The sequence below is a fragment of the Salvia hispanica genome, chromosome 2 (genome assembly GCF_029641045.1).
Source record: "Salvia hispanica isolate PSC_SH4W2 chromosome 2, Shi_PSC_v1, whole genome shotgun sequence".
NCBI lineage: Eukaryota > Viridiplantae > Streptophyta > Magnoliopsida > Lamiales > Lamiaceae > Salvia > Salvia hispanica.
Window position 1 is genome coordinate 27,188,772 of NC_142693.1, and position 144,179 is coordinate 27,332,950.

Here is a 144,179-nt window from a genome sequence, read left to right on the forward strand (position 1 = left end):
TTTTGGGGTTGAGTTCTACCTAGGCGTAAAATTAAAATGAGACTCTACCTATACTGACCAGTAGGTAACTAAATGCTTAATGCTACTGGATGTATACGTGAATGTGAAAGTTGGACACCTAGTTATGCATATGAGAACCTACTAGACGAAAGTTACTAAAAATGGCTAGACAAAAGGTAAAGGCAATCAAAGGACATGCTGGCAGACTGTCTGCTGGGTTTGCAGAAAAGCTGCAAAAAATGCAAGTACAAAAGCAAAAGGTAACAAAAGCAACATATCTTTGATTGTGACATTTTCTTCTTCACCAAGCTAAACTAACCAGATCTAACAAACTCCATTGATGAATGCTTAAGCTCAAAAATTCGTAAATGCAATATTTAACTTGAAATCAAGAACAAAAGGAAGAAAAACTGAGATTTACGCATACTGGTCAACAGCCAGGGTGACAGAAACAAGCAGAAACGAATTCCATGCATTTTTGAGAAACTTAACCAAATTAAAACATGTAAACACTTTTGAAATAGGGGTAACTGCTTTTAAAGTCACCAACTTTCCATGAATTTCGGTTTTTCCCACGAACTTTAAAAAGTTCGTGTAATGTCACGAAATTTATTGTCAGTTGCTATTTTCCCATGTCAAGTTTTCCAATCTGATTCATACTGTTCGTTTCCTATTAAGACAATGTCCAAATTCTTTTATCTTACTAACGTTATCTTCGTCTCTGGGTACTTTGTACGCCTCAATCGGAACTCGGATGAAGAAGTTATGGTCATTTGATGAAGGCTGCGACCTTTGTGCGGCCTTGTACTATCATAATGGCCATAACTTCTTGATCCGAGTTCCGATTGAGGCGTACAAGGTACCCACACGAAGCAATTTCAAAGACAAAGATAACGATAGTAAGATAAAAGAATTTGGACATTGTCTTAATAGGAAACGAACAGTATGAATCAGACTGGAAAACTTGACATGGGAAAATAGCAACTGACAATAAATTTCGTGACATTACACGAACTTTCTAAAGTTCGTGGGAAAAACCGAAATTCATGGAAAGTTGGTGACTTTAAAGAATTTGGGTCTATGCCTAAAACCTCTTGTCAACAAAAATACCTCAACCCACTTCTACTAGCTAGTATAGTGGAGTAAGAGTCGATCCCACAGAGATGGATGTAGGCGAAGTGCGATTGCAAAGACATTTTAGAAGGGTTGGTTAGCTACCACGCTTTTGGGGTTGAGTTCTACCTAGGCGTATAATTAAAATGAGACTCTACCTATACTGACCAGTAGGTAACTAAATGCTTAATGCTACTGGATGTATACGTGATTGTGGAAGTTGGACACCTAGTTATGCATATGAGAACCTACTAGACGAAAGTTACTAAAAATGGCTAGACAAAAGGTAAAGGCAATCAAAGGACATGCTGGCAGACTGGCTGCTGGGTTTGCAGAAAAGCTGCAAAAAATGCAAGTACAAAAGCAAAAAGTAACAAAAGCAACATATCTTTGATTGTGACATTTTCTTCTTCACCAAGCTAAACTAACCAGATCTAACAAACTCCATTGATGAATGCTCAAGCTCAAAAATTCGTAAATGCAATATTTAACTTGAAATCAAGAACAAAAGGAAGAAAAACTGAGATTTACGCATACTGGTCAACAGCCACGGTGACAGAAACAAGCAGAAACGAATTCCATGCATTTTTGAGAAACTTAACCATATTAAAACATGTAAACACTTTTGAAATAGGGGTAACTGCTTTTAAAGTCACCAACTTTCCATGAATTTCGGTTTTTCCCACGAACTTTAAAAAGTTCGTGTAATGTCACGAAATTTATTGTCAGTTGCTATTTTCCCATGTCAAGTTTTCCAATCTGATTCATACTGTTCGTTTCCTATTAAGACAATGTCCAAATTCTTTTATCTTACTAACGTTATCTTCGTCTCTGGGTACTTTGTACGCCTCAATCGGAACTCGGATGAAGAAGTTATGGTCATTTGATGAAGGCTGCGACCTTTGTGCGACCTTGTACTATCATAATGGCCATAACTTCTTGATCCGAGTTCCGATTGAGGCGTACAAGGTACCCACACGAAGCAATTTCAAAGACAAAGATAACGATAGTAAGATAAAAGAATTTGGACATTGTCTTAATAGGAAACGAACAGTATGAATCAGACTGGAAAACTTGACATGGGAAAATAGCAACTGACAATAAATTTCGTGACATTACACGAACTTTCTAAAGTTCGTGGGAAAAACCGAAATTCATGGAAAGTTGGTGACTTTAAAGAATTTGGGTCTATGCCTAAAACCTCTTGTCAACAAAAATACCTCAACCCACTTCTACTAGCTAGTATAGTGGAGTAAGAGTCGATCCCACAGAGATGGATGTAGGCGAAGTGCGATTGCAAAGACATTTTAGAAGGGTTGGTTAGCTACCACGCTTTTGGGGTTGAGTTCTACCTAGGCGTATAATTAAAATGAGACTCTACCTATACTGACCAGTAGGTAACTAAATGCTTAATGCTACTGGATGTATACGTGATTGTGGAAGTTGGACACCTAGTTATGCATATGAGAACCTACTAGACGAAAGTTACTAAAAATGGCTAGACAAAAGGTAAAGGCAATCAAAGGACATGCTGGCAGACTGGCTGCTGGGTTTGCAGAAAAGCTGCAAAAAATGCAAGTACAAAAGCAAAAAGTAACAAAAGCAACATATCTTTGATTGTGACATTTTCTTCTTCACCAAGCTAAACTAACCAGATCTAACAAACTCCATTGATGAATGCTCAAGCTCAAAAATTCGTAAATGCAATATTTAACTTGAAATCAAGAACAAAAGGAAGAAAAACTGAGATTTACGCATACTGGTCAACAGCCACGGTGACAGAAACAAGCAGAAACGAATTCCATGCATTTTTGAGAAACTTAACCATATTAAAACATGTAAACACTTTTGAAATAGGGGTAACTGCTTTTAAAGTCACCAACTTTCCATGAATTTCGGTTTTTCCCACGAACTTTAAAAAGTTCGTGTAATGTCACGAAATTTATTGTCAGTTGCTATTTTCCCATGTCAAGTTTTCCAGTCTGATTCATACTGTTCGTTTCCTATTAAGACAATGTGCAAATTCTTTTATCTTACTATCGTTATCTTCGTCTCTGAAATAGCTCCGCGTGGGTACTTTGTACGCCTCAATCGGAACTCGGATGAAGAAGTTATGGTCATTTGATGAAGGCTGCGACCTTTGTGCGACCTTGTACTATCATAATGGCCATAACTTCTTGATCCGAGTTCCGATTGAGGCGTACAAGGTACCCACACGAAGCAATTTCAAAGACAAAGATAACGATAGTAAGATAAAAGAATTTGGACATTGTCTTAATAGGAAACGAACAGTATGAATCAGACTGGAAAACTTGACATGGGAAAATAGCAACTGACAATAAATTTCGTGACGTTACACGAACTTTCTAAAGTTCGTGGGAAAAACCGAAATTCATGGAAAGTTGGTGACTTTAAAGAATTTGGGTCTATGCCTAAAACCTCTTGTCAACAAAAATACCTCAACCCACTTCTACTAGCTAGTATAGTGGAGTAAGAGTCGATCCCACAGAGATGGATGTAGGCGAAGTGCGATTGCAAAGACATTTTAGAAGGGTTGGTTAGCTACCACGCTTTTGGGGTTGAGTTCTACCTAGGCGTATAATTAAAATGAGACTCTACCTATACTGACCAGTAGGTAACTAAATGCTTAATGCTACTGGATGTATACGTGATTGTGGAAGTTGGACACCTAGTTATGCATATGAGAACCTACTAGACGAAAGATACTAAAAATGGCTAGACAAAAGGTAAAGGCAATCAAAGGACATGCTGGCAGACTGGCTGCTGGGTTTGCAGAAAAGCTGCAAAAAATGCAAGTACAAAAGCAAAAGGTAACAAAAGCAACATATCTTTGATTGTGACATTTTCTTCTTCACCAAGCTAAACTAACCAGATCTAACAAACTCCATTGATGAATGCTCAAGCTCAAAAATTCGTAAATGCAATATTTAACTTGAAATCAAGAACAAAAGGAAGAAAAACTGAGATTTACGCATACTGGTCAACAGCCAGGGTGACAGAAACAAGCAGAAACGAATTCCATGCATTTTTGAGAAACTTAACCATATTAAAACATGTAAACACTTTTGAAATAGGGGTAACTGCTTTTAAAGTCACCAACTTTCCATGAATTTCGGTTTTTCCCACGAACTTTAAAAAGTTCGTGTAATGTCACGAAATTTATTGTCAGTTGCTATTTTCCCATGTCAAGTTTTCCAGTCTGATTCATACTGTTCGTTTCCTATTAAGACAATGTCCAAATTCTTTTATCTTACTATCGTTATCTTCGTCTCTGAAATAGCTCCGCGTGGGTACTTTGTACGCCTCAATCGGAACTCGGATGAAGAAGTTATGGTCATTTGATGAAGGCTGCGACCTTTGTGGGACCTTGTACTATCATAATGGCCATAACTTCTTGATCCGAGTTCCGATTGAGGCGTACAAGGTACCCACACGAAGCAATTTCAAAGACAAAGATAACGATAGTAAGATAAAAGAATTTGGACATTGTCTTAATAGGAAACAAACAGTATGAATCAGACTGGAAAACTTGACATGGGAAAATAGCAACTGACAATAAATTTCGTGACATTACACGAACTTTTTAAAGTTCGTGGGAAAAACCGAAATTCATGGAAAGTTGGTGACTTTAAAGAATTTGGGTCTATGCCTAAAACCTCTTGTCAACAAAAATACCTCAACCCACTTCTACTAGCTAGTATAGTGGAGTAAGAGTCGATCCCACAGAGATGGATGTAGGCGAAGTGCGATTGCAAAGACATTTTAGAAGGGTTGGTTAGCTACCACGCTTTTGGGGTTGAGTTCTACCTAGGCGTATAATTAAAATGAGACTCTACCTATACTGACCAGTAGGTAACTAAATGCTTAATGCTACTGGATGTATACGTGATTGTGAAAGTTGGACACCTAGTTATGCATATGAGAACCTACTAGACGAAAGTTACTAAAAATGGCTAGAAAAAAGGTAAAGGGAATCAAAGGACATGCTGGCAGACTGGCTGCTGGGTTTGCAGAAAAGCTGCAAAAAATGCAAGTACAAAAGCAAAAAGTAACAAAAGCAACATATCTTTGATTGTGACATTTTCTTCTTCACCAAGCTAAACTAACCAGATCTAACAAACTCCATTGATGAATGCTCAAGCTCAAAAATTCGTAAATGCAATATTTAACTTTAAATCAAGAACAAAAGGAAGAAAAACTGAGATTTACGCATACTGGTCAACAGCCAGGGTGACAGAAACAAGCAGAAACGAATTCCATGCATTTTTGAGAAACTTAACCATTTTAAAACATGTAAACACTTTTGAAATAGGGGTAACTGCTTTTAAAGTCACCAACTTTCCATGAATTTCGGTTTTTCCCACGAACTTTAAAAAGTTCGTGTAATGTCACGAAATTTATTGTCAGTTGCTATTTTCCCATGTCAAGTTTTCCAGTCTGATTCATACTGTTCGTTTCCTATTAAGACAATGTCCAAATTCTTTTATCTTACTATCGTTATCTTCGTCTCTGAAATAGCTCCGCGTGGGTACTTTGTACGCCTCAATCGGAACTCGGATGAAGAAGTTATGGTCATTTGATGAAGGCTGCGACCTTTGTGCGACCTTGTACTATCATAATGGCCATAACTTCTTGATCCGAGTTCCGATTGAGGCGTACAAGGTACCCACACGAAGCAATTTCAAAGACAAAGATAACGATAGTAAGATAAAAGAATTTGGACATTGTCTTAATAGGAAACGAACAGTATGAATCAGACTGGAAAACTTGACATGGGAAAATAGCAACTGACAATAAATTTCGTGACATTACACGAACTTTTTAAAGTTCGTGGGAAAAACCGAAATTCATGGAAAGTTGGTGACTTTAAAGAATTTGGGTCTATGCCTAAAACCTCTTGTCAACAAAAATACCTCAACCCACTTCTACTAGCTAGTATAGTGGAGTAAGAGTCGATCCCACAGAGATGGATGTAGGCGAAGTGCGATTGCAAAGACATTTTAGAAGGGTTGGTTGGCTACCACGCTTTTAGGGTTGAGTTCTACCTAGGCGTAAAATTAAAATGAGACTCTACCTATACTGACCAGTAGGTAACTAAATGCTTAATGCTACTGGATGTATACGTGATTGTGAAAGTTGGACACCTAGTTTACTAGACGAAAGTTACTAAAAATGGCTAGACAAAAGGTAAAGGGAATCAAAGGACATGCTAGCAGACTGGCTGCTGGGTTTACAGAAAAGCTGAAAAAAATGTAAGTACAAAAGCAAAAAGTAACAAAAGCAACATATCTTTGATTGTGACATTTTTCTTCTTCACCAAGCTAAACTAACCAGATCTAACAAACTCCATTGATGAATGCTCAAGCTCAAAAATTCGTAAATGCAATATTTAACTTGAAATCAAGAACGAAAGCAAGAAAAACTGAGATTTACGCATACTGGTCAACAGCCAGGGTGACAGAAACAAGCAGAAACGAATTCCATGCATTTTTGAGAAACTTAACCATATTAAAACATGTAAACACTTTTGAAATAGGGGTAACTGCTTTTAAAGTCACCAACTTTCCATGAATTTCGGTTTTTCCCACGAACTTTAAAAAGTTCGTGTAATGTCATGAAATTTATTGTCAGTTGCTATTTTCCCATGTCAAGTTTTCCAGTCTGATTCATACTGTTCATTTCCTATTAAAACAATGTCCAAATTCTTTTATCTTACTATCGTTATCTTCGTCTCTGAAATAGCTCCGCGTGGGTACTTTGTACACCTCAATCGGAACTCGGATGAAGAAGTTATGGTCATTTGATGAAGGCTGCGACCTTTGTGCGACCTTGTACTATCATAATGGCCATAACTTCTTGATCCGAGTTCTGATTGAGGCGTACAAGGTACCCACACGAAGCTATTTCAAAGACAAAGATAACGATAGTAAGATAAAAGAATTTGGACATTGTCTTAATAGGAAGCGAACAGTTTGAATCAAACTGAAAAACCGACAATAAAGTTCATGGCATTACACGAACTTTTTAAAGTTCGTGGAAAAAACGGAATTCATGGAAAGTTGGTGATTTTAGAAGCAATTACCCCTTTGAAATACTAGATCTAACTAAGCTAGGCATATTCAAGCACTTAAAAAACAAAAATCACCAAAAAACTATAAGATCTAGCTAACTAAAGAGATTTAAAGAAATAATAAAGCTGTAACTCAAATAAAACCATAAAAACTTAACTTCATTCAAACATTCAAACCAAAAGATGCTTTAAACAGATTAACTACTGAAATCCGAGACAAATGCAAGTAAAACAAGTTCTTAAACTAAGAAAGCATTAAAAGAAAGCATGTAAATGGCTGATGGCTTCTTCTGAAACTGGAATTGGACTACGGCGGCTGGAATGATTCAGGCATGATGACTCCCTGCCGGCTGGAGGCCGGAATCTTCATGGCAGGCTGCTGGATTTAGAGAGTGGAACTTAGAGCTAAAGGAGCTATTCTCCCAAAAAGTGTTCTCAAAGTGATGATAAAGATAAGTCAAAAGTTAAAAGTCAAAAGTGATTCCTCCTTATGTTCAACTCCTATTTATAGGGTGGCTTGCCCTAATTTCTAGGGCTGCCTCTTCATGTGAAATGACAATTTTGCCCCTCTTTAGTAGTTGATTGTTCCAAGCAAGTTTGCACCTTTTCTGCCTATAATTGCCAGTTTGCACTTTTTCTACTCATACTGGCCAGTTGCAAACTTTTTGCTGCTTTTTCACGCCAATTCCTTTTGATCCTTTCCTCCTTATTTAGTACCTCAACATGCACACTTTAACAACTATTTTGCACATATTATCAAATAAAGCACGTTATACTGACCAGTAACCAAGGCCTAGAACGAGACACATCAACTGCTCACACTTAACACATACTTTTCCTCAAGTATGAGAAACAAGCCAAATAAAAATAATGAGTTGAGTTCGCAAGCCTGGTTATCTCCCGACCGACCTAAGACTCTCTAAAAACACAAAAGACTCTGAAAACACATACTGACTCATGGAAAACACAAACAACAAAACTGATAAAAGAGAAAACATATAAACACATTACACGGGCTATATTTTCAACCATTCTTCCCTTCTAGTTTGAGTTCAATCCGGCTGTAAGCAGCCTCGAACTTCCACCGCCCCCCTTTTCTTCCCTAGCCAGTACATCCGCTTGTCAAGATTGCCTAAACCCTCAGCTAAACACTAGATTCGCTCAGTCACTCATTCCTCACCAGGGATGTTAGGACTGTTTCCCTCAAAATGCTGAACCACATATGCTTCGGACTTAGATCTCATGTGCAGCTCCTAAGGGTCTTTATTGGCTTGTAACGGGGCTTTGGGCTTGTAACGTTTGGGGTGGATGTTCCTAAGGCTCTAAGGTTAAAAACTACACTACTTTATTCTGATGCGGAGGAGCTGTGTGTACTTGGGCGCTTGGCATTTCTCATTGTTCGGCTTGACGTTTTTTTCATGATTCGGACTCCAACTGGTCAGTAGACTCCTTTGTGGCCCAGGTAATTTTCCAAACCATTTTCTCCATTCTTTTCTTTTTTTTTTTTCGTGGCTTTGCCACCCTTATTCCTTCTTTTTTTTTGGGACCACGTATTTCCTCCTGTTCTTCATTTTTTTCTGCTCCTTTAACCAGCTGGTTTTTCTTCCCTTATTCTTGATCAGTAGCTCTTTGTCATGCCTCTCATACACACAGTCCTAGTGGCTAGTAGGTTATATCGAGGTTTAAAGGAGAGAGGCTAGAAAAAAGGGTTCTAAGGGAAGATTTTTTATTTTTTATTTTTTTTCTGGGGGTTTTCCTATTGCCCTTAGGATTTTGCTACACGCGGTCACTTCAACCTGGACATTATGTGGCAGCCACTCTTCTTTTTTTATATGTTTAGCGGAAAGTAGTTCCACTTTAGGCTTCTAATTCACCATTTAAGAGGGCTTTCGTATCTGGCCTTAAGTTTGGGCTTTTCTCTCATACTCGCATCATCTATACTGACTAGGATCTATTGGGAGGGGTGGTTTCCATTGTTTAGCATGCTTTATTTCCATCAATTCCCCTCACCGTCAGTTTGAAACAGTTGAGTTTTAAGCCCATTCATTCAACACATATCCTAAAAAAAAACGTAACCTAAACTGACTTACTAGGAACTGACTCAACACGCGACAACACATATATACAGTTATACTGGCCATTAGGTTCCCCCCTCCCACTTCATCCTTTCTTGCCCTCAAGTAGCTCAGTGAAGTGGAAAACAGGATGACTAGTATCAAACACATAGGATACAAAAAACACATAAAAACATATAACACATGGAAAACATAATATATATGAAACTTCTCACACTTAGACTATGCAATAGGCTAAATGGGAGAAGAGTAACGAACATAGAGGCTTCTAATTCACCATTTAAGAGGGCTTTCGTATCTGGCCTTAAGTTTGGGCTTTTCTCTCATACTCGCATCATCTATACTGACTAGGATCTATTGGGAGGGGTGGTTTCCATTGTTTAGCATGCTTTATTTCCATCAATTCCCCTCACCGTCAGTTTGAAACAGTTGAGTTTTAAGCCCATTCATTCAACACATATCCTAAAAAAAAACGTAACCTAAACTGACTTACTAGGAACTGACTCAACACGCGACAACACATATATACAGTTATACTGGCCATTAGGTTCCCCCCTCCCACTTCATCCTTTCTTGCCCTCAAGTAGCTCAGTGAAGTGGAAAACAGGATGGCTAGTATCAAACACATAGGATACAAAAAACACATAAAAACATATAACACATGGAAAACATAATATATATGAAACTTCTCACACTTAGACTATGCAATAGGCTAAATGGGAGAAGAGTAACGAACATAGAGAACACATAGACAATGTAGAACAAAAAACTAGATATGCAAAACATACTACGTCCACAAAACTTCTCACACTTAGACTATGCAATAGGCTAAGTGGGAGAACAACATTAAGTACATAAATAATGCTCACACGAAATAAAACATGCAAAAACATATTATATATCAAAAAATTCTCACACTTAGACTATGCAATAGGCTAAGTGGGAGAAGATATAATACTTACCAAACAAAATCGCATAACAGAATGGAAATTTCTAAACAACCTAAACACATATGTGGTGTAAACCCCAGCCTTCTCACACTTAGACTAGAAATAGGCTAAGTGTTATGAAAAGGGGTATACGCATGCTATCACAAACATATTAACACATAAACATAAAACTGACACACATAGAAAAGAAACTAAAAATTACGAAAATCTAAAAGAAAAGCTAACTGGTCAGTGTGGGAGTGTGTCATTGCTTCCTTCGGCTCCTCTTCGAGGTGGTGCATTGTGCAGCTGCTGTGCTGGGTATTTCAGGTAGTACATCATCGGAGGTGTCATTCTCTTTTTCTTATGATTCTTGAAAGTCCCCATGATTTTCCTCTTTTCCATAGGCCGTAAACGATGGTTAGAGGGGTCCTTGATCCTGATCAGTTTGGGCAGTTGTCCCAGCTTCTTGATGATAATGGCCGTTAAGACCACCCTGAGATTCTTGGTCTCCTTCTTTTGCTTTGCTGCCCCCTTGCCTTTCCTCTTTCTTTCTTGGTTGTATCTTCCCTCTTTGTCATGCTTTTCTTGTACGTCAGTTTCTGGTGCGGGTGTCTCTTCTTGGGCAGTAGGCTTGCTCTCCCGGGCTTCAACGACCACCTCCTCTTCTGGCCCTTCAGTCAGGTTCTCCCCAGGTTTTGTAGGAGTCCCTTCTTCCAGGCCAGTAGCGGTAGGCGATTCTGATTCTGTAATTGGGTGGCTTTCCTTCTGGGCAGTAGTCAAGTCGGGATTCTCCCCAGGTTTTGTAGGATCCTCCTGATCTTTATCGCTCGAAATCTCCATTGCCTTAGATGCAGTGGTTGCCCCTGTCTTCTTTGCCATCCCACGCCTGAGGTATCTTTGTGATACACGCATCGGCCTCTGCTTCTCCTTCGGCTCATCCCTTAGCACCAACTTTCTCTTCACAACTATTGGCTTTATCACGGTTGACAACTCTGCCTTAGACTGGGCAGTAGGGACTTGTGGTTCGGTTTCTATCACTTTCTTGGTTTCCGCCTTTTCTACTGGCTTGGCGGTTTTTTCTTCTAGGTTTTATAGTTGGGTTCACTGTGCTTTCACTTTCTATGGCCTCAGATGCGAGGTCCGGACCCTCAGCCATCTTGGCAGCATTTTCCTCTTCAGCTGCGAATATTGATTCTGATTTACTCTTGATGGTTGTGCAGCAATCTTCCTCAGTGCTGGCATCCAAGTCAACATGCAAGGCAGTGGCTAATCCTGAATGAGTGGTGACTGGATCTACCCCTTCTCCCCTTAGCCAGTTAGACTCGGTGTCTTTAAACTGCGGAACACAAAAAATAAAAAGAAAAGTTTATTTACAATATTTACCCCAAAATTCTTAACAAAAGCACATGATACGCCATCCATCTCCGGAAAAGAAGCCATTTGACGGACGAGGTTTTTAATTAGGGGCGGCGACTCTTATGTGTGCGTGTCAACTGGCCAGGAGGGTAGCTAGACCTAGCTGTGTCGTTGGGTCTGTGTCTAAAACCTCTTGTCAACAAAAATACCTCAACCCACTTCTACTGGCTAATATAGTGGAGTAAGGGTCGATCCCACAGAGATGGATGTAGGCGAAGTGCAATTGCAAAGACATTTTGGAAGGATTGGTTAGCTACCACGATTTTGGGGTTGAGTTCTACCTAGGCGTAAAATTAAAATGAGACTCTACCTATACTGACCAGTACGTAACCAAATGCTTAATGCTACTGGATGTGTACGTGAATGTGAAAGTTGGACACCTAGTTATGCATATGAGAAGCTACTAGACGAAACTTACTAAAAATGGCTAGACAAAAGGTAAAGGGAATCAAAGGACATGTTGGCAGACTGGCTGCTGGGTTTGCAGAAAAGCTGAAAAAAGTGCAAGTTCAAAAGAAAAAAAAGTAACTAAAGCAACATATCTTTGATTGTGACATTTTCTTATTCACCAAGCTAAACTAACTAGATCTAACAAACTTCATTAATGAATGATCAAGCTAAAAAATTCGTAAATGCAATATTTAACTTGAAATCAAGAACGAATGCAAGAAAAACTGAGATTTACGCATACTGATCAACATGACAGAGTGACAGTAACAAGCAAAAATGAATTCCATGCATTTTTTAGAAACTTAACCATATTAAAACTTGTAAACATTAAGGAAAAACTAGATCTAACAAAGCTAGGCAGATTCAAGCACTTAAACAACAGAAATCAACATAAAACTATCAGATCAAGCTAACTAGAGAGACTTAAAGCAATAATAAAGCTGTAACTCAAATAAAACCATAAAAACTTAACTTCATTCAAACGTTCAAACCAAAAGATGCTTCAAACAGATATAACTACTGAAATCCGAGATAAATGCAAGTAAAACAAGTTCTTAAACTAAGAAAACATTAAAAGAAAGCATGTAAATGGCTGATGGCTTCTTCTGAAACTGGAACTGGACTGCGGCGGCTGGAATGATTCAGGCATGATGACTCCCTGTCGGTTGGAGGCCGGAATCTTCATGGCAGACTGCTGGATTTAGGGAGTGGAACTTAGAGCTAATGGAGCTATTCTCCCAAAAAATAAGTTGTAAGTGTCAAGTGGTAAGTCAAAAGTCAAAAGTGATTCCTTCTCGTGTCCAGTTCCGTAGCATCCATCCTGGCCAGTTTGCACCTTTTCTGCCCATAATTGTCAGTTTGCACTTTTTCTACTCATACTGGCCAGTTGCACACTTTTTGCTGCTTTTTCACGCCAATTCGTTCTGGTCCTTTCCTCCTGATTTAGTACCTCAACCTGCACACTTTAGCAACTATTTTGCACATATTATCAAATAAAGCACGTTATACTGACCAGTAACCAAGGCCTAGAACGAGACTCATCATAGAGTCATTTCCTTTTTTGGTAAAAGTCAACACATTTCTTCCAACCTACTTTACTCTCTCTTACTTTATTCTCTCTGCATCTCTTTACCTTTTTCATTTCCTACTTTATTCTTCATTTACTTAACTCACCTAACACAACTTTTTCTTAATCTCCATACCGAAAAGAAATGCCTCCACTACTATGGAACGGTACTTATTTTAGTTTTGAATAAAAGGGTATAATATTCTAGGCTTGTTGTTTGAACACATCACTTCAATTAGCATTTAGCTAGCAGTGTGCATTTGCAATATGGAGAGAGTTAATTCCCCATTTTTCATACTTTCCCTACTGCTCTTTCGTCTTAGCCTTGCTGCTACTCATCAAATCCATCCTGATGAGTCTGCACTTCTTGCATTTAAATCCCTCATCACTTTAGATCCTAACAATGTTTTGAAAAACAATTGGACTGCCGGAACCTCTGTTTGTACATGGAGAGGAGTTACTTGTGATTCACCTCATAATAGGGTGACTCATTTAGATCTCTCATTTCTGGGACTCGTAGGTAGCATACCATCAGAATTCGGAAACCTTTCTTTTCTTGTTTCTCTGGATTTGAGTCGGAACTCTCTTCATGGTCCCCTACCAAAGGACATTTGCAGATATAACAACCTTCCAAGACTTAAAGAACTTTTACTTTTTGAGAACAAATTGGAGGGAGAGATACCAGTGAGTTTGGGTGAATGTCCACAACTTGAGATTCTTATCTTGGCATTCAGCAACTTTGGTGGACATGTGCCTTCACAAATTGGGAACACCACACACCTTAAGGAATTGTACCTTAATCGGAACAATCTAAGAGGTAGCATCTTAATTATATCTATTTTCAGCTTATTCTTGACTATCAATTAACTGCGGAAATTGATTCTCACATCACTTCGTTATCCTCTAGGTACCATTCCCAAATAAGTTGGCAACATGGGAGCTCTTATTATGTTATCGATTACAGATAACTCTTTAAGTGGTACGATTTATTACATATCATACAATCTAATAGCTACTTGTTAATTTATACATGGAGAAGAGTTACTAGTGATTCACATTTATTGTTCAATGTGTGACTTGTAGGTAGCATCCCCCCAGAAATCAGAAATCTTTCTTTTCTTGTTTCTCTATATTTAGGCTCCAACTATTTACATGGTCCCCTACCAAAGGACATTTGCAACCTTTCAAGACTAAAAGATCTTTTGTTATACAATAACACATTGGAGGGAGGGGGAGTGATCAATTGCTAACTCATCATTTAATTGCTAACTACAACTAATTTAAGGCCATAGGATTTTAGAAAACGTGTGGTCTACAATTTTCCAAGTGTAATTTTTGTTTTTATTAATTAAATCGAAAAAGATAATAAAAAACTCCAAATTAGGGTTTTGGATGAAAATGTCAATATAGTGTTCCAAAAATATCAACCCAATGCTTTGAGAATGTCAACACAATGCTTTAAGAATGTTAACTCATTGCTTATATTGACATTCTACATGTATTATATTTACATATTTTATATAGTATGTTGACATTTCTGCTTGTACGAAAAAATCTAAAAATTTTCAAAATCTTTTTCAAATTTTGACGTCGGAGCATATCCATGTATGATATCGTTGGAATCCTTATCAAATTATCTTTAATTTGATATATGTTGTATGAATTTAAAGTTTTGGGATTTCTTTTAAAAGTTAGTTATAAATAAACATGTGGTTAATTGACATTAATACCCCTATTGATATTTTTTGGAATTAATCCTGCCTTATTGACGTTTTTCGTTGATCGTATTGATATTTAGGGATTAATGATCTAAGCCCTAAATTTGAATATCTAATGGCTATTATTTAGTTGTAGTTAGCAATTAAGTTATGCGTTAGCAATATAACACTCCCCTTGGAGGGAGAGATACCAATGAGTTTGCGTGAATGTTCACAACTTGAGGCTCTTGGCTTGGGATTGAACAACTTTGGTGGGTATGTGCCTACACAAATTGGGAACATCACACACCTTAAAGAATTATGGCTTTCTGGCAACAATCTAAGAGGTATAGGAGCTTATATCTATACTGAAAATGTAACTAATTTTCAGCTTATTCTTGATTATCAACTAATATTCTTCATTCTTTGAAATATCTTTATTTATCTTTGAAATAAATTGTTTGAAGGTCCAATACCATCCACCATTGGGAATCTATCAAATTTGGAGCAATTGGATCTCTCTTCCAACAAATTAAATGGTGAGCTCCCATCTCATGTGCAACTTGAAAGAAATATTATGTCATAAATTTCACAATACCTAAAATATTATGTCATAAATTTCACAATACCTAAAATATTATGCCATTTCTAGAACAATTTTTATTATTTTAATCTATATAATCATATCGTTTGCAAATTTAATGTTATGATCACTACACGTTCCAATTGAAATTAATTCTACAGGTACTATTCCCAAAGAGATTTGTGGTTTTGATAAATTGGAGGTGATGGATTTGGGCTCTAACAAACTTAGTGGCAATCCCACAAGAAGTTGGCAACATGAAAAGCCTTACTAGCTTATTTTTGAAGAATAATTCTTTCAGTGGTATTCCCTCGTTCCATAATAGTTGAGTCGTTTCTCAATACAGTAAATTTCTTATTTTTAATAATGGCAATTTGCAATGATCATAACCACAGTTTAAAAAGAATTTTTATTTATATATATATTTATCTTGAATTAAATTTTTTGAAGGTCCAATACCATCCATCATTGGAAATCTATCAAATCTAATGGGCTTATATCTTTCTTCCAACAAATTAAGTGTTGAGCTCTCATCTTCATTTGTAACTTGACATCTCTTTTAGTAATCTTACTAGTATGCAGTGACATTTTATAAATCTCTCAATATTTACCTAATAAATTATGTACATTTTGTTATAGTAATTTCCTACATGAATACATCTTATTCTGTTTTGAATGATCACATAAGATACTAACTTGATTCTTGTGAGGTTTGGTATCTTTCAACACTCCACTTGTAATTAATAAAATTGATTTATATAATTCTCTATCTAAAATTATCTTTAGAATAACTTTTCCCAACATCTCGTACCAACTTGTACCATCCAGAATCTCTACTTATGAGTTATGGTTATGTCCCAACAAATTAAATGGTGCTTTTATCTACAATACGTTAGTTCACAACATGATTTGCATGTGCAATTTTAGATGTAAAGAAATTTGATTTTTATGCTTCTTATCTTTAAAATAAATGGTTTATAGGTCCAATACCATCCATCATTGGACATCTATCAAATTTGTACAACTTGGATCTCGCTTCAAACAAATTAAATGGTGAGCTCTCATCCTCCATCTGCAACTTGACATATCCTAAATAATCTTCTTCCATTTGAATTCGGCACGAGTTTTAAAAATTAATATATTCTAAAAGTCTCATTTCAATTCGGCACGACTTTTAAAAAGAATGAATTAAATAAAATATTTATCATTAACCGATTTCTCTCCCTAGAAACAGATGCTTATTCACGCCAATCTCATCTCTCCAGCTCTCTTTATTCATAATTTCTGTTATAAGTGTTAATCCCTAGTTAATATCCCATTAACCTTTCCATCATTATTAGACATCGTGGCGTTTGTTGTGTTCTTATCCTTTTTTTTTTATCATTATTCTTATATTTTTTGGGTGCTTCACACTAATTTTACAAGCTCCCAAACTTATCACAATTCTAGTACTCGCTCCGTCCCACAAATATGTACACTTTGAGATGGACACGAGTTTTATGGCACAGTTGGTAATTTAAGAGAGAAGTTGAAATAAAAAGTAATTAAATTATTGTTACTGGAGAATTTGTCTCCTCTGATCTCACCTCTGATCTCATCAGAGGGAAAAAGTTTTCAAATTTAGAAAATGCATATTCATGTGGGACGGGGGAGTATTGAACTTGATCCCAATCCTTTGGATTGGCTTCTTCCTCTAGACTTTGATTTTCCACGGTTTTGCTTTCCCTTAGATTTGCATCTATGTTCCCTACTCAATGCTAATCGCAAAGCAGAAGATCCACATTGTCTCTGGCAAATTTCTTCACCTATCATCAGAACTCTTACTTTATCGACTGTCAGTTTTGCATGTGGTTGGCCGTTAATTTTTTACAAAACTTTTAATCATGAACTACCTCTGTCCCACTCAATATGTCAACATTCTTGAGTGGCACGAGATTTTAGGAACAGTTGTTAGCTGTAGTAAGTAGAGATAAAAAGTTACTTGAGAATATTTTAATGAAGAGAGAAATGAAAATTTATTTTCAATTATAGAAAGTGGGTGGGACGGAGGAAGTACCAAAATATATTGTTTCAACCAAAAGTTTAACACACCTTATATGCAGAATAAAAAAAAAAGGTTGAGCAAATATACGTGACCAATTTTGGACTTTAATCCAAAAAAGTAAGCTAACTTTAGTTAAACATCTTGATTTATGGTAGGTATTTTACAAAAGATTGGTCATCTTGATTGTGAGATTGTGGCCCTTATGCAGGAGGCCGAAAGAATTAGTCCCGGGCCCAATATCCACTGCCCAGCTTCTTCTGGCCCAGCTTGTAACCCTAACTACGTGTCAGTGTGTGAGTGGGTGTTCTCTCTCTCTCTCTTATATGTTATCCTAAAACTAAACCGTCTAACTTCTTACTCTCTCATCTCTCTCGGGGCCTCAGCTTCTTCTCTGCTAATCTAGGGCTTTCCCTGAGATTGTTTCCGCCTTCTCTCTGTGTAATCTTGAGAGTTCTCATCTCTTCCTTCATCTCTAGTGTGAGTGTAAGGTGTGAGCTGGTGTTAGGCTGCTTGTGGAAACCTCTGGTTTCTAGTCACGTTTCTTTGACTGGTGGTTGGTTTCTGGGTTGAAGAGGCTCCTCCGAGAGTTGAGTTCTGGTGTGAATCAGTTTGGTTGAGTGTTGGATGTGAGGTGGTGGATCGAGGGTTCTGGTGTGACTTGTCTTGATTGACTGCGGTCGATTTGTGTTCTCCCTTGGTGCAAATCAGAGATGGCTGGATAATTGAGGGCCGAATATATAGATTTGTGTAGTTGTACGTGGTGCAACTTGAGCCACATCAAAACTTTGTTTTCTTATCAATCTTTTGATTCTGTTTTGCTATTCTACTGCATTCTATTGTTGTTGAAATTACTAACCGTGATTGCAGCTATAGCTTTAGTGTTTTTGTATAAGATCTGTAATCTGAGGGTTGATCTCCTTAGGATTTGTTGTAGATATACTTGGATTATATCAAGCCTTCGGCTGATCAATACCTAACAGTGGTATTAGAGCCACGTTAGGATCAGTCAAGGCTTTGGTATTCACATAGCCTCGCTCCTATCGTGGATATCTAGTAAAATAAGAGATCCTTCTGTCTCTTGGGTGGTATTGTTTTCTGAACCCCTTCCTCTATGGTGTTCTGTGTTTTTTCCTGGTTTTCTCTTCGTTTTCCGCTGTGCTTCCTTCTTTCTATGGTTTCTTGGATTTAATTGTGGGTGGTGATTTTGCTTAAGGCTACCTCAAGTGGTCTGTAAAACTGTGTGGTTACAACAGAGCTTAAGTCTACCTCAGTGACCCCCTGTGCCCTCAAAACATTGAGTGTTTGTGAACTGGGAAATCCTGGGGATTAGATGCTCTGTTGTTCTTGACAACTTGTAGTACCTTGTTCTGTCAGAATCACTCCTAGATTAATTTCAAGTTCTTGTTTCTGTTTCCTGTTGGTCTTCTTTGGTTTGTGGTTTTGTTGTGTTGATCCTCTGTGCTTCTGTGCTTTGTACTTGTTAGCCCCTGGTTCTTTTTCAACATGTCAAACCTTCCTTTTGGACTCACTCCTTTCAATGGAAAGGGTGTTTTCAGCATCTGGAAACAGAAACTTAAGTGTGTTTTAATTCAACAGAAAGTGTATAAAGCCATTGATCTTAACTATTCTGATACTGATACTGATGCCACTAAGGCAGAAATAAATGAGTTGGCTTGCTCTACTATTGTCTTGAGCTTGAGTGACTCTGTGATTATGAAATTTGGTGTTGTTGATTCTGCCAAGGATTTATGGGACAAGCTTGATGAATTGTATACTGAAACTTCTTTGTCTAACAGAATGTATTTGCTTGAGAAACTGTTCAAATTCAAGTTAGATATGTCTAAGGATATTGATGAGAATATTGATTATTTCTCTAAGCTTGTGCTTGATATTAAAAGGTCCGGCGACAAGAATATTGATGATTATACTTCTATTGTTCTCATGAACTCTATTCCTGAATCTTATAGTGATGTTAAAGCAGCCATTAAATATGGGAGGGATACAGCCTCCCTGGATTTGATTGTGAGCTCCTTAAAATCCAAAGAGTTGGAACTAAAAGAGAAGAGTGACTCCAAGGCTGCTCTGGATAAAGCCTTGCAGGTCAGAGGCAGATCCAACACCAGAGGAAAGGATAAGCAGGCTAATGGCAAGTCCTCTAAGAAAGGAAACAAAAAGCATCACAGAAAATAAGTCCAGATCTTCCTCTCAAGACCCTAAAAAGTGTAGGAGATGTTATAAGTGTAATGAACTTGGCCATTACAGTAGGGAATGTCCTCTTAAGAAAAACAAGAAGGATGATCCTGATCAGATTGCTAATTTAGTCAAGTCTGATGATGAAGGAACTTGCTTCATGCTAACTGATGTTATATCTGTGAATGCCTCTCTGGGTAAAGAGTTTAATAAGTCTGAGTGGTTGGTAGACTCAGGCTGTACTTATCATATTTTCCCCTTTCAAAGATATTTTTTCTAATTAACCCATGTTACTAATGGTTTTGTTTCTACGGCCAATAACAAACAGTGCAGGATTGAAGGCATTGGTACAATATGCCTCAGGTTTAATTCTGGTTGTAAGTTTACTTTGAAAAATGTGAAATATGTGCCTAGCCCTACATTATAATCTGCTTTCTTGTGCTTCCCTTGAGGCTGAAGGGTTAGAAGGTAGATGGGGCAATGGAATGATGAAAATCTTTATGGGTTCCTTGTGCATGTTCAAAGCTGAGAAAAAGTATAACCTATATGTGTGCACTGCTCAACCCTTATGTGATATTTCTGTTGCTCATACTGTGAAAGTAAATAATACTGTAATCTGAGGGTTGATCTCCTCAGGATTTGTTGTAGATATACTTGGATTATATCAAGCCTTCGGCTGATCAATATCTAACATTGATGATTTAGAGAAATTGGACATGAGAAAAACAATTCCCTCTTGTCTCCCATTAAGAGTCATATTTTGCCACTTACGTTTGTCTTTTCATTAAGAGTCTTACTTTATTTTAACATAAACGGTAAGTAGGCCTCATATCTCACCAATTTATTCCACTCACGTTTGTTTACATTTCTTAAAACTCGTACCGAAATCAAATATGACTCTTATTATGGGATGGAGGGAGTATTATTTATGTTCCTTGACAAGAGACATTAATTTCATACTCCCCCTCCACCACAAAATGTTAATATGAACAGACATATTATTACAATGAGTAAAATATCATGCATGTGTATTTTTCAATATGTGATTTATATCCTTGTTTTATCTTTCAAACATATTGTTTGAAGGTCCAATTCCATCTACAATCGGAAATCTTTCAAATCTGCTGGTCTTGTATCTCTCTTCCAACAAATTAAATGGTGAGCTCCCATCCTCCATCTGCAAGTTGTCGCAGCTTTATTATCTTCTTCTCTCAAATAATACTCTGAAAGGAAGACTGCCACAGTGCTTTGGAAACTTCATCGGATCTGTGGAAATCTTTCATCTAAACATGAATCACCTTAGTGGCCTCATTCCATATAACTTTACCAAGGGTTGTAATGTTATATCCATCAATTTGGGTAATAACAAATTCCAAGGAAATCATTAATCAATTGCCAATGCCTAACGGGTCTCGACATCGGAAATAATAGAATGCAAGGTGAATTTCCCTTTTGGATGGGAGGCCTTCCCAAATTTAAAGTGCTAGTGTTGAAGTCTAACAAGTTTAGTGGTAACATATCACTTCCTTCACCAACCAAACTCCCATTTCCTGAGTTACAAGTTCTAGATATCTCTCAGAATGCATTTGTTGGCTCTCTACCCGATAGGTATTTGAACAATTTCAGAGCAATGATAGAGGAAAAGAAAAGAAAGGACACAACTATTTCCTTCAACTTCGAGGACATGGGATATCAACAATTGTGAATATAATAGTCACCTTGTAAGGCCAAGATCAGTTATTGGAGAGACTGTTGGAAACCTTCACAACAATTGACTTATCCTCCAATAGTTTCTCCGGGACTATTCCACCTTCCATAGGAAATCTTAAGATTCTCAAATACTTTAACCTATCCCACAATAGCCTCACAGGGCATATACCTTCATCTCTTGGGAACATGAGTGAGCTCGAATCATTGGACTTGTCATCAAACAAATTGGATGGAGAAATTCCAAGTGAATTGACAAGGTTGGCATTTCTTTCGAAATTAAACCTTTCAATGAACATTCTTGTTGGGCATATACCGCAATCCAACCAGTTCTCCACATTTGATAATAATTCATATATTGGAAACTTGGGATTGTGTGGATTTCCGTTGACTAGAAAATGCAATGATGAGAATGGGCCAACGATAAACCCCGCAGATGAGAAAGGCAGCTACCTATCTTTTATGCAATAAGTTAGCATATCAATGGCCTTTGGTTTTATTTTCGGATTCTGGAGAGTTATTGGTTCTTTCATACTTAAGAAATAATGGAGATTTGCATTCTTCAACTTCTTTGATGCTGTTGGAGATTGGCTCTACGTTAGGAGTCTTGTACTTGTATCCAAATGGAGACGGACACTAATCACTTCATCCCTTCAACTTACTTTTTTGATATATGTTGACTTGAGTTTTATTTAAATGTTATTAGCAGTATATTATATGGAAATAGTATGACTTTTGTCCAATATTTTTTTTACTGAAAAGAAAATTTTGAACCATTTTGGTCTCTTTTATATCAATTGTGCACACATGGTTGATGCAGTTCCATCAAATGACGCCGAAAACGTTGATTGTGTTGGAATGACTTGAATTATAGCGTCAAATCCACGTGATGCTTGCGGAACAGGTCGAGGAATCAAAGTCATCGTTTACTCATTTGACATAATTTTGCAAAATAATTGGACCACTCCTTTGCGATTGGAAGCTGACTAAAGTAGCCAGTTTCTTTTTTTTGTATGTATATAAATTATTAAAGTTGAGACTTCTGTGCTCAAACTTCAAACACATTTATGTATTTATTGTAATCTAATTGTATGGGTATTTATCTTATTCATAAAATCATTATTTTGTAGCTTGTTCGTTGCATGCAGAAAATAAACTCACATGACTTGCACTTACAAGTCAAAAAGTTAGGTTGATTAGAGAAGCTTCCCATTAATGAGACACCAAATATGACTTTATTTGATTTAGTTCCTGCAATTGACTGTCAATCTGACTTATATATAGTCTTTGTCGCTATTGGTGGGGGAATGAACTCCAACTCCAAATCAGCGAGGCCGCCAATCTGTGGCTCCTCCTCAGCGGAACCATCCTCCTGCATCTCGCCCCACTCCAAAACTTCCTCGGGCTCCTCATCCGAGTCTTCTTCACTGACCTCATCGTCGTCTACGCCCTCCTCCTCTGAGTTCTCGTTGTCATCCTCATCCGCCGTGCTGCTCCCCATAGACTCGGTCTCATCACTCGAGTCGGGCGTAACCTCTACTCGGCCCCTCTCGCGGGCGGGAGCTCGAGACGACTGCCCCTGCTCGAATACTCCCCCTACACCCCGCATGAGGGCCAAGGGTGGCAACCTGCGGAATCTCCCGCTCCCGGGCGCCTGTGTCTCTGGTGGGGGCCCATCACCGAAGTGGAAGCACCCTGCTGAGACCGCGCTCAGGAAACCGGGCATATCCCCAATAGGCTCATAAGTGGGAGGTGGGGACGACGTGTACAACTCGGCAGTGGCTGTCATCCAACTCTGCCACTCCTCGGGAAACAAACCGACGAGCCTCATGATACCCTCGTAGGGCTTCACCCCATGACAGTTGGCCTCCTCCCATAACTTTGCGTAGTGTGCCACGAACTCCGCCAACGTATCCCCATGGCAGCGGCGGTAGGACCGGAAATAGCGAATCACTGCCTCGGAATCCGCGCCAGCTCGGAGCGGCCTACGATGGGTGTAGCGCTGTCGTGCCATCTGTACGAAAGAATGGCTCTCAAAACGCGACAAAGGAGAAAAAGGTATAGAAGTAATATGCATGGTGTAATATATAGTACTAGCCGTCGTATCGATAAACCGTTAGGGTGTTCCCTGATAGGGGTAGATCGTATTAGTATTCGTTTGAGTGACTCGTGGGCCCTCATAATTTTTGGACGTTCTTCCTCCTTTTAAACGTAAAGGTCGTAATACAGTACGCCGTAGTTCGCATTTAAAGTTCTATTTTCAAGACAAGTTAGGGGTTCGCCCTATCTTGCATCTTTCTGTTGATTTCATCGCTCTTGGAAGCGGTGTAAGAGTCGTCATTCACGACTATTCGTTCATAGATATTCTAGCCTAATGTACCTCCTTAGGCGTTCTAGGTTTGCATGCATTAGTCATTTCGTAACTTTCTAAAAAAAAAAACTTCCTCGATCTCTCATCATACTTCACATAATCAGGCATGCATAACTAATAATACTTTAGCATTTGTAAGACATCCTTATGCTTAACATTTTAAACTTGAAATTCTCTGGTTCGTAGAAAAATGGAATTTACATGCTTTTCCTTGAAATCCTTGAATATTTTTGAAATATCTTTAAAAGAAATCATTTTCCCGTTTATCAAGTCCTTTCATAAATAACTGAAAATTTTCTGGTAAGAACTTCTTTCTTACCTCATTGCTGCGGTTGAACGTGACGAGTCGAGGTGTTGGGCCCTTTAACTTTCCATTTAAGTCATGTTCTAGCCTAGTGCTATCATTCTAGGCTAAGGCTTGAAAGAAGGTTCTTGGGTCCAGAGCGAAAGAACGGTGCTCTGATACCACTCTGTTACGACCACAAACTTCCTAATGATAGTGACTGCATCTAAACGTGATTCAATAGCACCTTAGAGTCAAGGGATGAAAAATAAACATGATTTAAAAGAAGAATCCTAGGACAAAAGTCTCGCAGGTGAAAGTGAAATGGGACAACATAAAGTCAGAGTGCGGTCTAGGTTCACAATCCTTCTAACATAGAATTCTATTACAGCGGAAACGTCCAAGACAAGGCAGTATGTATGGAGACATACTACCCTGGGCTACCTATTGACTTATTTGAGGATTCATACCCAACACCATCGCCTGCCCGTCCACGTTCAACCTGCACATTTAAAAGAAACATGCAGGGCTGAGTATTTGATATACTCAGTGAGCACATTGCCAAAAACAGTTTTGATTTTAATTGTCAAGCCACAGTTGAGAGATTCACGGGGTTTTTATTTAAAAGGCCCGAGTCTCTAAATACTTTTCCTTTCATAAGAATTTTGATTGCGCAATCACGTATCATAGATATACCATATCTGATCATTGTGTGAACCGGGAATGTGGCCACATTCCACGACGGTCACTGGACCGGCCAACCCCTTTTTTTAGCTCACGGTCCCCTTATGTGTACACTAGTCCGAGTAGGGTTTGCGGCCCTACTGGGACCCGAATTCGATTTAACATAAATTGGCGTAGCCAAGCAGATAGGTAATCATAAAACAAAACATGGCATGACAACATACTTGAGCAAAATTTCACATTTTCATACTAGAAACACGTTTTAAAAGAATGCCCACCTCAAAAGCTAAAGCTCCTTCCGGAAATTCCTTAACTTGGTCTTAGATGACGTTCGAAGACGTCCCTTTAGGAAATAAAAGATACTTAATTAGATTTTTTGAGATATCCATTAAGCTTAGACATGAATGCATCCTAAGTGCGATGATCTTTTATTCTTCCTTTAAATTTTCTAGAAGAGTCCTAGAATTTTTGAATATTAATTAAATTAGTAGATTTAATTAAATTAGTAAAATTATTCACTTAACTAGAGGGTGCTACCTCCCATGCCATTTATTTAAACATACTAAAAATTTGGCTCGAGGTCTAAATACTCGTTAGCGTATCGTAATTTCTTAAAATTAATCATTTGAGCACTCTTGCTAATTTCCGGAAAATTAGACTTATCTTCGTGGAATTAATTTGCGGACTAATAATTAATCCATAACATATAAAGGCCCATGATTTAAATAAATTCTTAGTCCACATTTTATTTAAATTGGTGGCCCATCCTATTACTAAAGAGGCCCAATAAAAATAAGGGAGGCCCAAAACAAAGAAAAGAAGAGAGAAGTAGGGGAGGCCCAATCTTTAACCATAACCCATCGACATCTCTCTCTCATTTCTTCACTCTCTCGACCGAAACCCTAAGCGGAAGAAGGAGGCGGCGCCTCCTCGTCGCCCGTCGCTAGGAGCTCCGGTCGGCGCTTCCCTTGCGTCGCCGGAGAGTCTGATGCCCCTCCCTCACAAACCCTCGGTCTCAAACTCAACTTAGAACAAAATCCCCAATTTCAAAACCCTAGCTTTGAAGAAGGAGGCGGCGGAGCACTCCACCATCGTCTCTGCTCCAATTTCTCGGCGATTTAGCGCCGTCGCCGACGTCTCCGGCTGTGGTAGACGCGGCTTGACCCGCCTTGAAGACCAGCTCCGCCACCGCTTCATTCTTGACTAGCGGAGCCGCCTACAGGGAGGAGGCATCGCTCTTCGCGAAGTCAACCACCGACGCTCTGCTGCCGGTGTCACCGGCGACTCGTGCCGCCGCCTTCCGTCGGCGTCACGGAGAAACTGTCCCCTTCCGTCGCACTATCGCCGGAAAATCTCTCTGAAAGCTAAGTTCTATTACCCCTTTCATTTCTTAGCCCTTTTTATTAAGCTGAGGCAGTAGCTATGTGCGATTAAAACTTTGATTTTGGGGTGTAACTCACTGGAATGAGCTTGAGAAGATTATCTTGCTTATGCTAAGTGTTGTTTCTATGACTCTAAGAGTTGGGGTTCTACTGAGCTTTACTAATCTGTAGTTATCCTGTGAGTTTGGTTAAGAAGAGTTGGTCCCTTGATTATTACAGCTTGTTACTTGTTGTGAGGCTGGATTTAATATAGTTAACACTTGTGCTATGTGGTGATTGATCTAAACATGATGCAAGATAAGGTGTTGGGGTGTGGAGGTGATTACCTCTTGATGTAGTGAGGCTGCCCTTGTTGTTGCTTGAGGTTGACTCCTAAGGCACCAAGCTTTCTACTCTCTCTAAACTTTGCTGATTATTGTGAGAAGTGTGGGAGGGAGTTCGAATGTGGTGTGGGGAGGATTTTTATAGGCTGATTGTGAACTTGAAAGCCCTAAATGAGGCAGCTGAAACTCTTGTCTCTATCCAGCAGCATATCCCTCCCCTCCTTGATCTTTTGCAGCAACTTTAACTGACATTTTGATGGTATACTAAGGGTATACTGCTGCCACAATCCTTTTGTTGATTCCCCACCACCCCTTTTATTTAATTTAGCTTGGTGTTGTGTCTAGCATAAGTACTCTTGCATTAATACTCTTTGTTTGGCCTCCTTGCAGGTACAGCGAGAGGAAAGCAGGGCTGTTGGGAGCAGGGGAGTTCAGGCTGACTTTGCTTCCTTTGGCAAGTCTTTTGGTCTACTCTAACAAAGGTATATTGTCATCTTCCTTAAGTGAAATCTGCTGGCTGCTTTAGTACTCCTAAATTTCCCTCTTGCTTCCCTTGCATCTAATATACTTGTTTGTCTTTTTGCAGGAGAAAGAGACATTTGGCTGCCACACAACTGCCCCGGGAGGTAGGCTCGCTGCCTTGGCTCACCGGCTGACCGGGTGGGGTCGCGTGATGTGCGGCTTGGGCTCGGAAAAGAAGAGGCCCAACGTGTAGTAAAAGAGTCGGCCTTAGCTCATACTTGTAAAATTTTGTACTAGCATTCCCATTTCCTTTTTCTTAATTTCTTACTTCCCATGTGTTTCACTATGTAAACTAGAGGGTGTTTGATAGTAAATTGCATTTTCTTAGCTAGAAGACGAACTCTTCTTCTCTCTCTCTTTTTTTTTGTTAGTTATGGCTCGTAAATAGTAATGGAGTAGTTTTAGTTCATCCCAACTCTATTTATTTATTCATTGCTTATTATTACTATATATTCTTTTTTTTTTTTTTAAACGGCCCTTAAGCAAAGCAAGGTAACGAGCTCTTATTCAATATGACGCAACAAGAGAGTGACACAATTCCATGGTGGTGAACCCTTACAAATTAAGCCGAACGAAAACAAACGAGCGGTTATTACACAAAGGGCCTTTCCACATCAAAGTAGCCACTTTTTTCTTCTTAGTAAAACACTACTTCAATTTGGAATAAAGGGCATCCCCCAATTTTTCTTAGTAAAACACTATTTCAGTTTGTGCACTCATTTTATAAAAATGATACTCCTTCCTTCCGTGCCCGATTAAGAGTAACACTTTGACCGGGCACGAGTTTTAAGAAATGTAAAGAAAAGTTAGTTGAAAAAGTTAGTGGAATGTGGAACCCACTTTTTTATATTAGTTTTATAATAAAATGTGAGTGAAGTGAGTTAGTGGAATGTGGGACCTACTTACCATTTATAGTAAAAATGAAGTGTGACTCTTAATTGGGGACAGACCGAAATGAAAAAGTGTGACTCTTAATTGGGGACGGAGGGAATAATAAATAGTTAAAGTGGAGAAATGATAAAGTAAGAAAGAGAATAATGTTATTAAGAATCTTCTCAACATTATTCTTTCTATTACTTTATCATTTCTTCACTTTAATTATTTATTATCATTTTTATAAAATGATTGCGCAAAAGTGACCGGTACTCCTAATGGCGGACTGAGGGAGAAGTATTTTCTAAATTGCCTATATGCATATATACATATACAGATGTTCTGTCTCATTGTCTGTTGCACCAAAACTTCTATAATGAAATCCATGGCTACATCGTTCATTCATACATAGATACACTTCGTATCAAATATAGCTTGGTAAATAATTCTTGTGTATGTCTCTTTTATATCCGTTATCCCTTTCCAATTAATATCTGTAAATAAAATTAGCCCAAATGTGGATTAGCCTAGATTATATTTATATATTACATGCCTCCATAAAAATAATAAACAGCTCAACCTTACAACCGATTGATTCATGCATTTTGCTTAGTAATGTTATGATCATTGATGAATTCATTATTCCACAGGTACTATTCCCACAGAGATTTGGCATCTTACTAAATTACAGTTCATATATTTGGACTCTAACAAACTTACACTCCAAGGAGAAGTGGGGAACAAGACAGCTCTCGTTGAGTTATCGCTCTTCAATACTTCTATAAGAGGTTTTGTTAAATTTATTATTCAGCTATAGCCACAAGTTCAGTAGTACTCCATCCGTCTGCCGATACTTGTCCCAAGATTTCTCAATTCCATCAGTTGTATTTCCAGCCATCTTAGTCTTCCATTGATCAATAAATGTTGGAAAAATAAACCATCTTGAACTATATAAACATGATGATTTTATTATTCTTCAGGTACTATTCCCAAAGAGATCGGTCGTCTTAATAAAGTGGAGTTCCTGTGTTTGTATTCTAACAACCTTAACGAATCAATCCCGTTAGAAGTGTGCAACACAACAAGAGTAGCAAAAATAAATTGGTTGGTAGTATACCCGTTGAGATATGCAATCTTACTTATATTAAAGTTCTAGACTTGTCTGTAAATAACCTGTCTGGGAGAATACCCGATTGCTTCAACAATTTTACTTCACAGGCTCAAGAGAATATACCCGCTAATATAAGTCATAGGGGTTATGTTTTGTATTTCCATTACAATGATCATCTTCCAAATGTGGTTATGCCAAAGTACTACGATGCATATTCGTTGGTTAAGTGGAAGGGCCAGGAATCGGAATACAGGAGAAATTTTGTAATTCTCAAACTCGTTGACTTTTCAAGCAATAGATTGAGTGGAAACATTCCTCTATCATTCTCCGGTATATCATCGAATAGTTCCACAGGATATATAGTTCATTCCAGATATTGGAGAGATGAAGATGTTAGAATATCCAGATCTATCTGCAAATAGATTGTCTTGGAAAATACCCACGAGTACTCAATTTCAGAGCTTCAATGCCTCTGCTTATGCTCAAGTAAGACTGGAGAAAAATGTTAATAGCTTGTGGAATAATAGTATGGTATCATTAAAAAATTCTTAATATATAATTCAAACAATGTAGACACCCAAATATGAAAAGACATTTATCAATGATACACGAAACATTAACATTGGATAACTAAAAGTCTAAAACAATAGCCTTATCCTCACTATTGTCTTCTAGCCTGATTAGTCACAACTCTTCGTCCTCTATCTCTTTTCTTCCCCCTCATGCAACACTCAAAGATCTTCTCAAAAACTTCATCAACTTTCTCAAAGTATTTATACCAAAAACTTGGGCAGAATAAAAGCAGCCACGAAAACATTCCTATGCTCACAACATATCCAGCAGCAGCAAACACATAATCCCTCTTAATCTCCCTATCTGATTCCGCTTCCACATACGGCGTTGATGGTTTTACTTCACCCCTCTCACATTCTTTCGTCAATGGAAATCCACACAAGCCTGCATTTCCCACATATGACTCATTATCAAATGTGGAAAGTTGGCCAACTTGTGGTATTTGGCCCTCAAGGCTATTTATTGAAAGGTTTAACTTTGCAAGAAATGTCAACTTCGCCAATTCCCCTGGAATTTTCCCATCCAATTTGTTAGAGGACAAGTCCAAAGACTCGAGCAAACTCATATTTCCTAGAGATGGTGGTATATGTCCACTGATGGTATTGTGAGACAAATTCAAGTATCTAAGAGAGTTAAGATTCCCCAGAGAATGTGGAATGCTCCCAGAGAATCTGTTGGAGGATAAGTCGAGGGTTGTAAAGGTATCTAGCAGTCGCTTCAATAACTGATCCAATCCTTTCAATGTGAGCTTCAACTCTATATAGAATAGAAATGCTTTTGCTTCATCATCAGTCTGGTTTTCTTTTGCATCTATCATACCTCGAAAGTTGTTGATATATCTATCAGGTAAAATGCCAACAAATGCATTCTGTGATATATCCAATACTTGCAACTTTGGAAATGGTCGCCCTGTGTTTGAGTTTGAAGCCACCAACATTGCACCATTGAACTTATTTGACCTCAGGACGAGGACGCGAAGTTGAGGGAGTGTTTCCATCCAAAAGGGAAACACATCTCGTATTTGATTATCACCAATGTGATCCCCAGAACTTCTTTGCAGTTGACTAGAGTGTGCGGTAGTATTCCTTCTAATTTGTTTCCATTTAGATTGATTGACTGAAGACTGCAACTTTTTGTGAATGTTGATGGAATGGGGCCAGTAAGTGTATTTGCATTCAAATGGAGAATAACCAGTGATGTGCTTAAGTTTCCCAGACAATCTGGAATTGGTCCTCTCAAATTATTGTATGATAGTAGGAGGACTTGGAGGGATCTCAAGTTGCAAATGGATGGTGGGATCTTCCCACTTAAGTTGTTGGAAGAGAGTTCTAAATTAAGCAGACTTGATTGATTCACAAAGGCGGCGGATGGTATCGAACCTGAATGTTTATTTTGTGCATGTTAAGTTACAATTTTTTATATGGAATTAAAACAACATATATGATCTATCGTTGTCATAAAATAATGCACCACAGTCATATATAAATAGCGAAAATTGATAATACCCGTGCACATTATTGTAATATAAAAGAAGTAGCACTCTGTAGTACTTGATCGGTCCTTAAAAATACTCCTCAATAGAGAGAAAATTAGAAAGAAAAAAGGACAGAAAGAAATACTATATAAGAAGTGATTAAAAATATTTTGATGGAGCAATGAGTGTTAAATGGATAATTGGTGAATTCAGAGAAAGATAGAAAACAAAAGTGATTGAAGTTTAAATGGAGAATGAGTTCCATCTTATTAGAGAAAGAAAACTTTCACTATGGAATTTGGTAAAATAAAAATAGGTCATATTTTTAGCTAATGACAGGAGTATATAGTAATAGAAAACTATATATACCCATATAAATAAATATGAAAATAAATATCCCTATACGAAATTTTTCGTGTAATAGTATTGTTTACATATTACAAGAAGAGGTGTGATTCGTTGTTAACTCTCTTAAGTTGCTAACTCTACTAACTCATCAACGCAGTGTATTAAAAATATCAACATGATGACATTAAAATGTCAATATAAACTTAGTAGATTTTAACACACTGTGTTGACATCTATATTTAAGATGTCAACACAAATTTTTGTTGACATTTTCAATACACTGCGTTGATGATTTAACAAAGTTAGAAACTTGAGAAAGTTAGCAATATATAGCAATTTTATTGAAATTATATAACTTTGTAAAAGCAAAACTGCGTGAAACTTTTTGTGTAAGTGTGCAATAATTTAAAAATTGCTACTCCCTCCGTCCCACTGAAGATGACCCACTTTCCTTTTTAGTTTGTCCCACCCAAGATGACCCATTACCAAAATTGGAAACTCTTTTATCTCTACTTTGTTCTCTCTCTTATTTTACTTTCTCGGCGTAACACACAAAATAAAACTGCATAAAATCTTGTGCCGTCCAAGGAAGGAGTACTATTTTTACATTTTTTTTTATCTATATGGGATATAATTTTCATTTGCTATATCAAAAGGTTTAGAATGATATATAAAATGTATTAGCATGAAAGATGAATAAATCTACGTGAGTTATCTACTAAACTTGATCACTCACCCTTTTTATTTCAATTATAGCACTCCCTCCGTCCCATTAAATAAGCAATATTTGGGAATCGGTACGAGATTTTATACAGTGTTGTTTTGTGAGTTAATGAAGAGAGAGTAAAGTAAGAGAGATGAAAAAGTAGAGATAAAGTTATTTTCATTTTGGGAAACGTTTCATTTTAATTGGAACAATTCAAAAAGGAAAATGTTTCATTTCTAATGGAACAGAGGGAGTATATATTACTACCTCCGTCCACGAAAATTCGTCCCGGTTTGACCGGGCACGGGTTTTAAGAAATGTAATGGAAAGTGAGTTGAAAAAGTTAGTGGATTGTGGGTTCTACTTTTATATATTAGTTTTATAATAAAATGTGAGTAAGAATGAGTTAGTGGAATATGGGGTCCACTACCAAAAATGGTAAAAGTGAAATGGGACAAATTTTGGGGGACGGACGGAAATGGAAAAATGGGACAAATTTTTGCGGACGGAGGTAGTAGTATATTTTTGAAATGGGCAGATTTATTTTAAAGGCATTATAAAAGACCAAAATAAGATATTTAAAGAAGTGAATGGTTATATTACCAATTTTTCTTGGCAACGATCCACGAAGTCGGTTGTATCCGATGTCCAACCACCTTAAATTATTGAGAAGAAAAACTTCTTTTGGAATATTACCTGTGAGATTACAAATTATCTCCACATAAATGGTGCAAACATGCATTTGATGAGAAGATGAATAGATTTAATCAATTGATTTACATCTCCTATTTGATAATTGATATACAGTACATAAGATCCGCGTTACTAAATGTTAAAACACTTTAAAATTTAATAAATCTCATTGACACGTGACAAGTATTTGTTCGTTCAGTGTTCAGTAAAATATGTTACACAATGCTATAATATATGTTTCATAACTTTAAGCATCTATATGGTGCATGCATGTAGATGTAGTAATGGAAGAGAAAATACCATACCGCTAAATTGATTATTGTTTAGCTCCAAGGTGTCAAGAGATGTCATGTTCCCAATTTCATTTGGTAATGGCCCTGAGAACTGGTTGAAACTTAAAGGCAAAATTCTTAAGTTTGTGGGATAACTGATTTCTTTTGGAATATTACCTGCCAATTCAAAAAGGAGTATGAATTAAAAAATGTAATCACATGTATATACAATATTTCTACGAGTATAGGTATAATATGAAAAGAAAACAATTGTGTATTACTTCCTCCGTTTCTAAAGAATATAAACAATGGGTTTGACACGAGTTTTAATAAATAAAAAGAAAAGTAAGAAAGAAAAAGACAAAGGGTAATGGAAAAAATGTTAGTGGAGAATGGGGTCTACATTATTAGGCCTTGTTTGGTTGCACTGATAGGCCTAGATAAGGCCTCCTATCGGACTATCTCCCTGTTTGGTTGCACTGATACGCTATCATACTGACCCAGTACAAAAATGGTAACCCGTTAGCATTTACGATAGCTACATGCAGTTAGCGTTTATGGCTAACAAGGGATATTTCAGAGATAGCCCTCAATCTCAATGTTCCCTGTCGTGGAATTTCACCATAGTCACCATAATACCCTTCAAATTCATCCATCATCTTTAAACCCAACCTGCTGCGACAAAAAAAATCGGCTGTCCTCAAACGAATTGTGCTCACCGCCGTCGACGAATTTAGGTACGCATTCGATCGGTGTTTCAATCTCATTCATTTCATGTCTAGAACTTAAATTGAACGACTTTTATTTGATGCCGTGTGGTAGAACAATCAATTTGAATACCGTAACCTGGGCTCGATTCTCAGTTCCAGAACCATGGCTAATGAAGAGGAATTTCGCAAGGTACACAAATTTGCAGACAATTATATGGAGCTGTACCCAATTAAACTTCTATGAAGCAACAATTTTGACTGTTTAACATTATTGGCTGTGTTTGTGGCTGAATTTGAATGAATTTTTGTCTGAATTGCATTATATGTGCTCACATTGGCTCTGTGCTTTGAGTTCATTATATACCCAAATTGGCTCTATGGTTTGTGGATCTGTACCCAATTGCATTATATACTTCTCTCGGTTGTAAGGTCTGCATTCTAATTTTGCGGTTACCAAATTGGGTCTATGGTTTGTGGTCATTGAGTTCTTTCATGTTGAGATGAACTTGTTTTGTAATTTGTTGGTCATCTTTGATTAGTTTGAACAGCATAGGCTGACAGCCACCTCTGTTTCTGGGCAAGGGCACACCTTTTTTTCCCCTTCTCCTGCTAAATTTGTTTCTTATAAAATCTTCACTTGAAATTTATTTCTTATATATTTGTGAATGACAGATCATGCCCTAATGCTAATTATCTGTAGTTTTGTGTGTGAAGATATTCTTTTTAATAGCTTGTTTTTAATAAAAATTAAATCTTGATCTGGGGTGTCAGGGCTTTGAAAGTTCAGTGAATTTCTCCAGTGATTGTTAATGGAAGCTCGTGATTATGTTTTTATGTAGTTATCTACGTATAGGGCATTTCAAGATTTTGTTTAAATTAGTGAACTTTATCTTGTTTCAGCTGATATTTCTTTCTGTTAACATTATGCCTTTTTATTTAGGAAAAATAAAGCCCTTTTGGTTCACATTCAAATGCAAGGTTACTAAGATTTCATGGAGTCATCCAAGCTTATTATCTGTCATAGATTGGGAGATTTATGTGCTGATATTTCTTTCTGGTAATATGAACATTAATTGGCAGTAGCACATTGTTTAGTGATTATACACAGCATTTGGGTAAACTGATTGTCTGGTGCGTTGTTGTTTTGAGTCTGTTCTTTGTATGAACATGTAAGATATTGCTGAGCGTCTTCACTTTCAATGGTGCCCATATCCTTGTTTTTTTTCCTTCATCAGGCTGCCCATAGGCGTGAGGAGATGACATCCGCCTTGATTTTGCTAGAGGAGATATTAACGAATTACCAAATCAATATGTTGCTGATTTCTTTCATAATCACACTCATCGGACCAAATACCCGAAAGCGCAAACGATGGCGCAGGGATGATCCAACCAATATGCTCGATTCAATACCTGGTCATGAAACGGCGTACGCCCGGTAATTTCACCCGACGCAGAGCAGCTGCTGCAATCGGTGAATTGGAATATGGGAGAGGCACGCAAATTCAATGTAGGCGGGTGTTTTAATTGTGAAAAAAATGAAATAGGGTTTGCAAGGACAAAAGGGTCACTACATTATCAGGAGGTTATATTTGTCAATGTATATGTCTATCGGTAGTTTCTTCATTCCAAATCAAACATCATATAAATTATCATGGGGTTGCTGTCGGTGCAACCAAACACCGAAGTGAGATACATATATTAGCACACTATCTCGTAAAATCATACACAATGAGGTTACCACATATAACACTGTCAGTGTAACCAAACGAGACCTTATAATGATATAAGTTAATGGTAATGGTATGAGTTGTAAATACAACGAGATCCTAATTACATATGTCCGGGTGATGAAATTTTATAATTTGTTCTTAATTTTGTATTTTAGTAAACAATTTAATATAAAAATATCTATAATATGTCAATATAATACTCATATATACTAATATAACAATATAATTGTGTTGATGTACTGGTGTAGTTATGTTTTCTGCATTTATTAATAAGCATTTTCTACATTTGCTTTGGAAAATATACGTTTTAATATTTTGTAAAGAGCTTCAAAATCTATATGAGTCTTACAACATCGTCATCAACTAAAGTCTAAACCTTTTTGTTAAAGAGATACATAATTATAAATCTCAAATGCAAAGATAGAAATAAAATACCCTATCCATCCCACAATAGGAGTCACATTTGGTGTGGAAACGAGTTTTAAGAAATGTAAAGAACAGTGAAATATGTGGTCCACTTTTTTATATTGGTTTTATAATAAAATGTAAGTGAAGTGGGTTAGTGGAATGCGAGATTTACTTACCATTTATGATAAAAGTGAAATGTGACTCTTATTGTGGGACGGACCAAAATGGCAAAATATGATTCTTATTGTGAGACGGAGAGAGTAATTATTACCGAAAAAAAAATAATAATGAAATAATATCAAAAAGATAATTTCAATATGAAATAGTACGAGATGAGATCTTACCACTTAAATTGTTGTTACTAAGTCCCAACCATTCAATCATTGCCATGTTCCCAATTTCTTTTGGAATATAACCTGTGATTAAATTGTCAAATGATTTTTCAGCTATGGATGTACCAAACATCCACTCTAATAATAATTTAATTATTTAAAAAATAAGAGTAAATTTATTCCTAACTGTTAAGCATATAGTAGAAATCAAAGAACCACATAAATCTCAAAAAAGTAGTAGAACAAATATTAAGATGATGGAGATAAGATCAACTTACCAGTCAACTTATTTACACCAACGATAAAAAACTGAAGTTTCCTCAAGTTTCCGATTTCTTTAGGCAAAAATCCACTAATACTGTTGTTGTACAGAGAAAAAAACTCAAGTTGTGAACAGTGCTCCAAACTCGATGGTATTTCTCCATACAACTCGTTATAAGATATATGAAGAAACTTGAGTCTATGTATGTGGGTGCACATATCAAGAGGTAGACTACCAGACAAACTATTATATCTCAATTGTAAATATTCTAAAAATGACATGTTGAAAATAGATGGAGGAATTGGACCATAAAAAGAGTTCCCACTCAAATCTAAAGAAACAAGAAAAGAAAGGTTTCCGATTTCGGGTGGAATTGTTCCTACAAGATCCATGGATGTCAAATTCAACTGAGTCACCCTTTGATGGCGAGAATCACAAGTAACTCCGATCCAACTACAAATACTGCTCTCATTGTTCCAACTTTTGGTCAATATATCCTGGGGATCTAAAGATATTCGAGATTTCAAGGCAATAAGTGAAGAACGATCAGTGTTGATATTGGAGTTGGCTGAGCTATAATCAACAAGGCATTGAAGAAATAAGAGTAATGTAATAAGGAGGTAGAGATGGAAAGATGTATCCATTAGGCTTGAATTTTAAAAGTACTAATGTGCGTTGGGCACACAAGATGTGAGCTACCAATATATATATAGGGATGAGAAAATAGGGAGTGACACTTATTTGAATGAGGATAAGAGAAAAGTCGTCTAAATATTTCTATATCATCATAAACAAAATAGTGTTGAATTTTCTTTGGGACTGTATAGAGTAGGAGTAGTCATCGGGCCAAATATGATTTACTTCTTTTATATGATTAAAAAATAACGACGTCACATTTCTGCAAACGAATTAGAGATAATGTTTGAAGCCAAATGTTGAAAATTCAAATCCATCGCCATACAAACTTTAAGAAATACTAGAATTTTCAGCAAGGGGAGATGGATCTGTAGATACATCACAATTCAAGTCAAGTAACAATAAAATTTTGGTTGGAAGTCTAATCATGAGAAAAGTATAAAAGTTCATTTTAATGGAAGGAAGAGTTGTGATTGAATAAATTTTCCATAGTGGTTCGTCATGATGAAACAATTGGGGCCTGACACCTATATATATTGTGGAAATTAAATGTTTGAAGGTAAAGTTTTCTTGATATGAAATTGCCAAGGTTTACAAATGGAGCACGGCATCAATATATACAATTTGACTTATACCGGACTCATTTTTTTTAGATAAATTCATTTTTCAAATATTAAAGAGTTTAAATTTTTTTGAAAATCGTCTGACAAAATCAAATACTCCATTATAATAGTTACAACATGTATTTCCATTAAATTTTGTAATTTTAAATACCCTCCCCTCTTCAATCATTACGATTAACTCTCTTCAATTCATATTCAGTCCAGTAAATATTTCCTTTATATTTGTTGTCTTCACTAAAACAATGTACTACAGTTTCATTTCTTCGTATTTCATACTTGCCGGAATTATTTTTTTGGCGGAAAATATAAAACTCGGAGTAAAGTTCGTGATATTATTACCAATTCAAAGTTCGTGGGAGTGAGGGTTTGAGCAAATAGGGAGTGACACTTGTTTGAAAGTGAAAAAAGTGCTACATGAACAATTTAAACTTTATATATAATCAATTAATGATGATAAAGAAAAAGTCTTCGAAAAAATCTTTAATATCATAAACAGAATATAATACTCTTGACTGGCCGTATTCAGGATTTTATTGTAAAAGAGACAAAATGATATATATCGTAAAAAAATTTTATTTGAACAGGCATAGTAAGTGCAACTTTTTTATATATATTTAAAAATTTATAACAAATTTATTAAGGCATACAAGAATTGAGAAGGGGCATTTGCCCCACCACCTGGCTAGATTTTAAAAATGTCATGGTCAAACGAATAAGTTAAAATTGGTAATGATCGATAACTACTTACATCTGTGATGCATATCATATCTTAAAATGAAGACTTTGTAAGTGAAGTAGCCAATGGCAAATAACTGCATTATTTTATTATGGAAAATATTTTGTCATGACATGTAAAATAAAGGTTTCTTTAAATTAAATGGCCATGGTTTGCAAGTGGGGGAAGGGAAACTATATAGACATGCATGGATATATTTGACTTAGTTTTTGTATGGACGAAATGCGTCGTTAAGAAACCTCGATCGAAATGATTTTAAATAATGTTGGAGTTCGTCGATGCACATCTGAACTCCACATTAGTATGATATTGTTCGCTTAGTCAAAAGCCCTCACATATTTACTCTTGGGACAGTTTGAACCCCATCAACTTCGTTATATCTCTTTCGGCTTGTGCTCAAGTAAGATTGAAGAAAAATGTTACTAAAATAGTGATAATTTTTCTTTGGGACTATCTAGTGTTGGAGTATTCATGAGGCCTATTATGATTTACTTGTTTTATATGGTAGTCATTGGCAGGTGACACTTGTTTTAAAGTCAAATAAATGCAACGTACAGACGTTCTTTTTAAAATGTTTAGGTAACTATCTTAAAAAAATATTTTATCATAAACAAAAATAGTGATGATTTTTCATTGGGATACAAATCATCACAAGTAAAAAAATTTGACTTCTACATTCTATGCTGAATAAATCAACCATAATCAATGTTGAAAATTTAGACCAATAGTTTATATAATTACAAATGTTAGGAAGAAAATTCACATTTATAATTCATCTCAAGTTTTGAAGTTTTCAACTTAACCACTTTTTTAATTAAACGAGCAGTTAGAATTAACATAATTCGTATGTTAATATGGTCCTTAATTTTTAATATTCAACTGGACGGAAACAAATTAAGCTATTCTTGAGTTGAAAATGGGTTCAAAATTGAGTGTGAATGGATAGAAAACGGAGTTTGTTGTGGATAGTTACGAGATACCTTAAATGCATATTTTACTAAACATTCGACATTGACATATAATATTATAAATATAGTATGTATGTCTTATAAAAATATGTAGTTTGGGGGATAACATGAGTTTTAAAGATAAATTAGTATAATAGGAAAGAGAGATAAATTAGTATAATAGGAAAGAGATTAAAATAAAAAGGGATTATGAGTGTTGTTATGAGAAAATGAGGTCCACCTCATATGAAAGTAGACTAATTTTGTAAAGGACTAAAATGGAAAAAAAAAAAAAAAAAAAAAAAAAAAACTATTGTATAGGGACGAAGAAGGGAGTACCTTCTAATTTGAAACTATAAATTTTTTTTTCATATTCAAATAAAAATATTATCAATAATCTTCCATGATTTCCTCCATAGTGACTCAAACAAACGTTGAGTATATTAAGGCATGTTACCAGCATAAGTTCACTTAATTGTCAAAATTAAAATCATATTTTTCAACTTAATCACGCGGGGTTGTGATCAATTGAGATTTTTTATGCTAATTGAGAAATGAGATGCAATATCAGTCACTCATTTATATTAAATGAGTGGTCCTGATTTTTCCACATGGAAAATATTTTTAGATTAATTAATTTTTTTTTAATTTTTTTTTTAAATTTTAATTTTTTTTTTAAATTTTCAACTAAATATACAATTCATGTCAACTACACACATATAATGTCAACTACACACATATGATGTCAACTATGTATATAATCCATGTCAACCACAAACACAATTCATGTCAACTACACACATATAATGTCAACTATGTGTACAATCCATGTCAACTACATATACAATTCATGTTAACTACACAATATAATGTCAACTACATGTACAATTCATGTCAAATAGTATTTATTGAATAAAGTTATTGACATTTGATGTGTAGTTGACATGAATTGTACATGTAGTTGATAAAAAAATGAATTTTTTTTTATAAAAAATAAAAATAAAATTAATAAAATTACAATTATGCCTCCGTGTTGACATAAACTACATGTTGTTGACATTTCACAAATATTCTGGATGAGTGGCTGAGATTGTATCTCAATTCTCAATTAAGTTCATAAATCTCAACCTAACAAGACCCCGCTAAGTAGATAAGATAAGTTGAGAAGATAAAGATAATCGAGCTTGTCATATGCTTTGTGGATCGGGCTAAATCTTGGCATAAAGGTGAATCGGGCTAAATCTTGGGCTTAACGATTCAACTAGATAAGTTAAAAAGGATTTTAGATAGGCACTAAATTAAAGAAGCTATATATAGATCAATCATATGGAGATTTGACCAAATATTAACCCATGTGATCTATACATGAAATCTGTCACGATCACAACTCCCTAATGCTAGTGAGCGTAGCTATTTCGCGACTAATAAAAGTTCATCAATCATGAATTTAGCATAAAAGAAACAATTCAACTCGAGGAAATAGTTTTGAAGGCGAATGGGTACATAGTCAAAAGAAAGTCAGAGTGTCAAGACTGAATTAATACATTTCTAGATCATAGTTCTACTGCAGTGGAAGAGTCCAAGACAAAATAGTATGTATGAAGACATACTACTTTTGGTTATCTAACTACTTATTTAATGATCATTCCCAATGCCTCCGACTCCTCGTACACGTTCAACCTGCACATTTGAAAATAAACATGCAGGGCTGAGTATTTGATATACACAGTGGGCACATTGCCAAAACATAATTTCGTAAAAGTTTTGTCAGCCAGTTGAGTGAACACGGGGTTTTAACTTAAAAGACCCGAGTCACTAAAATTATTTTGTTCGTAAAGTTGATTGCGCAATCACATAACATATATATACCATATCTGAAACGTATGTGAACCGGGAATGTGGTCACATTCCACGACGGTCACTAGACCGGCCAACTTAAAAGTTAGCTCGCGATCCCCATATGTGTACACTAGGTCGAGTAGGGTTTGCGGCCCTACCGGGACCCGAATTCGATTAAAAATAGTTTGGCATAGCCAAGCGGATATGTAATCCATAAAACGTGAAAGGCATGACAAAACATGAATATCATAATTTTCACATAATCATGCTAAAAGGCAAGTTCACATTTTGTAAGAAAATGCCCATCCCCAAACTTAGGTCTCTTTCAGAAATCCCTTTGACTTAGTCTTAAACAACGTATGAAGACGTCCCTTTAGAAAATAAGGTAATACCTTAATTAGACTTTAAGAAGTCAAATAGACTTAAACATGAATGCATCCTAAGTGCGTGCTCATTTTATTCTTTTTTTTAATATTTCTAGAGGAAGCTCTATCATCCTTGAATCATTAATTAACTCAAGAGATTTAATCTATCATGGAGGCTTAAGGGTTATTCATTTAACTTGAGAGTATTACCTGTATCTCTTTCGAAATTAATTCCTCATCTCGGGATTTAATTAACGAACCATCACGTAGCATTAATTCTATTGAGTCACTTAGAGGGCTCATGATTTATTTTAGCAACACAGTCCATTTAATTTATTTACTTAGTCCAACTAACCAAAATTAGCACAATCCTTTCTTTAACATTTTAAGGCCCAAGCTTCTAAATTTCTCTTTAGCTCACACCATTATATAATTTCTTAGCCCATGTTTTAATTGGAGAGGCCCAAACTAAAATAACAAGAAGAGGCCCAACATATACTTCCTCACTTCCATTGGTTCTCCTCTCGTTCCCCAACTCACACAAAATCCCCAAATTGAAATAAAAAGGGAAATCCCTAGATCGGAGGAGAAACAGCGGCGCGTCTCCCTTCGCCGCCGTCCGTTGGCCATCGCCGCTGTTCCGCGACTAGCCGCCGCCTCTGGTCTCTTCGTCGCTGATGTCGCGCCGTCGGAGAAGTAGAGAAAGCATCGCCTCTCTCTTACACCGACTGCCACCGTCGCGACAGTCAGCCGCTAGCGCTATGTTGCCGGCGTCACCGTGCCGCTGGCGACTCGTGCCAGCGCCTTCCCTCTCCGTCCAGCTCTCTCTTTCCCGGACAGAAACAGCACCTCTTCCATCCCTCGTCTTCTCCGGCGAATTCACACCCGGAGTGGCCTCCTTTTGCGGTCGAACACCGCTGTTCGTTGCTCGGCTGGATAGCCCTTGCCGCTGCTCCACCGTCGGGTCGCCGCTGTCTCGCAGTCAGCGCCGCCATCTCCGTCAAAACTCCTAATGCTAAGTTCTCTATTCCATTCTTTCCTAGTGTAGTTATTTAGTTTAATTGAGCTAAGTCTATGGCAATCTGTAAATTTAGCATTGGAGACTTCTTTGAACTTCTTGTGACAGATTTGATTTCTTAGAGGAGTTGAGCATGTGGCAGATTGAACAATCTGGACTTTAAGCTTAAAGTTATGAACTTATATTTACTGATTGTGAGGGGTTAACAAAGCTTGAATGAAAACTTGTATATACAATGTAATTTATGTTCTTAATCTAAGGGCTTCTCTGTTGTGTCTTGCTTAATTTAGTAGAGTGAGTTTCCAGCATGTGTGTCTGTGTTGCAGAAGTATATTGAAAAGAAATTCCCTTATCCTAAACATGAAAATTCGAAGGAGGCAGAGGATTGTGTGCAAGAGCTATTGTTTTCTCCACTTATTTATCATACTGTGATTTTGAAGTGTTGGTGGTCTAAACATGCTTGAGGTTTGTTTACTACATGCTGGCATGAAATTTTGGTTGGGAGGAAGGTGGATGTGTATTACCTCTTGAAGCTGTTGCTTGATTTTCAGCTTCTAAAACTTGGAGTCTCTCACTTACTCCCTGATTCCTTGTTGAAAAGTTGGGGAAAAAGATGAGTTTGCTTTAGCATAAAGTGTTTGTGGTGAGGGGAGTAAAAATGTGTTACCTATGGGGAGTGGGAGTTGCTCTTGCTGTCATTGCTGTCACTGGTGTTGATACTCCAAGCCCTCTAACTTTCTCTAACTTTGCTGGGAATTTGTGGTCTATTGGAGGGGGTCCGAAGGTGATATGGAGGGGATCTTTATAGGAGAGCATCGGTGGTACTTTGCTGAATTAAATGGGCTAACTCCTCATTTGTTTTTATGCACAACATATCTCTTGTGTTTGATCCTCATTGCAGTCTTCTACTTGAAACGTTTTGGTGTTACTTGGAGTACTAGGTGTTTGACTAGTTAATTCATCTTGTTCTCACATGCCCTCTTAGTACCTTAGTTCATAACTCTTTTTGTTTGGAAGTTGCAGGTAGCATCGAGAGAGGAGGCAAGGCTGTTGGGGTGAGGGTGCTGCAGCAGCTTTGACTTACCCTCTTGGGAAGTCCTTAGCTCCCCTTTGCTAAAGAAAGGTTGTCCCATTTCCCTTAATAAGCTTCATTAAATTTCATTTGTTCTCTTAGAATTATTGTTTTGTTTCTACATTGAAGGAGAATCTGCAATCTAAGCTGCCACTTTGCTGTCCAGAAATGGGCTTGTTGCCCTGGGCCCAACGGGCTGATCGAACACGGGCCGGGATTTGGGCTTGGGAAAAAGAAGAGGCCCTAAGTGCAAGCAATATAAGACTTTAATTCCTTTAGCCCTTTAGCCCATTCATGAGTATTTTGTAATAGTATCCAAAATCCCTTTTATTCATAACTCACACGTAAAATTATCATGTGACTTAATGTATTATTCGAGATGTAAGCGAACACTTTAGTTCGGGGAGGACATCTTCCTATTTTTTTCCTCGACGTTCATTAATTTCATGAACATACATTAGATTGTTTTACTTCGTTTTATCATCACTTTAACTTTTGTTTTGCGAACTAACAACACTAAGTGCCAACAAAAGGGAGTAACGAGTTCCATTAAATTAAACGAAGCGAGAGAGACATTTCTCTAGTTTAAATGCGAGTTCCATTAAATTCAACGAAGCGAGAGAGACATTTCTCTAGTTTCACATTTAAACATAAGGGAAAAGGATAATAAAAGAAGTGGGTATTACAAATTCTGATGGATATCTACATGGGCTGACAATGCGTGAGGATGGCCCGATAAGATCAAATCAAACCCACAAGCTGTGGGCTACGCTAAGGAATAGTATTTATTTCTATGATTATTTGTAATTTTTATGTTGAGTGAGTTGAGTCACAAAAATAATGTTGTTAATATTATATTTGCTGAAAAATATGGTTCCACAAAATTTTATTCATGTTTAGAATTTTAGGGATTGGATTTATTTTAGGATTAGAAGTTGTATTTCGAGAGCAACTCGGCAACATTTGGTATGCTTCCCATGGTCATTAATCTATCTTTTTTAACATTGTAATATTTAATTTTTTGAACATTAAAATATTATACTTTGCTCGTTACAAATTATAAATGTGGCTCCAAGATTGCATGCATGCAAGAGCTTAGTCATACAATTGAATCAATATGTATAAGTTTTTGTGAACAAAAGAAGCCAACCTTAGATATACATATTAATTGCATATTTTACAAAGCATGATAACAAAACATCATATATACACCCACTATGCAAGAGTTACAAATACAGCACAAGGAAATCACAATGTTTGTCTTGAATCACCTTCTCCTTGTGGTCGCTTTTGCTCTATTTCTTCTCTTCGTCTTACTATTATTGTATCCAACCCCAAAAAAGAATTCAACTAACCATTTTGGCCTTCCACTTCTTATAATCATGTAACCGGTTCCAATTCCAACTACAAATCCACATCCATACCCAATCACCACACTTCGCCAACCAAATCCATCTATAAATCCATACTCATCATCATCTTCTTCATCTTGAGGAAATACTGGTTTTCCATCACTCCCCTCACATTTTTTTGTTAATGGAAATCCGCACAATCCTACATTTCCCACATATGATTCGTTACCAAATGTTGGAAGTTGAGTAGACTGTGGTATTTGTCCCTCGAGATTATTCATCGAAAGGTTTAACTTTGCAAGAAATGTTAACCTCGCCAATCCACTTGGAATATCTCCATCCAGTTTGTTTGAAGACAAGTCCAACGACTCAAGCAAGCTCATGCCTTCAAGAGATGATGGTATATGTCCTCCAATGGTATTGTGAGATAAATTCAAGTATATAAGTGAGTTAAGATTCCCTACAGAAGGTGGAATGCTCCCAGAGAATTTGTTGGAAGATAAGTCAATTGTTGTAAAGGTATCCAACAACCGCAACAATAACTGATCCAATCCTTTCAATGTTAGTTTCAATTCTATAAAACTTAGGAAGAAATTTGCACCGTCGTCAATCTGGTTTTCATTTGCATCTATCATACCTCGAAAGTTCTTGATATATCTAACAGGTAGAGGGCCAACAAATTCATTCTGTGATATATCCATGACTTGCAACTTTGGAAATGGTCGCTCTATGTTTGAGTTTGAATCCACCAACATCGTGCCATTAAACTTATTTGACCTCAAGACAAGGATGCGAAGTTGAGGGAGTGTTTCCATCCAAAAGGGAAATGAATCTTGTATTTCATTATCGCCAATGTCGATGCCCAACAAACCCTGGCAATTGACTAGGGTTCGGGGTAGTGTTCCTTCCAATTTGTTGTCATTCACATTGATTGACTGAAGACTGCAACCCTTTGGAAATGTTGATGGGATGAGGCCATTAAGTTTATTTGCATTCAAATGGAGAATTGAAAGTGATGTGCTAAAGTTCACCATACATTTTGGAATCGGCCCTTCAAAATAATTGTATGATATATAGAGGATTTGAAGGGATCTCATGTTGCATACGGATGGTGGAATCTCTCCACTAAAGCTGTTGAGACCAAGCCCTAAATAAACCATTCCTGATTGATTCACTAAGGTGGACAGTATTGGACCTGAAAGTTTATATTATGACACATAGATTCAAATTCATTAACACAACGAATGATCTATAGCTGTCATTAAACAATGCATTATCACAAATTTCTATTTCTATATGCGTTTACATTGCTATGTGAATCTATTATTTTATCCAAATCATATATTTTCATCTACGAAAAATAGTTGCATTATTTTTTCTGTCTGTTCACCAAAACTAGTTCTATTTCCATTTGACTATTTATATCATTTTTTCATCACTTTTTCTATTTCTCTCTCCTTACACATTTTTCAATTTAGTCTTTCCGCCAAATTTTTTCTATTTTTTATTCTAAAAACTCTTAATCACTTTTTATTATCTCTCTTATTTTATTAATTTAAAACTTTGTATGGTCCACAAATTAAACTATTTTTCATGAATAAAGGTATAACAACGAAAAAATACTCTCTCCGTGCCACATTTTGGTCCATCCCATATTAATTGTTCCACTTTGTTTTTACCACTCTTGGTAGTAGACCTCACATTACACTAATTCATTTTCACTCACATTATAAAAGTTTGGCCCACATCCCACTATATTTTTAAACCCACTTTCTATTACATTTCTTAAAACTTGTGTCGGGTCAAAGTGTGACATATTAGGAGAAGGAGGGAGTAGATAGGATCCTACCAAAGTTAGTGAATAAATAAGAGAGCAAATTATTTTTTAAAATTAAACGCGTATAATTTTATCAAGTCAAATCTATCTATGAGTTTGTGTAATATGAAAATTTTTATATACATCCATTCCAATTAAGATTTAGTATTAATTAAGTATATCTACCAAGATATAAACCGTAGAGCTTAAAGAATTAAGAATCATAGAAAATAAAGCCTAAAAAAGAAGCAAAGTAGGGAGATAATTAAGAGCTTACCACTTAAGTTGTTGGCACCCAAGTATAATATTTGAAGAAAGGTCAAGTTTCCAATATGTACTGGCACATGTCCACTGAATTTGTTGCTCTGCAGAGAAAGATGCTCAAGCTGCGAACACTGATCCAAACTCGATGGTATTTCCCCGTACAACTCGTTGTAAGAAATACGAAGTCTCTTGAGTCTATGCAAATTGTGTTTGCACATATCAAATGGTAGACTACTAGAAAAACTATTATTCCTTAAATTCAAACCTTCCAAACTCGACATGTTGAAAATAGATGGAGGGATAGGACCATGAAACGAATTCTCGCTCATATCTAAAGAAACGAGAACAGAAAGATTCCCGATTTCAGGTGGGATGGTTCCAACAAGGCCCATGGAAGATATATTCAACTGAGTCACCCTGTGATAGCGAGAATCACAAGTAACTCCGATCCAACTACATACACTGGCTTCAGAGGTCCAATTTTTGATGAGTATGTTATGAGGGTTTGGTGTAATGTGGGATTTCAAGGTAAGAAGAGAAGAAAGATCTGTGTTGATATTGGTATTTGCTGAGCTGAAAAACAAAGAGTTTTGTAGAAGTATGAGGAGGAGTGGAAGAAGGATATATTGGGAAGATCTCTCCATTAGGCTTGACTTCTATAATGCTAATTCTGAAGTTCTAAACCTAGCATTTTTATATGAACGTTTGAGCATTATTGGAGTCTAATAAACACATTTAAAAAACAGGCTTATTTTCTTTTATGCAATGTAGTGGTGGAAATATTAGTTGCGGAAAATAGTTAGGAAAAATTGAAGATAAAATGTTTTGAGTTTTTAAGTGGGGGTAAAGATATGCTTTCAAAATCAATACTTCGAATAAATCATCTTCAAATATATGAAATAACCATTTCGCCCTTCATGTTTTCATCAAAGATGTGAGATTTAGTCTTAGTTAAGATATGGGGATGTTGTTGGCCATATTGCAACCACAAATATATATGTGGTTTAGGTTTGAACATGATATTGAAAAGTTGAAATAATATTCAACGTTTACCACAATCGTAGTCATGGGGACAAAATCTAATTATGTGAGCTAATATTAAAATTAAATCAAGCCAACAATGTGAAAGTAGAAATAATATTCAAAATTGGAGTGCCACAATCTTTGTCATGACATTATGGAGGAGCCGGTAAAGTCTTCCTACTTATATGGTACCATCAATCATATTATAGTACACATTAAATTTCAATAGAAGTTGCGAGTAGTTTTAGATACACACAACTCATTTAAATCATCATCAAGCGCTGAACAAATTCTTTTGTTTAAGAGAGAGATATATCTTGGTCCAAAGTCTAACATAAGTTTGGGAATTTAACAATTTTGAACATTGAAATAATTTACTTTTGCTCGATCCAATAATAATTGTTGGTCCTGGATTGCTTACAAGGGATTAATTACACAAATAAACAGTATGAATACATACTAATAAGGTTTTGAACAAAAGTAGCCAACCATGGTTACGCAACATTAAATGCATATTTTACAAAACATCGTATATACACCCACCATGCTTGATTTACAAATGAAACACAAGGAAATCACAATTTTGTCTTGAATCACCTTCTCCTTGGTGTTGCTTTTGCTCTATTTCTTCTCTTCGTCTTACTATTATTATATCCAACCCCAAAAAAGAATTTCACCAACCATTTTAGCCTTCCACTTCTTATAATCATGTAACCAATTCCAATTCCAACTAAAAATCCACATCCAAACCCCATCACCACTCTTCACCAACCAAATCCATCTACAAATCCAGACTCATCATCACCGTCTTCTTGAGGAAGTGTAGGTTTTCCATCAATTCTTTCACACTGCTTCGTTAATGGAAATCCGCACAATCCTACATTTCCCACATATGATTCATTACCAAATGTGGAAAGTTGAGTAGACTGTGGTATTTGTCCCTCGAGATTATTCATCGAAAGATTTAACTTTGCAAGAAATGTTAACCTCGCCAATCCACTTGGAATTTCTCCATCTAGTTTGTTTGAAGACAAGTCCAACGACTCGAGTGAACTCATACCTGCAACCGATGAAGGTATATGTCCTACAATGGTATTGTGAGACAAATTCAAGTATCTAAGAGAGATAAGATTCTCGACTGAAATTGGAATGCTCCCAGAGAATCTGTTAGCGGATAAGTCAATAGTTGTAAAGGTATCCAACAATTGCAGCAATAATTGATCCAATCCTTTCAATGTGAGTTTCAAGTCTATATAACTTAGAAACAAATTTGCTCTATCATCAGACTCGTTTTCCTTTGCATCTATCATACCTCGAAAGTTCTTGATATATCTATTAGGTAGAGGGCCAACAAATGCATTTTGCGATACATCCAAGACTTGCAACTTTGGAAATGGTCGCTCCGTGTTTGAGTTTGAATCCCCCAACATCATACCATTGAACTTATTTGACCTCAAGACAAGCAAGCGAAGTTGAGAGAGAGTTTCCATCCAAAAGGGAAACACATCTTGTATTTCATTATTACCAATGTCGATGCCCTACAAACCCCGACACTTGACTAGGGTTTGGGCTAGTGTTCCTTCCAATTTGTTGTCATTCAGATTGATTGACTGAAGATTGCAACCCTTTTGGAATGTTGATGGGATGAGGCCACTAAGTTTATTTGCATACAAATGAGGATTAAAAGAGATGTGCTCAAGTTTCCCATACATTTTGGAATTGGCCCTTCCAAATTATTGTATGATAAATCGAGGATTTGGAGGGATGTCATGTTGCAAATGGATTTTGTAATCTCTTCACTAAAGCTGTTGAGACTTAGCCCGAAACAAACCATTCCTGACTGATTCACAAAGGTGGATGGTATCGGACCTGAAAGATTATATTACACGACATACGGATCAGATTCTTAAAACCACGAATGATCTATAGTTTGTACATGTAATATGAAAATTTGGATATACATCAATTCCAACTATATTCAAGTTTGTACATGTAATATGAAATTTTGTATATACATCAATTCCAAATAATGTTGTATTGTTTAAAAAGGTATGTGTTCCAAGATATAAAGCATATAAATCAAAAAATTATATGGAATATGGCTTTAACATAATCAGTTGTACACCAATCAAAGCCTAAAGAAGCAGGGAAATAATTAAGATCTTACCACTTAAATTGTTGGCATCCAAGAACAGTTCTTGAAGCTTTGTCAAGTTTTGGACTTCTCTTGTCACGTGACCACTAAACCTGTTGAATTGCATGCTCAAAGTTTGTAAATTAGTAAGAGCAACAATCTCTTTTGGAATATTACCTGTATTAGAACATGAAATTGGCATGAAATAAGATCTTACCACTTAAATTGTTGTTACCAAGACAGATGTATGGAATGTAATAGCATGAAATAAGATCTTACCACTTAAATTGTTGTTACCTAGGTACAACAACAGAAGCATTGTCAAGTTCCAAATTTCTCTTGGCACTTGGCCACTAACGTTGTTGAAATATATTGCCAAATATTGCAAATTAGTTAGAGCACCAATCTCTTTTGGAATATTATCTGTGAGTAAATTGCGTTATATCAATTAAACCAAGACAAATGTAGGGAATATAAGAGCATATAATATCTTATCAATTAACTTGTTTGTATGAAGGTTCAACTACCGAAGCATTGTCAAATTGCCAATTTCTTTTGGGACATGGCCATTAAAGTTGTTGAAACTCATGCTTAAAGTTTGTAAATTAGTAAGAGCACCAGTCTCTTTCGGAATATTACCTGAAAATAAATTGCTTTAAATCAATCAAGCGTAAACATATGTACGAAATATAAGTGCATGAGATACGATCTTACCACTTAATTTGTTGTTATCAAGGTACAGCGTTTGAAGGCTTGTCAAGTTCCCGAATTCTCGTGGCACATGATCACTGAAGTTGTTGAAACTCATATCCAAATATTGTAAATTAATAAGGGAACCGATCTCTGTAGGAATATTACCTGAGAATAAATCACATTAAATCAATCAAGCGTAAACATATGTAGCGTGATGCAAAAATGAACGGAGAGGTATGAGAATGACTGATAGATAAAAAGAACTCAACTAAATTTGAGAACTTCGGAGAGTATAAACACTCAGATGTGAAATTAAATAATCAAAGTCTGTCTTTTAAGATCAACAATGAAGCCTTTATCTAGGCAAAGAAAAATCATAAACTTATGGAAAGAAAATAACTAAAAAGATAATAAGCAAAAATAACTAATATTTTTTCCATCTCCTAATTCTATTAACTAGGAAATAAATAAAACCAAAAATTATACTTTTCCTAGCCACCAAGTTTTATATTCTACAACTGCATCATATTCCCCTTCTTGAAAAAGACTCGTCCTCGAGTCTACTTTCTCTCCATCATCACGTTCCACATTTGCCAATAATTCTGGAAATTTCACAAATAGGCGCAACAAATGTTCAGCTCCATATATAATTGATTGACCTATGCAGTTCTGACCACTCATAATTACGGGCAAGGCTTGTGCTTGTTGAATCGACATGGGCTCTCGTAATTGAGTTTCTTAATAGTACCCAAAATTTTATTAGCCAATTCTCTGTGGTGCCAGGCTTTGACTGGTGTAGGAACGTCCTTTCCATGTGGCTTCAATTCAAGTTGTTTCCCATGTGCAGCAACCTCTTCATAAGTCATTTTTGAAATTTCCTTCACTTCATTGTAGAAATTCTTACGGAGCAAAGGATAATCTGTAACAGCCCGCCCTCCTAGGGTACAATAAATGCGGCAGCTGCTACCCAAAACCGACTCTAAAGAGGTAAACATAGGCTAGGGTTTCATTTAAAGAGTACTGACCAAAAGAATTGGAAGGAATATCAGAGTATTTAATGCAACAACTTAACCTAGAAGTTTAAAGGAAGAAAGATATCATAAATAGCGATCAAAACATCTTAAGAGTACGACATAATATCCAAGACAAGGTCACAAGAAAAGACTAAGGCCTCAAACCGAAGGCAAGATGCAAATATTCCAAAAGAAATTCTAAAGTGTATCAAAATTCAGCGGAAAACGACCAAGAGAAAGTATAGCTATCTATGGAGACATAACTACGCATGAAGTTCAACATATCCATATTAATTAATTAATCTGCTCAACACCCGCCACCGCTCGTCATCATTCAACCTGCACATAAGGAAAACACATGCAGGGCTGAGTATTTTGAAATACTCAGTGAGCTCGTTGCCAAAACATTTTATAAGTTATGCCACCCTTACCAAGTGATCTCGAGTTTTAAGCAGTTATAAGAGATATATCACGAGTATCACAAAAATATATTTTCCATAGACTGGCCAGTCAAAATAACTCCCCATTTTCCTCATCAAAATAACAATCACAATCATTCCATGGTGCGACGAAAGTGTGGCCACACTTTCCGCCCATGAGACCGGCCGACTAGCAAGGACGGCTCCCGTTCCCCTAGTGTACACAGCCTGGTAGGGCTTGCGGCCCATACTCAGACCCGAATTCGTATAAACATATCCATAGCCCTAGCCCAATGGAGCGAACTCACAAACTAGGCATCAGGCGCACAATATCACAATAAAACAGACATAGGCATGGCATAACAGTTAAACCACCCTTATAACACCAATCAACATTTTGATAAAATAATAGAGAGTTTTTAGAGTAAAGCCCACCTCGACTGCTTGGTTTTCAAGTAGTTTCGCTTTTCTGTTATCCGGCTTCGCAACCAAAGTTTCCCTTTTTAATCATATAGGCACATATCACAAATTAGGTTCAATACTACTCTTACTCATGCATGTCTCATTACTTTTCCCTCTTCCCAACGATTTATCTTATCATTACTAATTAATCAAGATCATGTTTATCACACACGAATATTTAACCATCAAACACGCTCTACACAACACAACACACACACCACACGACACACACACACGCACGCACACACGGCACACACGCCACACACACACATGAACATATTCCCACATCCCTTTTACCCCACTTTTACTCAACCAAAATGCATGAGGGTTCAAGAAGACCGATTAATCGGTTAGAAGAAGAAAAAGAAGAAGTAGAAGAAGAATAAGAATAACTCTTAAACAAAATACCTTTTAGAGCAAAACGATCGGTAGAAAACAAGCATTAGCCTTGATTCTTCAAAGTTCTTGGATTAAACTTCAATTCTTCTCCAAAAGATAGCAAAATATTGGAGAGTAGAAGAAGAAAATTTGAGAGAGTGAGGGTGGGGGATTTTCGAAAATGTGGGGGCTAGGGTTAGGGGTTTTGGTTCTTATTTATAGAGTCCAACAAGATCTTTAGGTAATTAGAATAGAATATTTGGTAAGATCTCCTTCTCCACAATTAAATAAATAAATATTGTGAAATAGGGAAGAAGAATTAACAAAAAACGCACATTCCCTATTCTTAGTGGGAGAATTATCATTTTCTGCTCCGTGATATTTTATTCTACTCCGTGAAATATCTAAATTAAATCATAGGCTAATTAAATAGCCTAAGATTTCGAAATCCCCTTATTCCTCATCAATATTAACACCAATCTCTCCCACCATATCTCTCCAAATCTTTATTTATTTATTTAATTGAGGAGAATCAAATCTTCCCAAATATTCTATTTAATTACCTAGAGATTTTATTGAACCCTATAAATAGGAGCAAAACCTAACCCTAGACCACAAGAAAATGGCCCCCAACCCCATATCACACGCCACTCCTCCCTCTCCACTCTCTCTCAATTTTCTTCTACTTTTCTCCAATAATTCTTCATCTTTTGAGAAGAATTAGAGTTTGATCCTCAAGAATTGTTGAAGAATCAAGTCTCTACTTTGTTTCTACCGTTCGTTTTGACAAGAAAAGGTACCTATATATTAATCTTTGTTCATCTAACCGATTAATCGGTATTCTTGAACCCTCATACATCTAGATTGAGTGAAAGTAGGATAAATGGTATATGGAAAATATGTGTGTGCGCGTGTGTGTGTGTATGCGTGCATGCGTGTGCGTAATAACCCTCATGTGTGAGTTGATGGATTGTTGAGAAAGTGGGGAGTTGTTTGACTGGCCAGTCTATGAAAATAATTTTGTGATACTCGATGATATTTATTTTGATAATTGCAAACTCGAGTTCACTATGGTAAGGGTGGCATAACTATTAAAATATTTTGGCAACGAGTTCACTGGGTATTTCAAAATACTCAGCCCTGCATGTGTTTTCCTTATATGCAGGTTGAACGGCGACGAGCGGTGGTGGGTGTTGAGCACATTAATAAAATAAGATGGATATTTTGAACTTCGAGTGTAGTTGTGTCTTCATACATAGCTTCACTTTCTCTTGGTTGCTTCCGCTGAATTTTTGAAACTTATTAGTATCATTTGGTTGTTTTGAACTTATTCCTTTTGAATTAGAAGATCGAGACATATTGTGCTTTTGTTGAATTTATGTCAAACTCTTGACTTTTGATCATAGTTTATGGTATCTATTCTTCATTGATTTTCCTGGTTAAACCGTTGACTTATTGCATTGCTAGTTCGTTTAATACCTTGGTCAAATCTCTTTAAATGAAACCCTAGCCTATATTCTTATTGCTTTTAAGTCCGCCTTGGTAGCAGTCGTCGTATTTATTATACCCTAGAAATCCGGGCTGTTACACTACGAGTATCAGATTCGCAGATTTTTTTCATGGCCATCAATTTATTATCGCATCTCTGGTTGTCTCGAATTTGCTGAGCTAGCGTCGGTTTGATCCAGCTAGTAACCCACCAACTGTATCAATCTGAAATTCAACCCTCATAGCACTTAACGCACATAAGGATTTGCGACTGAGAGCATCTGCTACAACATTTGCCTTCCCAGGGTGATACTCAATAACTAAATCATAATCCTTGAGTAGTTCAACCCATCTTCTTTGTCTCAAGTTCAAATTCTTCTGAGATAAGATATATTTTAAGCTCTTGTTATCCGTGTATATTACACATTTTTCTCCATATAAATAATGTCTCCAGGTTCTCAATGCGAATACAACAGCGGCCAACTCAAGGTCGTGAATAGGATAATTTTTTTCATGCACTTTGAGTTGCCGTGAGGCATAAGCCATCACTATTCCTTCATGCATCAGAACACAACCCAACCCTGTTATCGAAGCATCACTATAAACTACATATTCCTTACCTGATACTGGTTGGGTCAGAATAGGAGCTTGAGTTAGCAACCCCTTTAATTTTTCAAAACTAGACTGTTGTTGGTCGGTCCAAACAAAAGGAATATTCTTTTGTAGCAGTTTAGTCATTGGAGCGGTAATGGTTGAAAAGTTCTCGACGAACCTCCTATAATAGCCTGCTAACCCTAGAAAACTTCGAATTTCAGATAAATTTTTTGGAATCTTCCAATTCAGCACAGCTTCAATTTTATGGGGATCCACCTGAATACCCGCAGCCGAAATGATGTGACCTAAGAAGCCCACTTTTGATAGCCAGAACTCACACTTGCTCAACTTCGCATACATCTTTTTTTCTCTCAAAATTTGTAGAACGATCCGAAGACGGTTATCATGTTCTTCTTCGTTCTCGGAGTAGATTAGAATGTCATCGATGAAATCAATTACAAACCGATCAAGATATTGTCTAAAGATGTGAATCATCCAATCCATAAAGATTGCAGGTGCATTGGTAAGACCAAAAGGCATGACTAAAAATTCATAATGGCCATAACGAGTTCGAAATGCAGTTTTATACACATCTGCCTCCTTTACTTTCATCTGATAATATCCAGACCTATGATCAATCTTCAAAAATACTTTTGTTCTCTTCAATTGATCGAAGAGGTCTTCTATCCGAGGTAATGGGTACCGATTCTTAATAGTAATCTTATTAAGTTGACGATAGTCCACACATAGCCTCATCGAACCATCTTTCTTTTTCATGAGGAGAACAGGGGTTCCCCATGGCAAGATGCTTGGGAGAATGAAACCTTTATCTAGTAATTCTTGTAATTGAGATTTCAATTCTTTAAGTTCTACTGGGGCCATGCGGTATGGTGCAATGGATACTGGGGCTGAAGCTGGTTGATTCTCTATCCCAAATTCTAATTCTCGATCAGGGGGCCAGCCAGGTAAATCTTCTGGAAATACATACGGATACTCATTCACTGTCCTCAATTTCTTCAAGTCTAGGTCATTCGGTCTTGTGTCCAATATGACAGCCAAGAAAGCTTCACACCCTTTTCCGGACATTTCCAAAGCTTTGAGTGCCGAAATCAAGCCGCATAAACTATTTGCCCCTTTCCCGGTCACTATTATCTCACCACCCTCGTTGTGCTTCAACCGAACCTTCCTAGTTTTGCAGTCAACCACGGCACTAAACCTTGACAACCAATCCCTGCCCAGTATCAGATCATAATCTTCAAACGGTAGTCCTAATAGATTGGCGGGAAAAATGAAGTCTTGTATTTTAAGCAGGCACTCTCTACATATTCTCCCAACATACACTCTCTGGTCTAGCGGGTTAGAAAATTCTACAAGATAGTTAGTTGGCTCGGCACATAGTCTTAGTTCATGGATGAGAGATTTACGAATGTAGGAGTGTGTAGAGCCTGGGTCAAATAATGCATAAACAGGAACATAATAAAGCTCAAAAGTACCTGATACTACATTGGCAGACTCAGTCTCTTCACCTGCCTTGATGGCATATGTGCGAGCTACAACTCTCGCATCAGAACGGGCAGAAGGTGTAGTAGTGGCTTTCTGTCCACGACCGCCAGAATACCCTCAGCCATTGCCCCTACCCCTGCCACTTGTTGGTGCTGACCTCTGACCTCTTATTAGAAGCCGTAATAGTACGAGATTCATCGACTTGAGGGCAATTTCTTATCAAATGGTCTTTAGACCCACATCTGAAGCAAGCCCCCAATCTTCTCCAATAGTCACCACGATGATAATGGTGACATGTGTTACATTTTGGAACTGGGGTTCCACTGTTAACCCCACTGCTTCCAACGGATATAGGTTGGGACTGTGACTGTCCCATCGATTTCTCACCTTGGAACCGATATGGTGTGAAGTGTAGACCTGTTTTGGCACTCTTGGATAATGTCTTAGAAGGCGGGACAATTCTCTTACTCTCAGAATTGGTTTCAGACGGTTTATGTATATATTCCTCGGCATAACGGGCTCGTGTTACCATGTCAGCAAATACATTATCTCTGTGGGGAGCAATTCTATCTCGAATGGCAGGGTTAAGGCCTCTGAGAAAGCAGCTACACTTATTCCTTTCTGTTGACACAAGTTCAGGAGCATATTTGCTTAATCTCATATATTCAATATAATAATCTTCAACCCTCGACGCCCCTTGTTCAAGATTCAAAAACTGAATCTGCATACTCTCCATAAAAAGCTCCCCTACATATTCTCGCTTGAATGCATCAAGAAAGAACTTCCAAGTAACTTCACCCTCCGATATTGATCTTCGTTTCATTTCCCACCAGTGATGTGCTTCTCCCTGAAGGAGAGATTCAAGACATTTTAGTTTTTGTTTGGGAGAACATTCAAGATTCTTAAGTACTCGCTCGGTACTTTCTAGCCATGCTCGGCCTCAGAAGGTTCGATTCCAGAAGTGCCATAGAACTTCTCAGCCCCCATCTTCTTAAGGTGCATAATAGGGTTACTAGGGGTCGTATGCGCCGTTGAAGTGGCAGGTGGTGGAAAGACTTGCATAGCTTGACCAAGAAGCCCCATCAAATTATGCATGAACACTGCAGGATCAATGTGGGGTCCCTGAGCCGCGCCTCCGGACATAGAGTGTGTAGCACTTTAATTGACTTCCTCTTCGGAGCCATTTAAGGGATTGACTTCAGGAGCAGACGGCAGCAAAGATTCTGGACAATTTTCATCATCCGTATTACCAATAACAGAATTATCAGACATTCTGCTAAAACACAAGGGAAAAAAAATAGTGAGATTAGGCCCGTCGATAGCACAATTTAAACTTGATTCTAGTGTCATATACTTAACTTACTATCCGAAAAACCCATACACAAACATGTAACCCAAACCACAATCCAAGAATCGACTCGAATTTGAGTTAACCATGCTCTGATACCAAAAATGTAACGCTCAAACCCGACTCAGAAAATACGGTTAACATAATTAAAACACTTCACAAAAGAAAAGAAAAAAACAAACTTACTTTAACATAATTATTAGAACTTTAAAACACACAAACGAGAAATTACAGAAAAAAATACTTAGGAGCGACAGTTAAAACAACTCTCGAACTTTTCTGTCCTAAAGTAAAGTATCATAAAATATCATGTTTTTTTTTAAAACAAAACAACGTTAGTCACCGGCTACAGCTCTATACACGCACCAAAATAAGTATGTACATTTATATACTTCAAAAAGTTTAAGTATATGCCACTAGAGTTTTAGTTCAAAATAAGTATGTACAGGCCAGTCAGATGTGCTATCGCGCCAAAATCTCTCGTTCTCCTTTTTCCTTGCTGAAACTACAAAAGAAAGTAAACAAAAGAATAAGCCACATGTACTTAATTAGTGACAATATGAGCTATATAAATGCCAACATACTAATAAACCCAAACACATCTCCATAGGTAAACTGAAAGCATAACTGGATGCTTATATATAAGAAAGTTTATTTAATGATTTAGGTTTTTATGCGCGAAGTGTTTAGATTTCATAACAGAAGTTCCAGAATTGATACTAAGCCCTCCATAGAGGATACAGAACGGAGGCTTCTTTAACCATTGGGATAAATTCGGAATGAAAGTTGGACCATCCATATGTTTTTCTTTTACAGAATGGAGGCCAAGTCTTCCATAAAATAGGCACAGCCTATTCCAAAGAATTCCTTATACAATACCGATATTGTACCGGCCACAGAATCCCAATATTTATAATATTTCATCAATACATTATCTAAACAAAGAAGTGTGATGTATGAAAACGCATATTTTCCATTCAACCCTCATAACCTTACTGAAACTTTCAACCACTAATTGTAAAATAGCAACACAATTAATTTTATCAGTAAACTCTATCATCCACAACTTACCATGATCATAAAATAAACAAGAACTTCTTACGTTTTCATAATTTGCATTATTTAAAGATACCATCAATAGCAATGTATACAATATGACGAGATTTTCTACATGGGTGAAATTGTGCTTAGTGCAATATACATATCACTAACCGATTACGAAGACTCGAGAATCCCTTAGCCCTTGATGGAATGAGAAGCTCTTCCGCTGCAATTAACTTCTTGAGCTTCAAAAGCATACCACAGTAATAACACAATTAAATTAGTAGCAATAACTCAAATAAAATCAAATTCCTCCAGTATGTAGAGTAATTTAAAATGAAAGCCACAACTGAGTATAAAAATTAGAGAAATTTAATAATCATTCCAGAATATACATCCATGAATTATTCTATTGTGTGGATGAGAGAAAAACTTAGAGAACACAAGCTTGAGTCAAAAACAAAAAAAAATCCCCAAATACACAACTAAAACTTTTTAAGTCATTCAAAACTATTCACTATAAGGAATAAAATTCTTCACACCATTGAAGCTCTGAAATTCCTCCAATTTCAATTAATTAAAAGAGAATCTAGGTCAATTGAAGAACAATTCAGCTCAAAACTCAATTAAATTTGCAGGAAAGGTCGAGCTCCTCCTAAATTTTGCAACTACTCACCTTAGATGTGCTTCAAGCCCTAGGCCTTAACTTTTATGGGAAAGATGAATAAGGGAGAAAGGAGATAGGAGATAGACGAGTATATACGTCCTGATCGAAGCGGGAGAGTGGATTGGAGCGGGACCGAAGAGGACAGAGAAAGATATGCTATTCTATAAGGGATAACTATGTGTTTGTGTGTGAAAAGGTGTGTTTCACGACACCTAAGTTTTGAGGGAGAGAAAGATTTATATTCTTTCCCAAAGTAACACCCTTAAGCCCACCTAGCAAGTTTCCCATTATTTAACTATTTTTTTATTTATTTTTTTAAAAGTAACAAAGTAAACAAAAAAAATCTTCTCTAATTTAGGAAAAATAAGCTCCAAATTATCATGAACTCTAGGCCCAAAATTTTGGGTCATTACAAAAAGACTACTGAAAACCTTCACAACAATTGATTTATCGTCCAATAGTTTCTCTGGGAGTATTCCACCTTCCATAGGAAATCTTAAAATTCTCAAATATTTGAACCTATCCCACAATAGCCTCACAGGACATATACCTTCATCTCTTGGAAACATGAGCTAACGCGAATCATTGGATTTGTCAACAAACAAACTGGATGGAGACCTTCCAAGTGAATTGACAAGGTTGACATTTCTTGCGAAATTAAATCTTTCAATGAACAATCTCGTTGGGAAAATACCACGATCTAATCAATTCTCCACATTTGAGAATGATTCGTATATGGGAAACTTGGGATTGTGTGGATTTCCGTTGACGAGAAAATGCGATGATGGGAATGGACTAACAATAAACCCCGCAGATGAGAAAGGCAACAACCTATCTTTTATGCAAGAAGTTGGCATATAAATGGCCTTTGGTTTTATTTTCAGATTCTGGGGAGTTATTGGTTCTTTCGTACTAAAGAAATCATGGATATTTGCATTCTTCAACTTCTTTGATGCTGTTGGAGATTGGCTCTATGTTAGGAGTCTTGTGCTTGTACCCAAATGGAGACGGACCTAAAATAAGGTACTAATCACTTCATACCATTTTGATGTTGACTTGAGTTTTTGTTAAATGTTATTAGCAGTAAATTATATGGAAATAGAATGACTGTTGACCAATATCTTTTTTACTAAAAAGAAAAATTTGAACCATTTTGGTCCCTTTAATATCAATTGTGCACACATGGTTGATGCATTTTTATGCGATTGGAGCAAATGACGCGGAAAACGTTGATTGTGTTGGAATGACTTGAATCATGGCGTCAAATTCATGTGATGCTAGCGGAACAGATTGAGGAATCAAATTCATCGTTGAGCTATGATGTTCGATGGACCATTGGACATTCTTTAAGTGACTAAATTGTCCTTTTATTTGTTTTGCATGCTTTTTTTTTGTAATTTTGTTACTTCCTTCTGAATCGGTAGGGTTTCAAACCACTTATAAATAATGGATTTCATGGTTTTCAACGAGTTTCAGATATTATTAATAAATTTTAGAATTTAAGAAGCTAGGGTTATGTGTTTTCTCCATCAGCTTCTCTCACTCTCCATCACAAGAAGAAGGTGATAATGAATGAATTCATAGATAGATATTTAGTTGGCGATCTGTTGTGATGAGATATGGAAGTCGATTAGCTTTTCCTCTTACTTGTTTCCTCTATCAATTTTAAAAATGGAACAAAATTTAACAGTTTTATAGGCAGAACTGAACAATTCTTTAACAATTCTTGTAGGATAGAAACCAAGTTGAGGAGTTCTTCTAAACCTTATGAGATTGTTTTTCAGTTAGTCGTGGTTACAGAGATTTTTCAGGTACTAAACCTAAAGAGATAAGCATATAATTTGACCCAAAATAAAATTTTATTTTCTTTACCAAATAATTTCTCAAGGCCTTATGATAAGAATACAAACTTGGGATGATTTTCTTTTCCATGATCTATCTAGTTTTACAAAAGCCCAAAAGGTTATTAGATAATTTGGCCCAAAACAAAATTCTACTTTCAAGGACCAAAATAGTGAATTGCATCGTCCAGTCAAAAAAAAGTTTGGTTTGAATTGATTAAAGAAGCTTCCCTAATTTCAAATAACGAGACACGGACACCAAATGCGACTTTATACTCCAAGTGGGACTTGATTACATGAGCTTCACTCTTTTTTTAGTTAGACAAAGTTTTCGTTTTGCAGTTAACTTGCCATGGAAAAGTAGCCAATATATATTTTTCAAATGTTACAAATCCAATTTTTTTTTCATAGCCCCAATCATAGTCCAAGTTAGTGATGCTCCACTATTTCATTCTACTCATAATTATTAAAAAAACTAATATATAAAATAGGACTCATATTCCTCTAATTTTTTTTTATCCACTTTCTTCATAAAGTCAGACAGTTAGTTAAAATCAGCACCGATCAAATATGTGACTTCTATTGGAGATCGAAGGGAATATGTTTTAGTTTTAATGAGTAAATTCAATTAATGAAATGTAAGATCTGATAACCAAAATTAGTAAAAGTGAAATGAGACATTTAATTATAGATATCTGAAAATAATAATACGAGATATCAATCGAGGACGAAGAGAGTAAAGTTAAACGGAAAAGCTTGACTCATTTTTTAGTGGGACTTGACTTTTGAAAATATTATTTTTGTTTTGAATAAAAGGGCATCTCCTATGCTTCTTGTTTCCCAGCATCACAATACATAGCTCTCTTGCATCTACAATATGGAGAGAGTTTCCCCATTTTTCCTACTTTGTCTTTTTGTATTGTTATCTTGTCTTAGCCTTGCTATGTTGGGTATCAGCGGTACTCCAGGATCGACACACAAACAGAATTTTATTAAACTCGACAACAGTGTACGAAACACCGATACACAACACCAACACAACACTACAACACTTTTGAGGACACACCCCAAAATACACTCTTGGAGGACACACCTCACAAGATACCCGAGGACACACCTCGCACACTAACTCTCGTACACACTCCACGCACACTTGCTACTTGTGTACTCACTCTATTTGTGTACACTACAAAATAGCCTAGTGCCTATATTTATAGTAGTATATATCGGTTGTTTTTCCGACTTTGAATTTGCTAGAATATTCTAGCCTATTACCATAATATAATATACCTAAATCTAATTATTTAATAATGCATCCAAGTTGCAAGGTAGTTCTCGGCACTTCCAGATTATTCCCATAAGTCGTTGGTGATATAATTCCAACATTCCACCTCAACACCGACTTTCTTCTCCGTATATTAAGTTGCTCTTGTAGCTTCTGTAATTTCAAATCACTGAGCTCTTTCTGCATTTCTCCTTTTCTGGCTGCTGATTTCTTTCGCGGTTTGCTTGATCCTTGTGCTTGTGAGTTCTCCGACTCTTTGCTGGTCTCCAAAAATTTTTCTAGTTGCTTCAGCTTCGACGAATCCTGATCCATTTCAACCTCTGATAATTTTATTCCTTCTCCTTCATCATTTTCTCCTTGAGTTTCTGGAAGCTCCACATGTTGCTCGTCGATTTCCTCCTCAACTTTTAGCGGCTCCAGCTTTATTTCTCCATTTGCTTTTTCCCAAATCTCCTCAATAATATTCCCCTCTTCGTCTTCAATAATCAACATGGAATCGTCAAAGTTCCAATCTTCTTCTTCTATAACGGAGAACACCTGAGACTCCAACTCTCCTTCACACAGAATAGCTAATGCTTTCATGTCCCATTCCTCTTCATCTGGTGATGCTCCGCTAGTTATCACTGCATGACTTTCTACAGGCTTATTCTCTGACCGACAATACCTGACTATGTGGCCCTTCTTCCCACAATTATAACATATTCCATCAAATCTTCTTGATTGATGAGATTCGCCGCTCCGACAATTTCTGCATTCTGCTCCTCCTCGCTGAGAGCGCCTCTCATCTTCATCATCATCTTCTCTTTTACGCCGATAATCACGATCACCTTCGTCTCTTCTACACCAATGATCTCGATTACCTTCTTCTCTTCTTCGCCAACGATCATTTCTGGCAACAGAACAGAGCTTCTTCCTCATAATCCTTCACTGCTACTTTAGACATCTTATCATCCAAAGTCTCTTCATTGGACAAGATATTCTCTAACTCGTCCAGAGTTGGCTGTGTAGCCCAACCACGCGTGGCAGTCACAAGACCCTTGAACTCGGGTCTTAGACCATGGATGATGATCCTCCTCATTCTCGTCTCATTAATCACATTATCAGGATCTAATTTCGAAATCTCTTCACATAATGATTTTACTTTAGAAAAGTACTGACTTACACTGAGCTCCCGTTGCGAGATGGAGAATAGCTTATTCTCCAGGCGCTGCAGCTTTGCCTCGTTCTTCTTGGCGAAAGCGGTCTTCAGAATCTCCCACACCTCCTTCGGTGTCTTAGGTAACCTGATACGCTGCATCTGCTCGTCTTCCACTGCAACCATCAGCACGCACATCGCTCTTCCACATTTCATCTCCCACTCCTTTCGCGCCTTTGCGTCGCCAGTCGGTGGTGTGGTACTCTCTCCTCCAACAATATCCCATAAGTCCTGACCTATGAGATAATGTTTCATACGGATACTCCAATTTCCGTAGTTGTTGCTATTTAGCTTCTTGATGCTATTTGCAACTCCAGAAAAATCCGCCATCTGGTAATGGTATTCTCCAGCTGTCAACTCTAGCAGAGTAACTACGCCAACAATAGTCTCAGGCTACTAATTCCGGCAGAGTAACGGTATACTCTCGGCCTGCGAATGAACACCTCAAAATATCATGGCTACAACAACGATCACCACAACTCCACGTGATGTGGCTCTGATACCATCAGCGGTACTCCAGGATCGACACACAAACGGAATTTTATTAAACTCGACAACGGTGTACGAAACACCGATACACAACACGATGGTGTACACAACACCAACACAACACTACAGCACCTTTGAGGACACACCCCAAAATACACTCTTGGAGGACACACCTCACAAGATACCCGAGGACACACCTCTAGCTCTACGAGGACACACCTCGCACACTAACTCTCGTACACACTCCACGCACACTTGCTAATTGTGTACTCACTCTATTTGTGTACACTACAAAATAGCCTAGTGCCTATATTTATAGTAATATATGTCGGTTGTTTTGCCGCCTTTGAATTTGCTAGAATATTCTAGCCTATTACCATAATATAATATACCTAAATCTAATTATTTAATAATGCATCCAAGTTGCAAGGTAGTTCTCGACACTTCCAGATTATTCCCATAAGTCGGTGGAGATATAATTCCAACATGCTACCACTTGTCAAATCAATAGTGATGAGTTTGCACTTCTTGCTTTTAAATCCCTCATCACTTCAGATCCTTCCAATATATTGAAAAAAAATTGGACCGCCGAAACCTCTGTTTGTACATGGTTCGGAGTTACTTGTGATTCAGCTCATACTAGGGTTGCTCATTTGGATCTCTCGGATATGGGACTCGGAGGTAGCATTCCACCAGAAATCGGAAATCTTTCTTTTCTTGTTTCTCTAAATTTGAGTGGAAACTCTCTTCATGATCACATGCCAAAGGACATTTGCAGATATAACAACCTTCCAAGTCTTAAGGAACTTCTACTATCCAATAACAATTTGGAGGGAGAGATACCAGTGAGTTTGGGTGAATGTCCTCAACTTGAGATTCTTGCCTTGTCATACAACAACTTTGTGGGACATGTGCCTACACAAATTGGGAACATCACAAGCCTTAAGAGATTATGCATTTATGACAACAATCTAAAAGGTGTGATCTTATATTTATAGTAAGAATTCAGCTAAGTTGCTTTAATCATGTTGTTTACTTAATAATGTTATGGTCATTACATTTATCAATTGAGATTAATTGTATAGGTACAATTCCGAAAGATATTGGTCGTTTGAATAAACTGGAGTTGAAGCGTTTGGGCTTTAACGAACTCAGCGGAGTAATCCCAAAAGAAGTTGGGAACATGACAAGGCTTACTGATTTATCGCTATCGAATAATTCTTTAAGTGGTACTCCCTCCGTTCCCTCATGTCATTTTTCAATTTCGGGAAGTTCCCTCATAGTTGAGTTTTTTTTCATGTATAGTAACTTTTTTCTCTTTCTTACTTTGCTCTCTCTTATTCTCTTTACTTTATTCACTTTTTACTTTATTCTCTCAACCCTTTTCGCTTTCTTACTTTTTTATCTATATATTTAACACACTCAACATTTCCTTCTTAACTCCGTGCCGAAAAGTTTCGCCCCAACTATGAGGGAACAGAGGGAGTACAGTTAATTTCACAAAATTAACTCTTTTACCTACAATATATATGTTCACAGCATATAATATGCATGTACAATTTAGATTTAAAGAAATTTTATTTATATCCTTCTCATGTTTCAAATAAATGGTTTGAAGGTCCAATACCATCCACCATTGAAAATCTATCAAATCTGAAGCACTTGGTTCTTCGTTTCGACAAATTAAATGGTGAGCTCTCATCCTCCATCTGAACTTGACATATCTTGAACAATCTTGTTGGGCAAATAATTCATTTTAATATTTACTCGCATACAAGATGTCATGTCAGTACTATGTAATGACAATATATAAATCTCAAAAATACCTAAATATTAGTACCTAAAGCATTTTGTTATATCCCTAAATGCCAGCTAGAACTCGAATGAGTCGGAATATGGTAACATCTAATGCAGACAAGACAAGATAACATACATATGCTTGCAATGAGTAAAATGTCATCCATGTAACCATGTTCATTTTCGATACAACAAATTGTTTGAAGACAAGATAACATACATATTGTTTGAAGATCCACTTCCATCTGCAATCGGAAATCTTCTAAATTTGGAGTCCATATATCTCTCTTCCAACAAATTAAGTGGTGAGCTCCCATACTCCATCTGCAAGTTATCACACCTTTCTTATCTTCTTCTCTCAAACAATACTCTGGAAGGAAGGAAGACTGCCACAGTGCTTTGGAAACTTCAGCGGATCTTTGACCATCTTTCATTTAAACGAAAATCAATTTAGTGGCCTCATTCCATCAACCTTTTCTAAGAATTATAGTCTTTTGTCAATCAATATGGGTATTAACAAATTCCACGGACGGTTACCTAAATCCTTAATTAATTGCCAAAGTCTAAGGGGTCTCGACATTGGAAATAATGAAATACAAGACGAATTTCCTTTTTGGATGGAAGGCCTACCTGAGCTTCGAGTGTTAGTGTTGAGGTCTAACAAGTTTGGTGGTAACATGTCGCTTCCTTCGCGAACCAAGTTACCATTTCCAAGGTTGCAAGTTTTCGATGTGTCTCATAATGAATTTCAGGGCTCTCTACCTCAAAGATTTTTCAACAATTTCAAAGCAATGATTGAGCCGGTAGAAATTGAAAATGATTACTTTCTAGATGACTTGGAGATGAGGCTCTTCTTGAAAGGTCAGGATCAGTAATCGACTATTGGAAACATTCACAGTAATTGACTTATCCTACAATAGATTTAATGGAACTATTCCACCTTCCATAGGAAATCTCAAGATTCTCAAATACTTGAACTTGTCCCACAATACCCTCATGGGACATATACCTTCATCTCTTGGAAACTTTAGTGAACTTCAATCATTGGACTTGTCAACAAACAAATTGGATGGTGAAATTCCAAGTGAATTGACAAGGTTGACATTTCTTGCGAAATTAAATCTTTCAATAAACAATCTTGTTGGGAAAATACCGCGACCCAATCAGTTCTCCACATTTGAGAATGATTCATATATGGAAAACTTGGGATTGTGTGGACTTCCGTTGACAAGAAAATGCAAAGATGAGAATGGGCCAATTGTAAACCTCGCAGATGAGAAAAGCAACAACCTATCTTTTATGCAAGAAGTTGGCATATCAATGGCCTTTGGTTTTATTTTAGGATTCTGGGGAGTTATTGGCTCTCTCATAGTAAAAAAATCATGGAGATTTGCGTTCTTCAACTTCTTTGATTTTGTTGGAGATTGGCTCTGCGTTAGGAGTCTTGTGCTTGTATCCAAATGGAGACGGAGCTAAAAGTAAGGTACTAATCACGTCATCCCTTCAACTTCTTTGATGCTGTTGCTGACTTGAGTTTTCATTAAATGTTATTGGCAGTAAATTATTATGGCGTCAAATTCACGTGATGCTTGCGGAACAGAGTGAGGAGTCAAAGTCATCGTTGATTGTGTTATTCAGGCTTTTTTTTGTACTTTTGTTACTTCCTCTGAATTGGTAGGGTTTCAAACCACTTATAAATAATGGATTTCATTGTTTTTCAATCAGTTTCAGATATTATTAATAAATTTTATAATTTAAGAAGCTAGGGTTATGTGTTTTCTCCATGAGCTTCTGTCACTCTTGTGACGCATTTGCATCACAGCGTGCACAAGAAGAAGGTGATAATGAATGAATTCATAGATAGATATTTAGTTGGCGATGTGTTGTGAGGAGATATCGAAGTGGATTAACAGTTGGGATTTGAATTGTTAACATAAGAAGTGCAAGAAAGAGAATTGTGTTGATGACGTGGCATCGAGAATGCATTTATTTTCGTGAGTTGATATGGTCGATTTGAGTTAGGGCTGTGTTGAAAGTTTGAAAAGTCAAACTTTGTGATTTAAATGATGTGGCATGTGATTTATTTATTTGTGAGATTATGTGGTAAATTAATTATCTAAGGGTGAGTGAGAATGTTACAGAAAATTTCCATAAATACTTGTCACCCTAATTCTTGTAATTTTCGAACCCTAGACCCCTTGAAGAGAAATTCTATTTCTTCCGGAATTTATTTAATCCTTGGGATTTTTATCCAAATTAAATCCAAGACCCAATTATTTCCTTTTAAAGAGAGAGAAGAATCGACCCCTTGGTTTTCAATAGTGATTTTCGAAAATCACTATGTTGGGAAGGAAATGGTATTTTGCCTATTTTATTTATTCCTTGTTTGATTTCCTTCCATACCTAGAATTTAATTATTCTACCAAATCTTTCCATACTTCAAGAGATCTTGCCTGACCTTATTTTAGTTAATATTCCAAAAATCCATGCCTTATTTAAAAAGGCTAGAAATCGCCCCTTACCTTGTTGCACGGAGAATTTTCCTTATTTTTATTTTGCTCCATGATATTTTATTCTATAAGGAAAAATACCAAAACAAAATCATGGCTAGTTGGAGAGCCTCATTTTCGAAAATTATAGGGATTTGCCCTAGGATCTATTTTTGTTAATTCTTCTTCCCTACTTCACAATATTATTTTATTTTATTTTAATTAATTGGGAGAATGAGATCTTACCAAATATTCTATTCTAATTACCTAAAGATCTTGTTGAGCACTATAAATAAGAGAAACATCAACCCTAGCCCCATAATTTTCGGCCCCCACCCTCACACACACTCTCTCAATTTTTCTTCTATATTACTCCATTAATCCTTCATCCTTTGAGAAGAAATTGAAGTTTAATCCAAGAACTTTGAAGAATCAAGGCTAATACTTGTTTTCTACCGATTGTTTTTCGCTAAAAAGGTATTTTTATTTAAGAGTTATGTTTGTTCTTCTTCTACCTCTTCTTTTTCTTCTTCTAACCGATTAATCGGTCTTCTTGAACCCTCATGCATCTTGGTTGAGTGAAAGAGGGATAAAAAGGGATGTGGGGACATGTGTATGTGTGTGTGCCGTGTGTGTGTGTGCCGTGTGTGTGTGTGTGCCGTGTGTGTGTGTGTTGATGTGTTGTGTAGTGTTTGATGGTTAAGTCTTCGTGTGCGATAAACATGATCTTGAGTAATTAGTAATGATAAGATAAATCGTTGGGAAGAGGGAAAAGTAATGAGACATGCATGAGTAAGAGTAGTATTGAACCTGATTTGTGATATGTGCCTATGTGATTAAAAGGTGAAACTTTGGTTGTGATAAACTAGTTTTCGTCACTCGGAATTGATCACTATTTGCACTATATGTTGAATATTTGCATGAAAAAAGATGTTTTTTGGCAGGGAATGGACCATTAAGTTCGGAAGCTGCTGAATGAAGGCAGAGGAAAACATGCAAAAAAGAGGGAAAAATGACAAAGAATGGAAGAAAGTGGAGGAAGAGGGCAAAGAAGACCCAAACTGCCCAAGCTGTTAGACTGGCCAGTTTAAACCTGATGGGAAAATGACTAAAGCCACTTCCACACACTTATCAAGGACAACTCTCACTTGCTACACACGCCCATATCAGTCCCTGGGGAGGAAAAAAGAAGAAAAATATCATTTATTGGATATATGTATTAAAAAGACTTTAACTTTCCAAGAACGACTAGTCACTCATCACTTAGCTTTAGTTTTGGTTTATTCTCTCTCTAGAAAACTTTTCTCTCTTCCTTAAGAAGAGAGATCTCAACTTCAAGGCTGCCAAGATCTTAACTCACCATGGGTTGAAGTAGTAGTAATTTAGTAGTAGTGTTTAATTTCTCTAGTTGTTTGTCCTTAACTTTTGGAGTTCTTTTGCTCCTTTCTCAATCTTAGTTGTTGTTGTTGTTGTTGGACTTGTTTTAAATGCTCATTTCAAGTAGTAATTGCTCTTAGTGTTTATGTATTGAATGTGTTTTAAAGTTTAGTTCTTGTTTGATTTCCGATTTTAACTTGTTGTTTAGTTCTAGTGTTGGTTATGCTCTTGTTTAGTTAAAATTTCTTTCAAGCTTTTAAAATCAGTTTCTCTTCACCATGTTTAAGTGTTCTTTAAGCTTCTCTCCATCATGTTTAAGTGCTTTAATTTTCAGATTTTCATTTGGTGTTTTCAATGCATATTTAGGTAGTTTAATTGATGATTTTATGATTCTCTTGCATATTTAATTATGTAGCAGCCATCTATTCTCTTTCTTACTCTTATTTTCGTGCCTTTAGTGTAGAATTAGGAGCCATGATCAACTTTTAGGAGTTAAGTGGAAGAACCATTAGTTGTAGGCTTTTGTCCAATGGTTTTACACCTTGGGTAATAGAAGTTGGGAGACAACAAGTACATGATTCCTTTCCACTTTTGGCAGCTCTTTTAGTTTAGTTAATCCCTGCACTCAACCTTCCATTTACTTCTAATTTACTTTAGTTTGCTTTAGACAACCTTTTAAGGGTCACAATCCTAGTTTCTAGATTTCTTTAGTAGCCAACACTTAGTTTATTTTCCTTAGTCTTTTAACTTAGTTCCTTTTGCTTTCTGAACTTAGGATGCTCATGCAAGTTGCTGCTCTCTTTTCATTTCCGAAATGTTCTTATTTTCGCCACTGCTAAGTTGCCCAGTTTACCAACTTGCCCAGTCTGCTTTCCAGTTTAAATGCTTTCTTTTAATTGCATGTTATTTGCGCTTTTAGTTCTCAATCCTAGCTTAAGTCTTATTTACATTTTGTAGTTTAGTTCCCACCCCCAATTTAGAGCGTGGCGGCATCGCCATAATCTTTCTAAGTGTGGAAATGCATAACGGATGCTACCGTTCCTCGTGGGTTCGATACCCTAACTTACCACATACTAATTAATAGTATTTTGGAAAGTGGGAACTTATAAATCTTGTTGAATAGGAAGGGACACGCGCCTACGACACGCGTGCGAAATCCCGACCTCTCAGTATTACTGGATAGTCATATGTTTGATTGTTTCCTTTTTACTTGTTACTCCCTTGTGCCCCAATAATTCGCACCAATTTCCTTTTCTGTTCGTTCCTGATTAACTTTTTACTAATTTTTGTAATGGACTCCTTGTTCCACTAACTCATTATACTCACATTTTATTATAAAAAATTAATACTCCCTTCGTCCCCCATTAAGAGTCTTATTTTGTCATTTTCGTTCATCCCTCATTAAGAGTCCTATTTCACTTTACCCTCAATAAGAGTCCTATTTCACTTTACCATAAATAGTAAGTAGGCCGCATTCCCTCTGGACATGAGTTGAAATTGGTGACAACATGGCCTGAATTCTTGGAGGCCGTGAAGCAGAGATTAGACCCTCCCTGTGCGTTGAAAGTGACAGGTACGATTTCGGGGGTTTATGTCGAAACCTTAATAAGTGGCGGCAGTACACATAATTTCATCCATCCCAACATCGTCGAGCAGCTTCGGTGGCATGTTACACCAACCAATCCTCCTTTTCATGTGTATGTGGGCAATGGTTATTTGGATTCATGTAAACAAAAGTGTAGCAATGTCAAGATTTCACTTCATGGACATGAGTTTGTTGTTAATTTATTTGTGGACCATTTCTCGATTTATGCGTGTCATCCTTGCGCAGGGCCATGCTAATCTTCTCTGTATCGTTCCAATTTTATCGGATGTCCCCAAAGGGACTTGTTGATTTATCTGTGCTCCCCATTCATGATCCAAAGATGGTCTTAGGAGCTCCGTGGCTGAAGACTTTGGGTGACGTATACCGGAACTATGCCAAGCATATGATAGAATTTATGCATAATGATATAAGCTGGTTATGTTACACGGCGTTTGGGAGAACGGACGGCATATTTTTTACAATGCAAAGAAGGGCTAGGAATGTTTTTAAATGGAAGAAGACATTATGATTAGTATTTTATTTGAAGTAAGTTGGGATTTGATTTTATTTTTATTTGTTTTAGAGTTGTTGATGTGTTATCGATATATTGTGGGTGATAAAAAAGGTAGAATTAAACATGAAGGGATCAATTAGTTGGTGTTTGGCAAATCCTGAGATTAAGACTTTGATTAGAATGTGATCCTTTATTTTTATCTATTTACATTTGTTATCATCTTTTACATCTATTTTTATCTAGTATTAACTTGTTTCTGTGTCACTTTTATCATGCATGTGGTAAGTTTCCTCACAAGACTCGCAAAAGTTTAACAATTATCTTGAAAGAAAAAACAATTATTTGCAACAAATTTTTTAGAATAAACTAGCATATGAAATGAGCCTTCATAGAAATACAAATTTGCAAATTTTAAAATGCATTATTTGCAAAACATCACCCATTAATTGCTCCCAACATGCGAGACTGCCGAATAAAGCTCAACAAAATTAACAAGAATGCTTATCTTAAATCACCTCCTCCTTGGGCTTGTAGTTGCTCTATTTCTTCTCTTCGTCTTATATTTATATCCAACGTCAAAAAAGAATTCGACTAACCATCTTGGCCTTCTGCTTCTTATAACCATCTAAATCCATACTCATCACCATCATCATCATCTTCTTGAGGGCTTGAGGCCATCAATTGTGTCACACTGCTTTGCCAACGGAACTCCACACAATCCCGAGTTTCCTATGTATGAATCATTCTGAAATGTAGAAAAATGCTTAGATTGTGGTATCGGCCCCTCAAATTTATTCATTGATAGGTTTAATTACGAAAGAAATGTCAACCCTGACAGGTCATTTGGAATTTTTCCTCTCAATTTGTTCCATGACAAATCCAATGACTCAAGAATACTTGTATTCACAGGAGACACAGGACTCTGTCTCGTGAGAGTACTACGGGACAAATTCAAGTATCCCAGAGAATTAAGATTGCCTATGGAATAGCAAGTAGATGGGTATCTCAATAAAACAAAATATTTATGAGAAAACAATATCTTCATTGCTTCCAGAAAATCTCTAAGCAAAGATCCACTTTAAAGATTAAATTCCTCACAAAATTCCTTTCTAAAAGAATATTAAAAGCTAATAAACTAAAGAAGACTCTTAGAGAATGATCAGCAATGATCCTAATGAGATTATGCATCCTATGTTCTTATTTTGCTCAGAGGACTTCAATTCTACATGATAATTAAAATCAGAGAAGTGAAGATCTCGACTTAAGGCTAGGATTCTCAATTACCTTCAAAGATTCAATTACATGGAATTAATTAATTAAATAAATCGAGAACTCCTATTACTTGGATAAATTATTCACGAGATTAATTTCGAGTTTCATAACTAGATCCGAAGATGTAATCTTGGAGACCTCTTTGTACAATGATGCTCAATCACTTTTAAAATAAAAAGGGCCATACTTAGGGTGTGATTAGTAGCCTGTAGAAACCCAAATAAGGTCATAAAAGCCCTAAGGTTCCTCGCTTATACCTCCTTCTCCAGTGTTTGGTAGAGCTCGTGTTTTGTCAGGGACCTGGTAGAAAACAGCCGGATCTACGCGAGTTGCAGACTACAATCGGTGAGAGCGATAAAACCTTATCTCCTCAACTTGCTGGTATTAGTTTTTCAGCGGAGCTTCGACACGGTGAATTTCATGTTCTTACCTATTTTGCCCTCCAACGATTTTTTTTTGTAGAGCAGCTACCCAATCAAAAGCAGCTTCGAAGACCTGCAATTGTTAATTCAGACTTCACCGTTCCGACCACCACACGTACGTCGGTGCATTCGTTGCGTATATGAAACAAATATTTCTCAATAACCAAAAATTTTGGGGTACACCATGCTGGTGGCCCCGTCTTTGTACTAATGGTTGAGCTCTGAATTCAGTTTTCTGTGTTGTCTTATTACCTTACGATTTAGGAGCGTTTGTATGTAACTAGCATATCGATTATCAAATTTGTGGGTTTGAGTAACCCGGCCCTTCACCCATCTTTTGTTATGTTTCCTAATTCGATTTTGTGAGGATCTGCCATTAAATTTTTCGCTCTCGGTTTGATGAATATGACTACAGCCTTGTTTAATTTGGTACATTCGCCTTTAGCTTTGTGTTCTTAGATTGGTAGCTTTTGGTATGATTTGGTACATTCTTTGTGGTGTTAGATTGGTAGCTTTTTGTCTGATTTGGTACATTCGCCTTTGTATTCTTAGATGGCTGATCACAGACAGCAAAAGAGAAAGGAAACTGAGGTAGTTGTGATTATGGTCGAGGAAACAGTCCGTAGGCAGCAACAGGATTTGCTGACGATGTTGAACATGGTCTGTGCAATGATTTCTTCGCAAAATAGGGGCTGGGGTGGACGTGCATCAATCGGCTACAACCTGAACTCAAAGGTCCCCGGACAAGTCCGGCACATGGACCGACTAACTGGCATCACTGACAGGGACTGCATAAGCAACCTCAGGATGGATCGCAATGCATTTGGGCGATTATGTCGAATCCTCCGTGACCGGGCCGGTTTGGTTGATCAGAGATATGTCCGTGTCAAGGAGCAGGTAGCCATGTTTTTAAGTACCCTTGCTCACCACAAGAAAACTCAGATCGTAGGGTTCGATTTCATACGGTCGGGCTATACCGTCAGCCATTATGTTCATGAGGTTATGCGTGCGGTTATCCATCTCCATAGTGTCCTATTAGTCAAGCCTACTCCAATTGATGATACGTGTGACGATCCCCGATGGAAATGGTTCAAGGTAAACAATTAACAAAAAAAATTATCTTTGTTGAATCCTATTTATCAAACTTGTTTATGACCGATGCAGGGATGCCTAGGTGCACTAGATGGGACATACATTAATGTCCGAGTTAGCATAGCTGATGCACCTCGCTACAAGTCACGCAAAGGCCATATATCTACGTACACACTTGCAGTCTGCGACAGATTCCTAAGATTCGTCTACGTCCTACCAGGATGGGAGGGATCTGTGGCTGATTCCCGTGTCCTCCGTGATGATGTGGCATGTCCCAACGGCCTCAAAGTCCGGCGAGGTAGCTACTGCAATTCGTTTACCGATATGGTAAAAGGGTGGATTTAATTCGCTTGGAGTTTGTTTCTTGGAGGCTCGTATTACTTGTGCGATAATGGTTATGCTAACAAGGAATGATTCCTAACACCTTTCAAAGGAGTTAGGTACCATCTGAAGGAGTTTGGGCCACAACATCAGAGAAGCCAGTAGTCCACGAGAACTCTTCAAACATGCGGCATACAATGGCACTAAATGTGATCGAGCGTGCATTTGCAGTATTGAAGATGCGGTGGGGGATATTTGCACAGCGCAAGCTTTTACCCTATCAATACTCAGTCAAGGCTGATCATGGCGTGCTTTCTACTGCACAACTTCATACGAGGGGAGATGCGTGCCGACCCCGTAGAGCAAGAATTAGAGGCTGGTGGACTGGAGGGAGAAGGGGGGAGCGAGCTGATGGGGATGACCACAATGAAGTGAATTACATTGACACTATTGAATCGACTCCGGAGTGGAACGAGATGCGCGAAGAGCTAGCTGAGTTCATGTGGCAGAATCAGTAGATTGCTTTGTGTGTGGGTGTGCCACAACACTGAAAACACTCTGTGTAACAGCCCGGATTTCTAGGGTACAATAAATACGGGGCTGCTATCAATGCGGGATTAAAAGCACCCAAGAATAAGGCCTAGGGTTTCAATAAAAGAGTTCTGTCGTAAGCATTTAATGAAGTATCAAGCCCTACGTCGACGACTTAATCAAGAGGAATAAATGGAGGGTAAATATCATGAAAACGAGATCAAAAGCCGAAGGGTTCAACATATCTCAACAGATCCAAATTAAGTCTCAGACTTCTGATTCAAAAGGAATGAGATCAATGTAGCCAAAGAATACTAAAAGGTTCAAAGATTCAGCGGAAAAGACCAAGAGAAGGTGGAGCCATGTATGAAGACATAACTACACTCGATTGTTCAAAATAACCATCTTAATTAATTAATGTGCTCAACACCCGCCACCGCTCGTCGCCATTCAACCTGCACATAAGGAAAACACATGCAGGCTTGAGTATTTTGAAATACTCAGTGAGCTCGTTGCCAAAACATTTTATAAGTTATGCCACCCTTACCAAGTGAACTCGAGTTTTACAAATTATCAAAATAAAATATCATCGAGTATCACAAAATATTTTCATAGATTGGCCAATCAAATATCTCCCATTTTCTCATCAAATTCCAAAATCATATCCATGGTGCGACGAAAGTGTGGCCACACTTTTCGCCCACGAGACCGGCCGACTGGCAAGGACGGCTCGCGATCCCTCGTGTACACAGCCTGGTAGGGTTTGCGGCCCGTACTCAGACCCGAATTCGTATAACATATCCAAAACCTTGGCCCAATGGAGCGAACTCACAAACTAGGCTTCAGGCACAATATCACAATAAAACAAATATAGGCATTGCATAACAGTTAAACCACCCTTATAACACCAATCAATATTTTGCAAGAAATAAAAGAGTTTAAGAATAAAGCCCACCTCGACTGCTTAGATTTCAAGTAAGTTTCTCTTTTCCTTTATCTGACTTTGCAACCGAGGTTTCACCTTTTAAAAAAGCACATAGGTACATACAAATCAAAATCACAACTCAAAGTCTAATTCATGCATGCCTCGACGTTTTTTCCCTTTTCCTAACGACTTAACTTAATATGGTCAAACATAAACATGTTCTATATATATATAATTCGTTCGCATAATAAATCTAGATCTAGCATAAATATATATCGCGCATGAGTATTTTACCAACACACAACACACACACATATTCGACACACACACACACATAACACACACGCATAACACACACTCCACATGCATACATATTTTCTATGTCCTTTTTATCCCACTCTCGCTTAATTAATATGCATGAGGGTTCAAGAGTACCGATTAATCGGTTAGAAAGAAGAGGAATCAAGTAGAAGAAGAAGAAAATTATAAGAATACCTTTTTGAGAAAAATGATCGGTAGAATATAAGTAAAGGCTTGGTTCTTCAAGAATTCTTGGATCAAACTTCAATTTCTTCTCAAAGGATGCAAGATTAATGGAGTAAAGTAGAAGAAAATTGAGAGAGTATGAAGAAGAAGAGAGGGGGGCAAAAATATGAGGGGGCGAAAATAATGAACTAGGGTTGGGGTCTTGGCTCTTATTTATAGAGTCCAATAAGATCTTTAGAATACATGGTAGGATTTTATTCTCCACAATTAAATAAATAAATATTATGGAGTAGGGAAGAAGAATTAACAAAAATAGAATAAGGCAAGGATCCATGATTTTCGAAAATTATGCCTTCCAAATAGCCAAGATTTTGTTTTGGTATTTTTCCGGAGTAGAATAAAATATCATGGAGCAAATTAAATAAATAAATAAAAATCCTCCAATTTGGAGAATGGAATTAGGCGTGTATTAGCCTATTAAATAAGGAATGAGTTTTTTTAATATTAACTAAAATAGGATATGACAAGATCTTGAGGTATGGAAAGATTTAGTAGAATAATTAAATTCTAGGTATGGAAGGAAATCAAATAAGGAATCAATAAAATAAGCAAAATATTATTTCCTTCCCAACATGGTGATTTTCGAAAATCACTATTAAATAAAAAGGGGTTTTCGATTTTCTCTAGAGATAAGGAATAATTGGGTCTTGGATTTAATTTGGATAAATATCCCAAGAATTAAATTAAATCCGGAAAAATAGAATTTCTTCTTCAAAAATTCAAGGGGGTCGAAAATACAAGAATTGGGTGGCAAGTATTTATGGAAATTTTCTCTAATATTCTCACTCTCCCTTAAACGAATATTTCATCCCATGAATTAATAAATCACATGCCACATCACATAATCATTAAGTTTGACTTTTCAAACTTCCAACGAGAACCCTAGACTCGACTCGGCCATAGCATCTCATGCAATAAATGCATTCACAACACCGCGTCATCAATAATAAATTTTAGGGCTCTAAAATTAGGGTTCGGAAATTCGGGATGTTACATCCTACCACACTTAAAAGAAATTTCGTCCCGAAATTTGGTACCTTTATGGAAAGAGTTCCGGGTGTAGTTCTATCATCTTATCCTCGAGCTCCCACGTGGCTTCCTCGGGCCCGTGGTTTCTCCATTGAATTTTCAAGAAGGCAGTGGTTTTATTTCTCATGGTTTGGACCTTTCGATCTAAGATTAACTGGGGTTGCTCCTCGTAGCTCAGATCCGGGTTTACGGCAATATCCTCGTAACGAATCACATGCTTCGGATCGAACACGTATTTTCGCAACTGCAACACATGAAAAACGTTGTGCACATTCCCAAGGCTGGGCGGCAACGCTAAACGATAAGCTACGGGTCCTACTCCTTCTAGAATTTCGTACGGCCTGATAAATCGCGGTTTCAGTTTACCCTTGACTCCAAAACGTGCTATCCCTTTCGACGGGGATACTTTGAGCAAAACTTTATCGCCAGCGTGGAACTGTAAGTCTGTCCGTCGGACATCGGCGTACGACTTCTGTCTGTCCTGGCCTTCCTTTATTCGCGCGCGGATTTGTCGAACGATTTTGACCATCTCTTCGACTGCATCGAGTCCAAGCGCCCTTCGTTCGCCAACTTCATCCCAGTAAAGTGGAGATCTACACTTTCCCCCGTAAAGTGCTTCATACGGTGCCATGCCGATCGTTGCTTGAAATCTGTTGTTGTAAGCGAACTCGATCAAAGGGAGTGCGGTCTCCCAACTTCTGCCTCGGTCGAGAACCACGGCTCTTAGCATATCCTCAAGAGTTTGTATCGTTCTTTCAGATTGTCCACCGGACTGTGGGTGAAAAGTCGTGCTAAAGTTTAAGCGTGTTCCAAGATCGCGTTGTAAACTAACCCAAAATTTCGAGGTAAACTTCGGGTCACGATCAGACGTAATCGTCACTGGGACTCCATGAAATCGCACGATCTCTTGAATGTAGATCCGAGCTAGCCTATCCGATCCATGGGTTACGGGAATAGGTATGAAATGCGCACTCTTGGTAAGTCGATCTATGATCACCCAGACCGCGCTGTTCCCTTTGAGGGTCTTCGGCAATGCCGTCACGAAGTCCATAGCGATGTGCTCCCATTTCCACTCAGGTATCGCAAGTGGTTGTAGCTTCCCGTACGGTCGTTGGTGTAAGGCTTTCACCTGTTGGCAGGCTAAGCAGCGCTCCACAAAAGCTGCGACATCTCTCTTCATGCCGTTCCACCAAAAGGACTTCTTCAGATCCTGGTACATCTTTGTGCTCCCGGGGTGAGCAGTGTATGGGGTTTCGTGGGCTTCGCTCATGATCTCGTTCCTAAGTCCCTCGTCGTTCGGCACGCACAGTCTCCCTTCAAAGGTGAGAGCGTTGTCGGAAGCCTCACTAAAAATTTCCGGATTGACCGGTTCTCACTTCGACTCGAATCTCCTCTAATCTCACATCTAGTCGTTAAATGCTGCAACGATCCTCGTTCTTAGATCAGGTTCTACTACTAACGCGGTGATCCGACCCTTCACGGTTTCGGGTGTCCTGGCTACTTCTATTCGCAACTTACTCAACTCTCGTACTAGGCTTTCCTCTTCTGTCAGAAAGACAGCGAGTTGCGAATGGTCTCTACGACTTAAAGTATCTGCTACTACATTTGCCTTGCCAGGGTGGTTGTTGATGCCACAATCGTAATCCTTCACCAGCTCGAGCCATCTCCGTTGTCGTATGTTCAGGTCCTTTTGCTCGAAGAAGTACTTCGAACTCTTGTGATCCGTAAAGATTTCACACCTATCTCCGTAGAGATGGTGCCTCCAAATCTTTAGGGCGTGCACCACTGCGGCTAACTCTAAATCGTGGGTGGGGTAGTTCAACTCGTGCGGTTTTAATTGTCGTGACGCGTAGGCGATCACCTTGTCGTTCTGCATCAATACGCATCCTAATCCGACCTTCGAGGCGTCGGTGTAAACTACGTAGTTCACTTCAAGCTCTGGCACAGCTAACACTGGTACTGTGGTCAGCTTTTTCTTCCTTAGCGTCTCCGGCGCGATTCGTAGGTGCTCCGCGTGCTCCTTCTCGTCCTTCGAGTAGACTGAGATGTCATCTATGAACACTAGGACGAACGTATCTAGGTATGGGTGGAAAACTCGGTTCATTAAGTCCATAAATACGGCTGGGGCGTTGGTCGGTCCAAACGGCATCACGACGAACTCATAGTGACCATATCTGGTACGGAATGCGGTTTTGGGGAAATCATCCTTTCGCACTTTCAGCTGGTGGTATCCGGACTTCAAATCCATCTTAGAGAACACTCCGGCTCCTCGGAGTTGGTCGAACAGGTCATCTATCCTCGGCAAAGGGTACTTGTTCTTGAGGGTCAATTTGTTCAACTCTCTATAGTCGATACACATTCTTATTGACCCGTCTTTCTTCTTAACGAAGAGCACCGGTGCGCTCCATGGTGAAACACTGGGCCTAACGAAACCTAAGTCCATGAGCTCTTGTAGCTGAATCTTTAATTCCTCTAACTCCTTAGGCGCCATGCGGTATGGTGCCTTCGATACGGGTGCGGCTCCAGGTTCGAGATCGATCGTAAACTCTAACTACCTATCGGGCAGCGGTCCAGGTAACTCCTCGGGAAAAACGTCCAGAAAATCTCGTACAACAGCAACGTCTTCAATCTTTCTTTCCTCATTCTCCTCTCCGTTGAGATAGACAAGGTAGGCGGGGCGTCCTTTCTTTATCATTGTGGTGGCTTGTAGCGTAGCGATTATAACGGTTCGCCGGTTCATCGAGATTCTGCGGTATACGATGGGTTCCTTATTCGGGGCGTGTAGGGATATTGCCTCTCGTCACCACGAATCGTCGCAAAGTTAGCGGTCAACCAGTCCATTCCTAAGATTACGTCGACATCTCTCATCGCCATAATTCGCAGATCCTAAGCGACTAACTTTAGTTCTCCTAGTACGATTTCTACGTTTGAACAAGTTCGGGATATTCTATAACACGCCATTCGATTTCCTAGCAGCTCGATATAAGCAGTTCGTAAATGTGAAATATTTCTCGTCTCGTTCTATTGGTCATGCCTACACCTCTTGTTGGTGTATCATTTCAGCGCGTGTCTGTCTGTAGAACTTATTTCCCCCGTGTATCTTAAAAGATTTAAGCTTTCGCCTTCCTTTGCCGTGTCGCATCAAGAACTCAGGGTATGTATTAAGAACTCAACTTTTAATCAAACAGTCTTAACTTGGATATGGGCCGATTTCAATTCGAAGAAGCACCACAAAATGTCTTTCATCGGAAAGACTCCAAACTTTATCAAAGCAACAAGAATAACATTTCTGGCTCGACATTTTCAAATCTCATCATTGACAATTGGTTCGAAACAAAGCAAGGACTAAGTTCCTATTAAACTTAACTCGTCCATTCAGAGAATTAAAAAGTTTAAAGGTATCAAGAAAACCCATAGGGCTTGAGAATTAAATTCTGATGAGAGCTCGAAAGAACATGGGATGGGTCATGAAAACAGGGTGAAACCTATTCTGATGTACTGGAAAAATTGTGATTCTTCCTATAAGTAGGGTTCAAGGAATGATCACGCAGTAATATTGAAAGAAGGCGGTTGCGCAAGAAAATACATGGGACAGCTGACAGCAAGATGAAAGATACTTGGAAGAAAATAAAACGTACAAGTAGGTTCACGCAATAAGGTAGAAAAGAGCAGAGGTAGTTCATTGCGAGTTAAGATGATAGAAAGGTGCGAATTTCAATTTCGCGCAACGAGGTAGAAAAGAGCAGAAACAACTCATTGCAAGATAGGATAATAAAAAGGTACGAATTCCCACAAATCTAAAAAAAAATGTGGTCTCAAAGGGGTCTCAGTACCACGAACGAAAATGAGTAACGCAAATGCGAAAGTAAAAATGGTAAGGTGAATCAAAGCTTTAGAAATCTAAATCTCATACTAGACTGCCCGATAAAAATTTTGGACAGCGGTTATTGATCAAACATGTCAAGGCCTAAAACAATCAGTCGCGTCAGAATTTAGAAATATAGACAAATGTCATGAACTTGCACTAGCAATGGTTTAACGGGTTTGTTGAGGGCAACTCAAAATGATTGGAACCTTTCAGAACCGTTAAGGAAGAAGAGAACATGATAGTCTTAACTTGGAGCCGAAGAAAAAAAATCATTGAGTGTGAAACAGTATATGTAGTGGAACCGAGCTAAAAGAATTTCACTTCTGCCAAAAAGAGCTTGCCACAAACATGGTTACAAGATAAAGGGGTGAACCAAAGTTCCAAGAGGAATATTTCATCCTTTGAAAAAAACAGGTCTGGAGATGTGACCATACGGAAGGGCTTAACTACAAACAACTTTAGGAATGAGGTTCAATGACGGAAGCTCATAAGACCAAATATCGTTCTATGAATTTGAAGAATACTACTCAAGCAAGAGGTCCAAAGATATAAAGGGCAACACGAATTTCACGCCAAGTGAGTCATGACTCGATATAGGAAAAGAAATAACGGGTATCACTTGCAAATTGCGAGTCAACCAAGGTGTTTAAATAGATAAGGGCTAAGGGTTACTCAAAACTCCCGAAAAGAACTTAGGATCCAAGTAAGTACTGTTGATTTTAAAAAAATCGGTCATTCTAACTACGAAGGTCGCACTTCCTCGCACATCTCTCCCGAGCCTGATCATGGTAACGTCGTTCTATGAAACCATGGATTCCAAGTCGAGATTCATCGTATCGTCGAAAATAACTAAATTTGATGGTCGCATCTTCAAAGTCTTCTTCTTGCCGTGCCACATAGTCTTTTCGATTGCCATTATTCACGTGGTCTTAATGTGTCGTAACGTCGTCGTATTTGTGTCGCGTCGCCATTTTGGCATGGTATGCAAGACTGCATAGTTTTATTAGATATTGGGTATGATCTCGCCATTGTAAGGGTACACCAAGGCTCGAAGTATACTTATTTTCGTTGGTTCTATCACTTAGGAAAGTGATACTGCAGTTGTCAACCTACAACTAAGTTCTAGCACGTTCAGTCCGGCCTTCTTCTTAGGCACTCTATAATTTCAAGCATAGCTTGGAGTCTCATACTAGTCATTCCGAGTTTCTACTGTTGATATAAGCGCTGTGATCGTATACTAAGTCATGCTAGGTTCCAAGTAGTCCAGATCTAAGCATCGCAACATTTCAACATAAATCTCACGTAATCACATTCGCAACAACGTTCAAAAGTTCCCCATTACCACACAAACTTCATCCATATATTGCACAATTAACAAGTTTATTTGAATAACATATTTCACCACATAAATCATTTGTTGTTCCATAGCATTCAAGCATCGTATATTAATATATGTAAAGATTAGCACTTTGTCAATGCATCATCCACAAAATCGCATTTCTAACTTCATGCAGTTCATGTCCATCTATTTCACAATCACATAATTGCAACTACACATGCGTCATACTTCGCCTTCAAAATTTCAAAATCATATATTTTCAACCAAATATGCATTTAAAATTTTCGCCTTCCAAGTAATCAACATGTACGTCCTTCAAGTTAAATTTACAGTTTGAATACGTAATAGCAAATCTCAACATCAAGCAACACGTGTTCACGATCATACCTCAATATGTGGTACATCATGCCTCATTATTAAACGAAAGCAATTACACATTTGTATAGTGTCTCCCGTTTCACAACTTCACCACATTTTCCAAAAGCCACAGTATTTACTTCATATTTCACATAGGAGTTGCTTCGTAGCAGCTAAGTAATCACATTTCACATTTCACAATTTCACAAACTCGCATACAATACTTGACAGATCACCATTCGGGAAGCATCGCTTCACAAACTCATAATATTTCCTAACTCTTAGGAATCACCACATAGCATGCTTTTCACCAAAAATAACATTTTACACTGAAAATTTTCAAAAGCATAAAGTTTTAAATCACAAGTCATAGTAATACATTGTACCTCTTTCTTCATGGTTGAACGGGACGAGGTGCGGTGTTGTGCCTTCCATATTTAGTTCATTAGTAGAAGAGTACAAGGAATAGTTTCTATATTTTGAACAAAGACTCTTGGGTCCAGAGCGGAAAGAAACTGAGGCTCTGATACCAACTGTAACGGCCCGGATTTCTAGGGTACAATAAATACGGGGCTGCTATCAATGCGGGATTAAAAGCACCCAAGAATAAGGCCTAGGGTTTCAATAAAAGAGTTCTGTCGTAAGCATTTAATGAAGTATCAAGCCCTACGTCGACGACTTAATCAAGAGGAATAAATGGAGGGTAAATATCATGAAAACGAGATCAAAAGCCGAAGGGTTCAACATATCTCAACAGATACAAATTAAGTCTCAGACTTCTAATTCAAAAGGAATGAGATCAATGTAGCCAAAGAATACTAAAAGGTTCAAAGATTCAGCGGAAAAGACCAAGAGAAGGTGGATCCATATATGAAGACATAACTACACTCGATTGTTCAAAATAACCATCTTAGTTAATTAATGTGCTCAACACCCGCCACCGCTCGTCGCCATTCAACCTGCACATAAGGAAAACACATGCAGGGCTGAGTATTTTGAAATACTTAGTGAGCTCGTTGCCAAAACATTTTATAAGTTATGCCACCCTTACCAAGTGAACTCGAGTTTTACAAATTATCAAAATAAAATATCATCGAGTATCACAAAATATTTTCATAGATTGGCCAATCAAATATCTCCCATTTTCTCATCAAATTCCAAAATCATATCCATGGTGCGACGAAAGTGTGGCCACACTTTTCGCCCACGAGACCGGCCGACTAGCAAGGACGGCTCACGATCCCTCGTGTACACAGCCTGGTAGGGTTTGCGGCCCATACTCAGACCCGAATTCGTATAACATATCCAAAACCTTGGCCCAATGGAGCGAACTCACAAACTAGGCTTCAGGCACAATATCACAATAAAACAAATATAGGCATTGCATAACAGTTAAACCACCCTTATAACACCAATCAATATTTTGCAAGAAATAAAAGAGTTTAAGAATAAAGCCCACCTCGACTGCTTAGATTTCAAGTAAGTTTCTCTTTTCCTTTATCTGACTTTGCAACCGAGGTTTCACCTTTTAAAAAAGCACATAGGTACATACAAATCAAAATCACAACTCAAAGTCTAATTCATGCATGCCTCGACGTTTTTTCCCTTTTCCTAACGACTTAACTTAATATGGTCAAACATAAACATGTTCTATATATATATATAATTCGTTCGCATAATAAATCTAGATCTAGCATTAATATATATCGCGCATGAGTATTTCACCAACACACAACACACACACATATTCGACACACACACACACATAACACACACGCATAACACACACTCCACATGCATACATATTTTCTATGTCCTTTTTATCCCACTCTCGCTTAATTAATATGCATGAGGGTTCAAGAGTACCGATTAATCGGTTAGAAAGAAGAGGAATCAAGTAGAAGAAGAAGAAGAAAATTATAAGAATACCTTTTTGAGAAAAATGATCGGTAGAAAATAAGTAAAGGCTTGGTTCTTCAAGAATTCTTGGATCAAACTTCAATTTCTTCTCAAAGGATGCAAGATTAATGGAGTAAAGTAGAAGAAAATTGAGAAAGTATGAAGAAGAAGAGAGGGGAACAAAAATATGAGGGGGCGAAAATAATGAACTAGGGTTGGGGTCTTGGCTCTTATTTATAGAGTCCAATAAGATCTTTAGAATACATGGTAGGATTTTATTCTCCACAATTAAATAAATAAATATTATGGAGTAGGGAAGAAGAATTAACAAAAATAGAATAAGGCAAGGATCCATGATTTTCGAAAATTAGGCCTTCCAAATAGCCAAGATTTTGTTTTGGTATTTTTCCGGAGTAGAATAAAATATCATGGAGCAAATTAAATAAATAAATACAAATCCTCCAATTTGGAGAATGGAACTAGGCGTGTATTAGCCTATTAAATAAGGAATGAGTTTTTTTAATATTAACTAAAATAGGATATGACAAGATCTCTTGAGGTATGGAAAGATTTGGTAGAATAATTAAATTCTAGGTATGGAAGGAAATCAAATAAGGAATCAATAAAATAAGCAAAATATTATTTCCTTCCCAACATGGTGATTTTCGAAAATCACTATTAAATAAAAGGGGGTTTTCGATTTTTTCTAGAGATAAGGAATAATTGGGTCTTGGATTTAATTTGGATAAATATCCCAAGAATTAAATTAAATCCGGAAAAATAGAATTTCTTCTTCAAAAATTCAAGGGGGTCGAAAATACAAGAATTGGGTGGCAAGTATTTACGGAAATTTTCTCTAATATTCTCACTCACCCTTAAACAAATATTTAACCCCATGAATTAATAAATCACATGCCACATCACATAATCATTAAGTTTGACTTTTCAAACTTACAACGAGAACCCTAGACTCGACTCGGCCATAGCATCTCATGCAATAAATGCATTCACGACTCCTCGTCATCAATAATAAATTTTAGGGCTCTAAAATTAGGGTTCGGAAATTTGGGATGTTACACTCTGACTTTTTGGTCTCGAGCCAACTTAGATATATTTCCTTTTATTTGTGCAGTGTGGTTTTATGAACTGTAAACCTGGACTCCTTTTTCATCAGTTTGTGGTGTACTCTTCATCATCTGTGTGGGACTTTTGCATATTGTCTGCTTGGTTAGTTTTACTCCCTTTCATGAGTTTTGTTTTGGGACATGGATATTGGGTTTGGCTGATGGTCATAGTGGAGTAGCAATTTATACCTGTCGTGCTGTGTTTGAATTAATTACTCTTCGTACTAAATTAATGGACTAGAAGACTTCTGATGAATTGGTAGCAGAACTCATATGGGCTTGGTGAACTCAAATTCACTATAGTAGGGTTGATTTTGATGTCTTCTAGTTTTCTTAGTTGACTTTGGTAATGATTTTGTACTCCAATATGATCATTGAATTGGGCCTACCGTAATGGACTCAAGCACATAGACTTTAGCCCCATTTGAATATAAATAAACGGCACCCCTCTATCTTCATCCCAGATCGAAAGTTGTTAAAATCACCTAGCTCCACTGAACAAATATTTTATAAATTACAGTACTCACTAGATGAAGATAACATTGCAATATTATACATATGCGGGTCACCAGATACCAAACTAAAACATACATTAGCCGAATAAAGGTCGACATGTTTCCCACTCATGTAACCAACATGGAAAATTTCATAGTTAATACCCGCCTACACACACACAACCTTAGTATAAACATCACAGAATTAGCTTAAATCATCACACACAACTGCGCAAAACACACAAGAAAACACTACTAATCATCACCAAGGCTGGGGATTCCCCTACTCACATGAGCCACCGCGTTTGGAAAACCAGGGCTTCATGAAGAGTAGCTCCGCTCTTAAAAGTGCTGAGTCACGTAAAAGAGGTTCCACCGGCCCCTGACAAGCTCGAATTTCAGCATGTTCCCAACCATGAGGTCATTTCCTTGGACAAAGTCGGTGAAACCGTGCGTCACCCGAACTCGTGAGTGCTTGAACTTGACGACCACGTCCCACGTAAAGCGGCCCATCTGAAACTTGAAGTCGTACGTGCCCGGAGGTTTGGGAATGTATGTTTCCCATAAGCTTTTTGGAATTGACTGCAACAAAGTGAAGATTTCCAAAAAAGTGGGTGAAGACGTGATTTGAACTATGAACCAGAACGAAGGTGTAATTGAGCGGGTCAGAATATACCAAGGCATTTGTCAAGTGACTTTGGTCGATTTTCTTCATGAAAACCGTCCCCACTGTCTTCGGGTATGTAGCACGTTTCCGAGTGCCTGTCCCCCCTAATTTCAACTCGAGGTCCGGTGCAGCGTTTGAGCTCTCTCCACCATGTATCACGCCTTCGAGGTGTGGCATATCAGGCTCAAGGTGAGGTGGTTCATCCACAGCCACACCGCTATCCTCTACCTCATACTGGTGCTGGTTATCGACGCCAATCGCGGGTGCATGACCCTCGCCAACAAGGAGTTAGACTGGCTCGTCTTGTATCAGTGCTGCAGCCGGAATACCAGCGGCGACCGCCATCTGTGCTGCGGCATCACCCCACGCGGCTTGTATCAATGCTGCAGCCGGAATACCACCGGCGGCCGCCATCTGTGCTGCGGCATCATCCCATTCGTTGAAGATTTGTTGCATGTCCACCATGGGAGCGAGACCATCTACATCTGGTAGGTGGATAACTACATCACAAGAAGCTGATTAAGTTTGGAACCCAACATGAAGCACGAACAAGTCTCATCTGCGACCAAAACACCAGTCGATTCTATCCATAATCATATCAACGAACCAATGGGCTTGGTTGGGAAGGCCAAGCCGGCAGAAGATGGGTACAATGACACCAAATAAAGCCACCCAGGATCCGGCAGAGGCTGCATATCGGAGGCTGCATATCGGAGGTGTCCTTTGCTATTATTTTGTTCAGCCAATCCACTTCACAACTATGTAGCACTAATAAATAGAAGACCATTCGTAGGTATTGTAAAATCGGTCTGATTGGATGTTTCGATCTTCAGTTTAATGCCATTTATTTTTAACCAGCATATGGGGGCAGGGGAGTATTTTACTTAGTGAGTGTGGAGGCTGGAGGAAAACAGAGTGGCGTGGTGATTTTTGATAGCATAAATCTGAATTTGTCATAAGTGCAGCAGATAATATTAATTTCTGCTTGAGCAATGGAGTTCAATCCAGATTTTGGATCAGCATTTATGATGGGTGTCATACTATATTTGGTTATAAATAATGCAGCCCGGACGTTTTCATCCACTGGGGCAGAGGCGAAATATGGGGGCTACAAAGAGGATGTAGCCCACATTAAACACAACAGAACACCAATGGAATAATCTTCCAAACTCAAACCATATTCTACTAAAATAGATAAGTACGGCTGGATATAATATCATTTAATACAACCAACTACTTCATCAACCACTTTGGAAAATAGGTTGATAAAGATTAACATAAACAGTACATAATATATCACCCCACCATCAAGCATGCAAAAAAAGGAGTGAAGATAGGCGGCATCAATAACCCAAACCCTCAAACTTCATATCCCCTACTTCTCCTCCAATATATGGAGGATGTAGTCGTACTTGTCATTCAACGAGAAACCAGTGAATAGATCCTACCTCTCTGGCTCCTTCACTAGGATGTCTAAGGCCATGAACCTGTGCTTGCTGTTGTGGAAGTAGCGAGATGTCGTCAAGCATCTTGCTGATCTCTACTCGCTTGGCACTCAAGTCGAAGTCGTAACCGATGTGGGAGGACAATGTCTGCAGACGATCACTTGTATCCGCACCTGTCTTTGTCATCACATCGAGCACACACTCAAGCACATCCTCCGGCTTCCTCTTGCGGCTCTTCTTCTTAGCGGAATTTGGGCTCCTAACACTCTTGGTGTCACTGTCACCAGGCAGCACATCCGTCGTAGCTTCGATATCCGTTGTAGCTTCCACATCCCTCGTAGCTTGAAAGTTGAGGGCATCTTCAATTTGATCATCAGTGAACAAGTCGTCCAGTGTGAATGGAGTCATAATTGGATCTGACTCATCGGCCACGGAGGCATCTTTCCCGTTCAGCATTTCATCTGCCTGAGTGACATCTTCGGCCCCCACCCTGTTGGCTCGGTCCTTCCCGAAGATAGCCTTCTAGTCCTCACACTATGGCCAAGACTTGTTTCGCATAGTCTTGACACTGCTATCCACCTATGTGTAAAAACAAATGTGTGCCAAACCCAGTCACAAACAACATCGAATCAAACATATGTAGGTTTTGAGCATATAATAAAACGCACCTTCACAATTTGAGCCCACTGCTCGTTGTTTCATTCAATCTTGAAGTCGTTATTAGAGTGACCCTACCCCGCTGCGATCAAGGATTCGAGACAAAGCGTCATACTCACGCTTCCACATCGTGATCTTCGAGTTGATATGTGGAGAAATCTTTAGTTCTCTGGTATCTCTCGTTTCATGACTTGGAAAACCCTTGTTGGGTAGCCATTCCGGAAACCGTTATCTGCTTTCCACCCTCCTGCGACAAGATCATGAAGCGCGACCAAGAGAGCTGCCTCTTCGCGTTTAGTCCACAATCGACGAGTTCGGTCTTCCTTCACCTTGTCGGCCTTTCCAGCGCTTCCAACACCTGCAGCACAAGACCATCATCCATGGAATGAACTAAATACGACCATAGAAGGTTTATATTGAGATACATCCATACCAGGACTTTGGCCCTCATACACCAGCTTTCGCTTCCCTTTCTCGATGCCATGAGGGGATACAACCTTCGGGGGGATGTAGTGGTTGTAGTGAAGGTGATTGTGTTGAAACAAAGGTATGGAACACGTGCTTATATGGAGAAATATGTGGATAATATGGTGCCAAAGAGAGAATGTTAGCCGCTTTTTTTTGCAGGTGCAACAAGATGATGAAGGGTAATATGGATTTTTAACAAAAAAAAGTAGGACAAAAGTGTCCTCACAATAATTTGCTAAAAATCTGGTAAGCTTGAGCTAAATCCTACCAATCAAAGTAATAAGTAGGATTAAGTCACAGTTTTGCGGCATAATCAATTTCACAATTAATGAGATAAAAGTTTGTATGAAAATGCAGCAAAATGTTTTCACGCTACCAATCACACCCTTAGAGTAAAAAGGAATCTCAAATCAAATAAAAAGGCCCAAAACTTATTTCTTCTTCTTAACAAAACAGGCCCAACTGAATTATTTATGTAAGTTTTATGTCTCACATATGTGACATGTGATAAAATCCTAAATAGAATTGGATTTTGAATATAATACTTTAACTTGGTATAAGACATATTTTTCCCTAATTAATTATTATTATTGGGATGTTTCTTAATCATGTGACAAATCATGTATGATTCTTATTCTACTTATATTGTGAATGAATATATTACAATTAAGGAAATGAATATATTATTATATATATATTTTGGTTAGCAATTCGTTGATTAATCAAAATGAAGAATTATATATTTTAATCAAATATATGGCAAGGATTGTGATTGTCATTAAACTTGGGAATCAAGTTTTATGGAAAAGAAACATTCTTATTATTATTATATAGCCACTTTGATGAAAAAGGCTCTTTATGTTTTATAATTAGGGTTTGTCCTCTCTCTACCTATAAATATAAGTGTGACGATCCCATCAAATCACACACATTACAGAGAACACATAAACGGGGGAAAGAGAGAGAAACAAATCCTTGGAGTTGCGCTACTACGCCAAAGAAGGTTCGAGGAAGTTCTCTCTATCTTCCCCAATCGCTTCTGCTATGGATCGTGAAGGTAAGTTTTCGATCCATTATGTTTATGGTTAATGCGTGAAATACATGATGTTCTAAGATATTGCTTTATTTATATTTAATTATATATTCTTGAATATATGATGACGAATAATGTCCAACATATGGTATTAGAGCATGGTTGAGAACTCATGTATTTTGGATTACTGAAACCATAATTTTTAAATTTTGATTTGATTTTGTGTGATTTTGTGTGATTATGAAATTACTGAAACCGTTAAAATTATTGTTAAATTGAATGATGGTTGTTTGATGCAATAGATCCGTGAGAATATGTTATACAGTGTGTATGTTTTTAATTCTCTTAAATTCAATTACCAAGAAGTCAGATTAAGAAAAATATATGTATTCTTTATATATATAATTATGCACGCATCATTTGATATATTGATTTTGAGGATGTTATGTTTAATCAAAACACTTTGTATTCATAGGATCCATTTAGAGGATGACCATAAGCCTAAGGCCAAAAACCAAAGGCGACTTAATCTTATTATGCCGAATGTGGTAAGGAAAGAGGTCATTAAATTATTAGATGCCGGCATCATATATGTCATTTCTGTTAGTGAGTGGGTGAGCCCCACCCAAGTAGTAGCCAAGAAGAGGGATACGACTGTAGTAAAGGGAGAGAACGATGAGTTGATAGCCGCTAGGACGGTCACTGGGTGGAGAGTGTGTATTGACTACCGTGCCTTAAATGCTGCAACTAGGAAAGACCATTTCCCACTACCCTTTATTGACCAAATATTAGATAGGTTGGCTGGGCATGAGTTCTACTGTTTCTTAGATGCGTACTCGGGGTATAACCAAATCCATATAGCACCCGAAGACCAACATAAGTCAGCTTTTATCTGTCCTTATGGTGTTTATGCCTATAGGAGAATGTCTTTCGGTTTGTGTAATGCTCCCGCCACGTTCCAAAGATGCATGATGTCCATTTTTCATGATTTGATTGAAAATATTGTGGAAGTGTTTATAGATGACTTTTCTGTATTTGGTGATTCATTTGATAACTACCTTAACAATTTATCTCAAGTGTTGCAGCGATGTGAGGAGACTAACCTCGTGCTCAATAGGGAGAAATATCATTTTATGGTTAGGGATGGCATTGTGCTTGGGCACAAAATTTCTGCAGGTGGCTTGGAGGTCGATAGAGCCAAAATCGTTGTTATTGAGCAATTGCCTCCACCCACAAATGAGAAGGCAGTAAGAAGCTTCTTGGGGCATGCCGGTTTCTATAGGAGATTTATCAGGGAATTCTCGAGAATTGCTAAACCTCTTTGCAATTTGTTAGCTAAGGATGTGAAATTTAACTTTTCCACTGATTGTTTGCAGGCTTTTGAGAAGCTGAAGGAGACATTGGTGAGCGCTCCTATCCTTATCTCGCCGGATTGGTCTCAACCTTTCGAGATTATGTGCGATGCGAGCGACGTGGCGGTAGGTGATACGCTTGGATTTTGCACTGTTTTAAGGCTAATATTTGGTCCGTTTTTAATGTCAAAGTCACTCTACACATCCATTATTTGCATATTTTGTCTATTTTGGTATTTTGACGTGTTTTATGAGAAATGTGCATAATTGAGCCGAAAAAGGGAGCCAAAACGCCAAGTTTGGAAATCTGGAGTCAGACGACGACCGGAGACCGCCGGCGCCCGGCGGGCGGATCAATGCAGCAGTCCGCCTTGGAAAAATGTGCTTGGAAGAGAAGTCTCGTCCGGCGACCGCCGGAAGACGTGCAGCGGTCCGCTGCCGAGGGAACAGACTCTCTAGACTCCAACGCGACGACCGCCGGCCAAGGTGCGGCGGCCCGCCGGAGAAAGGCGGCGAATTCGAGAAGCTCTAGATTTGCACCCAGATTTACCATATTTTGGAGATCTTTTCCATCTACAAAAAGGAATGGCTTTCCCCTATAAATAAGATCTCAAGCTTCATCAAAAAGAGAGAACTTCTACTTGCAAAAATACATCATAGAGATCAAGACCTAGAGTACTTCATTGGTGCAAGGACTTGGAGAAGGATTTCAAGAACATCAAGAACGACAACGATTTAACCTACGGGTTTTATTTGCTTTAGTTTTATGTTCAAATTGTCTAAACTCATAGGATTCTAGGGATGTGTTAGTAACTAAACTCATAGGATTCTAGGGATGTGTTAGTAACGACTTTTGTTATACAAATTCCTTTTTTCTATTTAATATCCGTTTGGTTTTTACTTTGTTTCTCCCCTAAGTAGTTTTGATGCTGCATGATTGTGTGACACAATTGTGTATGATTTAATATAGCTTGCTTCATAACTGTGACAGAGGTCTAGCGAGTTAGATCCACTTAGTAGACGCTACAGTTAGCTTCCCTTAAAACGACACTGTTAATTGAGAGTGAGGACTTTTCAAGGGTCTTAGGAGCTTTTTGGAGTTACGTGTTAGGATTGACAACCCTAATCTTGTAATCAACGTTTGTATCGCATGAGCATAAGCTAGGTGACTCGTTCTATCAAAGTAATACATGTGCTAGGGTATTGTAGTTGGAATTTTGTATAACCATAACTGTGAACACACATCCCTGTGATTCCCTTATCTCTATCGTCTTTCTCCGTGTTTTATTCGGTTTTAGTTGGTCTATGCTTTCTATAGTTTTTAGTTTTCCAAAAGTTTTCAAAATCCACTTGTTTTTCCAGATAGTATTTGAGTCTTAGTAGAGGATAGACACTTTGTGTTCATCTTCCCCGTGTTCGATATCCGGTAATAACCTTTAGCTATACTATACATACTCTGTATATTTGTAGGTTTATTTAGTGCTAATAAAAAGTGCATCAGTAGGCTCGGCTTTGGGACAGAAGAGGGATAAGATCTTCCGAGTGATCTACTATGCAAGTCGGACTTTGGACCCTGCCCAAGTCAATTACACCACCACCGAGAAGGAGATGCTAGCAGTGGTCTACTCCTTTATAAGTTCCACCCCTATCTCATCGGGGCCAAGACCATCGTTTTCAGCGATTATGCCGCAATCCGGCACCTCTTTGCAAAGCAAGACGCGAAGCCAAGGCTTATTAGGTGGATCTTACTCCTACAGGAGTTTGACTTGGAGACCCGAGACCGAAGAGGATGTGAAAATGTGGTGGCAGACCACTTGTCAAGGATGGAGCACATGAATGAAGAGGAGAAGTTAGCCATCAACGAAGAGTTTCTGGACGAGCACCTATTCTTTATGGCTAAAGGGAAAGTGGCATGGTACGCCAACATTGTGAACTACCTCGTTGCCGGGGAGGACAATTCACTTTGGAGTGATATCTTCAAACGAACAATTTTGCTACTTTGGATTTTAATTGCTCTCTGTTTTTAATTTTAGTTTCTAATTCGTTTTTGTTTTTGTTTTTGGTTCTTGCAGGTTTTGTATGCGAACTCGCTCTGGGAAGGACAACCTAGAATCGCTTGATTTGGAACTTGAAAGAATTCGTAGGAAAATAAGAAGTGAAAAAGGATCAGGATCAGGAACAATGGGTGACCGAACAGACATCGAGAAATTGCAGGAAATGGTGAAGCTACTGATGGATGAGAGAGATGCAGAAAGGGCAGCCCGAGAGGCTTTGGAGAAGAAGAATCTAAAAATATAACCCGTGATGAATATGATTACCTTTCCCGAATGACCTCGTATTGACGCTAATAACTTCGACTTACGCATGCCCCTTATTCAAAGGGTCGAGCAAACTCCTTTTGCAGGTAGGGCTACAGAGGATGCCAATCACCATCTCTCCAAATTTGTGGAGATCTCAAACACTCTCAAATTGAACGGTGTCGATGACGATGCCATAAGGATAAGACTCTTCCCCTTTTCTTTAACTGATTCTGTTAAAGAGTGGTTTGAATGTATGCCCAGAGAAAAGGTCTCCACATAGAAGGATATTGTAGCTGCCTTCCTCGACAAGTACTATCCGCCGGGCACAATTTTGAAGCTCAAAAGCGAGATCTTCCAGTTCATCCAAGGCCATGACGAGCCCCTCTACGAGGAATTTGCTCGTTTCAAAGCCCTTCTCCGAAAGTGCCCTAACCATGGTTTCACCGTGGACCATCAGGTAGGAATTCTCTATAATGGGTTTAACGAGAAGATTTGTGCTATGCTTGATTCAGGTGCAAATGGAGGGTTCTTAAGGAAGTCAGGTGAGGAAGCCATGGCGGTTATAGAGGAATTCGCCACCAACAGCAGGGGGTGGTTGAAAGAAAGGCATAGCCTAAAAAGGATAGCTACAATTGAGGAGACCAAGGAAAGCTCTTTTGCGAAGGAATTGGCCGAGCTAAGAGTTAGGGTGAACCAAATGGATACGTCGAGGAAGGAGGATCCGATTCCACCGACCTCCATCATAGCGGTCTCTAAACCCGAAACTCCTGCCCCGATAGTGGAAGAAATTAACTACATGCAAGGAGGCGGTCCCAATAGAAATTACAACAATAATTATCGCCCTACCCAGGGGGCGGTAATTTCAATAATTATAATGGAAAACGACCTCATCCTAATCTCTCTTATTCTAACAATAATTAATTGCAACCACCCGCAGGATTTAATGTCAGCAAGGGAGGAGTAGTTGAGACACTCAAGAAGGAGGAAAAGTATGAACAAGGGATCAGAAGGATCATGGAGGTAATCGCGCAAGACAGGAAGGTTAATGACACCAAGATCAGAGTGGTCGAAGCTAGAATAAACAACCTCGAGCAGGGGATGAATACGATCTCAACTGCCATAGCCTACATCAACACTCAAATGGAGCAAATCCAAAAGAAGTTGGATGAGGACAGGGCAAAGGCAGCCGCACGAGTGGATGACATCAATAAGAAGTGGGTGGCAAAGCAGAAAACTAAGGACTGCCCAGTCGCCGGCGGACCGCCACAACCATTGCAGCGGGCCGCAGCTGAAGCATCGAATGGAGTCTGCCCAGCCGCCGGGGGACCGCCGCACACATCACGGCGGGCCGCCACAGACAAGGCAGAAGCGCCCACTCAGCAAGGACTCGTGCGGCATAATGGGATTGTGCTACCTATTCAACCAAAGAGGAAGTTTAAGCTCGAAGAGCAGTTCAAGCATTTTTTGAACATGTTTTGTAAAGTTCATACTAACATTCCTCTAGTTGAATCGTTGCAGGAAATACCTAAATATGCGAAGCTACTAAGGGAGGCGGTGATGAGGAAGAGAAAGCCAACAAAAGCCGACCTTAAGCTACCACATCATTGCAGCGAGATCATTCAAAAGGAGAAGGCAGTGAAGCAGAGAGATCCGGGCCAATTCATTATCCGATGCCGGATCGGAGAGGGAAAGGTTGACAAGGCCCTATGCGATTTAGGATCTTCCATCAATCTCATGCCACTGAAGTACTACGAAAAGCTCAACATTGGGCCACTCAAAACGTCAGACGTAACACTCAGGTTGGCCGATAACTCGTCCATAAAAATTGTTGGTATGATTGAGGATATCCTAGTGAAAGTCGATGATTTCATTTTTCCCGCCGATTTTATTGTGCTTGACATGAAAGTAGACAAGAACGTCCCTCTAATCTTAGGGAGGATTTTCTTGCTACTTGCAAAGCTTTGATTGATGTAGGTCATGACGAGATCACAATTAGCGATAACCATAGCAAATCCACCTATAAGATTGAGATGCTCAAGTTTGAGGAAGCAAAGCGGGCAAAGATGGAACAGCAGTGTAGGGCAGTCATGATCACGGATTTGACCAAACCTCAAGACCCCTTTGAAGTGGAGATCCTACTACCTCCACTATTTACATTGTCAACGAGGTAAGACGTTCTCCCAAAAAGGACGATTCTAATCCCTCCACCTCTATCCCACAGAAAAAGAAGCAAAAGAGGAAGAAGGCAACTAAGGAGGACCCCGAGATTTATGTTATCAAAACAAATAAGGGGAAATACAAGTGGTGGAAGAAGCTAGGGACCAAGTTGCAACCCTATGCCCATTTTCAACACTCGGGTCGCTAATCCGCCCAATTAGTGGGCCACTTCAAGTCGAGCTAACGACTAAAAACAAAAGCGCTTGTTGGGAGGCAACCCAATTTTTCGTTGATTTAGTTATTTTCTTTATTTTTGTTTTTTTTTGTTTTTGTTTAAAAAAAAATTAATTATGCGTGGCGGTCGCCACACTTAACACGGCGGTCGCCACACGTGTTTTCACATGTGCAGGATAGGTCGGGCTTAGGGAAGGCTTAGGGCGGGCCGGATGAACCGCTGAATGGGCCGCGGTGGCCCGCCATGAACCGCTGTTTTAAACGCCCGTGCGGCGGCCCGCCGCGCAGCATGCGGCGACCGCCGCGTGCAGTACAGCGACGGGAGTGCAGTTATAAAATGTATGTGTTCCATTCCTTCTCCCATTCCTTCTCAAATTCCTTCCTTGCACACAACCCCCACCTTTATAAATCACCAATTTCACACACCCACACCATAATTTCTCTCAATTCTCTTCAAGTTTAGAGTTCTTCATCTCCAATTCTCAATCAACATAAAGTATGCATCCTAATTAAATTTCTGAGTTTTGTTCTACTTCTTCCATGGATTTAAGTATGTTTTGGATGAATTGTTCGGTGAAAACTCTTATTTTATGATGGGGGATGATTGTGTATGCTTATTTGTGGATTTCCATGGTGATATTGTGTTTTGGTGATAGTTTTGAAGCTTTGTGAATAGTGATTCCTTCTTATTTTTACTTGTTCCTATGTTGCAATCATGTTCATAGCATTGTGAGGCTATTATTATTTCCATGAATTGCAATTCTTGAGTAGTTATAGAGATTGTTGATATATATTGACTTATTGTTGATACGTCTCTGTATGGGGGATGAATTCAAGTTGGGGGATGGATTTGTGTTTCCTAGTTTGGATGATTATGTTCTATATGTTTCCACGCTACCATCTAGGAAGTTTTATACACCTAAGCTTGCACTTACATGTCTTACATGTTGATCCATTGGTATTGATTATAAGAGTGCAAGTTTGGGGGAACCTTTGATTTTCCCATTATTGGTATACTTATTGTTGTACTTCTCGTTTATAGGAATATGGGATCAAAGGGAAAGCCCGAGAAGGCAAAAAACTACGACGTTAGCCTTGCCTCGGACGAGCAAAAGGCTATGTGGAAGAAGTTGTCAGTGCGAGAGATGGCGCCTTCGCGGTATCCCCACGATTTCCCTCTTCAAACTTTGGGGATCGCGAAGGAATTTTGGGCATTATGTGATGTAGGTGATGGGAACGGCCTCCGGTACATGTTTGAGAGGAAGTGGCCGTCGTTTAGGAAGTATACTCTCGAGTTCCTAAGCTCGTTGAAGGTCACAAAGGATCGCCGGAAAAACATCCCGCTTAGCATCGATTTCCGCTTAGGCAACCGATGGCCCTCGCTCACCATGGAGGAGCTTTGCGAAATCTTCCACTGCATCGACCCCAACCCCGAGACTGATAATGATTACGACTTTGATGAAGTTTGGGGTGCGATGACGAATGAGCACGAGCATGCCGCGGGCTACGCCAAGTCTTCTTCAATCCACAATCCGGTTTTGCGGTACCTCCACCAAGCTATGACCCAACTTATGTTTTCTAGGGTCGACGGGGGAAGTGTCTCCCAAACGGAGTTGAATGTAATTTGGTGCCTCCTCAACAAGAAGGGATTCGACTATGGAACCCTTTTTACTATCTATGTGGACCGGATCACGAAGAAGGATGGCGCCGTTATATGTTGTGGGGGTTTGATAACGGCAATCGCCGAGCATTTGGAGGTTTCTTTCGCCAGTTTGACGGAAGATGGCGGTGAGCGCTTCATCACTTATGAGGTGCTATTTTCAGTGGGGCTCTTGAATACCGATTATTGGGGGCAAGGATTTTTCCTAGAAGTGGCGGGGGATCACTTCCCCGTCCCCATCCCGCAATTGACTAAGGTCGACGTTTGGACGAACCAAGCCAATTGGAAGCTCAACGCCCCGGCGCACCGGAGAGCCATTGAGGCTAACCCCGTCAATGGGGAATTTAGGAAGAGGAACATCCCAGCTCGCATCCCCATCTTTGAGGCCGATGAGGACTCCGCCTTCGATGCTATCGATCACTACACTGAAGAAGGGGAGCACTCGCACGCCCAGGAGAGTCAAATGCCGCTGCCACCGCCGCCCCAACGCCGCCAAGAAGAAGAAGAAGAGGAAGAAGTAGAGGGACATCGCTGCCGGACTAGAGCAAACCGCCGCCGCGGAAGGCCGAACCGATGGGCGGAGCAAAACGTGGGACACCCGATGGGCGGAGAAACAAAGGGAGAACGCCTACAACCGCCAAGGATAGACGGCTCAAGGCGATTAGCGCACGGCGGAACAACAATTTTGGGAGCAACAAAGGCTAGAAGACGTGCATCGCCGTCAACAAATTGAAGAGCTCCAAAGGATGGCCGCCGAGCCTCGACAAGAGCGCCAAACCATGAGTGGCGATATCGCCTATCTTATTGGCGCATTCGACGACCTCAATGCCCGTTTCCCTCCTCCTCCTCAAAATTGAAGAAGTCAAGCTCAATGATTTTAAATGAGCATTTGTATCATATTTTTGGATGTTTTTAAGACAATTTATTTTCTTGTTATGACAATTTTTGCTTTAAGTTAAGTATTTTTTGTTTTAGTTTAATTTTGTGCATTGAAATTTTTTCGCAGGCTCTGACCTCTCCGCGGCGACCCCCGCATGTGCTGCGGCGGTCCGCCACCTGCTCGCTAGAACATTCTGTTGTCGCGTGGCAACCGCCGGACATGCTGCGGCGGGCCGCCGCCTGGGCGTATTTTTCCTGCGCGATTTTTCCAAAGTTTCTCAACTTTCGCCCGGTCAAGCCTCGACGCAAGAATTTTCAAGGTACGTTTTTTTTTCCCAGTAGTTCACTCACGTCCCTACCGACTCTGCAAACTTATTTTACACTTTGTTTAAGTTGATTTAGGATGATGATTAGCCATCTTTTCTTAGCCTACTTTTGTTCAAAATATTGATCTTCTCAAAATTTCAACATTTTTCCCTTTGGAGCCAATTTTGAGCCTTTAAGCCTATTCTTTGGAAGCTAAAATAATGGGGACAATTCCTTGGGTTAGTTAGTTTTTGCTATCTTATTTTGTAAAGGAATTGGAGAGATAAGGAGAAAGTATAAAAGTAGTGTGCTTAATGCAAAGAAAGTACAAGTTGTGAAATTGAGAAAAATTCCAAATATGTGCTTGATTTTAGAAAAGAAAAGAAAGGATGTTTAAGAAAGAAAAAGAAAAGAAAAGAAAAAAAAAAGAAAAAAAGTTTGAAAGGTTGTGAAAAGAAAAGAAAATCAAAGGATTGGAAAGTGAGTTGAAGGAGAAATAAATAAAGTGTTAAAAGTGTCTTGGGTTTAGAAAAGTGGAGTTATCTTTACTCTACTTGGGTTATTTTTATTTTTAAGTCACTTTTTAGCCAAATATTCCTCACCTACCAAAGAGCCTACATTAACACCAAAGATAAAGACCTTTCGGACTTTTGAAGCTTAATCACATTTAGTAGAGGAGGGATTAGACTTTGAGCAAGCCTATGGTAAACTTTTCATGATGCATGATTTGAGTGCTTATATACACATTATCCTTATACACTTTGAGAGTGAGAGAAAACTTCCCATCTTTGGAAGTTTGTCACATGCGAGGGCTTGAATTCAAGGTGTTCCACGAGTTAGTAATGAAAGTGCACTAATAAGCCTTGCTTGATTTGATTGCGTTAATACATGTTTAAACTGTTCTTCCATCTTTTGAGGCAATTATGACATCTAGTCCTTGTGAGAATTGTGCTTAATTGAGCCGAAAAAGGGAGCCAAAACGCCAAGTTTGGAAATCTGGAGTCAGACGGCGACCGCCAACCGCCCGGCGGGCGGATCAATGTACCGGTCTGCCTCGGAAAAATGTGCTTGGAAGAGAAGTCTCGTCCGGCAACCGCCGGAAGACGTGCGGCGGTCCGCCGCCAAGAGAACAGACTCTCTGGACTCCAACGCAGCGACCGCCAGCCATGGTGCGGCGGCCAGCCGAAGAAAGGCGGCGAATTCGAGAAGCCCTAGTTATGCACCCAGATTTACCATATTTTGGAGATCTTTTTCTTCTACAAAAAGGAATGGCTTTCCTCTATAAATAAGACCTCAAGCTTCATCAAAAAGAGAGAACTTCTACTTGCAAAATACTTCATAGAGATCGATACCTAGAGTACTTCATTGGTGCAAGGAGTTGGAGAAGGATTTCAAGAACATCAAGAACGACAAGGATTCAACATTCGGGTTTTATTTGCTTTAGTTTTATGTTCAAATTGTCTTCCCTTCAATCTATGTTTTTAGCTTATTCATTTATGTGTAACTAAACTCATAGGATTCTAGGGATGTGTTAGTAACGACTTTGGTTATACAAATTCCTTTTTCTATTTAATATCCGTTTTGTTTTTACTTTGTTTCTTCCCTAAGTAGTTTTGATGCTGCATGATTGAGTGACACATTTGTGTATGATTTAATATAGCTTGCTTCATAACTGTAACAGAGGTCTAGCGAGTTAGATCCACTTAGTAGACGCTACAGTTAGCTTCCCTTAAAACGACACTGTTAATTGATAGTGAGGACTTTTCAAGGGTCTTAGGAGCTTTTTGGAGTTACGTGTTAGGATTGACAACCCTAATCTTGTAATCAACGTTTGTATCGCATGAGCATAAGCTAGGTGACTCGTTCTATCAAAGTAATACATGTGCTAGGGTATTGTAGTTGGAATTTTGTATAACCATAACTGTGAACACACATCCCTGTGATTCCCTTATCTCTATCGTCTTTCTCCGTGTTTTATTCGGTTTTAGTTGGTCTATGCTTTCTATAGTTTATAGTTTTCCAAAAGTTTTCAAAATCCACTTGTTTTTCCAGATAGTATTTGAGTCTTAGTAGAGGATAGACATTTTGTGTTCGTCTTCCCCGTGTTCGATATCCGGTACTAACCTTTAGCTATACTATATATACTCTGTATACTTGCAGATTTATTTAGTGCTAATAAAAAGTGCCTCAGTAGGCTCGGCTTTGGGACAGAAGAGGGATAAGATCTTCCGGGTGATCTACTATGTAAGTCGGACTTTGGACCCTGCCCAAGTCAATTACACCACCACCGAGAAGGAGATGCTAGCAGTGGTCTACTCCTTTGATAAGTTCCACCCCTATCTCATCGGGGCCAAGACCATCGTTTTCACCGATTATGCCGCATTTCGGCACCTCTTTGCAAAGCAAGACACGAAGCCAAGGCTTATTAGGTGGATCTTGCTCCTACAGGAGTTTGACTTGGAGATCCGAGACCGAAGAGGATGTGATAATGTGGTGGCAGACCACTTGTCAAGGATGGAACACATGAATGAAGAGGAGAAGTTAGCCATCAACGAAGAGTTTCCGGACGAGCATCTATTCTTCGTGGCTAAAGGGAAAGTGGCATGGTACGCCAACATTGTGAAATACCTCGTTGCTAAGGTGGTTCTCGAAGGACTTGAAGATTATCAAAAGAAGAAATTTTTCCATGATGCGAAGTTCTACTTTTGGGATGACTCGTGCTTGTTTAGGAGGTGTGCCGACATTGTGATTAGAAGATGTGTCCCTCAAGAGGAGTGGGGGGCATTTTGGAGCCAACCGGACTGCCATGAAAGTACTACAAAGTGGCTTATTTTGGCCAAGTATCACCAAGGATTGTCAAGAGTATGTGAAGAATTGTGATGAATGTCAGAGAATAGGGTGCATTTTTAAGAAGAAGGAGACGTCGACGACGATTGTGGAAGTCGAGCTATTTGATGTGTGGGGCATCGACTTCATGGGGCCCTTCCCTCCATCTAATGGCTTCCAATACATTCTCTTAGCCGTGGACTATGTATCAAGGTGGGTGGACGTCATTCCTACCTCAACCAATGATTTGAAGGTGGTGACAAAGTTCGTTCAAAAGAACATTTTCACTCGTTTTGGCGCACCAAAGGCTATCATTAGTGATGGAGGATCCCACTTTCGCAATAGGTGGTTAGAGGCGGTGTTAGCAAGATATGGAGTAAAGCACCGGGTGACAACTCCGTATCCCTCAAGCTAATGGCCAAACCGAGTTGGCCAATAAAGAGATCAAGCAAGTTCTTCAAAAGAACGTCAAGGCAAATCGCAAGGATTGGGCGCTCAGGCTTGATGATGTTTTATGGGCGTATAGGACGGCCTACAAGACTCCCATCGGTATGTCACCTTATCAATTGGTGTTTGGGAAGTTGTGCCACCTACCGATTGAAATGGAGCACTCATCGTATTGGGCAGTGAGTCAATTGAACATGGACTTCACTAAGGCTGGCAAGGAGAGGATACTACACCTTAACTTACTTGATGAGTTTAGGAATGAAGCATATACTAACTCTTCCATCTACAAGGCGAGGATGAAAGCTCACCATGACAAGATGATCGAGAGGCGTGAATTCTACCCGGGAGATGTCGTGTTGCTATTCAACCACAAGTTGAGATTTTTCCCGGGCAAGCTGAAATCCAAGTGGTCTGGGCCCTTCACAATCAAGGAAGTTATGAACAATGGAACAATGGAGCTCTTTGGACCCGATGGAAGCACGTTCAATTCCAATGGGCTTGATCGAGTAGGTGGAGCTTGAAGAGCGTCGAGCATACGACGGTAAAAAGTTGCGCTTTAGGGAGGCAACCCCTCGTAGGTACATGTATTGCTTTGGTGTGTGTTTTGGTTCTCTTTTGGTATGTTTGGATGTTCCCTTTGTTTTTGACTTTGTTTTTCATCCCCTACTCTTGTTTGAGTTGGGTATTTGGTGTTTTAATGTTGGTTTCTAAGTTTTAGTGCAGAAAAAACGAAAAAAATAGAAAAAGAAAAGGCGAAAATCGAAAACGCCCGGGGTGCATCACAAAAACACCCGGCCGGGCGTTTTTCGACCGAAATACGCCCGTGCACAGTGAGAACGCCCGGATTAGCTTCAAAACACCCGGCCTCGGCGCCCGGTCGGGCGTTCTACTCACGTATATAACCGGCGCAACAGGTGCGTCTTCGAACACTAATTCCTCTCGTTCCTCTCTCAATTTTCCGCCTCAAACTCCCTCCCATCTCAAATTCCTTCCACAAACATCACTCTAGCATACACCCCACCCATTATATCTTCCTAATTAAACTTGTGAACCACGCAATTGGTGGATTTGCTCAAGAACAAGGGAAAAACTTGGAATTTTCGAAAATCTGATTTCTTAAGCTACAAAGGTACGAATTTTCCTCTTCTTCTCTTGATCTCACTTGGTATTGTGATGGGAATTGATGATTTATTGCTTGGGCTAGCTTAATTTTCGAATTCATGAGGAACTTAGTGCTAAATTGCTAGTTCAAAGAGGATTAGGTGTGAATGGTTGCTTTGAGCTTGAAATTGGTTGATTTATCTCATGGGCTTGTGGTATTATGTCTTGAATTCTAGCATGCTTTGTGTTGTGATGATTTTTGGTGATGAATTGCTAGTGTGAATATCAATTTTGGTGAATGGTTGTGTCTTGAGCATGAACTTGGTTGTTTCACATGGATTAAACTGAATAAAGGGATTGAGTCTATCTCCCGATTATGATTGCTTGTGGAATTGTTGAGTATGTTGTATAATGGGGGGCGCATGCTTATTTTGATCGTGGTTTTGTGATTTTAGGACTTGAGTCTATCGCCCTAATTGCTCGTTTGTCTGAACACTTTACGTGAGTCTATCATCCTAAACACTTTACGTGATTTGCTTTGTGAAACATATAGGAATCGAGTCTATCTTCCTAATGTAGTGAAATATGTGCAAGACTTTGGTTTGAATAAAGTTTGGGGGAGTTGGGTAGCTTGGGGATATATATGTGGTTTATTGTAGAGCGGATCTAATACTTCCAATTTCTAGGTACCACTTGCTTATCATCATGGTTCCCAGTAACCTCACCTCCGACCAGAAAAAGACGTGGAAAGCCCTCGCCAATCTATCTTACCAAGTACCTAGGCTCCCATGCCTCTTCACACTCCGTCAGCTCGGGATCGAGCAATCCTTCTTGGAGTTGTGTGAGGTCGGACAGCTTTCGGGATTGTTCCTTGCACAGGGTCGTCCATCATACCATCGTCTCACCCTGGAGTTCCTTTCGACGCTGACAGTGAACAAGACTCGGCAGGCAATCGAGTCCATCACTTTTCAGCTGCAGAATACCGTACACAATATGTCGTTAGCACAGTTTAATGAGATATTTGGACTCACGGGGGTAGTGTCCAAGATTCCCTATGAGTTCAGCCATAGAATAAGGCAGGTTCTGACAGGAGATCACGGGCGAGAGGAAGTTTTCTGCCAACAGGGCAAAGAGCTCTTCCATCCGGAACCCTGTCTTACGCATCCTCCTGGAGGCATGCGTCTGCTGTTCCTTCGCCCGAGTGGAGCATGGGAACATCACTAGAGACGAGCTGTTTCTGTTGTGGCAGATCTTGTATAGACAACCAGCTCTAAACCTGGCCACTTTATGATTAAACATCTAGAACGGGCCGCAAAGAAGAATAACGGGATGCTGTGTGTTAGTGCAACGGTAGCCACCATTGCCCTCCATCTGGAGGTGCCACTGAATGGCATGATAGCCGACGTTGGTGAATCACCGAGCCCGGTGTTGGACATCACGTTCTTAAAAAGAACGGCTGTGATCGCCTCAAACAAACATGGCCAAATCTACTTAAAGGAAAAGGTCGGCGATCACTTCCCACTCCCCAACTCCGACACCACTCATGTCCACGGGCCGGAGCAAAGGGAGAACTGGTTGATGAACAGTCCAGCCCACCACCAAATCACATTAGGGAACCCACCTGGATATGTGGCGAGCCCGGGGCCAAGCGGTGATGAAGGAGCAGACGGAGATGAGGAAGAAGAGGATGAGGAGCATGAAGAAGCACCGACCCAACAAAGAGGAGGAGATGGGGCCGAGACAAGCACCTCACGACGGAGGAACTGTGGGGTGAGGATTGAGGAGGATGTTGATGCCATCAACAATAGGCTGGACATCGTGGAGCTGAGTATGCAGCAGCTGCAACAGAACAATGACGCTCAATAGGCTCAGTGGCACCAACATAGCAATGAACAGTGGGCGAACATCAATGCCCAGTTCGGGAATTTCTACGCCCAGTACGATGAGAGATGGGCCACTTTTATGCAACAGTAGGATTTCATGGCCGCCTGGCGACCACCTCATCACCTGCCGAATCAGTAGAGGTCCGCCCCGATTCCACATTCTTTCAAACTTATCCTTGCCTTGGCTTGGAATAAGTTTAGGGGGATGTCTAGTGGAATTGGGCCTTTTACTCCTTCCCCCCTCCCTACTTTGTGATTCCCCGTGATGTAATTTGTGGTGATTTGAGTGATTCCGGCATGTACCCTAATTTGATATGATGGCATCTTATGTGGTGATAGTAGGACAGTTTCTTTTCTTTTATTTGATTTTTATCTTTTTGGTGTCTAGCTTTGGTGTGTTTTTGTTGGTCCAGTCTTTCCTTGGGTGAAATTGAATGGGAAATGGATGAGTTGGCAAGATGAACTAAGCATGTTTGTTGGATGAGTTGCCTATGATTATTATGGTTAAAATGTTTGCGAAAACTTGCTGATTTAGCTAAGTGACTTGTGTTTCCTATTTGTGATTTGCTTAAAGTGAATTGCTCGTTGCCTTGTATATTGCCAAAAAATTTACCTTGTGAGGATTGAGACCACCTCCTTTCTAAAAAATATGTGTGATTTTTCATCAACTATATTATATGTTTCTAGAACTTGCTCGCGGTCTGTTTGAATCTGCAAAGTGGTTATAGTGATAGGAGAGGATGTTAGGATATCCTTTGAAACTTTATCTTAACCTTGAACCAAATTGCGAATCATAATCCTTTGTTAGCCTATTTTGAGCGTAAGCCTTTTTCTTTGGTAGCAAAAAATATTGGTTGACTCTTTGTTGGGTCATAGGAAAAGAAATTTTTGGAAAGAGGATATTGTTGTAGCAAGAAGGGATCGAAAAAAAAGTGAAAAAAAAAAAAATGAAATGAAATAAAAGACATGCAAAGCATGTAAAAGTTCGGAAAAAAAAAGAGAAAGAAAGAAAGCAAGTAAGAAAGAAAAGGGAAAAGTATGGGTTCGATTGGATAAGGAGGTTGAGTTGAGATTGAATAAGAGTCGCTAAAAAAATATGAGGATTGGGAAGTTGAGAAGAGTTTAGGCGAAGCCTAGTCTACTGAGAGTCGTAATACACATGGACAGAGTAGTTGTAGTTTCATCTTTGGGGTTATAAGTCACTTTGGCCAAATGTTCCTCACCTAACCAGAAAGCCTTACATTACAACCTTAAGAAAAGACCTTTCAGATCTTAGATCAATAGTCACAATATAGCAGAGGAGAGTCTAGACTTCGAGCAAGCCTATGGTAAATCATACAGTTTTGATTGACTTGAGAGTTACATACTTTACCCTTACACTTTGAGTGTGAGAGCATATTAAAAAAAATTACACTATATACATCCGGTGAGGGTAATTGACAATGTGGAATACGTGCCAGTAGCTTGAAGCAATGTCCGATATAGTTCTACTTGTTTGCGAAGTTAATGATGCATGATAACTTGTTTTGTTTTACTGAGGCAATGATGAAAATCCAACACACTTGCAAGAATTTATTTTTCTTTGTTTTCTTCTTGCTCGAGGACAAACAAGTGTTTAAGTTTGGGGGAGTTGATAAACTCATAGTTTAGCAAGTGTTTAGGATGTTTGAAAGTGCTTAATTGAGTGTTTTGTGTCACATTACTTGAGTTTTGATCTATGATCCCCTACTTTAGTGTTTTGATAAATTTGTCGAGTTTTTGTAGTCAAAATAGGTGGAAACGGACGAAAATGGCACCAAAACAGGGGGTCGGGCGTTTCAGTACATGAGACCAGGCGTTTCATTGAATAAGGCCGAGCGTTCTGCCTCTCAGGCCGGGCATATGCACTGTCCCCGGGCGTTTTTCAGGTCGAAATCGCCCGGGTCGGGCGTTTTATTACCCAAGGTCGTGGTTTAAGAAGAACGCCCGGTCGGGCGTTTTGTTACTTAAAATCGCTCGGCCGGGCGATTTACTCGTACGCTGCGTTTTCTCTATTTTTCACCCTGGGTATAAATAGGACCTAGGGTTCGACTCCAGCATACTTTTCCACACGCCCTAGAATTAGCTTCCACGTTTGAGAGCAGACTGAAGCGTCAAAGAGTCCGATTCATCAACAAGTTTGAATATGAAGATGATTTGTCCATTCAATTCACCTTTGGGAGTATCTTTATTAGTTTTCCTATGTTCAATTTACTTTCTATGGATTTCTCTTGTTAATTTGTGTTGAATATGAGTAGCTAAATCTATTGTAGAGTTTTGGTGAAGACTACAATGAATGTTTTTGATTAATTCAAGGACTTTTGATTACCTTTGCTCTTGTGATTTCTTTGTTTCATTCTTGGCTTTTTCAATTCAATTGCTTAGCTACCAATTGGGGTTGTTGACCTAGTTTTGAGTAATCGAGAGATACCTAATTAGGATTGATAAAAGAATGAACAACACCTAGATAATTTGCATTCGAGAGAAGGAATTCTAGAGTGAGGGCTTGAGCCTTTTGTTTTAAGTAGTTAATTGTGAAATATTAGAAGGAGACTTCAATATTAATGGTTAATTAACTGGTTGAGTGCACTCGAGAGAGGGCTTAGCCTAGACTATCGGCTTTCCTAGTAATCCTAGAGACTTTAATTGGGTAATCGAAGTTGTTGGATTGTTCGCATCGTGTTCGTTGTAGTTGGATCCAAGGCTCTACCGTGTTCTCTTATTTGAAACTTCTTTTTGTTATGTGCTTTTAGCTTGTTTATGTTTATTTATTTTTCAAAATCAAAACCAACCTTTTCGGATTCTCTAGATAATAGTCAAAATCGGTTCATGGTACTTGAGTTGCACAATTTGTCTCCGTGGATACAATACTCGTACTTGTTTATTGCTACACTAGCCCCGTACACTTGCGGGTAATTCTCGTGTTTAAAATAAATTGAGTCAACCGTCCACAAAAAATAGAGCAAGGAAAGTTTTCAACAAATAATACCCCTACACATCATTCCATTAACACTACTTTTCACTTACTTTTTCTCCTTCTCCCTTACTTCTTTCCCTTCTCTCTTACTTTACCAATTCTACATTAAAACCCGTGTCATACACTAATTGCTCTATATTTTGTGGACGGAGGGGGTATGAGTTTCTAATATGTAATATGGAAGTATAGAGATCATGGAGATAAGATCTTACCACTTAAATTGTTGGAACCCATGTATAACTCTTGAAGCAATGTCAAGTTCTCAATTTGAGGTGGCAAGTGTCCACTGAAGTTGTTTTTGAACAAAGAAAGATACTCGAGCTTTGAACACCACTCCAAACTAGATGGTATTTCCCCATACATCTTGTTGTAAGAAATACGAAGTCTCTTAAGCCTATGGAGATTATGTTTGCACATATCAAAAGGTAGACTACTAGACAAACTATTATTCCTCAAATTCAAAACTTCTAAAGTTGACATGTTGAAAATAGATGTGGGAATAGGACCATGAAAAGAGTTCTCGCTCAAATCTAAAGAAACGAGAAAATAAAGATTTCCGATTTCTTGGTGGAATGGTTCCGACAAGGCCCATGGACGATATATTCAACTGAGTCACCCTGTGATAGCGAGAATCACAAGTAACTCTCATCCAACTGCATATATTGGTTCCACTGCTCCAATAAGTGGTCAATATATTATGGGGATCGAAAGATATTTGGGCTTTGAAGGAAGTAAGTGAAGAACGATCAGTGTTGATATCTATGTTTGCTGAATAACCATTCAACCAGTGAAGAAGAAATAGTGGTGTAACAATAAGGAGGTAGAAGTGGGAAGTTCGATCCATTGGGCTTGAATAAAAAGTACTCCCTCCGTCCCAAGGTATTAGACCAACTTTTCTTTCTGGGATGTCCCAATATATTAGACTCATTTCCTTTTTAGCAAAAAGCATCTATCTTATTTTATTCTCCACCTACTTTTTTCTCTCTTCTCTCCCCTACTTTTTCTCTCTCTCATACTTTACTCTCTCCACTTTAACTATTTAAATATCAATTCCTTAAATCATGTGCCCAAAAGAAGTGAGTCTAATACTCCGGGACGGAGGGAGTACTAGTTATGTAATGTGTGAAGGTAAACAAGATTGAAGCTACCTCTATATTTATACATCAAACGTGTGTAATCCTTTTGAAAAGTGAACTAATTAATCTTAAAATAAATGATGTCGCAGTATCCATATGCTTAGTCCGTCTCCTTCAATACTAGCCCTGCATATTTTCATCAAGGGCCGAGATTTAGTCTTATTTAACTATGATACGAGGATATTGTCTCACCATAATGCAATCATACATAAATGGGTTTTAGGCCAGATTATGAAAATGAAAAAGAATATCACTTAGAATTTAAAATTTAATTACTATTAAAAATTAAACAAGCCAATAATGTCAAAATAAAAATAATATTCGAAATTGGAGTAATACTACCATCATAGTTGTGAGAAAATTGCCGGAGACTCGCTAAAGTCTTCTCATCTGTGGAGCTATAGACATGGGCGGATCTATACGGTGTATCAGTGGGGCATATCCCTTCGTTCCTAAAAATTGAAATTCTTTCATTTTTTAGCTCGTTTCTAAAAATTAGAAATGAAACATTAATTACACTACTTTTTTTCCTACCCTCTTTTAATCTCATCTCTTATTTAACCAATTTGTACATTAAAATTTATGACAGTTCTCAAATTTCCTTTTTTTAACCTCTTCTCACCTATGGATTGATCTCATCTTAAAAGACTCATTGAAGATTTACCTGGCCTTATTCGACAATCACATTCTGGAATAAGCGGAAATAAGCGAAGCCTAAGTGACGAGATTGAACGGCATTTCATCGAGCAGTTTCAGGGTATTATAATTGTTGCCGAGTTGCTGGCTTTTCCGTTGAAGGTCGATATTTACAGGTATTGCAACCTAAATTAATTATAAAATCCCAATGCATGTCTGAGATTACATAAATCATATGTGTAATTAATAATCCAATAAACTATTGAAATGATATGTAAATAGTATATGGAAAATAATACTCCTTCCGTCCCACAAAAGATGTCACCCTTTCCTTTTTAGTTTGTCCCACAAAAGATGTCACATTTCCCTTTTTGGAAAAAATTCTCTCTCACGTGAATATAAAAATTATATTTTCTCTCTCCATTTAACACACAAAACAAAACCTCTTAAAATCTCGTGTCGTCCCACAAGTGTGACATCTTTTGTGGGACGGAGGGAGTACTTTATAATGGTAAAGCGAATATTGAAACTTATAAATTATTTGTAATTTATTTTCTCAATTTTTTTCTGAAAAAATTGTAACCTCGTAAATGAATAAACAAAAGAAGGCTAAATTTGCATTGCTTTTAATAAGAAATATATGAGCCCTCTGCCTATTTCAAATACATTCATACTACTCTATATAGTCCCTGCCCCACAAGGCCACAACTAAGCAACGGCCATTTATTCAATTACACAAACATTTCCACAATATTTCAATATCCAGACCATTTAGTGCAAGTGAAATTTATGCAGTTTTGGCCAAAACTTTTACTAGTATTTTTTATTTTATTAATGCAGTTTTGGCCAATAAGATTCTTGACCTCATCTAGCTACGTCCTCATCATTAGTCAGCTCTATAGACCTTCAAAATCAACTTTTATTTTATTAAGAAATTATATTAATTTAAAAAAAAATTCATGCTATTGCGTAGGTGTCAACTTTCCGTTGTCATCTTCTTCTAGAATTAGACCCCACTCTTCTTTTGGGTCACACAAAATGATATTCCCTCGGACCCAAAAAAGGGGGTCATCTTTCTTAGAACGAAGGGAGTACGTGTGAACAAGATTTGTATTTTCACTAAATCTATAGATAGCTCCATAGATGGGAAGACTTTAGGAGAATTAAGCCAAAAATTTACTATAAATTGATAGGAAAAAGGACCACTTTGGCCCCAGTGACTTAGTATGCGTCGAGCCTCTAATAAGTCGTACAAAAAGGTTCGCATGCATATGGAGTAATCAATCATTAATCACATGACAATGATGGAGTTAATTTTAGTTTAAATGTAATATAAATTCATTTTTTATAATGTTTTTATTCAAAAATATTTAAGAGTTTATAATTTTTTAAAAATCGTATGACAAAATCAAATACTCCATTATAATTGTTATTTCCATTAAATTTTGTTACTTTAATTACCCTCCCTCTCTTCAATAATTACGATAAACTTTCTTCAATTATAACCAGTAGATCTAGTAAATATTTCCATTATATTTTTTTAGTTTCAATAAATACTACACACTTGTCATATCTTCCTAATTCACAAATCTGTCTTTTCAATTTCGACAACAATTTTTCTAATTAGTCAATATATTAATTAATTAAGTTGCTTTTTAACAAGTTCTATCAACAAATCCAACTTTTCCTTGTGTTTCTTCTGCTCTATTTGTTTGTTTTATACATGTATTAATTTCCACAATCGGTTAAAAATTCCCTTATAGCTGTTTTCAATAAAACTATATACCGCAGTTTCATTTCTTCCTAATTTAAATTTCATTCGTTCCCTCATAGTTGAGTCATTTTTCATTTTGGAAAGCCCCTCATAGTTGAGTCATTTCTATACATATTAAGATTTTTTTTCATTCTTACTTTACTTTCTCTTACTTTATTCTCTATACTTTATTCACAATCTACTTTTTTTATCTCTTACTTTTTCATATACTTATTTAACACACAAAACATTCATTTCTTAAACTCCTTGCCAAAAGTTTTGCCTCAATTATGAGGAAACATAAGGAGTACTTACTTCTTCCTTGAAAAGTATGAACTTTTGATTTGAATACAAATTTTAAAGTATAATTAGTAAAATTAGAGATAGGTTATTGGAAGTAGTGTTAATGGAGATTGAATTCCATATTATTGTTAATGTATTTTAATATTGAAAACTAAAAAGTTTATATTTTTCAGGGATCGAAGAAAAAAAATACTTCATACTAATTTTTAGTGACGGACGAAGTATAACTCTTCAATATCGATTTTAGTGTCTTGAATTTACAATTTGTAGTGTTTTTAAATTATGATGGGCTTACAATTAGGCCTCTACAATATATTGAACTCATTTGTTTTTTGAATGACATGTGATATCTCCATGTAGTCAGTTCGAGCCCAATTGGCTAACAAGAGAAGGGTGGGAGGATCAAACCGATCCCATTAGTGGTGGATTATAATTTTTTATGTTGACCGATGATTATGGACAATAACTATCCTTTCCGTGTTTCTGTGGGCAATGGTTCGATATTTCTATGTAAAAAAAAGTGTTACTACGCCACGTTATCACTTGGAGGAGATGAGTTTGTTGTTGATTTATTTGTGCCCCCCATTCGTGGTCCTGAAGTGGTCTTAGGAGCTTCGTGGCTGAAGAGTTTGAATGAGATTTACCGAAGCTACGACGACGACCAGGCAATGGAATTTACTCATAAAGATAAGCTGGTTACATTAGGCGGCGTTTGGGAGAACGGACAGCAAATTATTTACAATGCAATCAAGGAGTAGGAATATTGTTTCTACTATGGAAGAAGGCATTTTGAGTAGTATAAAGTCATTTTTCCATTTTTGTTATAGTTGATTTACTACTCTATTTGTTCTCTTTATTTGAGATTCTCTTTTCAGCAAGACTAATCATTGATTTAGTTTTTATATGTTATAGAGTTATTGAAATTGGATTAATTCTAAGGTATTGTCTACTTATGGATCATTTAACACTATGGGACTTTAAGGAGGGAGAATTTTCTAGAATTTCAATAAAGAGTTTGACAGAGATAATTAATATTCAAATGTTGAGGGAAAAATCATAGTAAATGCTTAGGTTTAAAATCCAAGGTCAACAATTATCATTATTTATAATTCAAGAGAAAAAAAGGGGTTCACAATATAATTGCGAAAAATAGTATTATCTCAGCGGAAGCATCCAAGAGTAAGAGTGACGCCATGTATGAAGACACGGCGCCCCTCGGGGTTCAAAATATATCCAACAATGATTAAGGTTCGACTCAACACCACCCCAAGCTCGTCGCCGCTCAACCTGCACATAAGGAAAACATATGCAGGGCTGAGTACCATAAAATATTCAGTGAACTCATGCCAAAAATAATTTATCAAAAATATTTATATTTATCATGCCATTGTTAGGTAACCATCGGGGTTTTAGCTTTTGAAAGGCCCGAGGCACCAAAATATTCCATTGTTCAAAATCACGACTACGCAATCATTTTTCCAAAGACGTTTACCATATCTGCTCATACATGACTTGGAATGTGACCACAAACCAAGTCACTAGACTGGCCAACCCGTACGCTGACACACGATCTACCATAGGTGTACACTAATCCATGTAGGGTTTGCGGCCCTACAAGGACCCAAATTCGATTTAAATAATAAATGGCAAAGCCATTTCAGATAGACACATTAAAACAAAATGACAATACGGCATGATAAACAATTTCGCATTTCATTCCCATCAATAAAATAGTTAGGACATTGTCCTTATTTAAAAAGAGAGCCCAGTGCTTATTCCAAAATATATTCTTTTCCTTGCGATCACGATTCACTTGCGAGATATCACCTTTAAAATTTCAAATAACACATAAATCAACACACGGAATCAAGCAAATATTTAAGATGCATGCATTCGAAGGCTTCGATTAATTTTATCGGTAAGATCACAATTTTTCTCCATTAGAAGTTTAGGTATTTCGATTGACTCCGGCCGCCCAACCAACTTATTTGGTTCAAATAAAAAAAAAGAGAAGTCAATCATGTACTCCCAACCCGACATACACGTACGGAACACTCCCATTCCACTTTTAAACAAAAATCAAAAGAATATTCAAGAATTAGAATTTAAATTCTCTTCTTTCTCCCTCAATTCCCTTTCTCAAAACAGAATTCACCCAAATTTCCATTACTCTCCGCCCTTCAATTTCTCTCGTAAATGAGCAAAACAAGGATCCCAAAACAGAACACGTACAGAAGGTCACAAAAATTGGATACACCGTTTTTCTGATTCGCCGTGAGACAAGAATCGATGTTGCCGCCTACACCTTTCTGCAGTACCGCCGCTGCCGGCTCCGATTAGACTCCTCGCACCCACCGCCGTCGCTCGGCGCCGCATCAGCCGCAGCGTCACCACTCCGGCAGCCCCGATTTTTTTTTTCTCCCCGAAGCTAAGTTCTTAAACTTGATTCCGATTCGTTAAAAGTTTAATCTTTTATTCGGTTTTGCGTCGATTACCCGATTAGTAGATAGGTTACAGATTTCAGTAGACAGTAGCGTGGTGTACATGGATGCAAAAGTATGGAATCGGATTTGGGTGGGGAAAGTGTATACCTTCAATTTGCGGATGGTAAATGAACAAACGATGTCTTTCTCCCTCGAGTTTGATTTTCAATTATTCTATCACGGAGAAGTGATTTTGAAAGTTTTGATTAGCAACAATTTGAGAATTTGCAAAGTGGAACGCAGTTGGGACAAAAATTTACCGCGATTGAGGATTGAAGTTGGGAAGAACAGGAATGAAATGGGCTGTCTATCCCTCATCTGCCGAATTTCTCTTCACAGTGGGAGTAGATGAAAATTTTCAATTGTGGAGTGTGTTGAATGTGGCGGCTGACAGTGATTTGGGTAGAGGGTAATATAACCGTTTGACTTGCAGGAGTATAAGAAGTAATTGATTTCCAATCAATTATAATTAAGGATGATTGGTGGTTAATTTTGGAGCAGATTAGATTGAAGAGTGGAGGAAACGGTAAGGAGAGGGTGTAAAAAGGGTAATTTATTTCACAATAATTTGGGGATTTTACTATTGCCTTGGACTGATTTCATAATTGTAGAATTATTTGGAAGAAGAGGAAAAACGTGTAAGGGGAGAGGAGGAAGATCTCTGCAAAATATTTATTAAAATTTTTTAATCAAGGGAAGTCTTGGTGATCAAGACAAGGAATAGGGATTCAATTAAAATTGATTTGGGGTTCAACACTGGTATTTTATTTAAATTGTGTAGTCCCCAATTTATTCTTCACAATATTTGATTTGTTCTATTTATTTAATTTATTGGATCCCACACGGAATTTAGTCCAATAAATATTTCTCATTGAATGGAATTATTTATATATATACAAAATTAATTCTGTCAACGCATATTCAAACCCTAAATCAAATTAGGTCACAAGAAATTGCAAATAACCAAAATTTACACGCCAATTAACTCACAAACCTCGTGGAATTTAAAAGCATTAAATGTCTAAAAAAAATTTAGGGTTCGAAAATTAGGGTTCAAAAAGTGGGGCGTTACATTCTACCCACCTTAACAAAAATTTCGTCCCGAAATTTGCTACCCTCAAGTGAAAAGTTCAGGGTGCAATTCCTTCATCTTATCCTCATTCTCCCATTTGACTTCTTCATTCCCATGATTTCTCCAAAGTACTTTTACTTAAGCTATAGACTTATTTCTCAAATGTGTTTGCAGATATCAAGCCATTGCCTTTTTCTGAGAGTCTTGTATCAAGAACTCGGAAATTAATCAAACAGTCTTACTTGGATAGAAGCGGATTTCCATATGAAGAAACACTATTGAAAGTGTCTTTAATTTAGAAGATCTCCACAATGACTCAAGAAAATAAGAATGAGCCACTTCTTTCGAAGGAAAAAGGAAATAGTGATGCATCACTTGAAAAAAATGTGATTCAATGAAAAAGAAGATTCATCGAAAGGAATTTATGAGAATCCAAGTAAGTACTGTTAATTAAATTCATTCATTCTAGCTACAGAGGTGGCACTCCTTCGGTTGTCTCTCGGAGCCCGAACATGGTAGAAGCGTTATAGGAATTCTTAGATTCCAAGTTGAGATTCCTCGTGTTGTTACGACTAATAACTATTTTGATGGTTGTATTTTCAAAGTGTTCTTGGCGTGCCATATCGTCATTTTCGAAATACATTACAATTATCCATTTGGTCTTAATTTGTCATAAGATTCGTCGTATTTGTGTCGCGTCGCCGCTTTGGCATGTAATGCAAGACTGTGTAATTTTATTAGATCAAAGGTACGATGTCTCTTCATTGTAGGGATACATCATAGTTCGATATATATATATTTTTTTTCGTTTGTTCTATCACTCAGGAAAGTGATATTGCAGTTTGTCAACTTACAACTGAGTTTTAGCACGTTCGGTCTAGCCTATTTCTTAGGCACTATATATTTTCAAGCATAGCTTAAGGTCTCGTACTTCAACACATATTTGATCATTACTTAAACTGTAACAGCCGTCCCTCCTAGGGTACAATAAATGCGGCAACTGCTACCAAATGGACTCGAAGAAATGAACAAAGGCTAGGGTTTCATTTAAAGAGTGTTGACCAAAAGATTAGAAAGAACTATCACAGTATTTAAAACAACAACTTCACCTAGAAACTTGAATAAGAAAAAGGAAGGTATAATAAATGGCGTTCAAGAATCTCCAGAGTATGACATAGTTTCCAAGATACAAACCACAAGATAGTCTAAGGCCTCTAAACCGAAAGGAGAGTGCAAAATATTCAAAATAAACATAAGTGTATCAAAAACTCAGCGGAAAGCGACCAAGAGAAAGAATAGCTATGTATGAAGACACAACTACGCTTGAAGTTCAAAACAACCATCTTAATTAATTATCATGCTCAACACCCGCCACCGCTCGTCATCGTTCAACCTGCACATAAGGAAAACACATGCAGGGCTGAGTATTTTGAAATACTCAGTGAGCTCGTTGCCAAAACATTTTATAAGTTATGCAACCCTTGCCATAGTGAATTCGAGTTTTTAAGCAGTTATAAGAGAATATCACGAGTATCACAAAATATATTTCATAGATTGGCCAATCAAACATACTCCCCACTTTTCTCATCAAATTCCACAATCACAATCTTTCCATGGTGCGACGAAAGTGTGGCCACACTTTTTGCCCACGAGACCGGCCGACTAGCAAGGACGGCTCCCGATCCCCTCGTGTACACAGCCGGGTAGGGTTTGCGGCCCATACTCAGACCCGAATTCGTTTAACATATCCATAGCCCTATAGCCCAATGGAGCGAACTCTCAAACTGGGCATCAGGCGCACAATATCACAACAAAACAGACATAGGCATGGCATAACAGTTAAACCACCCTTATTTCTCCACATTCATAAATTTGCAACATAAAAGAGTTTAAGAATAAAGCCCACCTCGACTGCTTAGATTTTAAGTAAGTTCTTTCCCTTGTTATCCGGCTTCGCAACTGAGGTTTCACCTTTTTATTCACATAGGCACATATCACAAATCAGATTCAATACAAACTCTTTACTCATGCATGTCTCAACGTTTTTCCCTTTTCCCACCGATCTATTTTAGCATCATTAATCAATCAAGGTCACGTTCATCGCATAAGTTCCATTCGCATCTCAAATCTAGGTCTAACATCAACATATGTCACACAAAAGTATTTTTCCATCATACACACACCACACAAACACCACACGCACACACGCACACGCCACGCACACATACACGCAACGCACACACACACATACATGTTCTCCGTATCCCCTTAACCCACTTTCACTCAATAAGATGCATGAGGGTTCAAGAATACCGATTTATCGGTTAGAAAGAAGAGGAATCGAGTAGAAAGAAGAAGATTAATATGAGAATACCTTTTCGAGAAAAACGAACGGTAGAAACGATGTAAAGACTTGGTTCTTCAAAATCTTGAGGCTCAAACTCTAATTCTTCTCAAAGGTTGAAGGATTATTGAAGTAAAGTAGAAGAAAACTGAGAGAGAGTGGAGAAGGGAGGTGGGCGAAAATTATGGGGGCTAGGGTTAGGGGTTCCTCTTATTTATAGTGCTCAATAAGATCTTTAGGTAAATAGAATAGAATATTTGGTAAGCTTTTATTCTCCACAATTAAATAAATGAATATTGTGAAGTAGGGAAGGAGAATTAACAAAAATAGACTAGGGTATCAAGGCATGAAATTTTTGAAATATATGGCTCCCAATTAGCCAAGATTTTGTTTTGGTATATTTTACGGAGTAGAATAAAATATCACGGAGCAAAATAAAATAAAAATTCTCCCATTGGAGGAAAGGAAATAGGCGTGTAGTAGCCTTTTAAATTAAGGCATGGATTTTTAACATTTTTACTGGTCACAACACCGACGAATAGTCCAGAGACCGCAGCACAGCATGGCCGCCAAATGTTGCCTAAGCACGCCCATCAGATTTAGCATTACAGTATCTCGTTTCTACAACACACTCCCATAACAATGCTCATGCGTTGATAACAAGACCAAGCTATCTCATAAATTATGTTTAGACTTCTGAAACTTGTAATTTCTTAGGATTATTGTCCCACAGCATGGGTGGCGATAATATTGGAAACTACTTTCTAGTCCATACTATTTACAATTGAGAAGTCCACCTATATGAACTCGCTATTTCTTAGGATTATTGTCCCCACAGCATGGGTGGCGATAAGATTCAGAAATTAGCTTCATAAGTTGTGGACCAATCGATGGAGACCATATACAAACTTAGTTCATAATTATCGCTTAGATATTTAAGTTATGGTTTTTCATTAATTATCCTTAGCCTTGGGGCAGATAAAAGGTTTAATTAAATTCTGTTGGTATTTCATTGACAGGATAATTAAATCTTTTATAATCTTTTAAACATCTTATTAAAGGATAATATATTAATTTCTAAATTTTAATCCATATCCATGCCTTCTATTAGATTTATCTAAAATAATTAATTATTTATATCTTTTACGGACATGAATAAATAAACTTAAATTAATTCCTTATTAAGATTGGGAAGAGAATAATATATTTTATTTTTTAATGAAATCCTACATATCTATCCTTATTAGGATTCTAGATATATATAATATAATTATAATTAGGAAACTATTAAATTATTCTTGTCCACATCATCTAGGATTAGAAGATATCCCTAGATATGGTCAATAATCTAAATATTCCTAAAATCTAGGGAAATCTTCCCAAAATATTTTATTTCCATTAAATAATAACATTTTAATGACATCTTTTAATTTAGGAATCAAATAATCATTAAAATAATATTTCATCATTATCTCGTCGTACGAGGTTGGCACGTGTGACGAACGACGAAATTCTACCGGTGTACTTCTCGCCGGATCGGCGATTTCGCCGATCAGCTTCCGCCGGCAGCCCGCGCGACCGCGCGGCTGCTTCTTTTCTCCCTCTTCGGCGCTAAAGCGCCGCGAAACTCCTTCCGTCGACGTCGCCGATCGCGCGCTTCTGCCGCGCTGCTCCGGCGTCATATTTCCTCCGACGGCGATGCTCCCTAAGCCAGCAACGACCGCTCGTGGCGGTGAAGCTCTCGGCTCGGCGTCGCACATCCCGGAATCCGACTAGGGTTAGGGTTAGGGTTATGGTTTCACGCGGCGGAGAATACAGCCGCGGCTCTCGGACGAGCAGCGAGCTCCGACTCATTCCACCGCCGTCGAAGGCCGGACATCCAAGGAAAGTAGCCTTTGCGGTCGGGTCGGCGGCGTGGACGAGCCCTCGCTCGCATTCACGTCGCCGCCCGATTGTCGCAACGCTCCCACAGATCGGCACGATTCCCGAGGCGATCTAGGTCTGGCGGTCTCGCCGGCGACACGCACGAGTCCACCCTCGTCTGCGTGTCGCCAGCCGATCACCTCCTTCGCTCCCACTCGCTCGACAACCTTAATTGGATCGCATGTCGCGCGATTCGTCTCGGCGCAAGCGCCGACGAATCGCACGTCTCTTGCGTTCCAAAAATTTGAGTTCTTTGTTTCGATTGTTCTTGAGTTCTTCATGCATAAAAAATAACAACTAAAAACAAGAACATGCTTCGAAAACAAAAACGCATGCATACATTAATTTCGTGAAATTTAAATCCAAATAATCAGAGCCAAAGACTGGGTCTGATACCAATTGAAGGGGTTGGCAGCGGAAGCGCTCATATAAATCAATTACAGATAATTAAGATCTATTTAGCGGATTATTTAGACAAATTCTATTCGCGTAGTTATCTCACGTATCATGCTCATAACTCAAATAATAACATGCTTTAAATTAAATGAAACCTAAAACATGCTTTTCTAAGGTTCAGCCATTATACATTGATGATTCTCCAAAAAATCTAAGATGGCTAGCGCCTTCTCCACGTGAAGATCTTTAGTACAAAACCACGGATCTTCTGACCGGTTCCCGGACAGTGAACTGATATCAGGGTGGGCTGATCTCACCAGTGCACTAGCAGTAGGGGGGCCGAAAATTTTAAAAAATAATTAAGTGTATTTTCTATCTCCTCTATTCTCCTATTTATAATAAGTCACATATTGGGTCCAGTCAGGGATCTATGGAAAGCTTTGGATTTGGGCTCCTCCAATTAGCTTTTTACTAATTAAATTAAACCCAATTTAATATAAGCTTGAAATTGGAATATTACGAGCAGCCACTACAGAAGTAATACTGCACTCCCCATCCAAATCTGAAATTATAAGTACTTCGGGTTTCCAATACTTTATATTTATTTCCCGCGCTTAAGATAGAAACATCCATTAATTAATTATTGTCTGCTATGGACTTAATCAGTTAATATCTTATTTATTCCAAGAGAGGACTCAACAAGAAAATCTTATTTATTATTCATAGAGTAATTAAACTCCAACTAGCTAGGTTCCGAATAATAAAACCTTATTTCAAGCTTCTCTTGAGGATGTTATCAAACAGACTCACCTCGCGCACGATTCAACATAATAGAAATCCTAGCACCGCTAGATATTAATCACCACTACCCAATATACCAGACTTATTGGGTTGCGAAAAACCCGCACCATTTGGTAAGTCAAAGTAGTGTATAATCAATACCGTATGCTCAATGCTAACGTACATTGATTGAGAAATAATTTACGAGACCTCGTCTTTCAGTAGATAGCATAAAGACTGTCTCGCTGTTAGATCCATTCAGTGCTATACCAAACCAACGTCATCTTATTTCAGTAAGGCTTAGAAATAATCGGACTGACATTACAACCTTTCACGATAGGTAGTCTAAGCCTATCTAGGTTGTGAAATTATTCTTTTTCTTTGTTTAGAACTGACCGTGTTACCTTAAAGGGAACGACGCCCACAACCGGTCTACTAAAACAAAGACTTAGACTTTGTTAAGTTACTTATACATTTAAATATGCAATAAACATCCATTAAATGTAAAACATAACAACATTATGACAAAAATAATATGTTTATTCATTTGGAAAATAAAATAAGAGTTTAAACAGTATTCAATCACTCGAAAGGTGATTTCTAGTATACAAACTCTAACAACATATGCAAAGGCCTTGCACCCAAAAATCCTCAAATGTGAATATGTCATACCACCTCAAATCTGGAGTGTCACCACCAATACCTGAAGATGGGCACTTATTGATCCGTTTTACAGCAGTTGTGATAAGGAAAATTTCATGCATTGGTTATGGGTTAAAATTTTGTGATTTCATGGGTCTAACAAGGTTTTATAAGCCAGGTGTGTAGAGAAATCGCTAGCCCCAGGAAGAAGATGAAGATTGCCGGGGACAAAAAGCTAGCGGGAAAATTAAGCAGAAAAAGGAAGAGCCACTAGACTGAGGAGCATCAAATCAGAGGGCAAAATGGAGATTACATGAACAGTCTAGAAGCTCTGTCCACTATAAATAAGAGCATGCACTTAACATGAGGATCATCACTTTTCGGCTCTTAGTTTAGTTTTCCATTTCTCTACACACACTTTCACGGGGAATTGGTGCGGGGGTTCACGTTTCAGTTGGATTGTGTCGCAACACCGTCTCTACGGAGGCGAAGAAACAATTATCTTTTGCTTTCCTGTTTACTTTCGTATTTTCCGAGTCCTTGCTGTTCGAGGCTCGGCTCTGTTTTGTTATTATCGTTGGATACTTCGTACTTTGCAATGGATATAGCTACTTTTGTTTCGTTTATCTTATCGTGGTGCTTTTGGTTTGATTGCTGATTATTGTTGGTTGATTTGAGTTTGGAGTTGGATTGTGAGAAATTTGTTTTTGATCTGTTGAATTTACGTAAACTTGTGAGGATCGGATATGGAAATGATGTTTGGTTGTTGTGGATGGCTTGGATCCGGAGTGGATTAAGCGTCCTGTGGATGGATCTGCTTGTTTATACTTAATTTTATTGTTTAAATTCTGCATTCTTGTTTGCTTCATCTGGTAGTCGTAGATCTACTTTAGTTTTACCTGTTCTTCGTTTCTATCGTTTTAATTTAGTTCGCCTTTGCTTCGATCTTCGTTGTGCTTTGTTTTTCACTGGTTGTTCTATAGTAAAAGTTGGAGAAGATGATGTCGATGTTAGTTAGTCCTTAGGTTAGTTATTTTGCAGCTTTTCAGTCATACTCTGCCTTTTCAAAAAATGGTCGCCACGTCTAATTTTTCCCAAGTCTAGGTTAATTTAGGAAACTGTTCGCTCGGTCTAGTAATTGTCTTGCTTTATTCTGGTTTATGCATGCCTTAAAGATCCCGTCTAGATCAAGCTGATAGGATAACTTCTTTAAATTCCCAAGTCTAGGAAGTAAATCTCAACCCCAAAAATTGTGTGGCAGCAGCCAAAAATAGTTTCCGGGTCTTTGAACATGTTTACTTACGCATTCATCTCTGTGGATTCGATCCCTACTTCCCTGTACTAGTTGTCTTAGCAAAAACGGGTTGAGGGTTTTGAAGGGGGAGTTAAGGTAGTGATTGTGTGCCCAACGACAGGTAGCTCAGGATTCCCTGAGTTCCTAGACCCAGTGTCTAGCGGATTTTCTGGATCGAGTGTTTTTAATTTGAACACTCTTTCGCTGACCATTAACTTTTCAGCACTTCAAATGGCTCCGTTGCCAGGGATGGATGGCATAGTTTGTTTACGTGTTTGAGGATTTGGTGTATATAGTTTTAATTTCTGTTATTTGTTTTCTTGACAGTTATGAGCAAGGGCTCACGATTTGGGAACTGGAGTAACCCGTCTGGGTCAAGGGACGCTCAAGTCAGGAGGCAGGTTAAGGAATCAACATCCACCATCACCACCAGATCAGGGTTTACGACAGTAGATCCATTCCCATTCTAATAAAAAAATGAGAAGGAGTGGAACTCGTCAGGAGGAGAGGACCCGAAGTCGTCTACAGAAACAGAGCACTCCGAAACCGAGGAGGAGGAAGACGTAGATATGGCACACCTGGAGGATCCCGACCGGAGATAGGTTCACTCACCGCGCATCTGGACGGAGAACCCGCCCATGCAATAGTCTCGAACCAGCGCCAGAGGTCTATTGATATCAAGACAAATGTGCGGGGTGTTTTACCTACATTCTCTGGACGAAGGAATGAATGTCCTTGCGAATTCCTAAACGAGTTTAGTAAGCTGGGCAGTATCCAAAAGCGACCCAACAAGGCTACTGAGGAGGGCTACCGCCTGCGTGCAGTCCCATTTGCCCTTAAGGGGGAGGCTAATACTTGGCTGCTGAGGCTTCCGCCAGACTCGATCAACACATGGAAGGATTTCAAGCTGGAATTTCTGGATTATTTCTTCCCGTCCAACAAAACAAATGCCCTGAAGAAGGAGATTCAGGAATGCAAGCAAGATTACAATGAGTCCTTGAGTCAGTACTGGTCTCGTTTTAAGGGGCTGCTCGACGCCTGTCTCAATCACAGGATGATGGAGGCTGAGACCTTTTACCTCTATGAAGGAGCTAATCTTGAGTCGAAGGACTTAATAAATTCCTCGAGCGGGGGGGATTTTACGAAGAACAAGGCAAGTGAAGCACGTGAGATTTTGGGAAGGCTAATCGACGCAAAGAAGGCATACGACCACCCCCGTATCATGAGGAGAGGTTCAGCCAACGCAATCAAGGAACAAGAAGGAGAAGGAGTTGGGGACAGGATAGATCGGTTGGAGAAGGCATGTAACAGCCCGCCCTCCTAGGGTACAATAAATGCGGCGACTGCTGCCAACACGGACTTAAAGAAATAAAAAAAGGCTAGGGTTTCATTTAAAGAGTGTTGACCAAAAGATTAGAAGGAACTATCAGAGCATTTAAAGCAACAACTTAACCTAGAAGCTTGAATAAGAGAAACGAAGGTATAATAAATGACGTACAAAAATCTCGAGGATATGATATAGTTTCCAAGATAAAAACCACAAGATAGTCTAAAGCCTCCAAACCGAAAGGAGAGTGCAAAATATTCAAAGATACTAATGTGCTTCAAAAAGAATTCAGCGGAAAACGACCAAGAGAAAACGCAGCTATGTATGAAGACACGACTACGCTTGAAGTTCAAAGACATCCATCTTAATTAGTTAACATGCTCAACACCCGCCACCGCTCGTCATCGTTCAACCTACACATAAGGAAAACACATGCAGGGCTGAGTATTTTGAAATACTCAGTGAACTCGTTGCCAAAACGTTTTATAAGTCATGCCACCCTTACCAAGCGAACTCAAGTTTTAAGCAGTTTAAAGAGAATATCACGAGTATCACAAAATATATTTTTCATAGACTGGCCAGTCAAAACAGCTCCCCATTTTTCCTTAACAATTCAACAATCACAATCATTCCATAGTGCGACGAAAGTGTGGCCACACTTTTCGACCACGAGACCGGCCGACTAGCAAGGACGGCTCCCGATCCCCTCGTGTACACAGCTTGGTAGGGTTTGCGGCCCGTACTCAGACCCGAATTCGTTTAAACATATCCATAGCCCTATTTCCCAATGAAGAGAACTCACAAGCTAGGCATCAGGCGCACAACATCACAATAAAACAGACGTAGGCATGGCATAACAGTTAAACCACCCTTATTTCTCCACATTCATACATTTGCACATAATAGAGTTTAAGAGTAAAGCCCACCTCGACTGCTTAGGTTTCAAGTATGTTCTTCCCTTTGTTATCCGGCTTCGCAACTGAGGTTTCACCTTTGTAATCACATAGGCACATATCACAAATCAGATTCAACACAAACTCCTTAACTCATGCATGTCCCTACACTTTCCCTTTTCCCATCGATTTATCTTAAAATTACCAAACAAAGATTATGTTCATCATATAAGTTCCATTCGCATCTCAAATCTAGATCTAACATCAACATATGTCATACAAGAGTATTTAGCCATCAAACACACTCCACACAAACACGACACACACACGTCACGCACGCACACACGCCACACACACATGTATACATATTCCCATATCCCTTTTCATCCCACTTTCACTCAAACAAGATGCATGAGGGTTCAAGAATACCGATTAATTGGTTAGAAATAAGAGGAATCGAGTAGAAACGAAGAAGGTGGATATAAAAATACCTTAAGAGAAAAATTAACGGTAGAAATTAAGTATTAGACTCAGTTCTTCAAGATTCTTGGATCAAACTTCAATTCTTCACAAAGGATGAAAGATTATTGAGAGAGAGTGGAGAGAAGAGAGGGGGCGTGTAGTATGGGTGGGGGGGGAGGCGAAAATTATGAGGCCTAGGGTTAGGGGTTTCTCTTATTTATAGTGCTCAAAAAGATCTTTAGAATATTTGGTATGATTTTATTTCTCCACAATTAAATAAATAACTATTGTGAAGTAAGGAAGAAGAATTAACAAAAATAGACTAGGGTGTCGAGGCATGGAAATTTCGAAACATATGGCTCCCAATTAGCCAAGATTTTGTTTTGGTATATTTTACGGAGTAGAATAAAATATCACAGAGCAAAATAAAAATAATAATCCTCCCAACTAGGGATTGAAATAGGCGTTCCCTATGCCCTTTTAAATAAGGCATGGATTTTTAATATTAACTAAAATAAGATAAGGCAAGATCTCTTGAGGTATGGAAAGATTTGGTAGAATATTTAAATTCTAGGTATGGAAGGAAATCAAATAAGGGATTAACTAAAATAAAATAATTCTTTCCTTCCCACAATAGGTGATTTTCGAAAATCACCAAGGAATAAGGGGCTCGATTTTTCTCAATAAAATAAGGAATAATTGGATTTTGGATTTCATTTGGATAAATATCCCAAAAATTAAATTAAATTCGGAAAAATAGAATTCCTTCTCCAAAAGGTCAAGGGTTCGAAAATATCAAGAATTGGGTGGATAGTATTTATGGAAATTTGTTCTAATATTCTCACTCACCCTTAAACAGATAATTCATCTCATAATTTAATAAATCACATGCCACATCATAATAATCAACGAAGGCAGTGGATTTATTTCTCAAGGTTTGGACCCTTCGATCCAAGATCATCTGGGGTTGCTACTCGTAGCTCAGATCCGGGTTTACGGCAACTTCCTCGTAGCGAATCACATGGTTTGGATCGAACACGTATTTTTGCAACTGCGACACATGAAAGACGTTGCGCACATTCCCAAGGCTGGGCGGCAACGCTGATCTATAAGCTACGGGTCCTACTCCTTCAAGAATTTCGTACGGCCCGATAAAACGTGGTTTCAGTTTCCCTTTAACCCCAAAAGGCGTTATCCCTTTCAACGGGGATACCTTGAGGAAAACTTTATCACTGTCTTGAAATTGTAAGTCCGTCCTGGGCTTCCTTCATTCGTGCACGGATTTGTCGAACGATTTCGACCATCTCTTCGACTGCATCAAGTCCAAGTGCCCTTCGTTCGACAACTTCATCCCAGTAAAGTGGAGATCTACACTTTCTTCCATATAGTGCTTCGTACGGTGCCATGCCGATCGTTGCTTGGAAGCTGTTGTTGTAAGCGAACTCGATCAAAGGGAGTGCGGTCTCCCAACTTCCGCCTCGGTCGAGCACCACGGCTCTTAGCATATCCTCGAGAGTTTGTATCGTTCTTTCGGATTGTCCATCGGACTATGGGTGAAAAGCCGTGCTAAAGTTTAAGCGTGTTCCAAGCTCGCGCTGTAGGCTAATCCAAAATTTCGAGGTATACTTTGGGTCACGATCAGACGTAACCATCACTGGGACTCCATGTAATCGTACAATCTCTTGAATGTAGATCCGAGCTAGCCTATCCGATCCATGGGTTACGGGGATAGGTATGAAGTGCGCACTCTTGGTAAGTCGATCTATGATCACCCAGATCGCGATGTCGTCTATCTGAGTTGACCGAACAGGTCGTCTATCCTTGGCAACGGGTACTTGTTCTTGAGGGTCAATTTGTTTAACTCTCTATAGTCGATACACATTCTCATTGACCCGTCTTTCTTCTTAACAAAGAGCATCGGTGCGCCCCATGGCGAAACACTGGCCCTAACGAAACCTAAATCCATGAGCTCTTGAGTTCCTCCAATTCCTTAGGCGCCATTCGGTACGGTGCCTTGGATACGGGTGCGGCTCCAGGTTCAAGGTCGATCGTAAATTCTAACTGCCTATCCGGCGGCGGTCCAGGTAACACCTCGGGAAAAACGTCTGGAAAATCTCGTACGACAGCGACGTCTTTGAGCCTCCTTTCCTCCTTCTCTTCTTCGTGGAGATAGACAAGGTAGGCTGGGCGTCCTTTCTTCATCATCGCGGTGGCTTGTAACGCGGAGATTATGGCGGTTCGCCGGTTCATCGAGATCCCGTGGTACACGATGGGTTCCGTACCCGGAGCTTGTAAGGTTATCAGCCTCTACTTACAGCGATTCGTTGCAAAGTTCGCGGTTAACCAGTCCATTCCTAAGATTACGTCGACATCTCTCATCGCCATAACTCGCAGGTCGTGAGCAACTAACTTAAGTTCTCCTAATACGATTTCTACGTTCAAGCAAAATCGGGAAATCTCTACTATCCCTCCTACTGGTGAGGACACCATCATCCTATGTTCAGACTTTCTAAAAGGAAAGCTCAAGGTATGCACACACAACTCAGATATGAAAGAATGCGAAGCGCCTATGTCAAACAAAACAACAATAGGGGTATCGAGGATTTCACCTATACCTGCCAAGTTTCCACTCTCGGGATTCCCTTGCTCAATTCGGGGCTGCTTCTGACTCATCGCGTATACTCTAGCCTGGGCAGGAAAGGTTGTTGCTGCCGTTGAGGTTGGTCCCGGTTCACTCCCGAGCCCGTTGGTGGCGCCCTCGGCTGCTGACGGAGACCCTGATGGTTCTGCCTCGACCCGATTCCCATATTCTTGCTCGGACATTTTCTCGAGAAATGACCGTTTCCTCCACAGTTGAAGCACCTAGTCGGGTTCGGCGCCTTACACTCCCCAAAATGGTACTTGGCGCAAACGTTACATTGGGGTGGTCTGGCCCGGGGTCGCTCCTGATGGTGCTGGCAGCGGAAGTGGGCGCATAAATAACAATCACATAATAATCAGATCTATTTAGCACATGTATCATGCTCATAACTTGAATTAATCATGCTTTAAGAATATTGAAACCTAAAACATGCTTTTCTACGGAGCAGAAAAATACCTAAATAATTCTCCAAAGAATTGAAGATGGCTAGCTTCTTCTCCACGTGATGCTTTGAGTACTAAACCACAAATCTTCTCTCTGGTTCCCGAACTGTAACCCAATATCAGTGTGGGCTGATCTTACTAGAATACTAGGACTTAAATAAAGAAGACAGAAGAAATCCTTTTTGGAATAGGAGAGGAATTCGAAAATCCCTACAGCTGGAGGAGCTGTAATTTTCAAAAATTTCAACAAAATAAAAACTTGTATTTTCTATCTCCTTTATTCTCCTATTTATATTAAGTTCTTTTTGGGCCCAGACAGGGATCTATGGAAGGTTTTGGATATGGGCTCATCCAATTTACTTTTTACTAATTAAATTGAACCCACAATTTAATATAAGTTATAAGTGGAATATTACGAGCAGCCACTACAGAAGTAATATTGAACTCTCCCCATCCAAATCCGAAATTACAAGTAATCCGGGTTTCCGTTTAACTTTCATTTTCCGTGCTTAAGATTAAAATGTCCATTAATTAATTAATGTCTGCTACTGACGTAATTAATTAACTTCTTATTAATTCCAAGAGTGGACTTAGCATGAAACACTTATTTATTATTCATAGAGTAATCAAACTTCAACTAGCTAGGTTCCGAATAATAAAACCTTGTTTCGCGCTCCTCTCGAGGACATTATCAAACGAGACTCTCCTCGTGCACGATTCAATATAATAGCAATCCTAGCACCGCTAGATATTCATCACCACTACCCAATATATCAGGATAATTGGGTTACGAAAAACCCGCACCATTTGATATGTCAAAGTAGTGCATAATCAGTACCGTATGCTCAATGCTAACCTACATTGATTAAGAAACAAATATTATCAAGACATCGCCTTTCAGTAGATAGCCCAAGGCAAGTCTTGCTGTTAGATCCGTTCAGTGCTATACCACACCAATGTCATCTTATTTCAGTAAGGCTTAGAAATATGCGGACTGACATTGCAACCTTTCTCGATGGATAGTCAAATTCCATCTAGGTTGTGAAATTCATCTTTTTCTTTGTTTAGAACTGACCGTGTTACCTTAAAGTGGACGACGCCCACAACCGGTCTACTAAAACAAAGACTTAGACTTTGTTAGGTTAACTTATACATTTAAACATGCATTAACATCCATTAAATGTAAAACATAACAACATTATGACAAAAAATAATCTGTTTTATTTCTTGGAAAATAAAATAAGAGTTCTACAGTATTCAATCACTCGAAACGTGATTTCTAGTATACAAACTCAACAATCTCTCACTTATACTCAAAACACTTTCGAGTATACAAAATGTGCTAACGTCTAATTCTCCCACTTATACTGAAAGTGGATTGAGGTCTTGAATTAGTCGAACTCCCATTCCTTTAACACGGCTTTCATACGGCTTGACCTCTAATGCCTTCGTGAAGGGATCTGCCAGGTTGTTTTTTGACTCAATCTTGACTACTTTTATGTCTCCTCTCTGCACTATATCTCGAATGATATGATACTTTCTCTCTATGTGCTTGCTCGCTTTATGAGCCCGTGGTTCCCTCGAATTTGCCACAGCACTAGAATTGTCACAATAAATGGTGATGCTCGTTGGCATATTCGTAACCACACCTAAGTCCAGAAGGAAGTTCTTAAGCCATACAGCCACTTTTGCAGCCTCTGAAGCGGCCACATATTCGGCTTCCATGGTAGAGTCTGCAATGCATTTATGCTTTACACTCTTCCAAATTACAGCTCCACCTCCTAAGGTAAACACATATCCGGAAGTTGATTTTCTCGAATCTACATCAGCTTGAAAATCTGAATCTGTATATCCTAAAGGACAGAGCTCGGCTGCATTGTAAACTAGAACATAGTCCTTAGTCCGATTAAGGTATTTGAGTATGTTCTTTACGGCAGTCCAATGTCCTTGGCTGGGATTTGATTGATATCTTGCTACCATGCCAACGGCAAAGCAAATATCGGGTCTGGTACAAAGCATAGCATACATGAGACTACCAACTGCTGATGCATATGGTATTCTTCTCATCTCTGCTATCTCAGATGCTGTCTTAGGACACATCTCTTGAGATAAATGGATGCCATGTCTAAAAGGTAAGAAACCTTTCTTGGCATCTTGCATGCTAAAGCGTCTAAGTACCGTATCAATGTAAGAGTCTTGGGATAAGCACAACATTCTCTTAGCTCGGTTCCTGAGAACCTTGATACCGAGAATGTGTCCCGCATCACCCATATCTTTCATTTCGAACTGGCTGGACAACCAAGTTCGCACTGATGACAACATCTTTTTATTGTTTCCAATTAGAAGAATGTCATCTACATATAAAACTAAGAACACAACATTTCCTTTTTCCACCTTCTTATACACACAGCTTTCATTAGGGCATTTTTCGAATCCAAACTTTTGAACAGTTTGATCGAAACACTGGTTCCATGATCTAGATGCTTGCTTGAGGCCATAAATGACCTTCTTAAGCTTCCAAACCATGTGTTCATTGCCCTTTACCACATAGCCTTCGGGTTGTTCCATGTAGATGGTCTCCTCAAGACTCCCGTTTAAAAACGCAGCCTTGACGTCCATCTGCCATACTTCCCAATCCATGTAAGCTGCTATAGACAAAAGTATACGGATCGATTTGAGCATGGCCACTGGAGAGAAGGTCTCATCGTAATCGATGCCTTCCTTTTGGGTATACCCCTTAGCCACTAGTCTTTCCTTAAAGACTTTAACTCGTCCATCAGGTCCACGTTTACGTTTGTATATCCACTTGCTCCCAATGGCAGTACAGCCTTCGGGTAGGACAGACAAATCGTAGACGTCCTTGTCTACCATTGATTGTAGTTCCGAATCCATTGCTTTCACCCATTCGCAATGATCGACATCTGCCTGCACCTCTGCAAAATTCCAGGGATCAAGTACATTGCTGTCCGAGGAGTGATCCATGCACTCTCCCAAACCAATGTATCTATCGGGCTCATGAGAGACCCTCCCACTGCGGCGCGGCACTACAATATCTGGAGTATTAGTTGAAATTTCTGGAATTGTTGGTACACTAGGTAATTGTTCTTGGTTAATGGAAATTGTAACTTGAGTGAGCTCTTCAAGAGCTATCTCACTGCTGGGCTTATGATTCATTACATAGTCTTCCTCTAAGAATGTGGCATGAGTGCTCACAATCACTTTCTGATCTCTGAGACTATAGAATTCATAAGCTTTCGTTCCTCTAGGGTATCCTATAAACACACAAACCTCAGTCCTAGATTCCAGCTTAGTTGGATCCTTTTCCAATACATGAGCCGGACACCCCCATACTCTGATATGTTCTAGATTGGGCTTTCGCCCATTCCACAACTCATATGGGGTAGTAGGAACTGATTTAGAAGCTAAGTGGTGTAAGAGATAGGTTGCGGAAAGCAACGCATGCCCCCAAAACGAAGTAGGTAACCGTGCATAACTCATCATCGATCGGACCATGTTTAATAAGGTCCTATTCCTTCTTTCAGCTACGCCATTCTGCTGGGGTGAGCGCGACGCAGTCGTTTGGGATTGAATTCCCGCCACTGATAAGTAGTCCAAAAACTCGGCACTTAGGTATTCGCCTCCGCGATCAGATCGCAATCGCAGGCATTTGATAGTCTTACCATGATGCGTCTCTACTTTAGCCTTAAACTCGTTGAACTTGTCAAAAGTTTCAGACTAGTAGCGCATCAAATAGACATATCCAACTTTCGAGAAGTCATCTATAAAGGTGATGAAGTATCGATAGCCGCCCCTTGCCTCGGTTGACATTGGTCCACACACATCAGTATGAATGAGCTCAAGTACTTCCTTGGCCCTATTTCCCTTTGACCTAAAAGGTCTCTTAGTCATCTTGCCTTCGAGACAGGATTCACACTTCGAAAATGGTTCCTTCTCAAGACCTTTGATAAGATCTTGATCAACCAACGCATGAATCCTTCTTTCGTTGGAATGACCAAGTCTAAGGTGCCATAAATACGTGTCATTCATTGAACTTGAAGGTTCTTTTCTTTTCTTAGAAATTTTCGATGTTGTATTGAGTTCTGATTTATGATGATTAAATTGTGTAGAAGTGATTGTGTACAGATTGCTTTCCATGAGACCACGACAGATATAAGAGCCATCTTTCTTAATAACACAATTGTCATTAAAAGAAATCGAATATCCATCAAAAGACAATTTAGAAATTGAAATTAAATTTCTTCTAAAAGAAGGTATCAACAAAACATTCTTCAAAATAAAAAATCTATCACTAGAAAAGCGTAAATAAACGTCTCCCACTGCAACGGCCGCCACTTTCGTAGCGTCGCCCAGCTGGACTTCGATCTCACGATCATCTAACCGTCTTGTCACCTGCATTAAGTCAGGATCAAAACATATATGATCAGTTGCTCCAGTATCAATTACCCAAGTATGAGTAGATGTCGAAGCCAAACATGACTCGACTACTAGAGCATGGTGCATACCTGTAGCCTTGCCCTTTTTAGGACAATCTGGCTTCCAATGACCTTTCTCTCCACATTTGAAGCACTTTCCAGTTTGCTTCTTATCACTTCTCTGTTTCTTCTTTCCCTTAGCAATATTAGCTGCCACTAGGTTCGGTGCCTTTTTCTTTCCTCTTCTAGGCTTAGACCCAGAGGAATTAGGCGCCAAACTTAGCATGGCTACCTTAGTTTGAACCATAAGGTCCTCCGCCGACTGAAGTTCAGTCAGCAGCTCAGCTAAAGTATAATCCCGCTTGTTCATCTCGAAGTTGAGCTTGAACTGCTGGAAGCTAGGGGGAAGACTCTGAAGGATTATAGTAACCTGGGACTCGGGATCGATCATCCCTCCCAAAACCTCAATCTGATTGAGGTGGCTCATCATCTCGAGGACATGTTGTCTTACAGACGTGCCTTCCTTCATAGACTTCGTCATGATACTCCGAAAAGCTTGAGACTTAGCCGTTCGATTCTGTGTACCAAACAGATTTGTAAGATTTTGCATAATCTCGGCGGCAGTCGCCATGGCAGAATGCTGAGTACTGAAGACATAGATGCCAACATGTAGCACTTAGCCATCTCATTCGCCTTATGCCACAGTTTATGCGCATTCTGAACTCCCACCGAGGCGTTAGCCGCGGGGACTGGAGGCTGCGGAGTAGTGAGTATAGACTTGTACTCTTCAGCTGTGAGAACGATATCCAAGTTTTGTTTCCATTCTATGTAATTTTGGCCCTCGAGTTTGTTTTCTTTGAGAATGGCAGAAAGAGGATTAAAAGACATCTTGACGGATTTTATTGCACTGCAAACAGAAGATTTTACTATTTGTCATAAACTTATGTAAGGAAATTGAGTAGATTAACCATAGAACTTTTCAAAATCTTACAACAGCAAAATTAATAAATTGTATCCTCCTTTGGAGGTTAATGCGCATCAAAACTTTGGCAATTTTACTGGTCACAACACCGACGCATCAATATCTTCCTCCTTTGGAGGTCAACACGCCTAATGTTGCCTAAGCACGACCATCAGATTTAGCATTACAGAATTTTATTTCTACAACATACTCCCATAACAATGTTCATGTGCTGATAACAAAAATCAAGCTATCTCATAAATTCTGATTGAACCCTGAAACTTGCAGTTCCTTAGGATTATTGTCCCCACTTTGCAGGTGGCAATAATATTGGGAACCACTATCTAGTTCATTCTATTTATTATGTGAGAAGTCCGCCCTTATGAACTTACCGTTTTCGTAGGATTATTGTCCCTACTTTGTAGGTGGCGATAATATTAGAAAATCAGCTTCACAAAATTTGGCAGTCCAACCGATGGAGACCATATATAAACTTTAAGTTCATAATTATCGCTTAGACATTTTAGTTATGGTTTTTCATTAATTATCCATTAGCCTTAAGGCAGATTAAGACTAATTAAATTCTGTTGGTATTTAATTGACTGGATAATTACATCTTTTATAATCTTTAATATCTAAGTTTAGGAATTATTAATCTAGAATTTAATTCTTATTCATGTCATACTATAAGATATATCTAAAATAAAGTACATTATTTATAATCTTAATTAGACATGAAAAATTAAATTCATATAATTTCCAAGTTCAAGATTAGGAAGAATATTAATTATATTATTTAATGTAATCTTACATATATCTATCTTATTATAGATTCTAGATATATATTTTATATTTAGGAAACTATTAAATTATTCTTATCTATATCATCTAGGATATTAAATATTCATAGATATAGAAAATAATCTAAATATTCCTAAAATCTAGGGAAATCATCCCAAAATATTTTATTTCATTAAATAATATTATTTTTAATGATATCTATTAATTAAACAATTAAATAATCATTAAAATAATCTTTCGTCAATATCTTGCAATTCGAGGTTGGCACGAATCTACACGATGAATATTTGAACGTATCCTCCGGAGACTCTCGCCGGAGCGGCGAATTCGCCGCCCGACAGCCGCCGGAAGGTCGCGTCGATGGCGCGTTGCTTCCTCCTCCCTTCCGTGGCATCGCTGAATCTCCCTCCGTCGCGTCAGCCATCCGCGCAGCCTCAGCCATGCAGATCCGGCGAACTCCCACTACTCCGGCGGCTCTACACAAACCAGCAGCCGCCGCTTTGAGCGTGGCTTGCTCTTGGCCGTGCGCCACCATTGCGGGCGACTAGGGTTAGGGTTAGGCTTTTGCTAGGGTTTCCGGTGAAAAAGATCGGCGCCTCGGTGGCTCTCGGACGAGTCACTGCGCCTCTTCTCGCCCTTCCGATGCAGCGGGCTCCGGCTAGGGTTGCGGTCTCGATCGGCGGAGCGCACGAGCCCATGCTCGTCAGCGCGTCGCCGCGTGATCGCTGTCCCTCGGCTCCCACTTTGGCGTCGGAATCACCGAGCTTGATCGGGGCTGACTAGGGTTCCGACGAATCTTGGCTGGCAGCGCGCGCGAGCCCTTGCTCGCCGGCGCGTCGCCCCATAGTCGTCGACCCTCGGCTCCCACTCGCTCGACACCCCTACTTCGATCGCACGTAGTGCGATTCGTCCCGGCGCAAGCGCCGACGAATCGCACATCTCGTTTGTTCGAATAATTCAAGTTCTATGATTCGAATGTTCTTGAGTTCAACATGCATAAACAAAAATAACAAAAACACAAGAACATGCTTCGAAATCAAATAAGACATGCATACATGAATTTCGCGAAATTTAAATCCAAATAATCAGAGCCAAAGACTGCCTCTGATACCAATTGTTGGTGCTGGCAGCGGAAGCGGGCGCATAAATAACAATCACATAATAATCAGATCTATTTAGTAGATTATTTAGACAAAACCTATTCGCGTAATTACCACATGTATCATGCTCATAACTTGAATTAATCATGCTTTAAGAATATTGAAACCTAAAACATGCTTTTCTACGGAGCAGAAAAATACCTAAATAATTCTCCAAAGAATTGAAGATGGCTAGCTTCTTCTCCACGTGATGCTTTGAGTACTAAACCACAAATCTTCTCTCTGGTTCCCGAACTGTATCCCAATATCAGTGTGGGCTGATCTTACTAGAATACTAGGACTTAAATAAAGAAGACAGAAGAAATCCTTTTTGGAATAGGAGAGGAATTCGAAAATCCCTACAGCTGGAGGAGCTGTAATTTTCGAAAATTTCAACAAAATAAAAACTTGTATTTTCTGTCTCCTTTATTCTCCTATTTATATTAAGTTCTTTTTGGGCCCAGACAGGGATCTATGGAAGGTTTTGGATATGGGCTCATCCAATTTACTTTTTACTAATTAAATTGAACCCACAATTTAATATAAGTAATAATTGAAATATTACGAGCAGCCACTACAGAAGTAATATTGAACTCTCCCCATCCAAATCCGAAATTACAAGTAATCCGGGTTTCCGTTTAACTTTCATTTCTCGTGCTTAAGATTAAAATGTCCATTAATTAATTAATGTCTGCTACTGACGTAATTAATTATCTTCTTATTAATTCCAAGAGTGGACTTAACATGAAACACTTATTTATTATGCATAGAGCAATCAAACTCCAACTAGCTAGGTTCCGAATAATAAAACCTTGTTTCGCGCTCCTCTTGAGGACATTATCAAACGAGACTCTCCTCGTGCACGATTCAATATAATAGCAATCCTAGCACCGCTAGATATTCATCACCACTACCCAATATATCAGGATAATTGGGTTACGAAAAACCCGCACCATTTGATAAGTCAAAGTAGTGCATAATCAGTACCGTATGCTCAATGCTAACTTACATTGATTAAGAAACAAATATTATCAAGACCTCGCCTTTCAGTAGATAGCCCAAGGTAAGTCTTGCTGTTAGATCCGTTCAGTGCTATACCACACCAATGTCATCTTATTTCAGTAAGGCTTAGAAATATGCGGACTGACATTGCAGCCTTTCTCGATGGATAGTCAAATTCCATCTAGGTTGTGAAATTCATCTTTTTCTTTGTTTAGAACTGACCGTGTTACCTTAAAGTGATGACGCCCACAACCGGTCTACTAAAACATAGACTTAGACTTTGTTAGGTTAACTTGTACATTTGAACATGCATTAACATCCATTAAATGTAAAACATAACAACATTATGACAAAAATAATCTGTTTTATTCCTTGGAAAATAAAATAAGAGTTTTACAGTATTCAATCACTCGAAACGTGATTTCTAGTATACAAACTCTAACAGCTCCTTGGGTTGAACGAAGTCTGCCCTCCTCCGTACGGCGGTCGGTTCTGGGTGGGGCGGTATCGCTTGCTATCGTAGTTGGTCCTACTCTCGTCCCACCTCCTCTTATCATGGTTAGGGCGTGGCGGGGGTAGCGCCTCGGCATACGTAAGGGTCCCACAAACTGCCAATGGCATCCTAATCTCGTGCCTTAGGCCCTCACGAAACTTATCGGCCAGCTTCTCGTCGGTATCTATCTATTCCAGCGCATAGCGGGTCATGTAACAAAGCGCGCGGTCGTATTCGGTCACGGACAGAAATCCCTGAGTGAGGTTGTGGAACTCGGCTGCCTTTGCCTTGCGGTAGCTCTTAGGTATGTACTTGTCGTACACCTCGGTCTTGAAGTCTTCCCACGTCATCCCGTCCACACGATCCTGGGGCATCGTCTTCAGCTTGGTGTCCCACCAAAAGTCGGCGGACCCGGTCAGTTGATGCGTCACACAAATCATCTTCTCCTCGTCGTTGCACACCAAGGTTCTGAAGATGCGTTCCAGAGCACGTACCCAAGTTTTGGTCTCTGCGGGTTCACCCATTGCGTCAAAGGTAGGAGGCTTTTGGTCTAGGAACAGCTTTACGACTTCCCTATCTACTCGGGGAGGTGGTGGTGGCGACGGCGGCCTTGGTTGCGTCACACTTTCTTCCTCCGAAGCCTGGGAAGTGGGTCCCTCGTTCCTTACGTTGCGTCTAGGCGGCATTCTGATTCATTTTCACTCGAGTTGTTAGCGCACTTATTCAAACCCAAAATAGCGATGTAGTATTTTTGAAAGAGAAGTTTAACTCCTTCTACAAGTCGGGTCCAAGGAAAGACCACACAATAGTAATTGTAGAGAAAAACAGTTGCGCAGAAGAAAGCGAAATAAAGTTGCACCATAAGGTGGAAAGCACTTGGAAGAGAAATAGAACGAACAAGTATATTCATGCAATAAGGATAGAAAAGAGTGAAGACGGCTCATTGCAAGATGATATAATAAAAAGGTGCAAATTCCCCATTAAATCTCAAAAGTGGTCTCAAAAGGTCTTAGTACAACGAACGAGAAAGGACAAAACAATTGCGAAAGAAAAAGACAACATAGATAGAGGTTCTAGAATTCAAAAACATGGGGAAAGGAAAATAAAATCACTATTCGAGCACTAGACATCTCTGCCCTCGTCCTCTTCGGGTTCTTCCGACTCACCGACACTCTCTGCGTTCGAACTCTCTCCCTTCTCGAACGGTCCCATCTCCTCGTCTTTCTTCTCGTCGCTTAGGGGCAAAGGGATCGAGGTAAGCATCTATTCGGCCTCTCTTATGATCCTTCGAGGGGCCGAAACGCGCATCCTAAGGGTCCTTCTACGGGGAACACGGGCAACGTGTGGCTCCTCATTATCACGATACTTCATTCGACGCGCTGCTCCTGGCGAGTACTTTTGCGTTGGCGGATGGAGTGGAGGTCCGTCAACGGCTGCGGACATGGCCGGAAGTAAGACTCCCATAAGGCCGACGAAGTCTCCTCGAGGCGTGTATTTAGGTGGGCAAAACCAGGTGTAGGATACTGAGGCATGAGCGGTCCAATCGCTCCAAGGGGAAGGTGGCATATGGATAAGTCGCATGATTCCCTCGTGATGGGTAGTTCCATACGCGTAGGTGTCCAACCAGTGATCGTATAAATCGGTGACGAAGTTCAGGAGGAGGAACTGCTGTCCGTCCCATTCCAGCTCTCTATGACATTCTACCGGAAAGTTCCTATTCTTGGCGTAACGGCGACGCATAAGGGCGTGATAGGGTTGAACCATCTACATAAAGGGGAAAAGGAACAAGTCAGCACCGCCGCAAAGGGAGAAAAGAATAACAAGCGTGTATGGTTCCAAGTGGTGCGTAAAAGCAAAAGATGGTGGTACGAAGATAATATCGTCGGACGTCCGCGTTCCTAAGGCAGCTATTCGCGCGTTTCCTCTCTCGATTCGTCGATTTCCATGTACACTAATAGCCTTATACTAGTCATTCCACGTTTCTATTGTTGGTACAAGCGCTGTGATCGTATAGCTAAGGCATGCTAGGTTCAAAAGTCCAGGTCTAAGCATTGCAACATTTCAACATAATCTCACGTAATCACATTCGCATTCCACAATTTTCACAAGTTCTCATACACATTCGACAGATCATCATTCGGGAAGCATCGCTTCTCATCCACAACATTTCCAACACTTATGGCATGCTTTTCACAAAAATAACATTTTCCACCAAAATTTCCAAGAGTATAGAGTTTCAATCATAAGTCATAGGATTATTTTGTACCTCTTTCTTCGTGGTTGAACGAGACGAGCTTCGGTGTTGAGCCTTCCATATTCAGTTCGTTAGAAATAATGATTACAAGGATAACTTAAATTTTCGAAAAGACTCTTGGGTCCAGAGCGGAAAAGAACTGAGGCTCTGATACCAACTGTTACAGCCCGCCCTCCTAGGGTACAATAAATGCGGCGATTGCTACCAGAACGGACTTAAAGAAATAAACAAAGACTAGGGTTTCATTTAAAGATTGTTGACCAAAAGATTAAAAGGAACTATCAGAGCATTTAAAGCAACAACTTAACCTAGAAGCTTGAATAAGAGAAAGGAAGGTATAATAAATGACGTTCAAAAGTCTCAAGGGTATGACATAGTTTCCAAGATAAAAACCACAAGATAGTCTAAAGCCTCCAAACCGAAAGGAGAGTGCAAAATATTCAAAGATACTAAGGTGTTTCAAAAAGAATTCAGCGGAAAACGACCAAGAGAAAACGCAGCTATGTATGAAGACACAACTACGCTTGAAGTTCAAAGACATCCATCTTAATTAGTTAACATGCTCAACACCCGCCACCGCTCGTCATCGTTTAACCTGCACATAAGGAAAACACATGTAGGGCTGAGTATTTTGAAATACTCAGTGAACTCGATGCCAAAACGTTTTATAAGTCATGCCACCCTTACCAAGTGAACTCGAGTTTTAAGCAGTTTAAAGAGAATATCACGAGTATCACAAAATATATTTTCCATAGACTGACCAGTCAACAATCACAATCATTCCATAGTGCGACGAAAGTGTGGCCACACTTTTCGCCCACGAGACCGGCCGACTAGCAAGGACGGCTCCCGATCCCCTCGTGTACACAGCCTGGTAGGGTTTGCGGCCCGTACTCAGACCTGAATTCGTTTAAACATATCCATAGTCCTATTGCCCAATGGAGCGAACTCACAAGCTAGGCATCAGGCGCACAATATCACAATAAAATAGACGTAGGCATGGCATAACAGTTAAACCACCCTTATTTCTCCACATTCATACATTTGCACATAAAAGAGTTTAAGAGTAAAGCCCACCTCGACTGCTTAGGTTTCAAGTATGTTCTTTCCTTTGTTATCCGGCTTCGCAAGTGAGGTTTCACCTTTTTAATCACATAGGCACATATCACAAATCAGATTCAACACAAACTCCTAACTCATGCATGTCCCTACACTTTCCCTTTTCCCATCGATATATCTTAAAATTACCAAACAAAGATTATGTTCATTATATAAGTTCCATTCGCATCTCAAATCTAGATCTAACATCAACATATGTCATACAAGAGTATTTAGCCATCAAACACACTCCACACAAACACAACACACACACACGTCACGCACGCACACACGCCACACACACATGTATACATATTCCCACATCCCTTTTCATCCCACTTTCACTTAAACAAGATTCATGAGGGTTCAAGAATACCGATTAATCGGTTAGAAAGAAGAGGAATCGAGTAGAAACGAAGAAGATGGATATAAAAATACCTTAAGAGCAAAACGAACGGTAGAAATTAAGTATTAGACTCGGTTCTTCAAGATTCTTGGATCAAACTTCAATTCTTCACAAAGGATGAATGATTATTGGAGTAAAGTAGAAGAAAATTGAGAGAGAGGGGAGAGAAGAGAGAGGGCGTGTAATATGGGTGGGGGGGCGAAAATTATGAGGCTTAGAGTTAGGGGTTTCTTTTATTTATAGTGTTCAAAAAGATCTTTAGAATATTTGGTAAGATTTTATTTCTCCACAATTAAATAAATAACTATTGTGAAGTAGGGAAGAAGAATTAACAAAAATAGACTAAGGTGTCAAGGCATGGAAATTTCGAAACATATGGCTCCCAATTAGCCAACATTTTGTTTTGGTATGTTTTACGGAGTAGAATAAAATATCACGGAGCAAAATAAAAATAAGAATCCTCCCAACTAGGGATTGAAATAGGCGTTCCCTATGCCATTTTAAATAAGGCATGGATTTTTAATATTAACTAAAATAAGATAAGGCAAGATCTCTTGAGGTATGGAAAGATTTGGTAGAATATTTAAATTCTAGGTATGGAAGGAAATCAAATAAGGGATTAACTAAAATAAAATAATTCTTTCCTTCCCACAATAGGTGATTTTCGAAAATCACAAAGGAATAAGGGGCTCGATTTTTCTCAATAAAATAAGGAATAATTGGATTTTGGATTTCATTTGGATAAATTTCCCAAAAATTAAATTAAATTCGGAAAAATAGAATTCCTTCTCCAAAAGGTCAAGGGTTCGAAAATCTCAAGAATTGGGTGGATAGTATTTATGGAAATTTGTTCTAATATTCTCACTCACCCTTAAACAGATAATTCATCTCATAATTTAATAAATCACATGCCACATCATAATAATCAACAAGTTTGACTTTTCAAACTTCCAACGCAAACCCTAGACTCGACTCGGCCGTAGTATCTCATGCAATAAATGCATTCATTAA

General features: G+C 38.7%; 4 protein-coding genes, 5 long non-coding RNA genes, 1 other non-coding gene and 6 pseudogenes across 13 annotated transcripts; 7 read left to right on the plus strand and 9 right to left on the minus strand.

The window, feature by feature from the left end:
* The first annotated feature begins 13,410 nt into the window (after positions 1–13,410).
* LOC125199689 (uncharacterized) lies at positions 13,411–21,045 on the plus strand (annotated as a pseudogene).
* LOC148931990 (receptor-like protein 36) lies at positions 20,975–22,101 on the plus strand (annotated as a pseudogene).
* A 3,447-nt stretch (positions 22,102–25,548) lies between these two features.
* On the plus strand, positions 25,549–27,338 carry LOC148931991 (uncharacterized). Its single transcript, XR_016135617.1, has 2 exons — positions 25,549–26,889; positions 26,994–27,338. It is a non-coding gene; the product is annotated as an uncharacterized LOC148931991 (long non-coding RNA).
* A 2,236-nt stretch (positions 27,339–29,574) lies between these two features.
* Positions 29,575–30,423, minus strand: LOC148931992 (receptor-like protein 9DC3). The gene has a single exon (XM_089064973.1). It carries the CDS (start codon positions 30,421–30,423, stop codon positions 29,575–29,577), a length of 849 nt encoding a protein of 282 aa, XP_088921099.1.
* Positions 30,321–37,127, minus strand: LOC125197999 (uncharacterized). The gene is made up of 5 exons (XM_089065331.1): positions 36,438–37,127; positions 36,172–36,243; positions 33,013–33,156; positions 32,618–32,710; positions 30,321–30,865 (listed from the first exon to the last, which is right to left on the minus strand). The coding sequence occupies exons 1-5, from the start codon at positions 37,063–37,065 to the stop codon at positions 30,447–30,449; spliced, it is 1,356 nt and encodes a 451-aa protein (XP_088921457.1). The 5' UTR covers positions 37,066–37,127; the 3' UTR covers positions 30,321–30,446.
* LOC148931993 (uncharacterized) lies at positions 33,466–35,287 on the plus strand. Its single transcript, XR_016135618.1, has 3 exons — positions 33,466–33,716; positions 33,802–33,879; positions 34,925–35,287. It is a non-coding gene; the product is annotated as an uncharacterized LOC148931993 (long non-coding RNA).
* A 4,967-nt stretch (positions 37,128–42,094) lies between the features above and the next one.
* On the plus strand, positions 42,095–44,127 carry LOC125218267 (uncharacterized). Its single transcript, XR_016135613.1, has 2 exons — positions 42,095–43,708; positions 43,787–44,127. It is a non-coding gene; the product is annotated as an uncharacterized LOC125218267 (long non-coding RNA).
* Positions 44,128–44,734: 607 nt separating this feature from the next.
* Positions 44,735–47,886, minus strand: LOC148931994 (receptor-like protein 33). The gene is made up of 2 exons (XM_089065329.1): positions 47,103–47,886; positions 44,735–46,204 (listed from the first exon to the last, which is right to left on the minus strand). The coding sequence occupies exons 1-2, from the start codon at positions 47,731–47,733 to the stop codon at positions 44,925–44,927; spliced, it is 1,911 nt and encodes a 636-aa protein (XP_088921455.1). The 5' UTR covers positions 47,734–47,886; the 3' UTR covers positions 44,735–44,924.
* A 626-nt stretch (positions 47,887–48,512) lies between these two features.
* LOC148931995 (uncharacterized) lies at positions 48,513–110,897 on the minus strand (annotated as a pseudogene). Its single transcript, XR_016135612.1, has 8 exons — positions 110,266–110,897; positions 80,302–80,322; positions 73,195–73,402; positions 50,961–51,091; positions 50,757–50,885; positions 50,526–50,684; positions 50,280–50,423; positions 48,513–49,981 (listed from the first exon to the last, which is right to left on the minus strand). The product of XR_016135612.1 is annotated as an uncharacterized LOC148931995 (transcript).
* On the minus strand, positions 57,625–60,066 carry LOC148931996 (uncharacterized). 3 transcript variants are annotated; one of them, XR_016135614.1, is made up of 4 exons: positions 59,862–60,066; positions 59,357–59,430; positions 58,591–58,649; positions 57,625–58,069 (listed from the first exon to the last, which is right to left on the minus strand). It is a non-coding gene; the product is annotated as an uncharacterized LOC148931996 (long non-coding RNA). The 3 variants fall into 3 exon arrangements; XR_016135616.1 differs by having other exon boundaries at positions 57,625–58,072; XR_016135615.1 differs by lacking the exon at positions 57,625–58,069 and having other exon boundaries at positions 58,315–58,649; positions 59,862–60,065.
* Positions 62,571–67,935, plus strand: LOC148931997 (uncharacterized; annotated as a pseudogene).
* On the minus strand, positions 72,111–72,212 carry LOC148931998 (U6 spliceosomal RNA). The gene has a single exon (XR_016136130.1). It is a non-coding gene; the product is annotated as a U6 spliceosomal RNA (small nuclear RNA).
* LOC148931999 (uncharacterized) lies at positions 74,671–76,049 on the plus strand. Its single transcript, XM_089063703.1, has 3 exons — positions 74,671–75,213; positions 75,283–75,537; positions 75,651–76,049. The coding sequence occupies exons 1-3, from the start codon at positions 74,671–74,673 to the stop codon at positions 76,047–76,049; spliced, it is 1,197 nt and encodes a 398-aa protein (XP_088919829.1).
* LOC148932000 (uncharacterized) lies at positions 80,354–89,005 on the minus strand (annotated as a pseudogene).
* LOC148932001 (uncharacterized) lies at positions 89,677–90,293 on the minus strand (annotated as a pseudogene).
* A 4,045-nt stretch (positions 110,898–114,942) lies between the features above and the next one.
* Positions 114,943–116,915, minus strand: LOC148932002 (uncharacterized). The gene is made up of 3 exons (XR_016135619.1): positions 116,625–116,915; positions 116,473–116,538; positions 114,943–115,168 (listed from the first exon to the last, which is right to left on the minus strand). It is a non-coding gene; the product is annotated as an uncharacterized LOC148932002 (long non-coding RNA).
* Positions 116,916–144,179: the final 27,264 nt, after the last annotated feature.

Coding starts and splice junctions, on each gene's coding strand:
- LOC148931992 (XM_089064973.1), bottom strand. CDS start 30,423: ATGTTGGTGGCTTCAAACTCAAACACAGGGCGACCATTTCCAAAGTTG.
- LOC125197999 (XM_089065331.1), bottom strand. CDS start 37,065: ATGGATACATCTTTCCATCTCTACCTCCTTATTACATTACTCTTATTT. Junction 36,244..36,437: donor TGGTGTAAATAAGTTGACTG/GTAAGTTGATCT, acceptor ATTTAATCACAG/GTTATATTCCAAAAGAAATT. Junction 30,866..32,617: donor ATCGTTGCCAAGAAAAATTG/GTAATATAACCA, acceptor ATAAACATTCAG/GTTCGATACCATCCGCCGCC.
- LOC148931994 (XM_089065329.1), bottom strand. CDS start 47,733: ATGGAGAGATCTTCCCAATATATCCTTCTTCCACTCCTCCTCATACTT. Junction 46,205..47,102: donor GGGTGCCAACAACTTAAGTG/GTAAGCTCTTAA, acceptor ATAAACTTTCAG/GTCCAATACTGTCCACCTTA.
- LOC148931999 (XM_089063703.1), top strand. CDS start 74,671: ATGGCTGATCACAGACAGCAAAAGAGAAAGGAAACTGAGGTAGTTGTG. Junction 75,214..75,282: donor CCCGATGGAAATGGTTCAAG/GTAAACAATTAA, acceptor TGACCGATGCAG/GGATGCCTAGGTGCACTAGA. Junction 75,538..75,650: donor GCAATTCGTTTACCGATATG/GTAAAAGGGTGG, acceptor CAAAGGAGTTAG/GTACCATCTGAAGGAGTTTG.